This window comes from Sinohyriopsis cumingii, chromosome 11 (genome assembly GCF_028554795.1).
Source record: "Sinohyriopsis cumingii isolate HCF-2022 chromosome 11, ASM2855479v2, whole genome shotgun sequence".
Taxonomy (NCBI): domain Eukaryota; kingdom Metazoa; phylum Mollusca; class Bivalvia; order Unionida; family Unionidae; genus Sinohyriopsis; species Sinohyriopsis cumingii.
The window spans coordinates 73,741,157-73,885,335 of NC_142971.1; the positions used below are offsets into that span (position 1 = coordinate 73,741,157).

At 37.3% G+C, this 144,179-nt stretch overlaps 2 protein-coding genes and 1 non-coding gene across 4 annotated transcripts; 1 reads left to right on the forward strand and 2 right to left on the reverse strand.

Annotated features, from left to right (window-relative positions):
* Window positions 1–31,797: 31,797 nt before the first annotated feature.
* On the forward strand, window positions 31,798–96,000 carry LOC149788736 (sodium/potassium-transporting ATPase subunit beta-1-interacting protein 3-like). 2 transcript variants are annotated; one of them, XM_089974835.1, is made up of 6 exons: window positions 31,798–32,367; window positions 38,288–38,425; window positions 58,085–58,165; window positions 60,535–60,750; window positions 62,504–62,887; window positions 89,496–89,630. In XM_089974835.1, exons 1-5 carry the CDS (start codon window positions 32,230–32,232, stop codon window positions 62,843–62,845), a joined length of 915 nt encoding a protein of 304 aa, XP_089830961.1. In that variant the 5' UTR covers window positions 31,798–32,229; the 3' UTR covers window positions 62,846–62,887; window positions 89,496–89,630. The 2 variants fall into 2 exon arrangements, with proteins under 2 accessions (XP_089830961.1, XP_089830960.1); XM_089974834.1 differs by having other exon boundaries at window positions 31,950–32,367; window positions 62,504–62,564; window positions 89,496–96,000.
* A 6,577-nt stretch (window positions 96,001–102,577) lies between these two features.
* Window positions 102,578–105,291, reverse strand: LOC149788737 (uncharacterized). The gene has a single exon (XM_089975762.1). The coding sequence runs from the start codon at window positions 105,148–105,150 to the stop codon at window positions 103,180–103,182; it is 1,971 nt and encodes a 656-aa protein (XP_089831888.1). The 5' UTR covers window positions 105,151–105,291; the 3' UTR covers window positions 102,578–103,179.
* Window positions 105,292–122,453: 17,162 nt separating this feature from the next.
* On the reverse strand, window positions 122,454–122,526 carry Trnar-ucg (transfer RNA arginine (anticodon UCG)). Its single transcript has one exon. It is a non-coding gene; the product is annotated as a tRNA-Arg (tRNA).
* Window positions 122,527–144,179: the final 21,653 nt, after the last annotated feature.

Below are 144,179 nucleotides of genomic sequence, written 5' to 3' on the forward strand. Positions count from 1 at the left end.
TGATTTATGTTGTGGTGCTCCACCAAGGGTCTGTTCTCGGACCTGTTCTCTTCATTCTGTACACTCAGCCGCTCTCAAGTCTCATAGATCATTATCCAGTGTCTCACCAATTGTACGCTGATGACACCCAAATATGCAAATTAAGCCACCCAACTAAAGTTGATCCTACCATTCAAGGTGTAGAGAAATGCATTTCTGATGTGAAATCATGGGTGACAAGTAACAAGCTGCAGATGAATGATGATAAAACTGAAGAGATTCTGATCACAACACAAAGACAAAATATGGAGAGAGAGAGAGAGAGAGAGAGAGAGAGAGAGAGAGAGATGGGAACAAATGGATCATTTTTTGTTTAGTTCCTCTTCTCTTCCTTATATACATTTGGCACTCGTGATGCGGGAAGAGTGATGCCTATTTTATATTCGACCAAATGAACTTACCCGTTCTAATAAGAACCTAAAGTCATGGAAACCTTTTGTTTTGGAAACAATTGTTTTATATCATCTGCATATAGAATCAAGAGCAACTACCATAACATTATATATATATATATATATATATATATATATATATATATATATATATATATATATATACCCACATAACAACATCAATGTAATTAGAGCTATCCACCTAGCAACTGCAATTGACTTAGATATATCCACATAACAACTGCAATGCAACTATATATGTTTTTCATTGTTTTCTAATTTCATGGTGTTTGTTTTTGTAATCATATCATTATATGTTTTTTGTCTTATAGGTGTTGTCTAATGTTGTAAAGCGCTTAGAGCTTCTAAAGATTAGGCGCTATACAAAGTCCTTATTATTATTATTATTATTATTATCATTATTATTATTATTATTATTATTATTATTATATCCACATAACAACTGCAATGTACTTAGATCTATCCACATAACAACTGCAATGTAATTATATGATAGTTATATCCACATAACAACTTCGATGGAATTTAATATATCCGCAAAACAAATGCAATGTAACTAATTGATATATCTATCGACCTAGCAACTTCAGTGTAATTATAAGTAGTGAAGGGGGACACTTTACGTACAATGGGAATTAGCATTAAAAACACCCTTGGGACACTTTACGTACAATGGAAATTTAACATGGAGAAAAATCGTGGGACACTTTACGTACAAGGGGAATTAACATGGAGAAAAATCGTGGGACACTATACGTACAAGGGAATTTAACATGGGAATAAATCGTGGGATACTATACGTACAAGGGAAATTTAACATGGGATTTTTTTTTTTAAAAAGTTTTTTAAAAATTTAAATTTAAATTTAAATTTAAAAAAGGGGTAGGCAATTCAAAGACTATCTCTTTTCGAGAAATATGGCTGGCCCTGAAAAGGGCCTTTGGGTTTTATGTTAATGTATTCATTAACATAAATGGCACCGCATTGGTCTTCTTCTTGTCCTTAGGCTGCGTCTTACTGTTGGTCCGTACATCAGCACTCTTTTCAGGCATCCTTGTCTTTCGACGTAGATCCTACGTATCCACAGGCTGGTGTTTGTCCTGTGGACAACGGTCCACTTGGATCGGACATACATGAGCAAGTCTGTCCGAAACATCATGGAAGACACAAGGGTGGATGACTCAACTGTAGTCCACATCTTGAAGCGACGAGAACAGGTGAATCAATGCATTGAACGGCGCTTATTTATAGGCGGAGGAAGGATTGAAACGGATTGAGTTCATTTACCAATCCGAACACGCGTTACAGAATTCAGTCAGCTCGCATCCAATCCGAAGAGAGCAGTCTGTGACGTCACGTAGTCAATATAGATTCGCTAGCGCTTGTGTGCAGTCAGTCTATGCGACAGTGATTCAACATGACGGAAACTCAGAAAACGGTCCATTGGGGTGCACCAGCAGGGGAGACTGCCCAAGGGAACTCGGACTTACTTTCAGAAGAGGTACATTGGGATTTTGTGGATTTTCTCTCCTCGCAAGAATTTGTTCCGGAACCTTCGTTACTTTCTTCATTACCGCAAGTGGAGAATTTTAGACAGAGACAGAAAGAAGAATTGGAGAAATTTATACAACGACAAAAGGAAGCGGAACAGGCTTTTCTCCTACAGCAACAGCAACAAGAAGAAGAAGAGGTAAGAAAAAAACAACAGCAAGAAGAAGTAGCAGCAAAGAAACAAGAGGGTGAAAATCAAACGGTCACGGTACTGTTGGACATTTTAGCGGAGTTAAGAAGTCTGAAACAAATGTATCAGACTTCTTTATCACGACCGAAGAGAATACGACCTTCCCGAGCCAAACATGTCAACCCTGTGACTAAGCCTACCGTACCACCCTTAGTGATTTCAACCCAATCATCATCATCATCAACATTACGCAGTCCAGAAGTAGGCCTTGGCCGTGGCAAAGGCTTAAGGCAGTTAAAATTGATTGCTTAAACTCACCCCTACACCATGAAGAAAAAAGGCCCTTTTCAGGGCCACCCACATTTCTCGAAAAGAAATACAATTTCAATTTGCCAATAACTCAAAAAAACTCACCCATGTTACCCTTATAGTACGTGTCTGTGTATGAGTGCGTGAGTGTAGCTTCTTATTTTAAAATCACAACTCAAAGACACTTACCTTATATCATTCATTTATTCTTTTCTCCATTTTTTTACAATCCAATTCACAATTTATAACACAACACTTTAATAATAAGTTCATTGATTTCTTCTTTTCTCCTTGTTTAGTCTCTCTGTTTTTTGAATTTCTTCACCGTCACACTCTTTTCCTCTTCTTCCTCCTCGCTTTCTTCCCTTCTTCTTTTTTTCTCCTGTTTCTTTTTCTTCACCTGTCTTCTTTCTTCCTCAGAAGAATCCCTCTCTTCCTCTGAAGAATCCCTCTCTTCTTCTGAAGAATTCCTCTTTTCTTCTGACTCCTCTTGTTTCTTTTTTGGGCAATCTGGAGACCAATGTCCTTTTTCTTGACAATAATAACAGGTATCTTCACTTTTGTCTCTTTTAGTCCCTGTTTTTTTTCTTTTTTGACGGTCTGGACACTCTGAAGACCAATGCCCTTTCTTCTGACAGATATAGCAAGTATCTTGACTTTTATCTCTAAAGGAAGGAGAGTAGTCCGTAGGCTGGTCTGAAGAGAATTTTCTAATGACCCCTCGCAAAGCTCTGACGAAACGTTCCATCTGGTCAGTCTCTTCCATCGTTGTGCTCGGCTTGAGAGTGAAATGAATAGTGAAAGGACAAGACACACACCCTTTTATATACGCTGGTCTGCCAGGACTATAAAGTAGTTTATGGTGTTTGAACTTGAGTCATTTGACTTTTTGCTTTCAAGATGAAACGATCCCATTCATTCGAGAAGAAAGAAGAAAGTAAGAGGCAGAAACGTGATCTATCGCCTCGTACCAGGGCTGAAATCTTGGCACAAATTCATGCCAGTGATTTTGAAGAGGACATGAGTGAACCAGAATCCAAACCCTCTAAACCAAGTTCACCACCCTTTGTCAACCCTGAAAAGTACTATTCCATTCGAGAGACGGAAAAGCGCTCCTCTAGAAAATTTAGAACCACGGCTTACAAATACACGGTGAAGTTTAAAGATTTCAAGTCCGAAGTACCGTTAGAGAAAGCAGAAGTGTTCATCACTGAGGTGTGGGATTCTTTGCTCACTGCACTCAAGCGACAATGTCAACCCAAAGAAGACGATCGTTTGAGACTTTCCATACAACACGACGGTTTGAAATCCCCTGTTTGGATCGAGTTTAGCACCCCTGCAGAATTAACTGCTTCCAAAGTCATGGACAAGATTCAACACGTACAACAATCTAATGATCAGTTTGACATCACCGATGGTAAAGCCACACTGGACATGACCCACGTCTCTCCTCCTCAAGGGACAGGACGCAAAAAGATGTTATTGGTGGACGACCTTCGCAACACCAAAAAGAGTCTCGTCCGAATTAACAACTCTCATGACCAGATGTGTTTAGCCCGTGCCATCGTGGTGGGACGAACCTATGCCGACAAGAACGACACGGTAGAATGGAAAAGAACCTGGAACACTATTCAACGTTCCCATCGAGCCAAGCAACTAAACGAAGCAGAACTCCTGTTGCAACAAGCTGGCCTGTCCAAAGACACACCCTGTGGCATTCCTGAGATGCAAAAATTGCAAGATGCCCTAGCTCCACGCTACACCTTGAAAGTGCACCCTCAAGAAGTGCGCGGATCTCTGTTGTTTCGAGGCCAAGACTTTAAGGACGGAAAATACATTCATGTCTATTATCACGATGAACATTTCGATACCATTACCAGTATCACCGGATTCCTGAAATACGGTTATTACTGTGAGAAATGTGACCATGGTTATAACAATCGAGAGCAACACAAGCATTGTGGATCGAAATGCACAGGATGTTTGGCCTCTTCACCCTGTCTGAGCGAAGAACCAGTGCCTTGTTCCACTTGTCTGCGCACGTTTGTCAGCCCTACCTGTTACCAACAACATCTGAAAACGCAAGGTTCACAGAAGAAATGCGCTTGTCAACTGCTGAGATTGTGCTCTACGTGTGAACAAGTCATACGTACCAATAATACCAAGGCACACGTATGTCGAGGAAAGAAAAAATGTCACATTTGTCACCACATCGTGGACTTGGAACACCAATGTTACGTGCAAAAATACCAACCCCCACCAGAGAAAGAGGACGGTCACAAGAAGAAAGGCAATTTCATCTTTTTCGATTTCGAATGCATGCAAGAAACTGGCATTCACATTCCTAATTTCTGCGTGGCTCATCGAGCGTGCGAGAAGTGCATTCAAGAACCTATCTTCAGTCATTGCCCTCACTGCAGCAAGATACCCGGAGGGCGTGAAAAAATCTTTCGGGGACCGAACACGTTAGCCGATTTTGCCCAATGGGCCTTAGACCCCGTCGACAAGACGTGGAGCCAAGAGGACATCGAACGTTACGGAGATTGTCATCGTCATGCCACGGTGATGGCTCACAATTTCTCCGGATACGATGGACAGTTTCTTCTCAGATATTATACGGAACAAGGCACCGAACGTCCTAAAGTGACTTTGAACGGAGCCAAAATCATTTTCATGCAAGTGGGACAAGTGCAGTTTAAAGATTCGATGAGTTACTTGGCCATGCCTTTGAGTCGAATGCCTAAAACGTTTGGAATGACAGAAATGGCTAAAGGGTACTTTCCACACTTTTTCAATACGGAAGCCAATCAACACTCCGTTCTACCCCATTTGCCCGAGGCTCACTATTACGACCCCGACAACATGCGTACCGAACAACGAGAAGCTTTCTACGCTTGGTACCAGGCTCACGCCTCGGACCCTTTCGACTTTCAGGAAGAAATGCTAAAGTATTGTCGTTCCGACGTGGACATTTTACGGCGTTGCTGTGGAAAATTTCGAGAACTGTTCATGGAACACGGAGGGGTCGATCCTTTGAAAGAAGCTTGCACCATTGCCAAAGCGTGTTCCTTAGTGTATCGACAACGATTCATGCCTGAAAAGACCGTGGCTGTCATCAGTCCTCAAACGACCCACTTTGTCAAACGTCAATACTCGGTCAAAGCCCTACGTTGGTTACATTACTTGTGCGACAAGGAAGACAAGTGGATTCAGCATGCCCGCAACGGAGGGGGCGAAAAGACCATCGGAACGTATTCGGTCGATGGCTGGGACTTAGAAAACCCCAAGATCGTGTACGAGTTTAACGGTTGCTTATTTCACGGATGTCCCGTCTGTTACCCTGACCGTGGCACTAAAAATCAGTTTTTGCAACGAACCATGGAAGACTTGTACCAGGACACTTGTCAGCGGCGCCTAAAGTTGGAACAGCAAGGATACCAAGTGGTGGAAATGTGGGAACACGAGTACGATCACCGTATGAAAACCGATCCCGAGTTTAAACGCCTCGTGGAAAGTTACCAGTTCGTGGACCCGCTGAACCCGAGGGATAGTTTGTACGGAGGAAGGACCAATGCCACCTGTTTGCTGTACCAAGCCGACGAAGAGAAAGGAGAAGAAATCAAATACTTGGACGTGTGTTCGCTGTATCCCTACGTGTGCAAATATTGTCGTTTTCCCGTAGGGCACCCACAATTGCTGACGGAACACATCGACCTGAAAAACATTCGACAATACGAAGGCTTGATCAAGTGCAAAGTTTTGCCTCCCACGAACCTCTACCATCCCGTCTTACCTCACCATTGTCAAGGCAAATTGATGTTTCCCTTGTGCCGTACTTGTGCCGAAACGTGCAACCAAGACCAACCTTGTCAGCACAGCCAGGAAGAACGGGCCTTGACGGGAACCTGGGTCAGCGTAGAATTGTTCAAAGCTCTGGACATGGGATACCAACTGTTAGAAGTGTACGAAATTTGCCACTTTCCCAAGACACAACAATACCACAAGGGTGACCCTACTCAGAAAGGCATTTTCGCCGACTACGTGGATGCCTTTTTGAAACTGAAGCAAGAAGCCAGCGGCTATCCTTCCTGGTGTCACACTCCCGAAGACCAAATACAATTCAAAGAGAAATACTACGAACAAGAAGGCATCTCTTTAGACCACATCGAGAAAAACGAAGGCAGGAGATCGTTTGCCAAAGTGATGTTAAATTGCTTGTGGGGTAAAATGGCACAACGACCGTGTTTACCCAAGACGGAATATTTGACAGAACCTTCCCGCTACTTCCAGATGATTCACGACAAAACCAAATACATGAAACACGTGGACGTCGTTCGAGAGAATTTGATCTTGGTCAATTACGAAGAAGATCTGGACTTTGTACAAGACGACCCTTTTGGAAATGTCATCATTGCGGCTTACGTGACAGCCCATGCTCGCTTAAAATTGTACGAAGCTTTAGAACTGTTAGAAGAACGCGTCCTGTACTTTGACACGGACAGTTGCATTTACATCCATCACCCGAGTCAACATCACCCTAACATCGAAGGAGACCGTTTAGGAGCCTGGACAGACGAGCATCCCGACGACAAGATTCTAAGTTTCGTCAGTGGCGGTCCCAAAAATTACGGCTACGAATACCGGGACAAACAAGGAGAAGTGCACACGACGTGCAAAGTGAAAGGACTGACTCTGAATTATCGTACCAGTCGAGTGGTCAACTTTGGGGTATTGAAAGAAGCCTTGCAATCGGGAGAGGATGGAAACTTTAAAGTGACCACCTATCAACCGAACAAGATTGCACGTTTACCTACTCACCACATCGTCAGTCGACCCTTGGAAAAAGTCTATCAAATTGTATACCAGAAGCGAGTGCGACTTCCCAATCATTTCACCTTACCGTATGGACACGTTGGTATAAAACATTGGTTGTAAGAGGATAGTTACGAGAAAGATGACTTCGCCACAGCAAGAATCGAGTGAGAAACCCGATGAGAACTCCAAGTTCAAACCCTACCATTTTCCAGTCTTCTTACCTGACTATTGTGATTGTGCCCGTCGATTGGACACGTTTCAGAAATGGCCTACGGATAGGGAAGGATTACCTTCTTCGCATGTTTTAGCTAGAACAGGATTTGTCTACTTGGGACCTGAGTCAGGATTGGGATACGAGGTACAGTGTTTCGCTTGCGGACTGAAGTTACGAATGGATCTATGTATCTATAAAGATTCAGCTATTCTGGAACATACTCGATGGTCTCCGCACTGCCCTTACCTTTCTATGGCCTTTCCACCCATTACACTACGGTACAATGTTGACGGTACCTTAGAGACGGTACCTTCCGAAACAAGACATAAAAAACGTAAAAAAGGAAAGATGTACAAGCTGGAGACTGCATTGCGACTAGTATAAAAAGGGGGCTATGGTCAAGATCGATAGTTCATTGTGACTACCAAGACCGAGCGAACAAGATGAATACTTTGAAAAAGACATCGTTCCAGTTTGGGGATTGTAAAAAAGTTGTATCTTCCTCTAGTGTGACTAATATTGGATGGATAAGACCCATGCATTGCGACGGAAAATGTCCGGAAGGAAACTGCGATTGTCCATGTGGTTACCATTGTAATTGCGTAACGGAGTTTGCAGACGAGTGCGATTGTGAGCCTTGCGATGGGACCGATGCTGTACCTTGTGACCTGAGCGATGCCGTAAAGCATCATGGGAACTTTAGTACCCCTACCCCTGTCATGGAAAGTGATGCTGTGCGTGTCAAACCTGTGGGATGCGAAAGCGATGCTGCTCGTCCTCTTGGACATTTTACTGGGTTTCGTTTTAAAGGGGAATGTCGACCTTCACGTTTACCTCCCTACGGATGTCATCCAGCCCTGAGCAAACTCCTACCCATTTCACTCAACCCTCATCGAAACGAACCTGTGAAAAACGAATATTCGTTTCCTGTGCGTTTGTCGGAATACTGCGACTTTGAAAATCGTCTTCAATCGTTCAAAGGAAAATGGCCAAAGTATCTGGGAGGACCGACCCCCGAAGAATTAGCCAGAGCCGGATTTTTCTACTTGGGCGAAGGAGATAAAGTCAAGTGCTTCAGTTGCGGTGTGTCACTTCACCACTGGGAACCGCAAGATTCGGCCTTCGTTGAACATGCTCGATGGTCACCGAATTGTCATTACTTACCCTTAGTGGGACCGAGACATTGAAGTAACTTTTTACCATAATCATCTGTTCATGGATACTTTACAAGAGAACATTCGTGCTTTGCCTGTGGAGTTGAGAGAACGCATTTACCGAGAGCTGGTCAAAATACAAGTGAAACGTAAAGAACAATTGCATCCGATACGTCACCGGTGTTTGAACCACTGGTACCTGAAGGCTATACAAGGACTGATTCAATTGAAAGTGTTCCATTGGACAGACATTGATCAACGACCTTCTGGTTATAAAAAGGAATGGTTTGGTATGGACGATTGTAGTTACTACATTGTAAACGTACTGCATCGAATTCCAGAGGAAGAGTTAACGAATTACCAACATCTTGAACACAATGTCAACTTGGTGAAAGAGGAAACTTCTGAACGAATTGTAATGTGTAGATTAGTGACTCAACGATTTAAATTCGACACTGAAGTGAAACCATGTTTGTGCAAAGAGTACATTTCTTGTGTCAGACCAAAGAGGATTTAGTATGACCTATTCATGGATACTTTACAAGAGAACATTCGTGCTTTGCCTGTGGAGTTGAGAGAACGCATTTACCGAGAGCTGGTCAAAATACAAGTGAAACGTAAAGAACAATTGCATCCGATACGTCACCAGATCTTTAACCACTGGTACCTGAATGGTATAAGAGAACTGATTCGTCAGAAATTCTTTCAATGGTCAGACATTGTTCAACACTTTGAGGTCGCTAATGATCGACATGTTCATGATTATGGTTACTTCGAGATTCACCTAGTGCAATGCATTGAGGAAGACAAGTTAAAGGATTACCAACATATTTTACGTGGAATCTACTTAGAGGAAACACCTAAACGAACTCTGACGTTTCGGTTACAGTATGCAAGATTTAGATTCCCTACTGGAGAACGAAGATCTCTGGCTAGAAAGTACGTCTATTGCATCCGAAAAAAAGAGAATATAAAAACAGGCTGCCATGCCACGGTTTATGTCACATGTCATCCAACAGATTTCGTGGAAGGAACTCAATGACCATATTCAAACCGTGGATCATTACCATCGATTATTACAAGAACTGTATCCATTCAATTTTGGACGACAAGTGGTGTGTGTCTTAGTGACTTGTTTTCTGGGATTTCGTTTACCAGCCGATTCCTTGTGGACTCTTTACGATCAGTACTTACCACCTCCATGGCCTTAAATGGTCACGAAAAACTCCTTTTGTTCAAAGCCTTGCGTTTTCATCTGGATACTTCTCGACCTCAACAGGAAAAAAAGATTCGTCAACTTTTAGCGACCCAAGACGTGTATGACGATGTGTGTGTAGCTTGTGACTTACACCCTCATTGGACAGATGTTCGTGATTGGAAAAAGGGGGGTTTTGAGGTTTGGACCCAAGAAGTGGCCCAGTATGCACAAGAGTTGTTCAAGGAAAAAAGTTACTTTTCAACCCGTGTTAGTGACGGTGCCAGAAGAACCCGTCACCGAGAACAACCACTCGCTTCAGGACAGGACTGTCATGGACATGCCTGAAAGGTCATTCCGGGAGGACACTTGTGTGACAATACCTCATGTAGAGACTGTAACAACATTACACACTGTCCATAGGACATCTTGGTTAACCAAAACATGTTGTACAGACACTTGTTTATATTTCACTTTGATCGCTTTGGTGTGTTTTATATTCCTGTACATCACTATTTGGGTTGTATGTATTTTTGTCTTTCGTGTTCATATTTGAAAAAAACATTCAATAAACGTGTTCTGAAAAAGTATATAAACTCTTGTCTTGTTTGTTTTTTCGTGTCACAAGTGACATTTCTCATACCATGGCTACCTCTGCTGTCTCTACTCCCTCTTCCTCTACTGTCAAAGTCATCGACGAACACTTAGATCGTGCCAGTTGGGAGGCTTTGTATCTTCGCCATCCCTTTAACATGCTCATTGCTGGACCTAGCGGTTCAGGCAAAACCGAATTCGTCAAACGTTTGATCGAACATAAACATCATTTGATCGATCGGCCACCTCAACGGATCGTGTGGTGTTACAAAGAGTGGCAATCGGCGTACAGCCTCTTGCGTGAAAGTCAAGGCGATTCCATCGTGTTTGTGGAAGGCATTCCTAAAGAAGACGATGGCATCGTCTCTGACTCCCGTCTAACCCATTTGGTCATTTTCGACGACATGTTAGGAGAAGACGAAGAAGAAATTAAATTGTGGTTCACGCGCAAAGGGCATCACCGTAATGCCAGTGTCGTTTACATCACCCAAAATTTGTTTCAACAAAGTAAAGCCCATCGCACCATCAGTCTCAATGCGCATTACGTGGTCTTGTTTAAAAGCCCTCGAGATAAATCGCAAGTGCAAGTCTTAGCCAAACAGTTAGGAACGCCTTGGCTGACTCAGGCGTACGACGATGCCACTCAAACTCCACACGCCTATTTACTCGTCGATTTGAAACCTACGACCCCCGAGGATTTGCGATTTCGTACCCACTTGTTTCACCACTGGTGCCAAGACGGAGGGCCTGTCCTGTACACGTCTCCGTCCTCGACTTCATTTCACTCCCCATGAAAAAAATCTATAAAAACCTCAGACCCTTTTTCGTCTGTCTCACACAGTGTGAACATGACGTCCCTTCAGTCTCATCTTCCCGTCAAATTGATTCGTGCCTTGTATGGCATCAGTCGAGAAAAAGATCCACAAACACGAGCCCGTGTCTTAGAAGCTAGTCTCAAAGAAGTCTTACGATGGTTCACGGTGACGGCACGTCAATTACTCCAAGGAATCATTCAGATTCCTCATCAAACCCAACGCTTTTTCGATCGAAACAAAGTCGCTTTGGTCCAACTGGCCGATCCCCGCATCGACACTCAAACCAAAAAACAAATCATTTTGAAACCTGGAGGGAGCGGTACTCTAGGAGGGGTCATCATTCGCTCACTCTTAAGATGGGATCCTAATGCCCCCAAAGTTATCCCCAAGACAAAAGTCCAACGAAGCCCCAAGAAGAAAAAGAAAAAGACCAAGTCCCCAAGAAGAATAACTTCTCCAGTGGCAGGACCCTCCTCTTACCAGACACCACCACCATCACCCCGGAAAAAGAAAAGAAGCCCCAAGAAAAAGAAACAGAGAAAAAGTCCTCAAAAAAAGAAAAGTCCACAGAAGAAAACTAGTCGCAAGAGAGGCACTTCAGCCAGGACGCAACCTTACACTCGCAAGCCACGACCTGCCACAACGTCTCCGGCAGCCTCACGTTTGTCCACTTCTCCGTTGATGTCACCAGGAACTGAAGAGTACTTGGAGACGTTGATCACACCAAGAACTTCTCCGTTGATGACCCCCAAAAGAGCTTCCCCAGTGGCAGGACCTTCCCATTTAGCAGCAGTGGCTGCTGCTCACAAAGTACCTTCTCCCAAAATCAAAGTTCAAGAAAGATCGGGCATGTTACAAAGTTTACTGGATTTGTCCAAGCAAGAACTGGCTCGATTTAGTCCGTTACGTACCCCTGCACGACGTGTCATGCCTGTCCTCAAACTGATAAAACGTAAAGACAATCAGTGGCGACGCGTTCCAGTATAAAAAAGGCCTGTGACCGAGTAGGGTATCAGTGTTTTTAGGTGCTCCTAAAGACTCAAAGATGTCACCCTCCAGAAAACCCCAAGGAAAGAAAAGGAAAGGACTACCACCACGTTTAGCCAAACATGGGGACCTGTTATCTGTCCTGTCCAAAGCTTCTCCACCCCTACGAAAAAAACTCATTCAAACGGCCTCCAAAGAGGTCATCGATACCGTGTGCGAATGTTGTTTGAACGTTTTGAAAGGCACGATCCCTTTGTCCAAACACCAGAAACAATGCTTAGGCAAACATCGTCACGTTCTTCGAAAAATGGTTCAAAAGAAAGTTCCCATTCGTCAGAAAAAGAAGATGTTGGTCCAACGTGGAGGCATTTTACCTCTCTTGTTAGGCCCCATACTGAAAGGAGTCTTGGGAACCATGTTGGGAGGACTGATGGGAGCAAGATAAAAAGGCCTTCGGAAGTCCCAAGATCTCAGAATTCACCCCTGACAACCCCATGGAAGGACGAAAACTAGCTTTAGTGCCTTACAAACGATGGATGGAATACCATCGGTGGCAAGAACAACGCACCCCGCATTTACCTCCCAATCCCAATTTGAGCGAGATGTCCCAGTTACAACACGAATTGCAATCCTTGCTGGATCGCCAAGATTTGTCCGAAACAGAAAAATCGCAAAAGTACGGTCAACTCTTACAAAGACTGCAACTCTTTCACCAGAAAGCTTTAGACGAAACAGCTCTACCCACTTTGAAAGATTTTAAGACCTTGATGAAAAGTCCAGCACCATCACCAGTACCAGTACCAGTACCAGTACCAGTGGTCAAGACAGAAAAAGGAAAAGAAGAAGAAGAAGAAGGGTTTCAAACTCCACCAGAAAAAGTACGCAAGTTAACAACACCACCTACCTCCAGAATTGGATGGATTAAAAAGATGATGGCCACCCCTTCTTCCTCACAAGAGAAAAAGAAAGTGAAGACAGAAGTGAAGACAGAAGTGAAACAAGAACCGATATCCCCCGCTCAGACATCCTCCTCCTCTTCGACACCTATTGCCGGTCGCACACGAAAAGCCTTGCAATCCAAGAAAATACCCCAAGAGAAAAAGAGTAGCCTCTTCCAAGAGTGGGTGCCTTATTAAGACACCAATCAACACAAAAAAAATGGAAAAAGTCTTAGCTAGCATTTACTACGATCCCTCGCATCCTGCAGGTTACGCAGGAGTTCAAAAATTGTATCGTGCTGCCAAAACGCGACTGAAAAGTCTCCGTTTACCTCAAGTGCAACGATGGTTACAAGAACAAGCTACCTACACTTTACACAAACCCATTCGACGCAAGTTTGCCAGAAGTCGCACCCGAGTGGAAGGTATCGATCATCAATGGCAAGCCGATTTAGCCGATGTCTCTCATTTGGCCAGCTACAATCGTGGTTACAAATATTTGTTTTGTGTCATCGACGTCTTTTCAAAATTTGCCTGGGTCGTACCCTTGACTTCCAAATCCAGCAGCGAGTTAGTGCGAGCCCTGCAACGGGTGTTGAAACAAAGCGGTCGTCGCCCTCTTCGATGGCAAACGGACAAAGGCACCGAATTTATGAACCAAGCTTTCCAAAAAGAATTAAAGAAACGTGACATTCATTTTTTTACCACCGAGAATCCCGAAACCAAAGCCAGCATCGTGGAACGTTTTCAACGCACTTTGAAAGAACGCATGTGGAAATATTTTACGCATCACCACACTCTGAAGTACATCGACATCTTACCGCACCTGGTGCAAGCGTACAACCAATCTTACCATCGAAGCATCGGACGTGCCCCGCAAGACGTGACTCCCGACAACGAAGTGCTGGTGTTCGAGCGCCTGTTCGGTACGTCCCCGACGAGGGCTGTCCCCAAGAAAAGTGGAGAGTTGACCGTAGGAGATTGGGTGCGCATTGGCAAAACCAAACGCACTTTCGACAAAGGTTACTTACCTAACTGGACGACCGAACTGTTTCGCGTCACTGGACGAGTACATGGCCGTCATCCTGCCGTCTATAAATTGGAAGACATGAACGGAGAAGTACTCAAAGGAACGTTTTATTTGCCCGAGTTACAACGTGTCACCAAAAAAGAAGACGACGTGTACGACATCGAAAGCATTCTCGAACGCAGAACCCGTAAAGTGGGCAAACGACGTGTCAAAGAAGTCAAAGTACGTTGGAAAGGATATCCACCCAGTTTCGATTCTTGGATCGACGCTTCGCAAGTCATCGACTATAAAAAGAAGAAGTGACCATCATGCCCTTTCACACATCAGACGCAGCTACGTCGACCACTCCTTCTTCTCCTAGTTCTTCTGTGCAAGATTTACAAAAACAACCCTTGTGGGTGTGGTGTGGAGAACGTGTGCCTAAAACGCAAATCGTCTTTTTCTGCCAAATCTTCGTGGTGTATTGTGTCATCGGGGCAGCCATCGCCAATTTGAGTTTGCAACAAGGAGACAAACAATTGTGGACCATTTTATTGAGCAGTTGCATCGGTTACCTGCTTCCCAATCCCTCCCTGAAATTCTCCTCGAACGGGAACGTTGTGTCCAGTGCCAGTGCCAGTCACCACTCCAACATCCACAACCAAAACCCCATTTTGGGCGGAGACACGCCTCTGACATCCACTAACCCCTCGGACAGCCACAGAACTCTGGAATTATGAGTCACCAAAACCAATTTTACTTAACCTTACCCAGTGACAGTTCCATGGAGGTGTTTCCCAACAACACGTTGTGCTGTTACACGGCCAAATTACCTCAGGCCATCCCCTTAGATCACGAAGCCCATTGGGAAGTGGCTTTGGTAGAAATGATTCACCCAACCCAAGTCCTCAATGTCATTGACAATCAAAGTAAATTTACGGTGGAAGTTTATGACGAACCATTGCAAAAGTGGATGAATGAGAATAACAAATATCCCCATAAAACAAAAAACAAAGTCAATCCAAATTGGATGGACTATGAGTTGTTCATTCCCTCAGGCTATTATTTTAGTGGTCAACATTTGGTCAGCGCCATAGTCTCCAAGTTTAATGGCGTGTTTGGGGAAGCTTTTAAGACTTTCAAGTCCAAAGCTGTCACCCTGGAATACCACAAAACAGCTCGTCGCTTCCTGATGAAATTTCCTGATGAAAAAATCATAGGTTTCTATTTTAATGATGAAATGTTTGACATGTTGGGTGGTGACATAAAGATGAGGAAGAAAATAGAACTAACACTAAAACAAAAACTGTCATTTACGACAACGATACTTTTGTCAAGTATTTTCGTACCCCGGTAGAACTGAACCAAGGACTGAATTTGATCTTTGTGTATTCCGATGTGGTGGAATACAACGTGGTGGGACACACCTCCGTGCCGTTACTGCGTGTCATTCCTTTCAAAGTGGATTCTGCCACAATCGCTGACGAGGAAGGTGGAAACACTTACCACGTCCACCGCGAATTTGTCCATCCTCACTATTTGCCCGTCAGCAAGTCGTATTTGGACACGGTCAACATTACTATAAAAGGAGATTTGGGACAAGATATTCCATTCACCAAAGGAAAAGTCACGGTGAAACTCCATTTTCGAAAACGGTTCTCTCACGAATCGTAAGTAAGTCAGTCATGTATCCAGTGTACCGAGGGGTTGCTCGACAGCGAGGACACGGTTTAGGAGACATGTTAAAATCGGCCTTTCGTTCGGTGGCTCCAGTCTTGAAACCGATGGTGACACGAGGATTGCACGCCTTGAAAGATGCGGCACTGACGCAAGGCAAAGAATTTCTCCAAAATGTCATCATCGACAAACAAAACCCTAAAGAAGCCTTCATGAGGGCAGGCAAAAATGTCTTGCTGCAAACGGGCAAAGACATTTTAGGCCGACGAGACACACCTATAAATGCCCTGCACGCTACCGAGTCAAGCATTCAGCAAGGACAAGGCAGAAAGAGACGACGAAGAAGAAAACACCCTTTCACCAGACTTCAAGCGAGAAAGGCCAAAAAAAGAAGAACCGTTCGAGACTTAGACGTTTTCGATTATTGAGACACAGCAACAACAAAAAATGATGCACCGAGAGTCTTGCGCCTGTTCCAAGACGGAACTGGATCTGTTTGCCATGCCCCCTACCATGATGACGATGCAAGAATCCCAATGGGTGGAATTTCATCCCGTCTCCTCATTGGCAGCCTCAGCTCCCATCGAGTTTGAAATCAAAGGACAGCCCGAAGATTACATCGATCTGAATAGCAGTTACTTGTACTTGAAAGTCCAAGTTCTAGATAAGGATGATGGTGCAGTAGAAGACACTGAGATTATAGCTCCCGTCAACAATTTCATGCATTCCTTGTTCAGCTCAGTGGACTTGTACTTGAACAACAAACTGGTTAGCAGCAGCATGGATACTTACCCTTACCGTGCCTACCTGGAAAATCTCTTGACGTACGGACCAGATGCCAAGACAAGTCATCTCAATGCCTGTGTGCTGTGGGTAGATGACGAAGCGGGCAAGTTTAAGATAGCTGACGCAGGTGACAATGACGGCTTTGTGGCAAGACGAAACAGAATCACAGGCAAAAAGAGTTTAGAACTGATGGATCGTTTGCATTTGGACATGTGGTTGCAAGAGAAATATTTGCTGAACGGGGTCAATGTGCGCCTAAGACTGAATCGCAGCAGTGCCGCTTTCCATTTGTTGGCTGATGAAACTGCTACTAAGGGTGGCAATCCTAAAAGCACAATCCTACAAGCCAGACTCTACGTACGGCGCGTGGAAGTGTTACCTAAAGTGGGAAATGACATCAGTCAGACGTTGAGCAGAACGACCGCCAAGTATCCCATACGACGTGTGGAAGTGAAAACGTTCACCATTTCTGCTGGACAGCATTCCATGATCGAAGATCATCTGTTTCAAGGACAGTTACCCAAACGTTTAATCCTTGGTATGGTCTCGAATGCAGCCTTCAACGGAGCCTTCGCTGAAAATCCTTTCAACTTTCATCACTTCAACGTAAAGAAAATCGAAGTCAGTCGTGATGGCAAGACCTTGTGTACCCGACCTTTCGAACCTAGCTTTGATCCCACACAGATGAATTACTTGAGATCGTACTTGTCCCTGTACGAAGCCACCGGTCAGTTAGGAACCAACACCAGTCACAGCATTGAGTATGAGGATTATGCAGGAGGCTATGCTTTGTGGGCTTTCGATTTCACTCCAGACCAAGGCAGCGACGAGGGACATTTCCACCCTATAAAATCCGGCCAGATTCGTGTGGAACTTCAGTTTGCAGAACAACTGAAACAGACAGTGAACGTCATCCTGTATGCAGAATTCGATAATACCATAGAAATCAACAGTTTGAGAGAAGTCATTCTAGATTATTAGAAAGCCATGGAAGACTGTTATCCCTCTTTACCTAGTGGAGAAACTTTGGAGATGGAATGTAAGGAGACCGTGGAAGGAGAAGAATCTCAAGACAAAGACGAAGAAGTGATCATGATGAAGTCGAGATGGCCAGAACAAGAAGCCCATTTAGTCTCCTGTTTTGCCAAACACTTGGTCGACAAAATAACGGAATTGATCAAGAAAAATTGTTATGGATGTCAAAACGATCATCCCAGTCAAATTCAACACGATAAATGCCTGATGTTAAGTCAAGAAGAAAAATTGGACGAGTATCTGGACGAAGCTTGGAGTCTCATCTCGAACAAAGACGTGTTGCACCAGTGGTATAAAGACTTGCGTGAACATTCTTGTCCACCATTAACCACACAAGAGATCCATCGCATCGAAGCTCTCCTGAAACAGAGTGAGGAAACAGAACGAATAACCGTTTATTCGTCAGACATTTTCAAGCAAAAAGTCAGGATCGAATTGACGACTTATTATTACCTGTGAAGAAAACAAACACAAAACAATGGATACCTGGGAACTTTATTACCTTTTGAACCACAGTTCGTATACGTCTTCTTGGAATCCTGTCGTCTGTGCTAAAGATGAACTCCCTCATCGCAAACCTAAAGACCATCAAGCTTACGTGATCAACACGGACGACAGTCATCTCCCAGGAACCCACTGGGTAGCCGTCTACTTTCCTCAAGAAGGCTGTGTGGAATATTTCGATTCGTACGGATTGCCCCCTTTGGAAGACGATATCATCGACTTTATGAGAAGAAATGCTCAGACCACCCGATTCAATAATGTGAAATTACAAGGCACAGATTCCTTGGTGTGTGGACAGTACTGTGTGTATTTTCTGCATCATCGCAGCCTGGGCTATTCCTTAGAACATTTAGTGACTCATTTCGATCCTCGTTCTTCTGCTAGAAACGATGTGAAAGTAGATCGATGGTTTTGTGACCATTATGCTTATCTTTTGTCTCAAGCTAGGAAACGTAGTGTCCATCAATGGCCTAATGATTTCCAACAGTGGAAATCACAATTTCATTCACAACGTTGTCAGCCTTGTTTAAAGTAGATTGTATTTGAAAAAATGTTTGGTATTTGAAAAAAATTGTTTGATGTTATAGTGTTGGATTATTGTTAAAAATGTTGTTGTTTAGTGTTAAGTGATTTTTGAATAAAAATGTTGTGTTTTGAAAAAAATGACTTTGTGGTTTGTTTAGCTAGAAGAATGTTGGATTGATGCTCTTTCATTTCTTACTATCCCTCTCATGAACGTTGTGGCTCGAAAACCGTGTGGGGGATGTTTTCCTTCACGTCCGCGCTTTAACTTTAAGAACCGGGTTGTTCCCAGTCTAGCCATCCATTGTCGACTCATCCTCCTAAGAAGATGTGCTCCAAACTAGCTAAGCTCAACGAAGCCTACGTGAATCTGCATAGGGTCAGACACAGTCTGATACCGAAACCAGAAGAAATAGAGAATGTGAGAATGTTAAAAATCACTGAAGACCTGATAGAAGAGCTCTTCAGAGAAGAAATGAACAGGGAGAAAGAAGAATGGACAGAGAAGTACAGACTTCAGAGACAGCAGCAACAACAGCAACAGCAGCAGCAGCAACCTGAAGCTGACAGAGGCTTTGTCGATTGTCGTATCGACACCAAAGAATTCTTCTTCTCTTTCCGAAGAAGCAGACCTATCGCCAGAAAGTCTATCCTCAGAGGACATCGCATTCTTAGAAACTAAAAAAAGAATGCCATAGCAAAACAAAAAAACAGCCCTTTTCAGGGCTACCCAATAATCTAGAAAAGAAATAACGATCGATTTGCCAATGTGTGTAGGTAGAGTAGTGTGAAAATAAACACTAACTCTTTCTTAAAAAATGTGAGGGCATGTGTTTGTGTGTTTGTAAGAGCTAAAGTACGTTGGTGAGGATAGTAGATTAAAATTAAGTCTTTTTGGTGTTTGAGGTGTATATTTGGGGTTAGATTGGATTGCTTATGTGGATAGTCTATTAAAGTGATTTATAAAAAATTTTACAATAGTGATGGGTAGCATAAAAAAGTGAGCGAGTGTTTCTTTTAGGTCCGCGCGTTGTTGTTGTTTTTTTGGTCATGATCTAGGTAAGATCAATTTTATATTAGGGGGATGTTTTCCATCACGTCCGCGCTTTAACTATAAATTGAAACTCGTTCGGCAGTCCAGCTACCCTTGTTGATTGATCAACACCAAAAATGAACACGAGACTGGAGAAACTGTTGGAACTTCATGTGCATCTGGAATATGCCAGGCGCATATTAAATGAACTGGCCGCGGAAGCCATTGTCGAGGAGGGAAGGATAAGAGAGGAGGAAAGAAGAAACAAAGAAGAAGAAGAAGAAAGAAGATATAAAGAGGAAAGAAGAAGCAAAGAAGAGGAGGAGGAAAAGGAGAGAAGAAATTTCAAAATCCCAGAGAGTGAAAATTGGGATTCTGAAGCAACATATCCTGCCTCTGCTCTCTCCCCCCAAAAGGTAAAAAGTAACTGGGGGATAAGATGTGTATGTGGCGCCAGGCCTGGAAGGTGCCACCATTAACCAGGTGCCCATGAAGTTCCAAACAAAACAGCCCTTTTCAGGGCTACCCAATACTCTAGAAAAGAAATAACTATTAATTTGCCAATGTGTGTAGGTAGAGTAGTGTGAATATAAACACTAACTCTTTATTAATAGTGGAAGTGTGTGTTTGTGTGTTTGTAAGAGCTCAGGTATGTTGGTGTGAATAGTAAATTATGGGTTTCTTAGCGTATGTGAAGAGTATAGTTAGGGTTATATTATATGAAATGAGAAAGTAGGGGGATGTTTTCCTTCACGTACGCGCGATGTTGGGTCATCATCTAGGTAAGATCCATTTTATGTTTTAGGGGGATGTTTTCCTTCACGTTCGCGCTTTTCGTATAAGAACCCACAGTATTAGTTGTTCAAACCATTCTGCAAAGAATACAAAGAAGATGGCGTCAAACCACCTTAACAAAATGGAAAAATTGCAAAACGTCATGGACAATTTAGGAATGTTTGAGCAAATGTTGGTTAACCTAAACGAGGATCACTACTCATATAGTCCCCATAGAGTGAAGATGGAGATAAACAATTTACGAAAAATGAAGGTAATCATTAGTGATCTGTTGAAAGAAATAAAGGAGGAAAAGGAGGATGAAGAGGAAAGGATAAGGATGAGAGAATGGAATGAAAAAATTGAAAAAGAAGAAGAAAATGAAAAGAGGAAGAAAGAAGAGGAGGAAGAGAAGAAAGAAGAGGAGAAGAAAAAAAAGAAAGAGAAGAAGAGTGTAGGAGATAAAATAAGAACTTGGTGGAGGAAAAGAAGAAATTAGAAGAATAAAACCCAAAGGCCCTTTTCAGGGCCAGCCATATTTCTCGAAAAGAGATAGTCTTTGAATTGCCTACCCCTTTTTTAAATTTAAATTTAAATTTAAATTTTTAAAAAACTTTTTAAAAAAAAAAAATCCCATGTTAAATTTCCCTTGTACGTATAGTATCCCACGATTTATTCCCATGTTAAATTCCCTTGTACGTATAGTGTCCCACGATTTTTCTCCATGTTAATTCCCCTTGTACGTAAAGTGTCCCACGATTTTTCTCCATGTTAAATTTCCATTGTACGTAAAGTGTCCCAAGGGTGTTTTTAATGCTAATTCCCATTGTACGTAAAGTGTCCCCCTTCACTACTATTATATATATCCACAAAACAAATGCAATGTAATTAGATCTATCCACATAACAACCATGATGTAATTACCATACTCCAGTTGAAGATGCAATGTTATTAACTCTGCTTTTAACATTTTCATTCATGGAATGCATGAGCTAGTCGACAATGAATTTATTTGTTTTTTTTTTATTTGTTTCCTAATTTATTCACTTATTATGGTAGTTTTCTCTATTATTCTGCCATACCAGCTCCATTAAGAGCAGACATAACTCCAGTTCCAGCAAGCAAACACGTATCCGACTGTTATACTATTATAATACGCAACACATCTTGGTAGTGGAGGAGGAAGAGGAGGACATTGTTATTGTAACAAAGACACTGACAATGAAAGGTTAATTAACTTATCGCCATATGTAAAACATGTATCGGTATTACGTTTGCCACCTATTACGCATTGTAAAAGGTCAGTCCACACTGAATACTAAAATGCAGTCTAGTAATATATATATATATATATATATATATATATATATATATATATATATATATATATAGTGGTCACAAATTTGTTCCGTGTTTTTGTAGTTCTTCAGGTGCAGGAACTCAATCAAGCTTGACGGACATTCGGGTCAAATGTTTGTCACACTGCTTATGGCTTTACAGAACATGTTATTATTTAATTAAAATGTGCATAACTGTCCCATTTTTCAACCAATATGTATGACAGTTCAACCTGATTTGAGTCAGATGCCTGCAGTATTACGTGGAGATCAGATGGACAGCAATAAGAGGTCATGTGTTGTTGGCCTTGTGGTTCACCAATCAAATCACTACTTTTAAATTCTGAAAGTGAGGCTCGTCATTCGGAACATATCGATACTAACAATAATTCTACCTAACACGAATCTGCAACGCTTTGTCTGATACAATAATAAACACAAGTAGAATGGAAATTCCAAGAGTCGTCAGAATATAAACTTTTATCGGTGTCTGTCCGATGTGCACCTAAGGCTATAGAGATGTTATTTTCATTAGATTGTTTTCAGATTACATTTAGCATAGTTCATACCAATACAATCGTAAAATGAAAGAAAACTGATTTTTGAGTAATACTGAATAGAACATTATGATTGGAGTTTTACCGACAAAAACGCAATGACAGGGTTGCAACTCATCATTGTTATATTTGCAGCGGAGGGGGTTTTTCATGCATGTGATATGTTAAAAGTGATGAAATAGATTGCAGGGGGTGGGGTCCTGTTTTGCTCGGCATTTTGTTTCTGATCTTCACAACCCAACCCCCCAACCCCCCGAGATTTTGAATTTCTAAGGAATTCGTGAATGCTTAATTAATAGGGCATTTGGTTCTTGCTACTGTTATTGTTGGTATCAGTTTAGGTTTATACCGGTCAAGCACTCTCGAGAGGGTCCCCGTACTGGTATCACTGTACCAATTGTTTTTCCACAGACCTCAATGGTAATGTTTTGTAAAATAAATATACCTTCTATCCTACCTCAGCATGCATGTCACACACTGTCATATACAACATTGTTAGATTGTCAATTTGACAAGGACAAAACCAGGTACTCTATTGCATTTAAGAGAGATAACTCTGCTGAAACTAGACACATTTTCTGCCCTGTGTATCACGTTTAACAAAAAAATGATAATACATATTTTTAAAAACATGATCTAGATATGAATTAGCATAATCTAACATGTTGCCAAGAGGCTCAACTTTTTTAAAAAGCATAACAGAAAGTACAACTCTTACATAATGCACCAAACACAGCGCGTGTAATGTTGTTTATTTATGAATACAATGTTCCCTACACCTTAATCTCCAACGAAACATCTGCAAGATAGCCCTATTGCTGTCACGTGACGGTCACCTCTGGCAGTGATTGGTGCAAAAAATAATTAGGGCTTCTGGTGCTACATTTTGCACGTTTCTACAACAAACCACTGGCTCTATAAAGCTAGAAGTTTCTCAAACTGAAAAGGATAAAACAACATGAATTGAAAAAGTCATTATCTTTCTTTTACTTTTACCAATTAAGCCATCCTTCTTCCCTTATATCTATTTAGTGAATTTGCATGGATACGTAGTACCACGCAATCTTACGTATCATTGTAAACCCTTGAGACAGTACCTGTATTCACGTAATACGACTTGACAAATGCCGTAATTCTAACCGAATATTTTGCCTTTTTTGCTTTTTTCGAAAGTCTTTTACAGTTGTTCCATTTTATTTTCAGCAGTAGACCATTTAGTCGTAATGAGCATGATGGTGTTGATGTGCTGCCAAACGCTACAGACATATGCGTTATTTGTATATACATAATTAAAATCAATGCATTTACCCGAAAGACCTCACTTTTCCAACTAAAAACTAGTCAAAGAGGTCCTTCTATTCGGATTCTATCAACTACGTCGGTAGCTTCCACAATTTGTAATACCTCATATAACGACTTTATGTATAACGTCATATGTATTTATTTTGAGGCGTATTAAACGTCACATATAATGCTTTTATGTGTAGTACCGTATGCAATGATTATATGTGTAGTATCGTATATAATGATGTTTGTAACGCCATATACAAAGAATGTATGTGTAACACCATATATAATGATTTTATATGTAACGCCATATATAATGATTTTATTTATAAAACCATACTGACTCTATGTGTAACTTAATATATGATGATGTATCCGTAGCGCAATATGTAATGATTCTATGTGTAACACCAGAAATAATGATTTTGTGTAACACTATAAGCAACGATTTTTATGTGCAACGCCATATATAATGATCTTACGTGTAGCACTATATATATATATATATATATATATATATATATATATATATATATATATATATATATATATATATATATATATATATATATAAGGATTTTATTTGTTACACCGTATAGAATGGTTTCATTTATAACGCCACACTGACTTCATGTGTAACTTCATATATGATGATTTTATCTGAAGCGCTATATATAATGATTCTATGTGTAGCATCTTGGTGTTGGCATCCGTTAGTCTCGAGAGACGATGGAACTGCGTCCATGAGAGATGTCCCGGTTGGTGGTTGTGCAGCGTCTGCTGTGGCTAAGTAGTCCAATGCGAGAGTGGCAGTCCCTGCTGCACTTGCTGCACTTGAAGGTTGTGTCAGGTGTTGGTTGAAGCTGCTTTTTCTTCCTCTGCGATCGTCTTTCATCAGCTAGCAAGCGATGCTTGTCCTTTCCGGCTTTCAGACCAGTGATCAGAGCATGTCGCCAGCCTGATCTGTCCAGAGTGAGCTCTTCCCAGGTGTTGCCATCAATATCAAGGGCTTTCATGTCATGCTTACAGACATCCTTGAAGCGGAGATGTGGCCGTCCGATCGACCGTTTGCCAGAGGCGAGTTCCGAATAAAGAATGTCTTTGGGGATCCGTCCGTCAGCCATCCGACGTACATGGCCCAGCCATCTGATGCGGCGTTGGCGCAGGAGTGTGATCATGCTGGGAATCTTGGCACGCTCGAGCACCTCGTTGTTTGTTACTCGATCGCTCCAGGTGATCCCGAGTATGCGTCGGAGGCATCGCATGTGAAAGGCGCTCAGTCTTTTCTCTTGTGAGGTGTACAGAGTCCAGGTTTCACTGGCATACATGAGAGTGCTTAGCACGCATGCACTGTACACGGTGATCTTAGTGTTCATGGTCAGCATGCTGTTGTTCCACACTCTCTGCGACAACCTGGAGAGAGTTGTTGATGCCTTTCCGATCCGCTTGTTGAGCTCAGCATCGAGCGAGTGGTTGTTGGTGATGGTAGAGCCAAGATACATGAACTGGCTCACCGCCTCAAGTTCGTAGTTGTTGATGATGATGCTTGGGGGGTCTGCGTCCTGAACCATCACGTTTGTTTTCTTTAGGCTTATGGTTAATCCGAACTCATCACATGCTTTAGCAAAGCGGGCCATCAGGCGCTGAAGCTCAGCTTCTGTGTGGGTGGCTAGAGCAGCATCGTCTGCGAAGAGCATGTTCCTGATGATTACTTCACGCACTTTGCTCTTTGCCTTCAGTCGTGCCAGGTTGAACAGTCTGCCATCTGATCGTGCGTGCAGGTAAATCCCTTCTGTGGACGTCCCAAAGGCGTGCTTGAGCAGGACTGCGAAGAAGATGCCGAAGAGCGTGGGGCAAGGACACAGCCCTGTTTAACTCCACTGCGGATGTCAAAGGGAGCGGATGTTGAGCCATCGTACTGCACTGTGCATTTCATGTCATCGTGGAAGGACTGGATCATGCTTAGCAGCTTTGGAGGGCAACCAATTTTTGCCAGAATTGTGAAGAGTCCGTCTCTGCTGACCAGATCGAATGCCTTGGTGAAGTCTATAAAGGCCAGGAAGAGGCGTCTGTGTTGTTCTCTGCATTTTTCCTGCAGTTGCCTGACAGAGAAGATCATGTCAACTGTGGACCTCTCTGTGTTGAACCCGCACTGCGACTCTGGGTAAACTCTGTTAGCAAGCGTCTGCAGTCTGTTCAGGATGACGCGTGTGAAAACTTTGCCCACGATGCTGAGAAGTGATATGCCCCTGTAGTTGTTGCAGTCGCTTCTGTCGCCCTTGTTCTTGTACAGGGTTATGATGTTAGCATTTCTCATGTCCTGAGGCACTGCACCCTCGTCCCAGCACTGGCAGAGGAGGTCATGCAGGTATGTGAGCAGCACGCTACATCCACACTTGATGAGTTCTGCTGTGATGCCATCCTTGCCTGGGGATTTACCTAGGGGCAGTTTCTCTAAGGCCTTCTTTAGTTCGTCTACAGTAGGTGTCTCATCCAGTTCGGCCATATATAATGATTCTACGTGTAGCATCATATATAATTATTTTGTGTAACGATTTTATATGTAACGCCATCAGACGTTTATATAATTATTTTGTGTAACGATTTTATGTGCAACACCATCACACGTTTCTTTAAATAGGAACATTTTAAAGCTATATCGATCAAATTGACTGATTTGAATTTTAACCTAGACATGTGCACAATATTATATATTCATTTTTCGAGCTTCAATATTTTTTTCTGTCCATTTTTAAGTTGTTACATTGTTAACCTAACTAATCTGATAATGCTACAATACAGTCTAGTATCATGCTGGCTTTGAAAATCCTTGTGACTCAAGTGTGGTATTTGTAAAAGTCATGAGATGCTACATCAATAATTCCCACTCTAGTAATTTAATTGTTGAAAAAGTTAAATTTATGTGCTTGTCATTTATCGATTTAGCCATATAATTTGAAATAATCGCATCATAATCCAAATAAATATTCTATAGCTGCAGTCCTTCAACTTGAAAAGATCATAGATATCTCAGGAACTGATGATATTTTTAATAAGCATTTTCCCCATATATTTTGTTATACACTGCATAATTAATGTGGTTTACTACGTTACAATGTCACTACATGAAAATATTACCAGGTACAATCATAACAATAGGCTTCAGTTTGTTTAGGTATTGCATGTTGTAATTTTATATCGGATTATGATGTTTAACATCGTGTATTATTTTGCCTTATATGTTTATTTATTTACAGTGCGTTACCATCTTTGTGATTATACTGCCAGATAACAAGCATAAGCACAGAGACAAGAAATACACAGCCATATACTGATCAGAAGGCCGCTATAAAGCAGGAACTTTAGGTTGTCATGGTTACTCTTACATCGAGATGAGTAAAGGCATCATCAAAATTATTCAGTATCCTTGTGACTCCATCTTATTTTTTCAATCTTTCATTTAGGTCTTCAAATGTCCTTCTGTGTTCTACATAGTGTTTCGGTTTATTTCAAACGATGACAATCGGGCTTGTGGGGTGGGGGTTGGAGGGGTTGGTGGGGTTGATTGGCGGATTTTACCTTCTTTCAAGGTGTCCGCTTTATTTGGTTTTCGTTATCTAGAGGGTGATCGCCTTCGGTGATGTTGCCCGGATCGAGTAAATATTAAAATAAAGTGTGAAACTTATTGATGGAATAAATAGAGATCCGAGCATATATATAGAACAGAATGACACGAGCCCCCGTACATGAAATACAACAATTTAATCAATTACATAAACAATTGTGATAATAGGTTACATTGGTAAGACACACTTCTCTTTGGAAATAAATCATTCACCGAATTTCAAACACAAATTTGCTTCTGTAAATAGCCGAATAGTTTTAAAATATAGAGTTGGTTCATCATAGAATCGAGTGAACAATCAAAGTCATTGCCTTATAGAACTTCATAACATGCTTATTTCCGGTTCACTCTAACTTCACTGTGACTGTTCTTCTTCTCCAAGCTCTATTTTGTCTCGCCTCTTTCGGTCCTCACCTTTGTGTTGGAAGGTGGATACGTAAATACCTAGATACTTGGATAAGTAGGTATGTGGATACGTCAGTGGAGCTATTTCCCCTTTCAAATTAAACAGATATGCAACCTAAATCTTCTGTCAGATAACCTACTGGGAATGGATCATTACTCCACTCACTTTATGTCAGATATCATCCTATCGGAATTCAAACAGATACCCAAGGCTATATGGTGAAGCCAAACATGGCAGATCATAAACAAGCCTAGTTTCATAACGTTAATATTCTTCCAAACGGCTATTTCATCAATGACTCACATTAACATCACACGAGACATAACAGTTACGTTGTATTCTCAATTACACAAATGAATGAATGATATTCGTTAATGTCTTACTACGCTTTTTTCAGCGAATATACATTCAAGTCTTTAGCATACTTGAAATCTAACTTCATGGCTTAACAACGTTAATTTCAGTCAATACGTGCTCAAGTCTTTATCATACGCTAAATTGTCAAAGATCGAAGAATTGACACGGATTTTCGTACCTCATATCAACTAAAGTAATGCATGAAATTCTTAGGATACCCGATTCCTTATAACAATCAAAAGCCTCGGATGCGGGAGGTTGTGGGTTCGATCCCCGGCCGAGTCATCCCAAAGACTTTTAAAAAATGGTACTTGCAGCTGCCTCGCTGGGCGCTCAGCATTAATAGGTTAGTGTCAGGACTGGTTGGCCTGGTGTCAGGATAATGTGACTGGGTGAGACATCATGATACATGTTGCCCCAGTGCTAGACATCACTATAAAACTGCCCCGCTGCAGACATCGTAGCGATATGACTGAAAAATTATTAAAACTACGTTAAAAATCCAAATCACACAAACATCGCACCCAAATCACACATAACGATCAAGACGACAAATTCAAACAATTTTTCGAACTTAAACATAAATCGAATAAATTGTTCTCTTGCCCAAATGAATGTGCTCTTTATAGATCGACAAAAATTTGCACCCTTACAGGGTTCTTGCTCCAAGGATTGATTGCGAAAATATTAAGTTGATCGTTTGCCTGTGTAGTAAAAGCACTGGGAAGTAACGGCTCACTTGCAAACCAAGCTGAAAAAAAAAAAAAAAACTGAACATAAGTCGGACGTTTGCATTATAATGACATATTGTTTAAAAAAATTCTGATACGTCTGATTTAATACGGCACGGTTAACAAAAAGTAGCAAAAATGGCTACAGTGTCACTGAAATCATTCAACAGTCCTTTCTGCGGATATATCTCAAAACACGTGATATATGTATAAATATACAAGTAAATGTTTCATAGCTGAGTAATATTCTGTATCGTAACTCGCCTTCGTCGCATATTAATCCACAACGGACCCCTTTGTCTGACAATTTACCGATTACCAAAGCCAGGGTTTTGTTTTGTTTTTGTTTTATTGTATCCAGACCAATTTGATAGGCCTCTCCATTGCATCTACCTTGGAGTTTATCACCTGTGTAACAAGTTGAAAAAAAAAACAAAACTATTGAATGTCTGGTATTTGATCAGTTCATTCTCTTCTCATTTGTATTGATGGCATCGGATATTGTGTGAATCTCTGTCCATCTAAAATCATTTTCTCTTCTATTATTATTAGTCTGTTCTTTTTTAACTCTTAAATTATAACTTCTGTCTCATTAACATTCACCTTAATAGTTGTTGATTTATTGTCTGTACCGTCTCTCCATGTTTTCGTATCATGCACTAAATTAACTCTTGACCAGAGGGGTCAAAATACCGGGCCCTCGTGTCATTTCTTTTTCTGTTGCCCGCGCTCATACAAAAGAAATCAGTTCTAAAATTATATAATTATCGTATAATTATGATAATTTATATCATGTAAGGCCCACAGTTGTACGTTTTTTGTCCCTGTGGCCCACGGTGTTGAAGATATTGGACCTTCCTGCTCCAGGCCTTTGTATATCCTATTTCGATTCACGTGTAAACTCTGTTAGTTGCATCAGTTTTGTGTATAGAATGCGTAATGCGGATGTTATTCAAGTTTATGTCGTCGGTAATGAATTGACCCAGTGTTGCATCATTTTCTTCTGCTGAACTGAAACCAGTCATTAAAACCTTGTTTGCTTATTTAATTATCACCAATATGCGTACATCAAAACATTACAAAAGGTAACACACTTACTCTCTTGTTTATTTTTCTCTCCAAATAGTTTATTTCCTTTTCTATTTCTAGTTTGCTTCCACGTACATCTTTAGTGCACTTTTCTTTCGTAACGTTCATCAAATCAGTTGTCATCATCGTACCACAATTACATTTAAATCTTTCATCAGAAATTATTTCACATAATGTAATTGTAATATTCATTACCCCGTGTTTCAGCTGTTGTTATACGCTTTGTACTGTGTTTAAAGTTTTTCAAAAATATGTTCCGTCCTATACTCTCTTTTGTAACTCGAATTCTCACTTTCAGCGTTATCGGCAGAGTAAATTTATCATGGTTGGAGCAATCAGCTTTACCGCTTCGGTGGCCTGGTAGTTAGAGCGTCCGCCTCGGATGCGGGAGGTCGTGGGTTCGATCCCCGGTCGAGTCATACCAAAGACTTAAAAAAAAAATTGTACTAACAGCCACTTCCTCGCTTGGCGCTCAGCATTAAGAGGTTAGTGTTAGGGCTGGTCTGTCTGGTGTCAGGATAATGTGACTGGGTGGGATATCATGCCACATGTCTGTGGCATGATGCCTCCGTGTTAGACATCACTTTAAACTGCTGCATTGCAGACATCGTAGCGATATGACTGAAAAATTGTTAAAGCTACGTTAAAAATCCAAATCACACACACACGCAATCAACTTTTCTGAAGTAATGGTTGGAAGAATAGCGTGTCAGGAGCGTTCCTATTCAAGTACTTTTTTGCTAATTAAGTTTTATTAAGATATAATTTTGGTGGCGCCAAGCACTCACTAGTTATAATGGTGTCCAGTACACACAGGTGGGTGGGATAGTGGTCTAAGACGCTTGCCTGTACATATACCGATATCTCACCTTTGTTTGCGTGGGTGCCTCAGGCTCGGTCAACGTGGGTATGTAAAAAAGCTTTCCAGTAGCTGCTCGTGGGTCATTGGTTCTTCCGCCATTAAAGTAACTGAAAGACCCATGATTAACCGATTAAAGTATGACTCATCTGGCACTGTACCCAGTCATGCAATAGTTTTCATTACTCACCTTTTTTTCTCTCTAAATATTTCTGCCAGGTAACATTTATTTTGTATTGTATTATTGTCGCCGATCTGACATCTTATCAGACTACATTTCAAACGTTGCAAGTTTTTGATTTTCACACGTCACTATTTAGTCTATTTCTCTTTCTCGGTTCCACGTGCGGTTCTCCAGGTCAATGGAACCAGCCCGGAGCTTTACACGGTGCTTGAATTTAAATTTGTTTAATAGCATACCTCAAAATACTGACCGCCATGTACTGATAAATGGTCTTAAACCATAACCCAAGTAGGTGTCTGCTACTTTTGTTTGTATCGATATTACTGCAAGTAATGTCAGAAAGATATATTTAAAAAAAGCTGACACGTACTTGTTGGTCTGGTTAAACCCACAACAGGAACAACACAGTTTAATTTATTTTACTTGGGTAACTCAAACATGACCTTTTCTCTCTCAAGTGAACAAGAATTTAACAAGTGCACAAATTATTTCACTCTTAGAGTAAAATACAAATATTTTTTGTTGACTTAAATACTTTTCACTTACATACAATTTAAAAATATAGTTAATTTAACTCACATTTTTGTGCTTAAGTCGTATTCTTACCACTTAGGCCTAACTATGAATTTATGTTAAAACGCGTTGCCAAAAAGAGATACACGCAATAGAACTACACTGTTATAATTATTAGTATTATGTTGTTGTTATAAATATGATCCAGGCATTTTCACTCGATCAATAATCAAATCCATTGGATACCGATCTTTAGTGAACGTGCTGTGAATCACGAACGAAAAGCTAATAGTTGCGGCACGATAAAGACTGGCTTGGTTTCGAGGTTTATTATTTTGTTGCACGAAAAAAAGTGCAAGCCCTATTATTGTTCTTTAAAAAATACAGAAGAAACAAAAAGAACAGAAAGGAAACAGTAATGAGAAGTGGCTAAAGTACGTTCTAAACCTTTTCTCTCGAACGGTGCTTAAGTCTCGTTTATTTATGATAATGATGTCAACTGCAGCTATATTCATCCGCGGACTTCATAACAACCAGTCGTCCATTTTATCTAACTATAGCTCGGGGTTGGTTGTAATCAAGACTGATTATCTTAAACTGTAAATATGAACTTATAAGCTTTACAATCCAAAATACTAAGTTTTGCTGGATTTTACTTCTGATATTTGGCTTGAAAAGTTTCGATTTACAAGCAGCTATCAAGACTTATTTTTTATATCGGACGTGTTTCCTCCGTGCTCTGTATTGGCCAAAATTGTTGTCAAAATGGGAGCGGTGACAGGCTGAATTGATGCAACGTTTATTCATGTTTTCAACAAAAGAAACCCATTTGAAACGGATTTTTCAGTTAACCATGAACTGTTCCAAATCCAAATGTGCCAGCACAGCACTAAATACTGTGATCATTGTGATTTTATCTCTTCAGCTGGTAAGAAAGCACTTTTTTACATGCCTGGTTCACCTATAATAGTCGCACCATATTTTGTGAAAATGGAAAAAGTCGATTAATTTATTTGCTATAATCTGACTCTTGACCAGAGCTGCATATTCCAATTTTCGCACCGTGAGGAATGTATGAGGACCAGATTATGTAAACTTTGTCCGAAATTTTTTTAAGGACGGGTACTAACACCCCCCCCCCCCCTCTTTTATTGGTATGTATTGGCAGATGGTGTTCTTTCGGATGTGTGATATTTAACGTGCTGGTTCACTAGTAGAGGTAACTTTGCTCATCATGTTGTTTCTCCCCTCCTCCCACTACATTTCTTTTAACAGCGATATCTTACTATCCATAAGGACCAATTCTACCCCTGGGCTCAACTGTCAGATTTGATACGATTTACATTTTAATGTATATTAGATTTATTTATTTTAAATATGCATTATCTTGTACCTGTCATTTTAATCTGTTGTAATTGTGATGTAAAATATTAGGGGACTAGAACACAATAACACAATAAGAAACAAACCATGCACAGTACTCATTTGGGAAAAGTCTTTGAATTTATCATTCAGAATTTTGTATGAACCCTGCTTTACTGAAACTATAGTCTGACTCTACTTCCATACTGACACTGTGCCAAGTTTAATACACTATGGACAAGTTGATTTCCTCAGACAACATTGTGATGTAGTTCAACCTATTTGGTAACTGCCGGATAATTCTGTAAATTACCATAATGTTGAGAGTTATATCCTTTGCACACACATACACAGAAATTAAATCACTTGTTAAATGCACCTGAAAAGCAAACTGGTAATTGTCATTCTTTTCCTTTACTTGATTCGACATTGTAAATATAGGAAGCAGGTGACATAGTATTTTCCTTCTACATACATACATTCATTTGTAGTCATGTATACACCCGTTTGCTGATAATGGACTTGTTCAGGAACTGAAAATGACTGTTGAACAGGTAGTCTTTTACAGTGAAAACTTGTTTGGAATGAAATGCACAGATGAAATGGTGTTCCCACCTAGGTGTAATCAGGTTTGAAATTATAATCAATAAAAAATAATTAAGTTCTGTACATCTTTCATCTCATTTGTGCTTTTTGTCTTTTAAATCGGTAGGGGGTACAAACAAATGGGGAGGTATATTCAGACTATGGTATGGTGCAAAACCTCTGACCTAAGCTACAAAGTATTTTTTGCACAACTGGATTTCACTAGGGTTTTATAATTGCTTTCCAAGTAGTATAAACATTGTTTTCAACATGCCTTTATAAGCACTAAGAGATCAGTAAATCATATTTCAAAATAACAAACAACATTACATATATTATGGCTCAATGGACATTAATAATTTAACACTGCTTATTTAAGTCTTCATATCTGTTTTCAACATAATATAAATATCTAAAATAATATGCAAGTCCAATCCTTTTTGCAGTACTACTGTTCTACCAGAGTGGATTGTCAGTACTCTATTATTCCTTTGCTTTTTTCTATCAGTGCTTATGTTTTTTGTCATGCAGGTGACCTTCACTGTGACCATTTTTGGCCTTCCACAAAATCACAAGGTTATAGTACTTGCAGACCTCGTATTGGTGTTAAATGTCATTGATTTCTGCATGAAGTTCATTCTCATGTTTTAGTTAGGTGTTTTGTGGTATCCAGTTTTGTCATGGTACCACTGGTTTTCAAATCCTTGATGGAAACTCTGTCTCTGACATTGGGTTTGATCCCCGGCTGAGTCATACCAAACACTTACAAAACTGGTACTGACAGCTGTCTCGCTTGGTGCTCAGCGTTAAGAGGTTAGTGTTAGGACTTGTCGGTCTATTGTCAGTATAATGTGACTGAGTGGGACGTCATGCTACATGTCTGTGGCATGATGCCCCAGTGCTAGACATCACTATAAACTGTCACACTGCAGACATTGTAGTGATATGACTGAAAAATTGTTAAAGTTACATTAAAAAAATTCAAATCACACACACTCACAGTAAATGTGAGAAATCATTTCTTCACCTCTTCCTCAGCAAGGTTGTGGCTTTGTTTTGATTGGTACACTGTAGATGAGTGCTCTATGACAATGACTGTCACAGCACTGTGTGTGAGTGTGCTAAAAGTATGTACTAATTCCGAAAATAAAATTTGCTAATTCGCTAGGCTTGTGCAAAGTTTTCACTCTCTCATGAGGATAATTTAGAAGTATGCATATTTGTTAAGGTTTACAAAAAACACATATTTGTGTAACACTTGTGAGCAGTTAGGTACATGTATATTTGCTACACATAAGTGCAGTGTTACAGTAGATGACAAGGTATTGCATGAATGTAATATTACTTTAAGAGGTCAGTGGCAACTGAGCCATATCAGAGGAGAAGCATGAGGCCGTTATATACATGGTCAACTGCAGAACTTTTATGGAGTGCGGCAGGCAAAACCAGAATCAGAGGGATATATTGATGTAATGCAAACTATATTTTTTTGGACGGAGTTAATGAAAAAAATCCAGGGCAATGAGCAGGGTCAGTTGATTTTGCATTCACCCATGATTACATACTACTAGTATGAATCATGTGGATACATGAAGTCAAGGTCCCTGGGGCAAATCACAGTTAGGAAGTATAGTAACCTATCCATTCTTAAGTTGAGTTGACAGATAGAAAAGTTTTGCTATAGTCAAGAGACTTAATATGTCAGTTCCTGAATGTTCAGTATGACATACATGTATTAAGTTCAGTGTGACATACATGTGTTAAGTTCAGTATGATATATAATGTTTAAATTTCAGTATGACATACATGTATTAAGTTAAGTATGACATACATGTATAAAGTTCAGTATGACATACATGTATTAAGTTCAGTATGACATAATGTTTAAATTTCAGTATGGCATACATGTATTAAGTTCAGTATGACATATAATGTTTAAATTTCAGTATGACATATAATGTTCATTATGACATATAAAGTTACAAGCAAGAGAAGATCAGTCAGGTACATCAAAATTTTCGAGTCAGATTAGTTTGGAGTGGAGGTTAAGTTAGTTTAGTTAGAATAAGAAGTTCATTTCATTTTTGGGGTCATTAAAAAGTCTTTGAGTTGTGCATGGTTGTATAAGATAGACATTACTAAGTTTTTAATATATTTCAGAAAGTTAATATGGTGAAATTTCTTCATAATTTAGAGATGGTGAAATTTCTTCATGAAGTAGACATGATGAAATAGTACAAAAAGGAGACATTGTGAAATTGTATAGAAAAAAAATGACATGGTGAGATTAATAGGCATGGTGGAATTTCCACAAAATAATAGGCATGGTGGAATTTCACGGTGGAATTTCCACAAAATAATAGGCATGGTGGAATTTCCACAAAATAATAGGTATGGTGGAATTAAACTGAATTTGGAATGGACAGGATGAAATAGACAATTGATGTATTATAGTTGTTGATCAAAACTCTGAACACACAAATACATCCATCCAACCTCCTCATGATAATTAGAATTTCTGTCATCATTTGCAGTAAGATGTTGTGTCGGTATCTGCAACGGTCAGTCTTAAAGTGAGATGTTTTGTCAGCATCTAAAAGGGTCATTATTTAAAAGTGAGATGTCTGCACCTGTTATCATAATTAGGATTGTCAGGGGTCATTGTTTAAAGTGAGGTGTCATGTCAGCATCAGCAAGGGTCAGTCTTGTTTATCGATGTCATGTCACCATCTGCAAGGATCATTTTTGTTTGCAGTGATATGTCATATCAGTATTTGTATGGGTCGTTGCTTACACTGAGATGTCATGTCAGTATTTGTAAGGGTCATTGCTTACATTGAGATGTCATGTGAGCAGCTCTTGTCATAATTGTTTACAGTGATATGTGATGTCAGCATCTTTAAGGTAATTGTTTACAGGGATATGTGATGTCAGCATCAGTAAAGGAATTGTTTACAGTGATATGTGATGTCAGCATCAGTAAAGGTAATTGTTTACAGTGAGATGTCATGTCAGCATCTGTAAAGGTCATTGTTTACTGTGAGATGTCACGTCAGCATCTGTAAAGGTCATTGTTTACTGTGAGATGTCATGTCAGCATCTGTAAAGGTCATTGTTTATGGTGAAATGTTATGACAGCATCTGTTATAGTCATCATTTAAGGTGAGATGTCATATCATCTGTTTAGGTCATTGTTTACAGTGGGATGTCATGTGAGATGTTATGTCATCATCCATTGTCATAATTTAGTGTTATTTTATTACATTTTGCATCATGTTTACAGCTACTTGCCATCTTCATTGTGCAGAACTGTAATATCCAGGATGTTAACTTTCTACCTGTCTGCTTCCAAAATTTATTCAATGGAATTTCTCGAGTGCAAATTGGAAATTTTAAGTTTTTAACATGCAAATTAGAATGTTAACATCACATGGACTTTAAAGACCTGACTAGAATATTGATATCTTATGGACTTTAAAGAACTGAATGGAATGTTAGCATCACATGGACTTTAAAGAACTGAATGGAATGTTAGCATCACATGGACTTTAAAGAACTGAATGGAATGTTAGCATCACATGGACTTTAAAGAACTGAATGGAATGTTAGCATCACATGGAGTTGAAAGACGAGACATTGCAGTATTACCGGACCACATTAATGCATGATCTAACAGGTTCAGAAGAAATACTGGCAGTGTAAAAGATGCCACTCCGAAATTATATTTAGCTTATAAACAACCATAGAATAATGCAGATTATATGTGTTTGTGTGTGTGTATGTGTTGATCCATTATCTATACATGTATTGTCAAATAAACATTAAAAAATTAAAATTCTAAAATGTTACTAGGTCTAAGTTTACATATTGTTTCTTACTGACACACTCAACAAATGTGTGGCAGGCTTATCTTAATTCAGTGGTGACTACATAATTTTTTTTTGGACAATCAGTGCACGTGTTGCTAAGTTGCACATGTTGCTAAGTACAACTGTTTGGTCGGTATGTTTTCCCAATTGTTCAGACCCTCTCTATCCACCAAACACAAGACAAAAAAAGGTCTGAAAGCTTATCTCCCTGACTTATCATAAGCCCTATAATTCATTGGTTGCCCCAGGGTCAAGAGTACACTATGGTACAGATTTTCCCTGCATTGTTTGTGTCATGTTTTATAAGCTCATGATATCTTAAGAACAAAATATGTGAAGTGTTGATCAGAATTAAGAAGAAAGGATATTAGTAACACATAAATCTTACAATGATTCTCTAAGTGTTTTTTTGGGGGATGTAAACAAATAGACTTTCACCTTACATCTTAACCAGCCATGTCCATTAGTTAGATGTAAGTACTCTTAATTAATTTGAGGTTACATATTTTCCAAAAAGTACATCAGGTTGATGCAAATTAATATTTTTTAAGAAAAAACTTGAGAATAAAATATTGTTGTTCCTTGAAATTTTGTAGTATAGTTTTGCAAAAGATAAAATGATTTTTTATTAATATCTAGTTTGAAAGGAAATCAGTTAATCGTGGAAGTTTAATATGAACACCAAAACAGCAGCAAAACCAGATAAATGGCATACATTCTGGTATATTTCATAATGGGATATGTCAAAGTTTTATTTTTTGAGCAACTTCTTATATCTCCTTTCGATTTAATTTTTATAAAAAAAATATACATGTATATTAAATCTCATAAATATATGGCCACCACATTAAATTTTGAAGAAAAAATAGCCTGACAAGAACCAATAGGATTTCAGGATCTCAGATGTGTGTGTGTGTGTGTATATATATATATTTTTGGCATTGATTTTTAACCAATGAATCAATAGAAAAAAGACATATAATCTTCTGTAAAGCTTACTTGTATACCTGTATATTTCTAATTTTATTTCAGCTGAGCACAGTTGAGAGACAAGTTTTCGACTTTCTGGGTTACATGTGGGCACCTATCATCGGGAACTTCTTCCAGATCATTTGTGTTATTTTAGGAATATTTGGCACATGTCAATATCGAACACGTTTTATTGCTGTTGTAAGTATTTTAAGTATTATTGTATATTTGCTGGCATGTGTGTTTTCAGGACTATGGTGTATAAGGTAATTTCAGATGTCAAAAAATTTCTACCGGGTACCCGTCTATCCTAATGATCAAAACAAGCGCATTTCAGTTGTGAGAAAAATGGTGCACAAACCATAGACAGGCACAAAGTTAAGATGGTCTAGCTTTAAATATCAGTGTTGATTCTTAAATAGGTCATGCGTGAAAGGAGAGACGTATCCTCCCTTGTATTATTATAATAGTTGATACGACAATTAAATTGTAAACAGCCATATGATCTCCTGTGTTGAAGAAATGCAAACACGACACGAGCCTTGAACAGTAATCATTATTTTGTGTCTTGATCTGAGCTTGGAAAACGTTTCTTTTAAAGGGTACCTGGTTCTTCATTTTATTGCCTGGGTTATTATCAGTGGGCAAGTACCCGGGTACCCGTTGTCATCTTTCATGGCAATACATCTTTTTTGTATTATACGTATGTATAGTATATGTGTAGTGGAAATATATTTGCCTATTTTGTACCATTGAGGGTAAATTAACTTGTTTGTAAAAAAAATTCAGTTTTAAGTTTAGTTCATACAATTATTATGTCAAACATAACAATTCATGCTTAATTATATCGGTAAATTGTAAAACAAGTTTTGATTCATTATTTACTTTTAATGAACAAATCTTTACAAATGATAAGAGAAATAAACCCATAAGCAATATATAAGAGGAAAGCAACATTGAAAACCCTTTACTTTCTGATTACTTTCAGATGAAATCACAATGAAATTTTTATTATAGTAGTAATTCAGAAGGACCACACTTATTATATGGAAAGGACCACATGACCAAACTCTGGAATTAAACGCATTTCTTACATGGAAATGACAAAGATCACTCATATCTTGAATTAAATGGTACATTATAAATAACAATGATCAATATTTTTACAACTTTGTAACATCAGAAGATTACTGTTTTAATTAGCAATCATAATAACACAATATGAAGTGGTAGTAATAGTACCAAAACAGTATTAGTAACTGAACACACAACTAAGATGACTTTTAGAATGAATTACATATTAGTTATGAAATGGAGGTTTGAAGATCACAAGAGTCAACCTGAACACTAAAGGATATCTTATTCAGTCCGTCCTGCATTACAAGTAGTTTTAACAAGAAAGCATGGCTTGAATTCCCCTGCCATGATTAGATGTACATGTATTTATGAAAGGTGACTTAAGAGTTTAACCCATATTTTCAACCAATCACCTCCATGGTTTTTCTAAGAGCTGCATTTAATTCCAATCAACAGTGGTGTTTTTTCTAAGTTAAGAGCTACATTTAATTCCTCTCATCCAGGATTTTTTTCTTCAGTTAACAGCTCTTTATAATTTTTATCAGCCCTGTGTTTTTTCTAAGCTAAGATCTAAATTTAAAGGTCACCGGCCATACTCCAACATTTTTCTTTTTACATCATATTTGCATTACATGATTAAAAGTAGATACACTCGCACAAAAAGAACAAAAAGTTATCAAGTGAAAAGAAGAAAGAATAATTTAATTACTCGAAAAAGAAGTATACAAAAAGAACAAAATAATTATCAAGTGAAAAGAAGAAATAATAATTTAATTACTCAAAATAGAAGTATACAACGCTGCTACTTCCCCTAAGCTCCGATTTCCCACCTATAGAGGATGCCAACCAGAAATGTCATAATTTATCCCCACGAGACAAAGTACATGCTTCTTGTTGACAAAAAATAAAACACTATAAACTATGGATAGGGAAGACACTATTGAAAACTAATTTACTGTTTAGTGATTGTGTCGTTTTCAAAACTGTTACATTGTTTAATTTATTATAAAAATTCATATTAATACAGGTAACAAGGAATCAATACTGGCTTCCCCACGTCGGCTGACTTTATAAAAAACTAAGAAATCTGCATGCTTTAAGGAATCCACAGGAACCAGACTTGGCTTCCTTATGTCAGCCGACTCATAAGAAAAAATCTTCACACTTAAAAGATACCAAAGTCAGTTTCTGGGGTTGGTTTGCTTTGTTATAAAATAACCTTTGTATTTGATATCCTGTTGGTAAGTTTAAGCAAGGAGTTTATGTTTGCTGCAAGTTGTGTTTATTCATCACCCAGGCTTCTATTTGTTTGCCATAATACTTTTGTAACCCATTTTGTTATCTGACATAAACGATACACACTACAGTAAGGATGCAGCAGCAGGGGGGGCGAATCGGACATTTTGTCCAATCGTTATTTTGCTTAATTATTACTTTCTGCACTCAACGATCTAGTGTCGTCAGCGCCTGGTAAAAAAAAAACGACGTCGGTCCATCCTACACGATGGTGACGTCATTTGGTTTAATTAACACCTTCTGCGCGCCGATCCCCAGCGTCATCAGCGTCCGGTAAGCACATCGACGACCGCGTCGATGTCATCGCCCCCCCTGCTGCTTACAATGAAAATTATTTACAACTAACCGAATATTTGGTCAAGTCCGATACGATATCGTGTGCGAGGATCATGTAAATTTATCGTTACGAATCCATGTGGGGTCGACTGAGCATGACTAAAAAAGTTTCGAAAAACATTAAAGTCCATGTCACCGCCGCACCATGTCTGCCAAATATTTCGTAGCGTGTGTGTATCAACGCCGTTGAACACAGCAAGAATATTACAGTTGTCTCTAATTACTTTTGGAATCTGAGTGTATCGTTGAGTGACATATATCACGTCAGTGTTTTTATGCCTGCCTCTGGAAAATATCCTAGCTGGGTTTTTTTGATTATCTAACATAACATCATCGTACACGACTAGATTGTTAACGTCGCCATCAATATCATCAATACCCGGTGCATCATTGATATCCGTAATAAACTCAATAACATTTTTTTTAGCGATCGCTGATGCATTCTCGTTGAAATCTTTCAACACCTCGTAGCATCGTTGATCATCTACGCTAGGAGCAACCAAATACAACTTATCCCACTTCATCCATCTCATTATTAAATTGAGTAACAATTGCGTCTTGCCGGATCCAGATGGTCCGATGATAATCATCCGGATCGAGTTTGGTAACGCTGCAACATGCTTAACTGGTTCTCTTGTTTTAGTCGCCGAAAAATCAATTATATTCATATCTCTATACATAAATTATGGATCTATATTGTGTGAAGTGTAGAGTGCGTACTGGCACAAATGATATGACAACCGCTACAACAAGAAATAACAGATCGGCGCTTACTGGCAAGTGTGTACAATGCGGTACAAAGAAATTTAGATTTATTTCTATTAGACCCGGAGATGTTTTTAAAAAAAGCGAGGAGGTGACATCGCAGCCAAATTGGCAAAACTCCCCGGAACACCGTGGGCAAAGTATCCAGGAGAAAAACACCTCCCAGGATATAACTACTGTGGCCCCGGAACACGATTAGATATTAGACTCGATGATCAAAATCAGCCCAAACCCGGTGAGTATCCAATAAACGCTATCGATAAGGCGTGTCATGCTCATGATGTTGCTTACAAAAGTAGCGATCTGCAACAGCGTCATATCGCGGATGTAAAATTAATTCACGCGCTAAATGCTATTCCTGATAAATCCGTCAAAGAAAAATTGGCCTCATGGTTGGTAAAATCGGCTATGAAAGGTAAATTAATGATGGGTGCTGGTAATTAATAACAACATGGAATCCATCTATTATTCTCCGAGAGGATACTGGAAGGGGAAGGCCGCAATTGGTAAGCTTGCAAGCGCTGCAAAGGTAACAAAGACCACTGCGGCTAATTGGTTATCCAAACAGGCTATATGGCAAATCTATCTACCACCGCCTAAACAAATCAACTTCTCGCGCTTTGATGTCAGCGTACCTAATGAAGTTCATCAGGCTGATATACTATTTTTGCCGCATGACAACGGTTACAAATACGCGCTAACCGTAGTTGATGTTGCGAGTCGATACAAACAAGCGGAGCCGTTAAAAACAAAGTCGGCAACTGAAGTAGCCGCTGCGTTTGAAAGAATTTATCGAAGAGGCCCTCTGCGCTGGCCAAATCTATTACAAGTTGATCCCGGTAGTGAATTTCGCGGCGCTGTTTTATCAACGCTGAAACATCATAGCGTCGCGATACGACGAGGTCATACTGCGCTACATCGTGATCAGGCAATTGTTGAACGATTCAATCGGACTCTCGCTGAACGGTTATTTGGATATCAATACGCGAAGGAATTCATCCAAGAAAAACGATCTCGTGAATGGGTTAAAAGGTTGCCAGGCGTAATTGTAGCGTTAAATAACGAGATTACCCGAGTAATCAACATGAAGCCCAGCGACGCGATTAAATACGAGTATATACCCAAAAGATCAAAAATAAATAGCGTTTCCAAGCCGATTCTTGGCGATGTCACTGTTAGATATCTATATGAACCAGGAGAGCTTGAAGGCGGTAAAAAAAGAGCTACTGATCCTATTTGGAGTGTTACCACACATAACATATCAACGATAACACGATCAACTGGTAGACCACCGATCTATAGACTGGATTCAACTGCTCCTCAGCGCGGATTTACACGCGAGCAACTACAAGTGATACCTAACGATACTCAATTGCCCCCACGTGGTCTTAACTAGCGCCGTTGCGTCTATTGCACTCAAGACAGGTCAACCTCACATTGTTTTTGACATGACCGAGACTGTTATCGATCCTATCCACGGTAAATTGGCGAGTGTCTTTATCCGAATAACGCCAACTCATTATACAATTGCAACTCGCGCAGTGATTATTCTGTTGTTGTCGTAGCGAGATTATTAATTCGGCATCAATATCAAAACGCCGCTGTTTTTTTTTATCCTGTTGGCGGTAACCCGAGAGTTTTCTATCAATGACGCTTGCATCGATGGTGACCTTGTCGCCGGCTTCGTCACCGGCTCCGTCAACAACAATTCTTCGAAGCTGATTCATTCTCCGTACTCGGGACACTGCAAGATAGACTAGATTCGACCATTCGATGCGATTATCAACTATCCAAACAATTGTGTCCGTGATGGTTAATCCCTGCGAGGAGTGTATTGTCGTTGCGTATCCTAGCGTCCACGGGGATTTATCAGCACGTAGCGCGTCCTCGACGACACCGATATCAACGAGCACGATATCATTCAGCACGAGAATTTGTTTTTTTGTCCCCGACGCTGTCGGGGCTGGAATTTCAACTTCAATGTTCTGCCGCCGTGTGTCCGCGGGTCTATAACATAACGGTACTGGACGCGTTGGAAACTTTTCCTTATGCAACGTAAACAACTTCCGCTGAAGTGTGTCTCTGACTATCTTTCTACTCGCTACAATTAAATCGTTTGGTCTCCATGTTTCCCAGAATTCATTCAACGGCGTTTCCGGAATTACCTCGCGGATTATTTCACACTGAACTCTATCCGGCTGTAATCTGATTAGTTTTTTAACCTCGCGCAGTTGTTCATCAAGTGCTCGGTAATCAGTATCGGTTTCTTCATAATAGTCCACAAAACCCCTTAACCAATCATGTGGACCCTCGCCGACAAATGGTGGTGGTTGGCCATGGTCGCCACACATGATTACCGCTGTATTCGCGCGCAGCAACCACTCAAGAAACATTTGTAAAGTATCTAACGAAACAGTACATATCTCATCCCAGATGATAATATCGGGAATAAATTTTTCACCCATTCGATCAGGGGTCCACTCACCGCCGCTGTATCGAAAAAAGCTGTGATAAGTAACGGCGTCAACATTTCGTTGTTTTATCTCTCGCGCTAGTCTATGGGTCGGTGTAAGCACGATTATACTTGCCCGCGTTCGAAATAATTCAATTGCCCGAGTCGTCTTTCCTGACCCGCCACAGCCGCTTAAATAAACCGTCTTGTGTCTACAAATTGGATCAGAACACGATGGTGCATTAGACCATTCTGACAATTTATCACCGCGTAAGTAGTTGTTCTCAACGGTGACATCTGCTGACGGGGAATAATCGCGTCGTATTTCATTTTTAATTCTCCATGTACCCCAACTCTCGTCCGGACTAGTAAACTCGGCTACGTTTCCCTTATACGCTACGTCAATATAAAACGAATCAACTGCTACTCTAACCGCGGTATCGGGGAATCTATTTATCATCGAGAATAAATTGATAGCGGCATAACCCAGCATAGACGCCCTCAAATGCGGGTATGCTGGGCTGTCTCCATCGCTGTAGGTAACAACTGTACCCAACCTCGTTCCATTGGACAAGAAAGCTGTTTTGCAGTTCACGTATCTATTTTTTGCCACTGCGTCCTTGATTACGAAATCATATTCTGCGTCATCTATAATCAGCCGTGAGCAATATCGTTTGTAGTCGCAGTTTCTTCCACCTTGTGTGAACTTACCAATTATTCTTCTACCGAGATCTTTTGCCTCGCGGTTTCGTTGGTTAAATATCCTCCTGGACCATTCGATGATATATTCCTCGTCGGCATCGATGTGTTTTCTGGATTCGTCAATTATGCTATCTAGACGCTCCGGTTCTGGTAACCAGACTTCAGTCTGCGCTCGGTATGATATAATCGCGTCACTGACAATCAACGAAACTAGCATTTTACAATCAATCATATACCGTAGCAGCGCTATTGGCAGCCACTTCTTTTCAGCCATGTGTCTACCGATCCAAATATAGCAACAGCGATGAAGTCCTGCCGCGAACTCAAATGATACTACGCGAGCGAATCCGGTTAAATCAAAATCAGGCAGTGGTCCATTAATAGCAACACGAGTCATTTCATGTCTGGGGTGTCCAAATCGTTTGAAATACTCAGCGGCGGATCCATACCCGAGAAAACTCGCTGGATAACAGGCAACCATATCAACGGAAATCATAGCGTCGCGGCTGTATTCAGTGTTCCATAGTCCACCGTGATAGTATTCCAAACAACTGGATTGTACATCCGGTAGAAATTCCTTGCGCGTTGGTCTCCACGCATTTTTCCTTGCTGCAACATGAGCCGCAACCGATGGAATCGTAAAACAATTTGTTAGCAGTTGTTCATCATGCTCTTCAAATTCCATGGCGGTTTTTTTCATCCTGTTGTGAAATGCTTCAGTGCGATATAATTCACCGTTTGGCCTTACAAACTGATCAAAGGTATCCGCATCGTTTTCAGCGCTGCGAAGTAACCACACTGATACAGGGTCGTTTTTACACAAACAAGCAATAGCATCAAATAGTTTCCTCTCCGCGAGAAAACCGTCCTTGGAGAATTGTTCTCCCAGGAATTCTTCGGGTATATACTTTACTGTTCTATTCCGTGGAAATATTGTGATCACGGGCGTCCATGCGTGTTCGTTATGATCGATAATTTTGATTGGGGCTCCCTTTGATTTGTACTTTGATTCGTGTAATACTTCACCGGTTATCGTTGTAACGGTTATTGGAAATCTCAACGACGTTTCTAATCTCGCTATGTCGCTGATGGTCGCTCCACGCTCTTTTACGGTTAGTTCCCACTGGTTGATTTTGCTACGTCGTAAATCAGTCAATTTGTTTCCTCGACATGCATTTGTAAAATGCTCTATTATTCGTTCTGCTACACAATTTATCCCCGTTGACTGTTTCATCGGTTTCAGTTTTCCGATATCAGGTTTCTTATTTAACGGGTATATTCCATAAACAACTGCTGTTTCAGGATACGCTCGTTCATAGTATGGTCTGTCAATTCCGGTTAACAACCCCGGCTTGGAGTCGCGGCTGACAGTGACTGTTTTCTTGTCGCTGAAAACTGGTTCAAATTTATCACGTATGATCCAATCGCCTGATTCCACCCGGACAATGAATTTTACTCTGAAGAAATACCTTTTACTGTCAAGTTGTGATATTATCATTGCTGCGCGGTTGTCGTTCATGGTAGCATCAACAACACCATCAATTCGAAATGTTGACCAACTATGAGATGCACCATCACGTTTGAATTCATTGATACAATCGCGTATTTTATTCAACAGGGTTTTATCGTTTATTAACGCTTTTGGTGTGTCCTTGAGGACTCTATCGAGATTGAACTTAATATTTTTCCAGGGCTTAATTACTGCTAATCTCTCAAACTCATCCATATAATTAAAACAAGTATTTAAATGAAAGAATATAGTATAATGAATCACTGCAAATGGTTGATGATTGGGTCGACAACCCCGTGCAATAAATCATGTAGAGGTGAATTCTGCGGGTATCATTTACAAAGCGTTCGTAATGGTTCTCTTGGCCCCCTCCCGTGCTTGGTTTGTCACGTCGGTGTAAGAGGAAAATCGCAGTTGTGTATTAATTGTGGCGGAAAGCGATACAGGGAACTAAAACGCTATTATGACAAGCGAATTAAAAACGCCGTCATTGACCCCACCGCCGATTTCGTCATTAAAACCCCCCAAGACTACGTTGAAAGATTCATAATTAAACCAAATAATAAATTAGACAAGTAGTATTATTATACAAATGGACCAAGAATTTCAGCCGCATCCCCTGGTCGTCAATTACGAGGCATCTCGCGACGGCATTGTTAGAAATCGTAGACTGAAGAAGCCGGTTGGTACCGTAAGTAATCAGGGGTATTTGATGTTTGGTGCCGGAAAAAAGAAGTATTATGTTCACAGGATTGTATTTGAAGCATTCAACGGATTAATCGAAAATGGGCTTGTGATTGATCATATTAATAATAATAAGACTGATAATTCTCTTACAAACTTGCAAGCTATCTCGCAAAGTCAGAATACCAAAAAAGGCCAAACCAGTAAATACCCAAAGAAAGCAAAACCCGTAAAGTCATTTGATACAACAACTCACGAGGAAAAAATATTTCAGTCGATGAATGAGGCAGGAAAATATTTTGACATTTATATCGCCTCAATACGATTTGTTGCAGAAGGAATACAGAATTCAGCGATCTCAAAAAAGACCGGGCATAGAATTCGATTTTCATATATAACAGAAATCAGCGAGTGACAAGGTCACCGTGACGAAGTCACCGGCGCCTATGGCGCTGACGAGGTCACGTCTAACGAATTATTAAACACCTTCGGAATTGATACACGGGGTTTCATTTTTCTTTTTATTTAAAAACAAGATGTTTTATAAGAATAATGAATATCGAAGACATCAATAATATATTAGCCGAGATTTCAAAATTAAAAAATCAAGGAATTGAATTATCTGATGGTCTCGACAGTGAAAAAATATTATCCGATTATGAGATTATTAACGAACAGTCGAAACGGGGGCGTTTTACCCTGGCCCGCGAGTATTTTTTTATAAAACGATTACAACATACGATTAATGAGAACCTGTACCACAATGACGCAAATGCATTCATTGGACTATTCACTGCCGTTGAAATAATACGAAAAAAACTTGGACGTGTTTATGAACGACGCCGGGAGATTTCTAGTAAGATCAAAAACATTAGAAGGATTATAGACGAAAACTCCGGCGAGAAATTAGAAATTGCTTCGCAATTGCAATAATGGTAGGCGAATCACTTACTACTCGGCTAGCCAGAGAGCGGCTAGCAGCGCTTAAAAAGTTTATACCGTTACGAGACAGGGTCCGAGAACAACTTCAAACGCGGCAGCAACTACAAACCGATTTTACTGTTGGAAGCGAACAACTCTTTGCCCCGGTAACTAAAGCGACCAAAGATGTTACGGCGGCAACTGTACCCATTCTTGGTGCGCTTGAAAAGATAGCAACTCAAACCGAACAAACAAAAGGTCTTTAGAAACACTTCCTGCAAAAATAGCGGCTGCTACAACACGGAGGCCACCACCACTCGCTATAACCGAACCACAAGAACCTTATGTTACAATGGCCGATGAAGAAGAACTAGGCGCCACCGCAAGAGAACCAGAAGAAGAAATACCCGAAGAAACACCAGAAGAAGAAATACCGGAAGAAAAAGAGGGGAATATACCCCGTATTGTACTCAAGAAGAGCACAATAGATGAAATTAGAGGCTTCAGCAACAGGGAAGAATTAATTAATTTTGCTGCCAACAATTTTGCTAAGAGCATACGAGATAAGAAGCATATCAATAGCGGTTACGAGAAAAATATAAAGTCGTTAAAGGACTGGGCAAGAATAGTGTATTTAGCGAGTAAACATAAAGATGCATTACCACATCGTAGTAAATCCGATTACGATGAATTCCACAAGGAAGTTAAGAGTATAACACCAAAAAAAGGAAAAGGATACTCTGTTGGTAAAGAATCCTACGGCGTTACCTGTCCTGGTAGTGTTCTCAGTGATATATCACGGCTAGAGGTACTAATTGGAGGAAAACGAGCCGGAAATAACTCTACGGAAATAATCAATGAGGCCGCTGATATTTGCAAGCGGTTATTTACAGGCGGTATTATGGACATTAATGCATATCGAACGCTCATAGACGAGCTCGTGGATGATTAATTGGAAAACTGGTGTTTTAATAAGGATGATCATACACTACAACCATGATAAACCAGTACTCGTCTACGTGGTAAACTCGCGATTGCCTGTTTACCGCGCGTACTATGGAGATGGTCTCGGTAGCACCATTGCGGGGTTATTTACAAGAATGGCTCCAAAAGTAGCGCCGTTAGCCAAACAATTAGGAATGAAGGCTATTGATGTTATTCGTGATAAGGGTATTAGTGCTATTGGAGATGTTGCCGGAAAGGCGCTTTCAGCCGCGCGGGACAAACTAATGTCGTTGGTGAAATCCAGGAGAAAAAAACAGAAACCACCGGTAATGCCATCAACGACAGTGATGCCTGCAAATGTCAGTAAAGTAATAAATAACGCCGTGGAAGAAAAACTAGAGTCGTTGGCGACGACTCAGTCGTTGGCGACGAAGCCATCAATGGCTGAGCCATCCGCCGATGCGGCAACCAACGCGCTCATGAACGCGATAGCGGGGAGTGGTTTAAATTCAAAGAATTTACGACGAAAAAATCGCAATTGAAAACATCAACATGATAAATAATAGAATGTTTGCGCGAACCGCTGATCCCGCGTTTGATATGGACGCCCCAGTGCGCAGGGATGATTCTGTCCGTGATTATCAATTTTATTCTTATTATGCAGCGCAACCCGACCTACGATCGCGAATTGAACTTCAAGTCCAAGATACCAGTAAATATTTTTTGCCGTGTGAAGCGTTTATCGAAATCGAGGGAGAACTCGTGACAAATGCCGCCGATAATGCACCATACGCAGATGACCATCGTGTTCGAGTTGGCTTCGTCAACAACGGTATCATGGCGTTATTTGAGAGCGCCAGATATCTTATTGACGGGCGAGAAATTGAATCAATAGAACGCGAGGTTGATGTTGCAACAACGATAATTGGGTTGGCGAGATACTCGGATGATTATACAAGATCGGCGGGCCCATCTATGATGTTTTCGAAGGACACCACCAATAACGCTGACCATCTTCAGTACGTTAACGTGCTGGCGGAAAGAGATACCGCAGTTGACCCACAGGCTGAAGCAGCCAATCCAGACCGCAGAGCAAGACCAGGCGCTAATTTCAATATTATAAAAAGTCTTAACGATAATTACAATCTAGGATTCGCAGCACGAGTAGGAATGTTGCAAGGACCACGCCGACAGTTTTCATGCGCGATTCCACTCCATCACATATTTGGATTCTGCAGAAATGTCAGAAAAGTTGTCTATGGGGCTAAGCATACAATCGCGCTGACGCGAAGGGGCGATGATAACAATGCAATATGGCATGCTGCTGGCGTCGCTGCCGGTAAAGTCATTTTAACTAAAATGGCATTGTGGATGCCGGTGCTGACTCCATCAGTTACCACGGAAGCACGATTGTTAGCATTTATGGAACAGGGAGGGAAATCGCTGTTGAGTTGGCTAGCGGTAACAACTGATGCTAAAGAGGATAACGTCGCCGATACGTTTACATGGCACTTGGCGTCAAAACAGGGTGTTTCAGCCCCGCGTCATATATTCATAGCGCTGCAGAATAGGGAACGATTGGGCAGTCAAGAACGCAGCCATATGATATTTGATCAATTAGGAGTCAGGGATGTTTCGCTGAGAATAAACGGACAACAGGAACCATCCGAGGATATACAGCTTAATTACGGCGACAACCATATCGCACGTGTGTACCATCGATTGCTGTCGTATATGGGTCGTGATCAAAACGTCGACACTGGTTTGCAAATATCACAACTTGATTTTAAAAACCTGTATCCGATTTATTATTTTTCGCTGGAACATCTTGATTTAACGAGACAATCCGTCGTTGATATACACTTCCGAGCTCGTATAGCCCCGGGTGGTGTTAATTATAGAGCGGTTGCTGTCATTCTCAGCGATAAATCAATGCTGCTAGAAGGTGTTGGTGGACGAATGAGAATCATTGATGCACCAGTGGAAAACATGTAATTGAAAGCACAAACGCGTTTACAATAAAATGTCGTATAGTGTAGTCAGTGTAGAGTTAACTGATGGTCAAGTCAAGAAATTACGATCAAAGTCGGCTAAGCAATGCGGGACCACAATAACGCTGAAGCCGTCGCAGATGGCGGGTGGTAATCATAAGATATCGTTGACGGCGCGTCAAATAAAACATTTCGATGATGCGATGAAGAATAAAAAGGGTGTTCAGATAGATTTTTCAGCCGCAGCAATTAAAAACATGGAAAGGACCGGTGGGATATTTCCACTGTTAGCTGCGATTCCGGCGTTGATTGCCGCGGCCGCACCAGCAGTGGCTAAGGCGGCGGCGTTAGGAGCCGTTGGTACCGCGGCGGGGATGGCATTGAAGAAGGCAACCGGGAAAGGCTACAAAAAAAAACGACCCGTGGCCGGAAAGGGTCTAAGACTACCGGGAACCCCGTATTCATGGTACTCGGGAAAGGGTCTAAGACTACCAGGAACCGTTTATTGACTCGGGAGTCTATGACTCCTGAGTCAATGACTCCCATGTCTAATTTTGATTTAATAGGCGCCGCAAACGCGCTAGCGATAAAAAACTTCAGAGGTGTTTTTATGAGGGATCAATTACCGGCGGCCCCAAGGAATACTGAAACAGGCATAATTAACCTCGATGGGTCCTCCGGAGCGGGAACTCATTGGGTTGCGTACGCGATTGATCCGCGTGCAATCGTCTATTTTGATTCATACGGGTTAGCCCCGCCGAAAGAGTTCATGCGGTATGTCCGGGCGTGTTCAGCCCGGGCGTGTTCAGCCCGGGCGTGTTCAGCCCGGGTTTTTTATTCCACGCTGCCAACACAGCAGTTAAGTGACCCACCGATATGTGGCCGTGAAGTATTGAACGTACTCGCGGCGATTTCATCATCGCGAAAACCACCTCATGTGGTTGTAAACGAATACACTAGTGGGAAATTTAGAGACAATTACATTAGATAATAATGATTGATATTTGGGGACGACCGGTTTCGGCGCTGAAAGAATCCACGGAAACGGCCGCCGCCGACATAAAAAAACTAATTGAGGATGAAATCGCTGATATGTTGAATCTAACAAGTGTTGACCCGGGCGAAATAGTTGTATTTCAAGACCGCCAGGGTAAATTGAAATCCGGTAATGTGTCACTGAATGACGTTTTAATACGACAGCGTGATGCCGCCGAGAACGCTATCGCGCTGTATACCAGCGACGGACGACTCAGACCAGGTAAACATATAGTGGAGATAGAGAGAATAATAGAATTAATCCGAGACGGTACTATAAGGTTGAATGAATCCGTGATCGAACTTGACGCGCAGGTGAAAAAATCTGCCACCGAGGTGAAAAAATCTGTCACCGATATACAACTCACTACCGCTAGTTTTTTTGGAACCCCGACGGTAACCGAACCGAATCTTGCAACAATAAAAAATACTATTTTGGAGTTTACGACGCTGTCGGGCCAATTTACCTCGTTACGAAAAAATGTTAACAGGATCGATGACAACTTTGATAAATTCCTTGGTAAAAAAAATGCCAAACCGGATGAAATCACAATAACTATAAATGATATCACTGCGTATGGACAGGAAATAGAAACAATCAAAACTGATGTTACAACGATCATAAATAATATGGACACGCATGAACGGGAAATAGAAATAATCGGCGCTAATGTTGCAACGATCATAAATAATGTAGACTCGCATGGACGGAAAATAGAAACAATCAAAACTGATGTTACAACGATCATAAATAATATGGACACGCATACACAGGAAATAGGAACAATCAAAACTGATATTGAAGCGAACAAAAAAAATGTAGACGCATATTGGCGGGGAATAGGATTAATTAAAACTGATGTTGCAGCGAACAAAAAAGGCATAGACGTGCATACATATGAAATAGAAACAATCAAACTTGATGTTGCAGCGAACAAAAAAAGTATAACCGAGAATACACGGGAAATAGAAACAATCAAAACTAATGTTGCAGCGAACAAAAAAGATGTGGACACGCATATACAGGAAATAGGAACGATTAAAACTGATGTTGAAGCGATTAAAGACGGACTACCGAGAGTAGCAGAGCAATTCGAAAAAATAAAAATCCCTCATGAGAACATCATCAACACAGTATACACAATTCGGCATGGATCATTCGATTGGACTCCTACACAGAATACAGTAAATATCACCGCAACTGTTAAGGGCATTTATCGATTGACACTGGTTTCAATGATGCAGTTTAATATATTATCGTCGAGTTCATCCGGGTTTAACAATACAATATCAACAATTATAGACAAGAACGCAACTGAACAGTTTACAATTTATGCCGTTGATAGAAATCTAGCCCGGGCAAACATTACATGGTATGTGGAATTTGCAGCGAATCTAAGTAATTAAAAACACTAGCTCTTTTAAAATAAAAATGACCACCAAGGAAGTTGAATCAGAGGTATCACCGACGTCACATCAATATCGATTCGATACCGCAAAAGAATTTTCCGCGAACTTGAAAACGCTTTCCGAACAATACCGTGTAAAAATAAAAAAATACCGTCGTAAAATAACCGCCATCGACGCGGTCGTGTACTCGGTGTCGGGTATAGTAGCTGGCGCCGGTGTTATTTTATCCACGGTGACCACGATAACCCCGATCGCTGTTCCAATCGCTGTCTCCGCAATGACAACAGTTGCTGGAGTTGCCAACGCAATCACTAGGAAGATATCATCGTGTTTTCAGAAAAAACTCAACGAGTATACAGTAAAACATCAAATAGTATCCGACGCATACTCGAAATTATCCGGGTTGATCTCGTTATCGATTGATAATTTGTTCGTATCCGATGTTGAATTCTCCACGATGGTCCAGTTATATAGCTCCGCGATGTCAAAAATCGAGGATTTTCAACTGGAAGCCGAAACCACCTGGTTGTTAAAATTAGACACTAAAAACAACGAATAATAATAATGTCGCTGAACCCCGAAGGGTCTCAATTACTTCAGCGGATCGCGGAGAACACCACTCCGGTACAAACAAGTATGATATCGATAACATCAACGAAACCCGAATTCAGTGTGAACTTCCCATCACCGGTTCCAGTAAAGGAAATAGCGCTGGCAAAATTGCGAGTATATCACAGTTGGCCTAATATCCGAGCGGACGCATTTAACGGACAACAACCTAATAACTCGCTGGTTTTTGCACGGACAAATAAACCCGATGGGACCCCAAACTGGGAGGAGGTTACAATACCAACTGGGTCATACCAAATAGAGCAAATCAATAAAGAATTTCAACACAGGATAAAATCGATCACAGGAAAGGAATCAAAAATCGCTATTACGGTTCATGAACCGACGTTATCGTCGACGATTGAAATAAGCACACCGGGGTATATGGTTGATATTTATAACAGTTCAATAAGAACCATACTAGGATGGCCTGAGAATCCACCCGCGGACACCCCCCCATCAACTATCCTCAGACACGATAACGGAGATGGTGGTAGGCATATTGCTCCATACAACGTAAATATCGCATCAGTGATAGCGATCAATCTAGTGTGTGATGTTATCGAAGGGAGTTACCAGGTGGATACCAAGCAATCAAATCAGGCTCAACAGGGGTATATCCTTTATTCGTTTTCACCAACAGCCCCTCCGGGATTTTTAATCGTTGAGAGTCCAATTAATCCGGTCTATATGCGATGCCATGATCGGTTTTTAACGAGAATTAATTTCAGACTTACCGATCAGTCAAATAACCTAATTGATCTGCAAGAGGAGGAGTTAGTGATCACTCTGTTTGTAAGATCATAGCAGCAGGGGGGGCGATGACATCGACGCGGTCGTCGATGTGCTTACCGGACGCTGACGACGCTGGGGATCGGCGCACAGAAGGTGTTAATTAAACCAAATGACGTCACCATCGTGTAGGATGGACCGACGTCGTTTTTTTTTTACCAGGCGCTGACGACACTAGATCGTTGAGTGCAGAAAGTAATAATTAAGCAAAATAACGATTGGACAAAATGTCCGATTCGCCCCCCCTGCTGCTGATGCATACACAAGCCGGCATCTGCTACATATACATAGTTTGTGGATATTTGTTTTTATAATAAATTGCAAAGGATGAAAAAAGAAGGAATAAGTGATATCAGTGCAAGGTTAGTTTCTTTCATTTTATTTTCAAGTAAGTGCTTGTTTTCTCAGTTTTATAATAGCATGCGGGGGTGGGGCACAAATTCAACAAAAAATTATTTCCTTTCTTATTTGTATGGAATAATAGAGCAAATATGATTGATGATATTGACCAGTAATGATAAGCTTTCAATTTACGCACACTTGTACAATATAGGTGGCCAGTGACCTTTAACCTAAGATCTACATTTAATTCCTAAGCATAATGCACCATAGTGTCTTAATCATCAAGACACAATTCTAAAAAATTAATATATTCAGCTGCCCTTACCTTTCAAAATCTAGGTAGCTGATTGGTTGAAAATGTAGGTTACACCCCAAGTCATTTGCAGCACAATTGAGAAGTAGAACAAGTCAGATTAATCGTGCACAGAGCACTTGTTGGTCAGTTGTCATGCGATAATCAGAGAAACTGCTTTGACATGTACAAGAAATGATACAAGATACAAGAAATTTAACTTAATGTCAGTTGTTTGGATAAAATAAATAAAACACTACTCTGTGCAGGCTATTTTGCTGACAGGAAAATGCTCTTTACCTGATAAATATGTTACAACACATGCTATACTCAAAGTTTCTGAGAATTTAAATGATTTTCCTCTTGATTTTATGCAGATAGGGTTCAAGGTTAGGTTGTTTGAGTTTTCTAAGCCCACTAGTAAAGCATGTCATAGTTTTGGCAATAACTTTTCAATAGGCAATGAACTTTGATCTAATCCCATTACAAATTTCAACAAATCTAACATGGGTGGGAAAAGTGAAAGGAAACTTGGACTAAAAGAGTGTCAAACTGCTGTAGTTGTGATAAAAGCCCCTATTATTATTAACCGTTCTGTCCATCTCACTCTGCTTTTGCTGTAGTACAGCGGGTGCTACTGTAACCCTTTACCTCACGGCATTTGTTACTATGCAGAATATTGATATACATGTGCCAAAGCCACAGATTGCATTGTGCTATAAATAGAGTACCTGATGCCTATATGACTGGGGCCCCAAGTGGCCGATTGGTCTAAAGTGCTCTCCGTTATTGATCACTGCCATCTCACCTCTGTCTGCTTAGTTCGAGTCTTGGATTCGGCCAATGTGGGTATGTGAGAAAGCTTGCCATTAGTTTCTCGAGGGTCGGCGGTTCTTTCTGGGGATTTCACGGGTTCTTCCTCCACCATTAATACTGGCCACCATGTGCTGAAAAATGGTGTTAAACCCTACAACAACAACCTAAATGACTCAATGCGAATAGGCCTGCTTTCACAATTTATGACAGTGTAATATATGACAAGTTCAACATAAATTTTAACAATTTTAACTATATTTTGTACATATTTGTTATCTGTGGATTGGTTTAAGAGTAAAATCTGATACTTGTAGTTCATTAATTATTTTTCACGGAAGAATTAAGCTTTGTGACCAGCAGGAGGAGACCTTTCTCAAAATCTACCATTTTTTTTGTCAGTGTGTATATCAATGAATCATCTGAGTTTGATAGCTATTCAAAAGTTAGTGCTGTGTACATTGATATTAGAACCTGTACCTTTATTGATGAAGCCTTCATCATCATGATTCTCATCATCAAGCAGGGCCCCGAGTGGCCGAGTGGTCTAAAGCGCTCTCCGTTACGGATCACTGCCATCTCACCTCTGTCTGCATGGGTTCGAGTCTCGGATTCGGCCAATGTGGATATGTGAGAAAGCTTGCCAGTAGCTTCTCCTGGGTCGGTGGTTCTTTCCGGGGATTTCCCGGGTTCTTCCTCCAGCATTAATACTGGCCGCCATGTATAGCCTATCGTGTGCTGAAAAATGGCGTTAAACCCTACAACAACAACAACAACTCATCATCAAGACTAGAGAAAATGGTGAAAGAAATTTATGACCTCCAATTTGACCCAGCTAATTTAAATAGCTGATTGGGACTACATGTATATATTAAATATCAACCATGTCAGGTGATGTAATGGTCATTAACCTTAGTGTCTGTAGTTTTTAAAAGAGGTTTACACAGAAAATGGCACTACAAAAATAAGCTCAAAATGGCTTTTCTTTACTGTAGGCATCAAAATGTGCTAGCAGCATCCAGTAGTACTTTCGTGAGAATGCAGTTGAGGAATCCAAAAGTGATAATATGATAGTAAAGGATTAATTTGTGATACATAATTCATATTGTTTGTTTTAATTGGATGTTTACTGAGTTGTCTTATTTTACAATTAATTTCTGACAAATCGTTGTTTTCCTTGTGAACTTGAGGATATTCATGTTTTGTGGGAACTACAAGTGAAGATTAATCATGGCTAGTAATTTTCTCAATCTACTCGTCCTTCTGCTAAATCAGAATTTTTCCTAATGCTAGGCCTGGAACACTTTGCATTCTTCATTTAGCCTGATGACTGGTTTGAATGATAATTAACCAGTCAGTTAACCTGATTGATTTGAATGATAATTAACCAGTCAGTTAACCTGATGACTGATTTAAATGATAATTAACCAGTCAGTTAACCTGATGACTGATTTGGATGATAATTAACCAGTCAGTTAACCTGAAGACTGAGTTGAATGATAATTAACCAGTCAGTTATCCTGATGACTGATTTGAATGATAATTAACTAGTCAGTTAACCTGGTGACTGATTTGGATGATAATTAGCCAGTCATGCTGGCTGAACAAAGTCCATGGATGAAGCTTATATTTGCCCGAGACTTTCATGAAAGAAATAAACCGCTAAAATTAAATGCCCCCAAATTTAGTAAAATCAGAATTGTGAGAAATACTCTATGGCTCGATGTTTTAATCTATTTATTCATATTAAATTCGGTAATTGTACATTGTTTTGACTTGTGTGGTAAATACTGGAATTTTTAAGTATTTAGACTTGTATGGAAAAATGTGGTAATTTTATGTTGTTTGGGTTTGTACATTAAATATGGTAATTTTATTTTGTTTCCAGTATACAACATGGACATTAATGTGGCTTGGGTGGAATATCTTTGTCATCTGTTTATATCTAGAAGTTGGAGTTCTAAACAGAGTAAGTACCCTTTGTTTTTGTCAAAAATTACAAAACAGTGCAACAGCCTTTTGTGAACAGAAATTTGAACTACAATCAACACATATATCTTTAACCTTTGTTTTATTGATTTATGATGGAGAAATATGCGCAGCAAACACACACAATGTCCACACCTGATTTGCATCACCTAGCGCCGCTTTCCATCTTTGCCTCCATGTTTTTCATGTCTTCCCACCTTCGCGTATATACATTTGATCTTTCTTGATCCTTTTATCCTAGCCGCTTGGACTCTTAGCCAGACTTTCGTCTTTTGGACTGTTCCAGAGAGCTCTTTCCCTGAAAGACAAGATTCCCACTCAGTCTCTATTTGTATCATCTTCTATATATATATATATATATATATATATATATATATATATATATATATATATATATATATAATTTTCTCACTTTCATTACTCAGAAAGCATAAAATAGCTATCTACACACATCATAAATTCTGACATAAGGTGACCTTAACAGTTAATGGTCCTTAAAAATTTAGACTGTATTTTGAGTAAGGTACAACCGTTATCTCTAGTTACAAATGACCCCTGTAATGTACATCTGTCTGACCTAATTTGATAGGTCATCGCTCTCACTTCACAGCAGTTGACCATAGATTAACTTGTGAGTGGTGCATATAAACAAACATTCCCTCATCTCTGCAAATGCTACCACATGACTCCTTAGACAGCCAACCTAGTCAGTTCCAATCAACTATTACTATTGCATAAGACTCACTACCTTCTAGTTCACAGCACTCCCTAACCTACAAGATCCTTTAAGCATTAAAAAAAAATCAGATGTAAATATGCATTTATCAGGTCAATCAGTATCATCCTAACAGACAAAGGAAATTAATTCGTATAACTCTATGAAATCCTACACATCTGAAAATTTGGATCACATGCAACCCATCAATTCTATCAATGAACTATTAGCTACATAATTAAAGAAATAAATTGCGTAAACAAATCTAGCATATCAAGAGATTTCCATGAAATTAAATAAACTATGCATATTGTTGATCCTAGGCATATCAAACACATTTGCATAAACAAAACAAACAAAATTGAAGATTGCATGAAAAATTAAAATAGTGTATCTTAGTGCTGTTCTTTCTAAGAAAATGTGTGTCCTAGCACTAAAGCCTGCCTTTGCTTACTAGACAGCCACTGGGTCCCCTTTCTTGTCTTAACAAGGAAGAATTACTTTTTAGTTTTCCCCAGAGTTAAACGAGTCTTGCTTCTCTTGCAGGAAAATCTCAGAGTGAGGAAATTCGCCCAAAGTCATTACTTTAAATTCAACATTTCTTCCAGGGTGTATGCCTTAAGTTAAATTGACCAATCGTAATCAGCCATTCCTAATTTTTTCCCCAAGATAATTATTTCTTCCATCAGATTTTGACAGCCTAGAATCTGAGAAATATGACACAAACCAACCTCCTTTTGTTAAATGACTATTCAACATGGTCTTCCCATTAAGCAGATATGGTCAGCATCTTAATGTTTACTTTCCCTGGGACAGCTTTGCGGTGCCCGGGTCAATTCTAAATTACCCGTAGATGCTGGAATCCCCCTCACCCACAAAATTTAACAACTGACATGGGTAAAGGTCGAAGTAACCCTTCACATAAAACCTTGCTGGCTTGACTGTAATACAATTTTAATGTACAATGTATTCAGTTTTAATGTTTGCTCAAAATTCGACACATTACAGCAACTTACCCTTTTACCTTAAATCTAATGGAAGTCCGTAGTATGTGGAAAGTACTCTTGTGATAATGATTGTTTTAAATGCATTTATTTATCAAATGATGCAATAAAAACTTATAATAATAATAAAATTTCGGTGTTTATATAAAGGTGATTCAAAAAGAAACATTAAACAGAAACCTGGATACCCATTAACTGAGAGCAAAATGTTGCTAACATAAGATGCCATTCTGATGTATTTATGTCATGACCACTTCTGTGACCTAAATGGTTAGAGTGCCTCAGCTGCAGGAGATTGTGGGTTTGAATCCCCGCTGAGTCATACCAAAGACTTATAAAAATGGTACTAACAGTTGCCTTGCTAGGCTCTCAGCATTAAGATATCAGTCTTAGGACTGGTGGGCCTGGTGTCAGGATAATGTGACTGCATGGGACATGGTGCTGCAATATAAACTGACGGACTGCAGACAACATAGTGATATGATTGAAAAATTGTTGATCCTATGTAAAATAAATCACACACACACACTCACATTTATATCATGTATATTGCATTCATGTTGCTAAAAGAATTGTATTGCTGGCTTCTGGTCAGAGCTGATGTTAACTTACTGTCTTGCATTTTTGCAGAATAGAGAAATCTACATTCTCAACATCGGCACAAGGAATAAAAGCTGGTGGTTGACACATGGCATTGGTTGTAAAGTTAATGATACCTGGCTGCGGTCTGAAGCTTCTCAAACGATAACAGGTCGTCAAATCCCGCCGGAGGAATATGTGGAAGGCTGCATCTTAGATTATTACTATGTAGAAGTCATACATGCCAGTATTCAGTGCTTACTTTCTGTAAGTATGACCATATCTTTGTAACGACAACTATTGCTTTAAATACAGTAGAACCTATCTTGAAAATGCTGTTACTACTTCTGAATGGAGAGTTAATCAGCATGGGATTTTCATGGAAGACTTATTATGGTGTCAGATTTATCCACACAAAAACTTGTGCTGATCTTATATTTAATATGGCTACTATAGTGGCCTTGAAGAACATCGTATCATTACTCCTTCTTGATGGAAAGTCACGTTGAGAGTGTGTTTTTGGTAGAAGTCTTCTTATGCTATCTAGTTGGTACTAAATTAAAGTGACATTGTATACACATTCATAGGTGAGGTTACATTAAAGTGAATTACATTATACATGTAATATTACTACTACAGAATGAAATGAGATCTATGACTGCCTTATAAAAGAAACTGTTATGCTGAAGTGCCCTATATTGAGGTGGCGCTGTACATGTATTCATATGTAGTCATAATTTGTACATAGTTATACAGACCAATGGGCCAATAATACTGACTAATGGGCTTATAATTTGTACATAATTATATAGACTAATGGGCCAATAATAGTGACTAATGGGCTTATAATTTGTACATAGTTATATAGATGAATGGGCTTATAATTTGTACATAGTTGTATAAATTGTTTCATGAGACAGTGATGATAAAGTATGCCTTCATCAGCTTGTGGTATTAAAAAGGCAACCAACATGATATTTACCAAGAAATGTTATGCCACTATTGCTTATCCTGATAATGTAGATATTGCCATCATCATATATAGGGCTGGCAATTTTACCAACCAGTTTTGGATTCGAAATTAGTGGGTGGTAAAAGTTTATTTTGCGAGTCAAGATTTTTCAAAAATTATTTTGAATCAACAATAAAGATAGAAACCAACACATGAATATAGTTTCAGTGTGTAGACATACAATTAGGTTTCTCGGGGCTTCCCTTGAAAATATTTTTCCTTGTGCTATGAAATTCGCCAGATTTAAAAATTTGGAGCCACTTTTCAGCCAAAGGAGCCATTTTATGGCATAATGCATTGACTTAAATATATGCATAATATTATATTGGCCCTATTTTTAATCTATATAAACATGACAATAAAACAGTTTTTACATGTTTTTATTACATTTCAAACACAAGACTAATTATTAATAAATATAACAATACCATTATATGCACATGAAGTTCAATGTATAACACATGAAGTTCAATGTATAACACATGAAAAGCAAGAATGAGTAAGAAAAGTGCTTTATAACTGATAATACAAAATACTGCTTAGTCTCTGACACTTCATCAATATCGGCATTTTTTTCGCCAGTCAGTAAAACAATAGAGCCACTTTAAAAAGTCTTTTGAATTTGGAGACAAATGCGAAACCTAGCAGAGGCCCTGTTTCTTGAGCAAACTGAGAAAGAAACTCAAAGTGTTACATGTTTAACTCATCAAAATGATTGAAAAAGTGAAAATATTAAATACAGAAATGTTTTTTTATATCAAGATTATCTTAGATTACTGTCACATAACTCTTTTTCATGTGTATATAAAATTCAGACTGTTTTAGAGTTAGAGCTTATTTCAGATCCGATTACCCATCTTTCCGGTTTATCATGATTGACTGATTTGAAAATAAAATTTATTTTATTTTTGACCCAGTTTACTCTGCCTCAAGATTAAAAGATAATTTGATATCATGCAAGCTGTGATTTATTTATAGTGTTTTTATTTCCTTGCTTTTCTGTTTCAGTTAATTGGTTTTGTTTTCACCTGTATGGCAATCTACATGTTCTCAGAGGAGGACGAGAGCTGTAAGTATACGTTAACTTACATCAGTACGTACACTCGCCCTCATGAACACCCCTCCATCCACTATCAACCAGTTAGCACAACGGTCGCCAAGTACCGAAATAGCTGGAGTCTGCCAACTTACGTCTCGTATACTGATAGTGCCGGCTCGTCGGATCTCGCCCCTAGTATTAGTACCACGCAGACTGTCACCTGCATAACTGATAACTACAGTACTAACTCTCAGTCTGTGCATCTTATGATTGGGAACCAGTCTGATTCAGAGATGAGCCAGTTGATGTGATGCCTGCGGCAGTTTGCCGTTTCTTATGTGCATTCTAGTCAGGTGTGTTAACTCTCTCTCTGTTGGTGTGATTTTCTCCTGCCTTTACAAACTAACTTCTGTCCTGCTTTGTACACTCATTTACAAGACTTTGGCTGCTTTGAGTTACAAGTAAGATTTTTGGTTTCCATTAAATGGACATGGATGCATTATTGATTATGTAGATATTACTGTAGCTTTTCATCTGTAATGTAGAGTGTATTGCCACAATCTTGATAATGACTTTTATATTCACTATAAATGAACATTTTAATCAATTATTGCAAAATTATCATCAGTTTTTTTTGTTTAGAAGTTTCTGAGATTTGATAATAAAAATTCTTGATCATATATATTTGCATTTGTGATGCTTTGTTTCAATTTGTTATCTAGTTTTTTTTTTATAATTCATGAAACATCATACTCCGCGAAACTTTTCTTTCAGTGATTTTTATTATAAAGAAGAAATCTGTCAGTACAATTGAAATATCTTGTGCGAGTGATGTCAGTATTTAAAGTCAGTATCTTGTTATTTTCAAGTCTTGTGAAGGAGTGTAAAAACTTATACAATTTTCACTTATTTCTATCCTAACATAAAGTGTACTATTTCATCACTAATGTACTAAACACTAATTTTATCCATACTAGTTACTGTAGTATCATCAGTTTTCATGGGGGACCAATTTGCATGGTTTTCATTGTTGGCCTGAACCACAAATTTAAATCCCCAACAAAAAATGAGCCATGTAAGATGACAACACCTCCCCATTTTCTTACAGAGTTTCTTTCCTAGAGATTAACACAGGTAATTGTATTTGATAAATCAAGGTCAATACTGTAATCTGGTAATTCAATATTAGCTTTTACATGTGTTTATTTTATTTTTTATTTTAACCTTTTGAAATAAAAATTATAACTCAAATTGTTTCAATAATGCACACGTTTAATAAGGTATTCGATAGCCGTAATTTACACTCACTACCTTAAATCGATATGTGAGGCAAGTAAAGATAGAGAGAAAACAGAAAAAGTATAAGGTATTCAGACAGTAGTAATACTGAAAATGAAAGAAAAAATAATACAAAATAAGTGTATGAAAATTAAATTTAATACTTATTCAAATTGATCCTTCATTCAACTTCAACTGTTGAAACATTTAAATCCTTCTGAAAATCCTTCTGAAAGCACATTTCATTTTATCCATGCAATTTTTAATCCAAAAGAACAACAATCCTGTAAAATACTATAACTATTATTAATGAAGCACTACGTATATACACAAATTAGGGGCCATCCATTTAGCATGTATTCAAAAGTCTGGCAAAGCTTGACCCCCCCCCAAGCATACTTTTTTACACACACACACCCCATGTACGTACGTACGGTTGATGCAGCCCACCCCACTCCCAAATTCTATAGAACGGCCTATATTTAATTCATGCAGAAACGATCAAAGAGTTATATTAACATTTTTAATAAAACAGTCCACCGACATTGAATGTCTGGCTGCATCAAAGAAATAAGGTGCTTACTTTTAAAAAGTTTGCCTAGTGTCTACTAAAATGTTAGCTGCATTGGCTTCAACTGATGTTATTCACTTGTTTGAAAACACAGTGTAATTATTGAACTTGCCAGGTCTTTAATTTGTGCTCATACAGGCGGTAGTATTGTTTTAAACATTAAAGTGACCACCGTTTGTATTCTTTATTTTGGGTATTTGTAGAGGTTAAACCATGAAATTAAATACCTACTAATGTGCAAATTTTGACAGGCAAAACCACGAATTTAAGTACCCACGAAAGTGGATTTTTTAAAATACAAAACCACAGAAATTGAGCCCAATGAAAATAAATGATACTACAGTAATCTGTCTTGGCATTTGGCTCTCTGTTATACAGTGGCTTCAGATGTATATACTTTACTTTATAAATTGCTATAGCAACACAAGTATCTTTATAGTTCACTATTATTAATAATTGACACAGTCATCTGTATACATGACCATGATGACTTTGGAAGTATTTTATGTACATTTATATAGGTAACTTGTGGCGACTGTTTACATTAAATTTAGAATTTATCTTGCTCTTAATATGTTTACAGATGTGTTCTTTACTAGGAAACTGCATTACCAGTCTGCATGGTTGGATGTATATATTTAGGTCGATGTATACTTTACAAGGAAGCTGTATTACCAATCTCCTTGGTTGGATGTACATGTATGATAATTAGATCGATGTATACTTTACACGGAAGCTGCATTACCAGTCTGCATGGTTGGATGTATATATTTAGATCGATGTATACTTTACATTGAAGCTGTATTACCAGTCTGCTTGGTTGAATGTATCAATTAAATTGGTTTATACTTTACAGGGACGCTGTATTACCAGTCTGCATGGTGTGATGTATTATATTAGGCCAAATAAAAAAATATGCATGTTCAGGTTACATTGAAAACATTTTCGGTAGGTAAATTGATATGTTTGGAGGGGTGGGGTCCATACAGATTTAAATGAAGCATAAACTGGAATATAATCGTTGTTTGTATTCTGAATTTAACTTTGAATGTAGTTTTTCAGTTGCTCCCCACCCCACCTTTTTATTTGCTCTTTTATTTAGGCTGATGTATACTTCATAAGGAACCTACAGTCCCAGTCTAATCAGTCTGATGTTTTATATGATATTTAGGTTGGTTTACTTTATAAGGAACCTGCAGTCCCAGTCTTTGTGGTTTGATGTATTATATTATATTTAGGCGGATATATGGTCTGATCTTTTATGTTACATTTAGGCTGATGTGTACTTACTAGATATTACTCTGGGTTCATAATAGACGCTCAGGTTTTGACATTTGGAATTTAAATTAGACTCATTTCTGACACATGGTAATTACAGCCTGTGTGGTTTTATTATTCAAATTGTTAAGGGCTGGAGTAATGACAGCCTGTGTGGTTTTATGATTCACATTGATGTGGGCTGGAGTAATTACAACCCGTGTGGTTTTATGATTCACATTGTTATGGGCTAGAGTAATTACAACCTGTGTGGTTTTATGATTCACATTGATGTGGGCCAGAATAATTACAACCTGTGTGGTTTTATGATTCACATTATTATGGGCTGGAGTAATTACAACCTGTGTGGTTTTATGATTTTCATTGATATGGGCCAGAGTAATTACAGCCTGTGTGGTTTTATGATTCACGTTGATGTGGGCAGAATAATTACAACCTGTGTGGTTTTATGATTCACATTGATGTGGGCCAGAATAATTACAACCTGTGGTTTTATGATTCACATTGTTATGGGCTGGAGTAATTACTACCTGTGTGGTTTTATGATTCACATTGTTATGGGCCAGATTTTCAGGCTTAATTACCCCCTATTCAGTTTGGAATAATTTCTTACTTAAGCAAGCACTGTCCATTACAAATTGTATGTACCAATGATCAATATTTACTATTTACCACTGTTTTCTCCTTATTGGCCTATAATTTTGCACCTATGTAAAATCATCATGAACTGGGCAGAGCTAACAGGTCACATATGTCACAATTAGGTGGGTATAACTGAACCAATGTTAGATTGTTCAGAGGTTGTCTTTGATGTTTATGATTCTTTTAGTAAGAAGGCTTAATTGGATTAACTTTTGATTGCCCAGTTATCAGTGTGGTACAACAAGTTATTGCCATTGTATTACAACACCGAGTCACTTCAGGAAGATGTTATGGGCAAGATATAAACTCGGCCCTTCATTGTACACTCATGGGTGCAGTTATTCTGAAGAGCTTTGCATAATTGTTGTTAGATATTCAGATCAGAAAAAGAGGGTTAAAACTGAAGTTGTTTTCAGTCCCAACATGTGATGGAGTTAATGGAAAATCCCTCATTCATGTTCTGTTTGACATTGACACTGTGGGGAATCCCTCAGTATACATGTTCTGTTTGACACAGGGGAATCCCTGAGCATGCATGTTTTTTTTATGCATTAAACAGCTATGTATTTTTTGTATAAGAGTGTAAATAGACAAGTGCAGCTTTAAGAGTACATAGCTGTCATGTGGTTAAAAACAGAAAAATGTATTAATGCATTTTGTAACAAAATGGCTGTCTCAAGGTGAATGTATCAAGAGGCTGCTGGAACACTTGTTAACTTTTACAGTTGTTAACTTTTACATAGGTATTAGAAAAATAAGGCAAGAAACCAGTACATAAATAAAGCAGGACTGAAAGCATCAGTAGTATGCCAGAAACTGCTCAGTCTGTTACAGAAAGACCTAGATTCTCTCATGCCCAGTAATGAAGAAAGAAACAAAGATTGTGTCTTTGAGCTGTTGTATAAAAAAGGTCAAACTATTACTAACCTGAAATCTGACAGGAAACAAATCCATGAAAAGTCAAATTAGTACTGCCCTCAAATCCGTCACTACAGATAAGACTCCAGAAACAAAACCAAGAAAAGTCAAACAAGTAATGCATTCAGGTCTGTCACAACAGATAAAACTGAGAAAACAAAACTAAGAAATTGGCATCCAAGATATCAGATGAGAAGGAATTTCTCAAACACGGTTTCTGATGTATTGAAATGGATGATCAGTGATTTCAGTAGTTGATGGATAACACAAAGAGACTTGAATGTATGAACAATTGTTCCTGAAAATCTGTTATAACACATACAGATGCAGGTTATTAGAGAGCATTCTGATTTGCTGCAGAATAATCCCCATTCAAAAGCAATGACATTTATATCTCTTGATACATCAAGCAGTTCAAGTGAAGGGCAGGGAATGCTTCATAATTGTTTGATACATCAAGCAATTCTAGTGAAGGGGAGGGATTGCTTCATAATTGTCTTGATACATCAAGCAGTTCTAGTGAAGGGCAGGGAAAGCTTCATAATTGTCTTGATACATTAAGCAATTTTAGTGAGGGGCAGGGAATGCTTCATAATTGTCTTGATACATCAAGCAATTCTAGTGAAGGGGAGGGATTGCTTCATAATTGTTTTGATACATCAAGCAGTTCTAGTGAAGGGCAGGGAATGCTTCATAATTGTCTTGATACATCAAGCAGTTCTAGTGAAGGGCAGGGAAAGCTTCATAATTGTCTTGATACATCAAGCAATTCTAGTGAAGGGCAGGGAATGCTTCATAATTGTTTTGATACATCAAGCAATTCTAGTGAAGGGGAGGGATTGCTTCATAATTGTTTTGATACATCAAGCAATTCTAGTGAAGGGCAGGGAATGCTTCATAATTGTCTTGATACATCAAGCAGTTCTAGTGAAGGGCAGGGAAAGCTTCATAATTGTCTTGATACATCAAGTAATTCTAGTGGAGGGCAGGGAATGCTTCATAATTGTCTTGATACATCAAGCAATTCTATTGAAGGGCAGGGAATGCTTCATAATTGTCTTGATACATCAAGCAATTCTAGTGGAGGGCAGAGAATGCCTCATAATTGTCTTGATACATCAAGCAATTCTAGTGAAGGGCAGGTATTGCTAAATATATTGTTGTTAGATATTCCGATCATGCAATAATTACTGTAAAGTGCCTTGTTCAAAGCATACAGGGCATTTCCATAATCAGCAGCAATTTGAACACCAACATATTCTGTATAAAATGGTTTCTCAAATGACACTGACAGAGTTATCAACTGTCACTACAAATAAGGTCACCACATTCTTTACTATAAAGTGACGCTTTTGAAGCATACAAACTGCCACAGCCATCTGCTGCATTATTTAGTACACCAATGTATTGTATACAAAATGGTTTCTCAAATGACAATGACAAAGTGATCAGTTATCCCAGTAAACAAGGTTTCTGAAATACAAAAATCATTGGAGTTAATTTTTCAGTGAGGGGTGTTGTGTAATGGTATGTGGATTTAACTTATCTGTTCTAGTTGTAAGGAATGTCCAATAACAGTTAAATTAGGGTTTATGCTTTAATGCCTAAACACAGATAGGACTACACAGGGTTTATGCTTTAATGCCTATACACAGATAGGACTACACAGGGCTTATGCTTTAATGCCTATACACAGATAGGATTACACAGGGTTTATGCTTTAATGCCTGTACACAGATAGGACTACACAGGGTTTCCAATACTCTGGAACTTTGCTCTGGAATAGTATTCCAGTTGAGATTAGAAATGCCCACTCTATTTCCTTCCTCCAAACCCAATATATCCAGTGGCTTCAGAGATGCAGCTAAAATAAATAAATTCCTTTGTATGAGGGCCTCAAGGTAGATTAGTTTTTAGCTAATTGTGTTACCCTCTTTAAATAAGGTCATTATTATTATAATATTATTATTATTATTATTATTATTATAATCCTACCATCATGCCAGCTTATGTCAAGTATTGTTTGTATTGGTTTTTCACCTCTTGTATTAAAATGGTAAAAGCAGTGATATATTGATTAATAGTTTCACACCTCGTGACAGATTTATTCCACATAACTTGGTGTATAGTCTGTGTTTTGATATGCAGTCTGAAGATTTATTCCACATAGCATGGTGTATAGTCTATGTTTTGATATGCAGTCTGAAGATTTATTCCACATAGCTTGGTGTATAGTCTGTGTTTTGATATGCAGTCTGAAGATTTATTCCACATAGCTTGGTGTATATTCTGTGTTTTGATATGCAGTCTGAAGATTTGTTCCACATAGCTTGGTGTGTAGTCTATGTTTTGATATGCAGTCTGAAGATTTATTCCACATAGCTTGGTGTATAGTCTGTGTTTTGATATGCAGTCTGAAGATTTATTCCACATAGCTTGGTGTGTAGTCTATGTTTTGATATGCAGTCTGAAGATTTATTCCACATAGCTTGGTGTATAGTCTATGTTTTGATGTGCAGTCTGACGATTTATTCCACATAGCTTGGTGTATATTCTCTGTTTTGATATGCAGTCTGAAGATTTGTTCCACTTAGATTGATGTGTTCAGAGGCTATGTTTTGACTGCGGTAAAGGAATTTGTTTTGCTTGGACTTGTATGTTTTGATCTTCATTTGATTGATAAGTATTAAGGCTATATTTTGATCGAAATCAACAGATTTTATTCCACTTAGATTGGTTTGTACAAAGGCTATATGTTGATCTAAGTCAACCGACTTTATTTCATTTAGATTGGTATACACATATAGGCTATGTTTTGATCAAAGTCAACAGATTTGTTCCACTTAGACTTGTGTGTACAAAGGCTATGTTTGGAATTGCAGTTCACATATTTCCTCCACTTAAACTGGTGATATCATGTTATTGACTGCATTTTTAGGGAGTTATTTCTAAGTGGCTTGTTTATCAGTGGAGTTTCAATGGGATTGCTGGTGTTCATCTAGGGCTGTTTGGTTTACAGTAGACAAAACAGTGAATTTGCACAGGCCTCGGGTAAATGTATTTCATAATAATACAGTCAGATAAAAAACAGTGAATTTGCACCTGGCCTCAGGTAAATGTATTTCATAATAATAGTCAGATAAAAAACAGTGAATTTGCACCTGGCCTTAGGTAAATGTATTTCATAATAATACAGTCAGATAGATGCACTTTGAGAGTCAAAACAAATCAATCCCATAAAAACTTGTATATGAACACACACATTTGTCTGTTTGACCTGGCTGCCAAATCAGGGCTCGTGAGTTCAAAACTTGTGGGGGAATCTCCAAATTGTATTTTTATTTTGTATTTTAATGTTCAAACTTTCTTTTAAACTCTCTCATCCCAATTTTTATTTATATTCTTATTTATATATTTTTTATTCCTGTCCATTTGTCAAGCAATTAACTCTGTAGCTTAATAATTTTCTTGTTTCGAGAACAGTTTGCTTCTGTATCAATATTTCATCTTTAGTAACTCGGCTTGAAAATTAACCCATCACAGACTCTTAGAAAAATTGGTTGACATTTCTCATGTCCTGGGATGACAGTTTCCGTATCTTTTCTATGCACTATTTTAAAAAAAAAAATTACTTGCATACCATGCATCTTCTTTAAACCTTTTTCAGCCCATCACAGACTTTGGGAACAATTGTAGCAACATTTTAGTATTAGTGTCTTTGTATCAAGTGATAAAACAACCACAATGTATTTGGAGGCCCTGTGATTTTATCTTATTATGAATGTGAAAGAGTTAAATTACAGCTCAGATTTGTAAACTAAGATTGTGTACTTGTCTATAGTAGCTTACTTAATACACAATATGGTCTGCATTGAACTGTGATGGGGCATGATCTGTGGTGTAATTATATACTTGTCATAACATGGATCATATCATATTAAGACATACAGCTAGCTGTCTGTCTATTCCTGGTTTCAATAACACAAGATACATGTACATCTTCCAGCTTCTAAATTTTGTAAATATCTTAGGATAGTAAAGCCTGTCTGGTTCATGGTCAGAGTCATTCTGAAAGAAGGAAGGTGGTTTCCACATAATTATTACTACATCACATATATTTGCCAACCAATCTGGATGACTTGCTTGTAGAGTGGGGGGGGGATATTGTTTATTGATTTGTGGTTTAAGATGTAAGAGGGCACTGTCACTGTGACTGAAAGAAAAATAATAATTTCTGCACATAACCTTAAGTTCTACATCACAGACCAGGGCTGCATTTTGTGGATGACTAGCACTTGGAGTACAATAGAAGCCTTTTAATTTTGCATGTCAGTTGTTGTTGTTGTTGTTCTAGGGTTTAACGCCATTTTTCAGCACAAAATAGGCTATACATGGCAGCCAGTATAACTGGTGGAGGAAGAACCCTGGAAAACCCAGGGAAGAACCACTGACCCATGAGAAGCTACTGGCAGGCTTTCCCATGTACCCACGCTAGCCAAGCCTTGGACTCGAACACACGCATACAGAGGTGTGATGGCAGTGATCCGGAATGGTGAGCGCTTTAGACCACTAGGCCACTCGAGGCCCCTTTGCATGTCATAGGCCATGGTTACCGTTACTTAAGAAAAAATAAATGAAAAATGGTTTTTGCACAACAACTTTTAGTTGTAGAGTAAACCATATACCATGAATGAGGTTTGTAAAAAGCTTGTGCGCAAGATAAGGAAGAGTCTTTGAGTCAAAAGGTTAAAGGTCATTATTGTTGTGACTCTGTAAAATGGGTTTTACGCAATAAATCTTGTTCTAGAGTAATTTCCTTGAGCAAACTTTATTCTAGGCTTGCACTTAAAGCAGAAACCTATAGATTTTGGGGTCTAAAGGTCAAAGGTTAAGATAATGGGGTGTCATATAAAGAATGTTTGTGAAAAGTAAGTTTAAATTGTGTGCTATGACCAAAGATCTGGGTCATTGAAACCGCTTGGTCACAAATCTCAACAATGCCTGCAATTGGCTGTGCAGAGGGCTAAACATTGGAGGGATGTGGGGTGGGGGGACATGTATTCTTTATTGTTCTTATTTTGGTAATTCAAAGTACAAAACTCGGATTGTCAGTATTGAGGATTATTATACTTCAAAGGTATCTCACAGTGTTTTAACTTGAACTAAGCTGTTGTTGGATTCCCGTTTTGATAACAAAAATTAACATCCTTAGACTATACCCAATAGGTAGAGCTGTTCATAGCTGGTTTCAAGTGCTGTATGATCTTTATAGATTGTCAGATATTCTTATGATGCTGCCTGTCTAAATTGTGATAGGATATCACTGATTACACTTTGACAAAGTTGATCCCCTCACCTAAAATAAAATTAGTTCACTGCATTTTACTATAAGACGAAATGACTATTCAGACTTATAAAAGGTCAGCCCCTTTCTTGAAAGTTATTTACTTCCTTCCAAAATACAAAACATAATCCAAACACATTGTGACAATGGTATAATGTGAAACAACTACGCTGAGTATTGTAGGATGGGAATTTAAAAAAATGAAAAGAAAATTTTTAAAATTTGCGATCAGTGGGTTTCAATGAAATTTTAAATATAAAAATACAAATTTTTTTTTTTTAAATAATTGGGGATGCTGCTGCAAGTTCCAAACTCACAACCTCTTGTTTAGGGGCTGGGACACAGAAAGACAGACAAATGAGGGTGTTTATATACATGATGTTTAAACTTAATCCTTACTTTGTTAGACATTGTCATTGTGAGTTCAAGGTACAATCATTTTCAGTGTGAGATAACTCTTACCTTGTTAGACATGGTAAAATTTATAACTTCATAGTGTGATGATTTTCTAAGGGAGACAATCTTTTTTCTTCAAGTCCGTATATAAATGGAATACTGTCTTGTCAGATTTCCATGGTGACCATAATATACCTCAGTAGTAACCTTTATTGAACACATAATTTTGCCTACTGATCTTCATGTTCAACAATGTACAGCATTTATTCTTGAACCTAGGATTTGACTAGGTGAGACATGCTACATGCCTGTGGCCTTATGGGATTTGACTAGGTGAGACATGCTACATGCCTGTGGCCTTATGGGATTTGACTAGGTGAGACATACTACATGCATGTGGCCTCATGCCCCAGTGCTAGACATCACTCTAGACTGCCATATTACTGACACCATAGCAATTTGACTGAATTTAAAAAAAAGTTGTTAAAAATCCAAATCACACACAGATCAAGATAGTCTGCTATGAATGTAACATCAGTATCCATTAGTTGTTGAGGACATCACTATCCAATCATATTGCTCTGTCATTAACATGTTACCTTGGGTGTCAGTGTTGTGCAGATGGGCATGGTGGTTTGTTGTTTCATGTACACTCATTGTACAGTGCAGAAAATACGGTCAGAAAGATTGCCTTCATAAAAGCAGGATTATACATGGGTGATATGTCTGTCATTGAGGTTGTATTGAAATAAGTTTGGAAACTACTTATACTGCATCAAACAAAATTAACTTGGATAGATTTTTTATTTTTGTCATACTATAAAACGGGAATGTTTTCAAGCATTTCATGAATTATGTGATATATTATCTAGATTAAGGACCGCTCCGGTGGCCTAGTGGTTAGAGCGTCCGCCTCTGATGCAGGAAGTCGTGGGATTGAACCTCGGCCGAGTCATACCAAAGACTTACAAAAATGGTACTAACAGCTGCCTCGCTTGGTGCTAAGCATTAAGAGGTTAGTGTTAGGACTGGTCGACCTGGTGTCAGGATAATGTAACTGGGTGGGACATCATGCTACGTGTCTTTGGCATGATGCCCCAGTGCTAGACATCGCTATAAACTGCTACACTGCAGACATCGTAGCGATATGACTGAAAAATTGTTAAAAGCTACGCTAAAAATCCTAATCACAGACGCCTAGATTAAAAGAAATAGCAATAAAAGCATTATCTGATCTCATGACTCTGACAGTGAACAGATTTTGTATTGTGATAATATGTTACACCATTGATCTAAACCACTTTACTGCCTGATATACCACCTTTTACTGCCTGATATACGGCCCTTTACTGCCTGATATACCGCCCTTTACTGCCTGATATACCGCCCTTTACTGCCTGATATACCGCCTTTTACTGCCTGATATACGGCCCTTTACTGCCTGATATACCGCCTTTTACTGCCTGATATACCGCCCTTTACTGCCTGATATACCGCCCTTTACTGCCTGATATACCGCCCTTTACTGCCTGATATACTGCACTATACTGCCTGATATACCGCCATTTAGAGGAGGCATATTACTCCAACTAAAAATAAGTGCTAAAATTGTTGATTTATTCATGCAAATTAGGGTTTACACAAACAAATTAGGGTTTACACATGCATATTAAGGTCTGTATGAACAAATTAGGGTTTACATGTACAAATAAGGATTTACACATGCAGATCAAGGTTAATGTTTACAAATCAGGGCTTGCAAATGTAGATTAGGGTTTACATGTACAAATCAGGATTTACATGTACAAATCAGAGCTTACAAATGCAGATCAGGGTTTACATGTACATATCAGGGTTTACATGTACAAATCAGGGTTTACAAATATAGATCAGGGTTTACATTGTACAAATCAGAGCTTACAAATGCAGATCAGGGTTTACATGTACAAATCAGGGTTTACAAATATAGATGAGGGTTTGCATGTACAAATCAGTTAATACAAATCAGGGCTTGCACATGCAGATCAGGGTTTACATGTACAAATCAGGGTTTACAAGTACAAATCAGGGTTTACATGTACAAATCAGGGTTTACATGTACAAATCAGGGTTTACATGTACAAATCAGAGCTTACAAATGCAGATCAGGGTTTACATGTACATATCAGGGTTTACATGTACAAATCAGGGTTTACAAATATAGATCAGGGTTTACATGTACAAATCAAAGCTTACAAATGCAGATCAGGGTTTACATGTACAAATCAGGGTTTACAAATATAGATCAGGGTTTACATGTACAAATCAGTTGATACAAATCAGGGCTTACACATGCAGATTAGGATTTACATGTACAAATCAGGGTTTACACGTGCAGATTAATGTTTACATGTAGAAATCAGGGTTTACATACCTGTACAAATCAGGGTTTACATGTACAAATCAGGTGTTACATGTACAAATCAGAGCTTACAAATGCAGATCAGGGTTTACATACATGTACAAATCAGGGTTTACAAATATAGATCAGGGTTTACATGTACAAATCAGAGCTTACACATACAAATCAGGGCTTACACAATCAAATTTTTATTTACCAGAAGAATATAAAAGGCCTAAATCATAATGATGCATATTCTATGTTGATGTTTGTAAAGAGAACTTTTGAAAACTTCTGGTAATTTGCAACCAACAGTGTGTTATTCATACATTGTGTTATTCATTGTTATTCATTGTTGTTTGCAGTTTTCAAGGTCTCAGTCAGAAGGTAATTTTTGGAGACTGAGAAAGCAGGCTTTTTGCAGATGTCATCTGGGTGGGGGGATGGGCTGGAGTCTAAGTGAAGAATATTTCAGAATCATGCAGAATTTGAGCCAGTTACTAATTAATTGATCAAAATTTTTAAAATGATTAATTATAACATTGTTTCATATACAAATCTTTGGTAAGTCAGTCATGTCATGCAGATTTTGTCTTGAGCGATTGATAATTGACATAATACAAATACTGTTTTGGTGATTTAAGTGGCTCTATTTAAAGAAAAAAGCACGTCATTTTTATGGCATTTGTGTTTTTTCATTTAGTTTCTTCTGTGTGATGTTCAGTTTTTTGAGGGTGTATGTGCCTTTTTGTGATTTAGTTCAGCTTTTTGCTTTGATTCTCTGTCAGTGAAGCTTCACATTGGTCTATTGTTTCATCTGGTCTATTGTTTAATCTTAATCGTACTGTTGCTTTGATTCTGTGTTGTTGAAACTTCAGATTGGGCTATTGTCTCATCTTAATAGTACTGTTACTTGGATTGTTTTAGTACAAATATAGCTACAAATGTTTTTTTAGTTTCTTGTTAAAGTTTTCAGCAATCTATGCACATTTCATTATTTTTTCTTGGCCAAAGTTCCGATTTGCTAACCCATATAGACCTTGATAAATCAATCAGATATTTCAGTGTTTTTGTCCTAGCAGTATTCAATTTCACAGGTTGTCTCCCTTATAATGTAGTGCCAACTTACCAATAGCATATAACAGGGGTGCATAGAACATCAGCCGAAAATGGTGGAGGCTTGTGACATCCAAAGGATAGATACCTCGTAAGCTTTACATAGAAATTATGACTATGCACTAGAGAGTGGAAATTTGCTTGTTTATGTGCTTCACATCAGATTTTGATAAGTTGATTTTGATTTTATGCAGTGGCTTGCCACTGTATCCAATGAAATTCACCCACCCAAAGCACCAAACTATCTAATTGATTTTAGCTTGGTTAACCTATTGGAACCTTGGCTAGCAAAGATGACATTTCATTGGCAAATTTGTTTTCAGAATCCCTGTGTACGAAAGACTTTGAACAGGTTAGACATGGATCTGACATCAAATAATATGCCAACATATTAGGCTGACAGATTAGATTGGATAGAGTAAACATCGGATAGCTTATACATGTTGTGAAGACCGATATGGTTCTATTTTGTTCACAGTTGGACAGAAGTAGACAAGTTCAAACAAGCCAAATCTCAGGCTTCTATTGTACATGTAGCTGGGTGGTATGCTATGTGGAAAATTTAAAATGGAGCAATGAAACAAGCTTCTGGCTACATATTTGATTGCTACCTTTCACTAAACCAGTCCTGATAATCAGTGCTGCTGCCTTATGAATCAAGCTAGTGGATTTCATAGAAGACATCCTGGTATCTTATTTCTGTCTTTAAGTCTTATGATATTTGATATATTTGTTTTCCTTTAATTTGTCAATAATTATATCGAGAAGCTGATCTATTTACAACCATGGTAAATTGCCTTGGTGACCCTGTCTTTTGAAAAGGCATTTATCTCCCCTTTGTGTCCTTGGAAAAGACATTTGTCTCCCCATGGTGTGTCCTTGGAAAAGGCATTTGTCTCCCATGGTGTGTCCTGGGTAAAGGCATTTGTCAACCCTCGGTGCATCATTGGAAAAGCTCTTTCCCCAACCAAACACTACTTTTAGCCTTCTAGTAAATTTATTTTACAGTAGAACATAAATTATCAAGACATTTATTATCTAGAATGTTTTCTTAAGCTGATGATCACCATACCCTTGAAAGGGTTAAATCCCCTGTAGTGAGAATCATTATAGAGATGTCCAAATAAAAATTATTATAGAGATGAAGAAACTCATTATATCATGATGGATGTAAATGATCTTTATGTCCTAATGGGTATAGACCAGTGGTTCCCAACCGTTCCAAGTATGAGGACACTTTCTTAACTTCAAAACTGATATTGATCCCCATATGCTAATTTAGTTTTAGGCTTATAATTAAGAAAATGCATAATAACAATAAATTATTACAAACTAATTAACCGTTATAAATGAATTCATAATTTATTTATTACAACAATAAATAAATTTGAAAAATAGTGGTATATGTGCAAGATATTATTTAGACAGTCGCAGACCCCTTGGAATAACCATGCATCCCGCAGGTTGGAAACCACTGGTGTAGACAGTTTTTATGTCCTGGTGGGTGTTGCCAGTGTTTGATTTTAATAAGCTACCTTCTCATTCTCTTTTGATAACAGCTGCTCAAATTCCAGAGTACTTGGCTTGGCCAACACAGCACAATGGAAGAAAAAAAAATAATGTTGTTAAAGTAGATGATTTGTAGCAATTTGTAAAGTGAAATGTTTCTAAGCAGCGTGTTGCCATTTGATGGCAGATGATGGCAGTCTCACCATGCTATGTTATTCGTATTTGGATCACTTAGGCCTATTCTACATTAGCTATAAATCTTGGCCATTCTGCCTGTACAGCAAATTGTGGAAGTGTTTGAAAAGATCAGAGCCACTTTGACAAGGAAACCAGTTATGGAAAGTCAGTACTGCATTGGTGTCTTTAGTGCAGTACATCATTTTCATAAAATGTTGCATAAAGCAAAATTAAGGTCAGATATATACCTTAAATTGAACATTTTTTGGGGTGACAACATTTGATTCTAAGCTGAAGTAGTTGCTGTTTATCAGATTTTCTTGTTGGAGCAGCTCTGATTTCGTCCTGTTCTTATCCAGCTGTGTATGGTCATTGTTACATACAGCTGCTGCCAAAAATTCTGAAGTGTTCCACATGCTTTTCACATACTATGGTGGGATTGTAACAAGAACTTGTAAGGTACGATTTATGTCCCAACTTTAATTGGAACTTGTGTATTTTAATAGTGCCTAATTGAAACTTTTGTGTTGATTTTCAGTCGAATTTATTGGTGGATTTGATTCTCAGTCATCTTTTCAAACCTCAGCGAAGACCTCACATCTTCAGATTCATCCTGAATATGTGTATGTACAAGGGTCAAACTTTTGTGTTCGCTAAATTTTTACACACATCACTCAGCTTGTTCACTATGTTGATTGTAGATGTTGGCTATTAATCATCGTGTCCACCTATTATTATACTGTTTCACTTTCCACAAACGACATACAGTGGAATCCTGTTCATTGTCTTGAGCACCCAGGATTGCTCACATTTACACTTTGGACTTGTCAAATGTTTATAATGACATTGCTCAAATTTACGTTTTGGACCTTTTTGAAGTTTATAATATTGATGTCTAACCTCAGTCACAGTTACTTGGAATTCTCTTCACCTTATTTTTGGTTTGACCCTTCCTCAGGTTTAACAACACACCTGTGACACGTATCAAACCATATCATGTTACACAACCTATGATACAATGTACATCGACACATGTAAAGAATAAATAGGCAGACTCACAATTATTCACAGTTGTTAAAGATTACGAATAACTTGTATAAACAAAAATATCATCCTGCATCGATTTGTCACCTTTACTATAACTATTTGTAATGAAACAGCAAGATGTTTATATTGCAGAATCATTTTTCCCTGGCCTTGGGGTGTTGATGTATTGGACTTAAAAATCTATGTAGAGTATCAATATTTTGATGTCTAAATATGCAAAAGAGAGAATTGTATTTATCTGCTTGATATTAATGTTCAATTATTTAAACTTTATTTTAATCTTATTCATCAGCCAATACAAATTTTAGTGTAGTTTTTACTATAGTATATTTTTGGAAGTTGCAGCTATAACTGATCACTCAAAAAGTATTGCTTTGAATCTTTAGACTACATAGTTTATTAAGTTTAAAGCGTGAACTCATTTTTGTCTCATGGATTGTATTAGAATGGGAAGGTACCGTAGTCTATGACTCCCGTAGACAGTGTATATATTAGGGGAGTTACCCTACTTTAGGGTTCCCATAGACTACTTATAGTAGGGGAATAGTACTAGTAATGCAGTACACTTCATGGCTTCCAAAAGCAGCTTATTATGGGTGAATGCTGTACTGTATGGCTCCCAAAGACTGTTTGTTATGGGTGAATGCTGTACTATATGGCTCCCAAAGACCATTTGTTATGGGTGAATGCTGTACTATATTGCTCCCAGAGACAGCATATTATGGGTGAATGATGTACTATATGGCTCCCATAGACAGGTTATTATGGGAGAATGCTGTACTATATGGCTCCCAAAGACAGTTTATTATGGGGGTTGCTGTACTATATGGCTCTCATAGATAGCTTATAATGGGGGTAATGCTGTATGCTGTGGTTCCTCTAGACAGTTTATAGTGGGATATTGCTATGCTCTGATAGCCACCTTATTACAGGGGAATGCAGTTCTCTGTCTCCCATAGACAGCTTATAATGCAGGAATGCTGTGCTCAGTGACTCACACAGTTAGCTTATTATGTAGGATGTCACACTCTATGGCTCCCATAGACATCTTATTATGGGAGATGTTGCACTCTTTGATTCCCATATACAGCTTATAATGGGTAAATGCTGTGCTATATGGCTCCCATAGATAGCTTATAATGGGTAAATGCTGTACTATATGGCTCCCATAGACAGCTTATAAGGGGTAAATGCTGTACTATATGGCTCCCATAGACAGCTTATAATGGGTAAATGCTGTACTGTATGGCTCCAATAGACGGCTTATAATGGGGTAACACTACTTTGGCTGCGTAGTTTACTTCCAGTATTTGGACTGAAGAAGAGGGAGAGTATCCTTTCACCATGACATCTTTTGCTAAATTTATATGCTAACAATCAAGGAGCTTTCTGCATAATTAATAAATGTGAATCAACTACATAGTTTTTTTTTTTAACCTGCTGAATTGTCTGATAAAGCAAAATAGTGCTTAAATGGATGTGATTTATGGTGACATCAAATTAAATGTTGCTTGATACGCAATGTAACATCAGTTAAGTTATATTCACGTGAATGGAAAACAACTAACTAAACTAGGCAGGATATGAGACAATCTTGAAGTTTATTGTTTTTTGTGTTCTGTATATTTATCTGTTAAAGAGATCATGTTTGCCACATGTTCTTTTCTTGTCGTATCGCCCAAAAGTACAAGTTACAATTTGACACTTTTTGTCCATATATAAGATAGAATGCCACCAGTTGGATTTGATGAATTTGTTTTGTTCAGTTAATGCACACAGCATGGTATTTTCCAGAAGGAAATGATAATGCTACCTTTTTTTGGTGAGTTCTCTTGCCTGATCTTTATTACATGAAATGCAAAGTTTGAACATTAATTTATTTTTGCACTCCTCCTGCCAATACACTTTGCCTTTTTGTAAACAGCATGGGAAATATTATTTGCAAATTTATCTCTCACTCTTTCCACAAGTTTTTATTTCTGCAGTATAAGTTAAAAACACTTAAATAAATGACTGAATCTTAGTATAATGTATAAATGGTTCACTTCCCTGAGGATATTATATTCGTTAAGAACGTTTTGGTTCTGTCTTGTAGGTGATGGTCGTACATGTTAACTTTTATGTGCCTGCTATAATGCATTGCATATTATGTTATTCATCTGTCCTTTCATCCACCAATTTTGCTTCTGAACAATAGCTAGAGTTCTGGTCAACAGTCAAGGTCACTGACTGAATAATAACAATAGCTAGAGTTCTGGTCAACAGTCAAGGTCACTGACTGAATAATAACAATAGCTAGAGTTCTGGTCAACAGTCAAGGTCACTGACTGAATAATAACAATAGCTAGAGTTCTGGTCAACAGTCAAGGTCACTGACTGAATAATAACAATAGCTAGAGTTCTGGTCAACAGTCAAGGTCACTGACTGAATAATAACAATAGCTAGAGTTCTGGTCAACAGTCAAGGTCACTGACTGAATAATAACAATAGATATGTATCATAAACCCAAACCAAACTTCATGAATCGTTTCCACTTTTGTGTAAGGACGAAGCCAATTTATTTGGAGGTGGTGGGGCAAACAAAAATGGTTTTAACGTAATAACTACATTTCTGCACCACATATCTTGATCAAAAGTCCAGATCACTCAGACATCTTGGATAATAACCCCAGAATCAACCATGCACTCCAACATTCTGTTATAAATTTGGTGTCTAATGTGTCGTTCACATAGCTCATTTTTTCCCTGCTCATCAGTTTATGAAACTTGTCTTTTGTGTATTACACAGCTAATTATACACCTGTATGTTAAAGGTCAAGGTCAGATAATATTTTGAGGTGCATTTTTTAAACAGATGTGTGTTATAACATTGTCGTCATTCGCATCACAATCTAATCTAGAACTGAAAAAATTTAGATGTTACAATTTAGATTCCATTTTGAAAATGGGGTAATATGAGGGATTTAATAAAGATATAAAGTTTAGGTTTGAAAATACTAGTCAGGATTATGTTTGTAGTCAGTTGTGTTGAGTACAAGAGAAGCTGTACTATTTGATTATTCCATGAGCTGTTGAGAAGTAATTTAACCATTTTGTACAATGGATGTTATAGAACATCCATCCTCTGTTATTGCAAATGTCCTAAAAGTTTGTCATAGTGTACAACTTCATTTAATTTTGTTTAGGGGCCCCGAGTGGCCAAGTGGTCTAAAGCGCTTTCCGTAATGGATCACTGCAATCTCACCTCTGTCTGCGTGGATTTGAGTCTCTGATTCAGCTAATGTGGGTATGTGAGAAAGCTTGCCAGTAGCTTCTCGTGGGTCCGTGGTTCTTTCCAGGGTTTTCCTGGGTTTTCCCGGGTTCTTCCTCCACCGTTAATACTGGCGGCCATGTATAACCTATCGTGTGCTGAAAAATGGTGTTAAACCATGCAACAACAACAACAAATAATTTTGTTTATGCATCTCCTTGACACAATATATAAATCAGAACTGAGCTTGATTTAGTTAGATTTATCTTTCTCCTTGCCATAAATATGTTTATCTATCCTTGCTTGTATCTGATCTTGATTTAATTATTTTTGTGCTTGCTACATAACAGATATCAAATCTTGATATGCTTGTGTTTATCTATCCTTGCTTCACACGCGCACACATATTTACCCTTCCTTTGAAAGTCACATCTAATCTTGATATATTTTCCTTGCTATATAACAAATATCCGATTTAACATAATTATGTTTATCTATCCTTGCTAAATAACTCATCTATCTTGATATAATTTATGTTTATCTAAGGCTTGCTATTTTACTCAGCTCTAATCGTCATATAATTTATGTTTATCTATCCTTCCTATATAACTCTGGTCTAATCTTCATATAATTTATGTTTATCTATCCTTCCTATATAACTCTGGTCTAATCTTCATATAATTTATGTTTATCTATCCTTCCTATATAACTCGGGTCTAATCTTCATATAATTTATGTTTATCTATCCTTCCTATATAACTCTGGTCTAATCTTCATATAATTTTATGTTTATCTATCCTTCCTATATAACTCGGGTCTAATCTTCATATAATTTATGTTTATCTATCCTTCCTAATCTTCATATAATTAGGTTTATCTATCCTTCCTATATAACTCTGGTCTAATCTTCGTATAATTTATGTTTATCTATCCTTCCTATATAATTCTGGTATAATCTTCATATAATTTATGTTTATCTAAGGCTTGCTATTTTACTGAGCTCTAATCGTCATATAATTTATGTTTATCTATCCTTCCTATATAACTCTGGTCTAATCTTCATATAATTTATGTTTATCTATCCTTCCTATATAACTCGGGTCTAATCTTCATATAATTTATGTTTATCTATCCTTCCTATATAACTCTGGTCTAATCTTCATATAATTTTATGTTTATCTATCCTTCCTATATAACTCTGGTCTAATCTTCATATAATTTATGTTTATCTATCCTTCCTATATAACTCTGGTATAATCTTCATATAATTTATGTTATCTATCCTTCCTATATAACTCTGGTCTAATCTTCATATAATTTATGTTTATCTATCCTTCCTAATCTTCATATAATTAGGTTTATCTATCCTTCCTATATAACTCTGGTCTAATCTTCGTATAATTTATGTTTATCTATCCTTCCTATATAATTCTGGTATAATCTTCATATAATTTATGTTTATCTATCCTTCCTATATAACTCTGGTCTAATCTTCATATAATTAGGTTTATCTATCCTTCCTATATAACTCTGGTCTAATCTTCATATAATTAGGTTTATCCGTCTCATTGCTATATAACTCATATCTGACATAAGTATGTTACAAAATAATACAGGTCTGATGTTGTTATAATGATCTATGAACTTTGATTCTGCTTTCTGTGCATGCAGGACAAAAAGTAAGCACACAGTGAAAACATGTTGTTGCTTGTCACTTTACATTTTCATACTGTGTTCTTTATTTTAATACCTTACCAGCCAGTATTAGATTTAATTATTACAGTACTCCCATATTACAGTGTTGTTCATGAAAGTGGATTTCCAGATAAGTCTTTTCACCTTCTATAGAGGTATTTTGTATATAATATTACTATAAAATAATGAGAGCCAAGTCCTGCCATTATGGAAGGGTATATATGATACCGAGGTGTGTTATATTGAGGGAGTACTGTAAGTATGGTCAGCTATTTTTTTCTATAGTTTTGACATTTGTGCATGGTATAGTAATGCATTAGCATAAAATCTGTTGTAAGTCGTTTGTCTGTATGGTTTTGACATGTGTTGATGGCTTAGTACTGTACTGACATAAAATCAGTTGTAAGTCTTTCGTCTGTATGGTTTTGACATGTGTTGATGGCTTAGTACTGTACTGACATAAAATTTGTTGTAAGTCTTTTGTCTGTATGGTTTTGACATGTGTTTATGGCTTAGTACTGTACTGACATAAAATCTGTTGTAAGTCTTTTGTCTGTATGGTTTTGACGTGTTTATGGCTTAGTACTGTACTGACATAAAATTTGTTGTAAGTCTTTTGTCTGTATGGTTTTGACATGTGTTGATGGCTTAGTACTGTACTGACATAAAATTTGTTTTAAGTCTTTTGTCTGTATGGTTTTAACATGTGTTTATGGTTTAGTACTGTACTGACATAAAATCTGTTGTAAGTCTTTTGTCTGTTTGGTTTTGACATGTGTTGATGGCTTAGTACTGTACTGACATAAAATATGTAGTAAGTCTTTTGTCTGTTTGGTTTTGACATGTGTTGATGGCTTAGTACTGTACTGACATAAAATCTGCTCAAAGTTTTATTTTCTGTACAGTTCTCCACGTTTTTTATTCAACATGATTTGTTGACCCCTGATATTTTCATGTTGACAAGTATGTAATGGTCACTCTTCATGAAATCTCACTGGTTTTTATTTTTTGTTGTTTTTTTGACACATGATCCTAGGAGTAAACCAATATATAATTAATATTTTGTATCATTATGCAGTAAAACACCCCAAACTGGACAAATTATGCAGGTGGTGTGTGCCATCAAATATGGATTAAGGTCAAAATTCTAGAATTATTTGTTTTTATAACATATTCAATTACCAGCATTTGAAGAAATGTTGACAAAAAGAACCCACTCACCCAAATTTATTTTCCAGCTTCTCATGCATTTGACTACTACTGTAGGTATTTGTTATGGCATGTGAGCAATATCAGCCCCACTAGAGCCTTTTGCTTTTAAAAGACAATTTGGAAGATAGGTTATCTTGTAAGTCAGCCTCGAAGGTGACATTATTTTGTAAGTCAGCCTGAAAGATAAGTTATTTTGAAAGTCAGTCTGGATGATAAGTTTTTATTTATGTTGGTTTGAAAGATAATTGATTATTTCAGTAGTACATTTATAAATGGCAATACCTTCTTGTAAATCGGGGCAGTTAAGTGGATGAACTTTGATTCCATACCTTTAGTCTGTTTGTTGACGAAAGTATAATTGCACTAAATTGCACATACATCATCAGTATGTATGTATGTATGTATGTATGTATGCATGCATGCATGCATGTATGTATATATGTATGATGTATGTATGTATATATGTATGATACATGTATGTACGCATGCACACAAGCACGCATGCATGCATGTATATATGTATGTATGTATGTTTATGTATGTGTGTGTGTGTGTGTGTGCATGTATGTATGCATGAGTGTGTGTATGTATGTATGTATTTATGTCCATGTATGTACAAGTATGTATGCATGTATATATGTATTAATGTATGTATGTATATATGTATGTATGTATATATGTATGTATGAATGTATGTATGTATGTATGTACTTATGTATGTATGTGTGTATGTACAAGTATGTATGTATGTATGTATGTCTGTACAAGTATGTATGTACAAGTATGTATGTATGTATATATGTATGTATGTGTGTATGTATGTCTAGGCTTAATGGCATATCAGCACAACTCTGGCTATATAGTGCCAATAAAAAGTAAGGCTGTAAAAATATACCGGTAAAGGAAAAAATGCTGATAAAGTTAGGAGGATAACCTTGTCATGATAAATGTAAATATATAGTCATTTGAGCTAAAAGGCAAAGGTCTTAGAAAGGTTACAAAATTATGACATTTAAGAGTTGATAAAGTTGACAGGAAGACAAATCCTTCCAATTAAAAGTAAATATTTCCTCCTAACAATATGAAAGATAAAAGGTATAAGATATCCATATTACAGGTATGTCGACAGCATGGTAATATTTTTAATACATAGATTACAAGGGTTAAAGATATCCAAAGTCTGTAAACAATATTTTTAATAAAACAGATTAAGTGTGTAAAGTCATTAAAATGTTGGATCAAATTTTGTTATTTGAATCATATTCTTTTAGAAATTCAGCTATATATTTACGGGTTCAGCACTTTCAAAAGCCACTTGACCAAGATGAGATCAAAATTCATATATTCCTGATTGCTTCTTGGGTTCTTAGTTGATGGTACACTTATTGCTAGTACTAGCTACAAATTTTTCCTAATTAAAATGGAAATATATTTGACTTTTTTAAAATTAAAATGGACATTTATTTGACCTTTTTTGATTAAAAAGACAGCCTGGGGTTGTCAATACAGAAGGCACAAGAATATATGTTGCTGTGAAGCAGTGCCAAAGTACATCTATAAATTTATTTATGTCTTCAATGAGTTGAATACCAAAGTGCCAAAATCTTGTAAATCAATTTATTTGAACATTTAAAATAGCATGTGACAATAACACCTTGTCTTGTGAATGTCTTGCACTCCATATGCACAGCTTGTTATTCTGGCATTATCACATGCAACTCATCAAGTCAAGAAAATGACACATCATGACAAACTGACTTCTGTGTACCTTTCACCAAGTGAACTGTTGGTTGCTTACTATCATAAATCATTTATCTCTAATTTATAAGCTAACATGAGAGAAATAATAATGACACAGTCTCTCTGTAAATATGAATCATGTGTTTGCTTACTTTGTAATATTCCAAGCATCTACATGCTATACTGTTTAAATGTATTGTCTGATGTGGAGAAATGCATTGTTTAGAAATGAGAGGCAATTTGTATATGGCGTCTAAATTTCTCCGTGACAAGGGCCTGCATGCAGGATTGTATGAATATTACTCACAAATCTAATTCGTGTATGAAATGTTAATTTTCAGGTTTTCCATGTTCAAGTAATGTTCATTATAAAGAATCAATTTATTTTTGCTATGGAAATATGTGCACTGACATTTACTGTGCCATAGACTGTACGTGTTATTAAAGGAAGATGTTATATTATGCACTAATTATAAGGTATTATGTATGTATACTAATGATAAACACCATATCTAACTTCTTTACGTCATGGCACACATTATATTGACTTGTACTGTATTTTCTAATATGGACCAATAGCCTAAATTACAGAATAATGTGTTATTATTATTATTATTATTATTATTATTATTGTTACATGGATATCTTTTCTGACATTTATTGTTCCATATGCTGTACATGTTATTAAAAGAAGCTGTAATAATGCAATGATATTTACTGACCATAGACTATGTTATTAAAGGATGATGTTATTGTTAACACATTAATCCCTGGAGGTTTTTGTCATTTTCGTCTGAAATTCGAGTAGGAAACCATTTTGAAAGCTATTTCTGAATGCATCTTTAAACACCAGCTTCCAGGTGATCTTCCAATAACATACTGCCTAGCTGTGTTAGAAACATCCTATTTGGCTCTCACATGAGCAGAAGGGTAAACATTTTTTTTTGCTGAACGGACCCTTTATTTTCATATCGAGACCACTCTTTATTCCAAATGCCCACCTTATCCTACTTTTTGCAAAGGTTCATCTGTCTGTTTGCAGTTCATGCCAGTCTGCCTTAGATCTGAGACCAAAAAGTGTCAAATCAGGTCAAAAAAATTAGGTTTTTCCCTCTGTATTTTGTAGTGCAACTAGAAATTCCAGATTTTTTTTGTATCATTGTAGAGCTACATCTGTCTACCTTTCTATAATACCACCCACTTTCGTGTATCGCACATGACCTTGACTCGACAGAGCTTGGCAGTAGGCTACTACCTCTTGCCACTTAAACTCGTCACCATGGGTTAATGGGTTATAAATGGATATCTGCTGATATTCATTAAACTGGAAACCTTTATATTACTTAGGAAGCTGTTATTATTTCAGCTGTGTATGCTCTGATACGAACTATACTAGAGAATATATATGTTAGTGAGGAAGTATAATACAATTTTATAATCATGGAGTTTTTCAGTATTTTACATGTGTTTTAAGCTTTAAAAGGAAAACATTGATCTTCATAACTGTGCTTTCATGGAGAAACAAAACCATTTTTGTTTTACATGGTCAAAACCTTATTTATGGGCCAGTATAGAATAATTAACCCAGTCATCTCTATATTTATAGATTAAGTGGTCATATGGATCATTAAAATTATGATATGGTCATGTTTGTCTTGCGTCGTGCATGAAAACTTTATATCTTCAATTTCTTTACACCTGTTTAAACTCCAATCACCCTGACATAACGGTTTTTTGAGTTCATAAAGTTACGTCAGCCCACAATCAAGAATAGCATATAAGCTGCACCAAACATCAAGTGTTGTAATGTATCAACCAGATTACATAATGATCTTGATGATGATTTTTAAAAATATAATCTTTTACTGTTATACAGTAGTGATAAAAAAAATCCCTGCAAGATATTTTGATCGATAGGAATCTTTACTCTTGTGATACCACTTACAATTACCATATAGCCATAGATAATAAATGAGAAAACTTTTTAAATACATTTTAAAAAACCGCTCAACAGAATTTCAGCAAATATCATATTACATCATGACCTGATCACTGTTAACGTTTTACGAATGATGCCAACTCATCATCTAATGAACCCATTGTTACCCCCCAAATTATAGAAAAGCAAATGTAAACTTGTTCCCATTATCCCCTGCCATAAAATATGGCCACTATTAAAAACTGGAAAACTTATAATATTCAATAACTGCTCAACACAATATGGTCAAATTTGACAAAGAGCAATGCTGATGGAATCCCTTATCTTGTACTGTACTGTGACATTAACCGATTTATGGATAATGTCATTTCCAGTTGATCTGAATGCATTTTTGGTTGCTTTTTGTAATTGTCAAATACAAATTGCAGATTTGGGAAATATGTTACAATTTTCTAATTTCCTTTTCAGCTTACCCAGCAAATGATGAATTAGAATTTGTCAAAATGCAGAACACACAGTCATCGCCTCGTCCAGCTCGTCCTGACACTTCGCTACATAATGATCAAGAAAATCCTGCCTTTGACGATCTCAGCTCCACAAGATCTAACTTACCGACACTAGAAAGCCCTCCAAGTTACGAGACCAGTATTCGTAACCTGAATGCGAATGCTGTTAACCATTATCATTATGGCTCTGATAGACAAAGTGTTCGGAGTGTGAGGAGCAAGGCAAGTACCCGCTCCACACGATCAAAAGCCAAACAGCAAAGACGAGAAGATCTGCCCTGGGTTCAGATCACACCATCATCTCATAATGAACCTGAGGCACCATATAGAAATTTCCCATGAATATCCAGCATAAACTTTAGAAACAGAAAAAATACAAAGTTAAGAATAATTTGTTCGAATCGTAACTGTTTACACTGGAACTAGGCTACTCAGTAAGTGCTTTTATGTTTAAGACTTATGTCAACAGAAAGTGCTTAATATATGAGATTGGTGTGTTAAATGTAGAAAAGTTCAAACTAAAAAGTGTTCAGTAGATGTGTTTTCCATGTCGTATGAATATAAAAAGTGTAACTCATTCTGCTGTTCAAATTAACAGATTGGAGTCGGTCGTTCACTGCTGATAAATCACTGACTGCAGGGGACTATTGTGGAACCCCTGTATAAAGTACCCTTTTCTATTATGGACTTGTGTTAATATAGAGGTTAAGTATGTTAAGAAAATGGAACATGAAATGTTTCATACGTTGGAATGGTGTTCTTTATATAAAGATGAATCTTTGGCAGATTTCACTATATATCCACATCATCTATTATTATTGTACAAGCTGTTGGTTATGTCTACATTTTCATGATCACATATCTTTGTATAAGGCGATGTGCAGAAAGCTGTATAAGGCAATGACAAATGTCTAAAATGTTCTGCTTGTTGAGTCATATATAATTACTGTAAATTAATATATTTTCATGGAAATGAATTCTGGCTGTGTTGCCAAAAAAACTTTTATTGGTACTTAAGAGAGTGGATTAGGGATGGGGTTAATGGGGTACACATTAAGGTTCATGCCAGATTTGTAAATTCATGGTTTATACAAAACCTAGAATTTTACAAATATTAATACCCTGCCAGAAATAATGATCTCATAGTTTTATACTAAAATCTTAATTTCCTTCTTTTCAAACTATTGGCCAAACATTATAATCTTACTTTTGGTGAATTTTTGTTCTTAAAATTTAAAATGGATGGCATAGAAAATAATTTATTAACACCATGACCAACGCTGCAAAATTTCTTTTGCCATAGCTGTTACCTACAGTAGTGTATGGGCAGAAATGTGACTTTTATAAGATCCCAGAAAAAAATTCATGCATTTATTCTGAATGGTCTGTTTTGTTTGCAGTAGATCTCAAAGAGAAAATTATTCCTACTTTAAAGCTGTATATTTTCCCACGTGCTTAAAACAATTTTCCTGCCCAATGAAATTTTCAGTTTGTCCAGATCGTAAGAAAATTCCAGTTCAAGAAGGAACAATGCTTACATCAGAAAAACTTTGAAAATTTAGTAAACTGAATGATTTTAATTTGATAAAAATAATAAATAAATTTATTTTAAATTTAATTAAATGAGAGTATATGGGTTAAAATAATGTCATTACTTCACCAAAACCTATATTCATTACAATGATGTATTGTTTATATCACAGCTGTTGATAAATTCATTAATCTTTATGTTTTGTAACCATATTTACATGATACAGAATTTGATGTCATCTAGTTTATGTTACCTGTCAGACATGTTTTCCAAAAAATGTCGCAGATATGAAATTGAAACATTAGATTATGGGCAGTTGATTTCCATATGAATTGTTATTGTGAAGAAAATAACTTTAAAGGGTTCAGCAAAGGATGCATCATTAGACAGTACTTTGATATTTGTCCAGATATTTTAACAATACCATTGAAAATATATCATTATGCATTATGTTGTGATTGTGTGAAAACAGACATGAAATAATCAGTATTACCATATTTATTATAACAATCATTGTATGAAATACAACAGCGGACTCTCTTCAAGTAGATAAGCACCAACTTAAAAAAATGTAAAATGGCAGGTTTTCATATATCCATATTTTGTAGTCTCGTTACCTTTATATGTCCTTTATTACATTCATGGTAAGGACTTTTCTTGCACATTTAGTCATTGGATGCATCATCCGACTTGTTACATCATCTGTGATACAAATAATTTTAACTGCGTTGGTTTTAATTATTTTCTTTTATTTGTTCAGATAAGTTGTACCATTCTGAGTTTTTTCTTTGATAGAAGAACTGGGGACAGTGGGGTACATGTTACATCTGGATATTTGTTATGCCCATAATGGGATACATTTGCTTGTTTTAATTGCATGTGACAATGTCTATACATGGAAACTGGTTATCAAGCATGTAATAATGTCTGTTCATGGAAACTGGTTATCATGCATATGGCAATGTCTATACATGGAAACTGGTTATCAAGCATGTGACAATGTATATACATGGAACCTGGTTATCAAGCACTTAATAATTTCTGTAAAGAGAAACTGATTATCAAGCATGTAATAATGTATATACATGGAAACTGGTTATGACACACATAACTGTGGCTATAGATGGAAACTGGTTATCAAACATGTAACAATGTAAACAGAAACTGATTGTCAAGCATGTAATAATGTCTATACAAGGAAACTGGTTAAGACACATAAATGTGGCTATACATGGAAACTGGTTATCAAACATGTAACATTGTCTGTAAACAGAAACTGATCATCAAGCATGTAATAATGTCTATACATGGAAACTGGTTATGAAACACGTAACTGTGGCTATACATAGAAACTGATTATCAAGTATAAACAGAGTCCAGTTAATCTCTAGCTTTTGAAATTTAGTTAAAACTTTTGAACTGTTTAACCATGAATATTAAGCAAGATATATTGAAGTTAGTCACCAATTTTTAACTTTATTTGCTACTCCATCTGTACTGTGCAAATATTCAATACAGAAACAGTTGGACATAAGTTGCCAAAATGAGCTACATATTCTACTTGTCTGCAAATCAACACAGCAACATGCATTTTGTATGACTTCAAGCAGTCATATATGGATTGCATGTGAATGTAAAATATACACTGCTCAATGTTGACAGTGTCATCAATTTTTACATTTTATGCCAATATTTAATGAGATTTGAGGGTGAAATATTCCAATATCAAACTGATTGACAAACTTTATAAAGCACAGAAATTCTGGTAATTATTGTTTAGGCCCTGCATTATAAGTTCAATAAATGTACTTATCATGCAAGATCAGAATGGTTGGGAACATATAAGATTGGAATAAAATGTATACATTTTGGGACATAAAACACATGAGATGGAAACATTACATCCCAGACAACATTACATCCCAGACAAAGTGAGAATTAATTTGATAATATATTATTTGTTTCATTCTGAGGATCTCAGAATGATTTTGAATGTTATTATGCTTTCTAAGTAACTTCATTGAAAATGACAGCATCCTTAATGAAAATCTGCATTATGACAGCATCCTTAATGAAAAGCTGCATTATGACAGCATCCTTCATGAAAAGCTGCATTATGACAGCATCCTTAATGAAAATCTGCATTATGACAGCATCTTCATCAAAAGCTGCATTATGACAGCATCCTTCATGAAAAGCTGCCTTATGACAGCATCCTTCATGAAAAGCTGCCTTATGAGAGCATCCTTCATGAAAATCTGCATTATGACAGCATCCTTCATGAAAAGCTGCATTATGACAGCATCCTTCATGAAAATCTGCATTATGACAGCATCCTTAATGAAAATCTGCATTATGACAGCATCTTTAATGAAAATCTGCATTATGACAGCATCCTTCATGAAAAACTGCATTATGAGTTCATTATTTTCTCACCATGGACATGATAACACTTGGGCATCTATAAATGTTTGCTTGAAAATTTAGTCTTTAAATTTATTTCACCTCAAATAAGAGGAAAAGATTTGCATTTGCTGAACTGTAAATAAGCACATCTTTAGGTTTTGCTTATTGTTTGTTGAATTAGCTATTTTTCCTGACATCAGATTCTGTACCATTTAGATGTCTGCAATTAAAGGGATATTTTGCACAGTTGTGTACAAATTGTTTTCAATAATCTCTATTGTGCTTTTGAAGTAGAAACAAGGAACAATAACTGGGTTTTGCAATGTATACTTGAATCTCACAATTCATTGTACTTGATTCATTATAAGGAACAGCACGCATGAATTAGATCACTCTAGAATTAAATTTTAATTCGCCGTTAAATAGTACAGTGTATGCTTATTTCATTATAGTAGTTTTATTACAGTTTGATTCACTGTGATTCTTTAATACATATCATTTACATTTAATTGGGAGCCAGTTTATTTTGACAAATTTCTTAATGTATGGATCATATTTCATTTCGCAGTTGTATTCTATCCATAAATCATTTTCAGATTATTTATGATAATTACCTTATCTAATTTACAGCAAACATTGTTTGATATGTTCAGTCTCGTGTTATATATTGACATGTCTCTTTTGTTCTCGGTGTTGTATTACAAGGTTTATCATGAAGAGAGAAAGAGACAGGTTTCAGACAAGTCTGAAAGAAAGAAAAAGTCATTGTACAATGGACCATATATCAGCAATAAACAGGGGAACAAAAATGTATGAATGACTTTCCAAAAAAATTGCCATAACATTTTTTTACTGTTAATTTGGTGGTTAACGGTTGTTTTTCTGACATTTGATTATGTGTTGATGTTGAACAGATGTTTAAATCTAGCTGTGTACCAAACTTTGTACACAGTCTCAGTGTTTTTTTTTCCTGTCACTGAACAGGTTTCACCTGGTTAGACATGTTCAATTTCATGATGTATTTTGTACTCCAACATCAGTATCACATGCTACTTGGGCAGATGTTATTTAGTGCTTAGAAAACACTCAGTTATTAGATATTTGGCACATAATATGAGGTATTAGTAATTGATCATGTCAAAATAACAAATTACATGCTTTTACCCTGTGGAAATGGTTTGTGAGGATATTGAAGATTTTGAATCCTTACGCTGAAATCCATCCATTGGGTTTGGTAAAGGCATATAAACAGGAAACCTGTATAATCCCTAGAGCAATTTGATAATGTATCAGTTAGTGAGATGTTGAGGTTCATAATAGACTGTAAGTCAGAAAACCGTTTTAAAAAAATAACTCCAGCTTTGGTATAATTGTTGTTATTTGGCTCTAACTCATCCCTCTACCTCCAGCAAACCTCGTATGAGCCAAGCTGCATATTGATATTACAGTTACTGTAGCAATCCAGTTAGCATCTCGATGTTACAGTAGCAATCCAGTTAGCATCTCGATTCAACTCCTGAATGATGAGCCATCTAACATATTGATATTGTACCACCTAGTGTGTTATCAGGATTGATAGTGTACTGTAAGTTTTTTAAAATAAAAACTCAAAAAATCAGTGCAGTTTTGGGGTCAAACTCCTCCCACTGCCACGGGCAAATGATTATGCACAGCGAACACTATGATTTTTTAGCATTGTGATATGGTAACTTTTAGTGAGCATGTAACGTCCACAGTGTATTACAAACAAGAAAATGTCTTTAAAATACAGTCAGGATTGGATATAATGTAGTCAAGGTTGGGTACATCAGTCATGTTTGTGTATAATACAGTCATGTTTGGCAATAATACAGTCAAGATTGGGCATAAAACAGTCAAGGTTGGGTGCAACACAGTCATGTTTGTGTATAATACAGTCAAGATTGGGCATAAAACAATCAAGGTTGGGTACAATAGTCACTCAGGAGACCATGTCATAGTGGTTTAGTGGTCATTATTTACACGTGAAAGTTTAAATCTAAATGGAATCAAGACTAGTTCTTTATGCACAGATATTCACTATAGCGGGATTGAATGTACAGTTCAAGTGGACAAGCAAATTTGAGGTAAAATTAATACAACCTGCCAGTGTCCTAATTAGAAATATTTCATTGGGTTTCAAATATAAATTTTTAATACTAGAGATGTTGATGAATTTAAATTTTGCAATTAATTTCTGCCACATAGCAATTTTGTAATATGCAGTAATGGTTGGTTTCTCTAATATTAGTCAGGCATCAACACTATGGCTGCATAATTGACAAATAGTAAATTGAATGTCATTGTTTTATACATTAAAGACATTGAGATAAGTCAAAAGAAACACCTTGTTCAACACCTTTGTTAATATGATTCCACTTACCATTGGAATACACAATTCGTTGTTTAGCATTTGTATATTTTGTAGATATATATATTATACTGTTGATGTAAATATTTGTACAGATATTTACTTTGTTTTGTAAACACAAATAAACAATTCACTGCGATATGTTCTTGTTGTAGAAACTCATTTTTAATTTAATTGATGCCTATCAATCAGTCTGGTGTTTTTATATGCAGCCTGTCATCAAACTATCCATTGTTTGATTAGAACATCATCTCTATATGGTGCCTTTATATGTATCACCAAATCACAACACACAAAACTTCAAAAAATTGTTTTGTCTGGATATGGTGATAAATACCAAGCTTGTGCAAGAATATTTGAATCGTACCAATTACATTTAGCAGTAGAGTTTTTACAGATCAAGATTCAAAGAGCAACTATATTTTTAATCAATAAATATATGGCACGGACATCATCATTTTTCAACACTGAATTTCTGATGGATGCGTGTCCAGAGGGTGAAATGCAACAGCTGTACTGCATTTAGCAGCAGTGTAAAGAGAGAGAGGTGTGTGTTTGTGTGTGTATTACACAAGGCTGCCAGGCTTATCTTTTTATAGACTCTGTATATGTGTATTGGGCAAGATGGTGTATTTTCTTGGTTCTCCCCTGTTTTGGGTTTAACTAGGTGAAGGTCAGCGAGTTTATGCATGTTCTCTAGTTGATTTAGTTTGGTGTTCAGACATTTCTCTGTAGGACCACGTAACCATTATTGTGTTTTTATGCTAGTGGCTAGTGTATTTTCAATGTCCATCTGGCCACATCCATGGTAAGGACCTCGGTGTAAATGTACTTTATGTTGTTCTATTTAGCAGTCAGCAGCAAGATTCAAGCATGAAACGATCAAGTCCTAGTACAAAAAATGGCAATGGGAAGCAAAGGAAACTAAGGTATTGCTTTGTTTTTAGACGTATTTTAAACTGACAGCAAAAGTACAATGAGCGACCCTACTTGAATTTTCCTTTGTATGACTGAGGAAAATGCAAGTCAATTTTGCTACACAAATGGGAGGTAACTTTGTCGTGTTTGGTTCTCTTGAGTACAGTGTCAATGATCCTCGCACCAAACCATCTTCGTCAAAGTGCAAGTTTGCACAATTTCATACAACACATCTCCTCAATAAAAGCATTAATTCTGAATGGAATAGATGCCATTATTATAGTAATACCTTGTATTCGTTGTGATGCATAGTATTATGCAAATTGTATTTTCAAAAATTTGTTTTATTGTTATTCACAAGAGTTGTGTATCTTGTCAACTTTCTATCATTCATCCTGTTACAATAATGCTTTTCATGTGTACATAGTTACTTCATGACAGTGTGACATTGATGCTGTTATTACTGATTATACAGACAGTTGCATAGAGTCTAGTAATGTTTTGATTAATATCTGTCATTGCATAATGTGCCTTCAGATCAGGGTCCCCAATGTTAAGGCCATGTGTTCCTTGTTTTTTAAGCGAATACCAGAGTACTTTATCAGATACCACTCAACCAGATCATTTTTTGAATCAATGTATTCTATGCCACATCATGCTGCTTTATATTTCTTGTGTACTTTATACATAGGTGAAGTAGTTCACAAACAGACACCACGAGTACACTTGAAACATTTAATCCCATGCATGATACTGAAAAACACAAATTTCCACTGATAACTTCAGATTCCATGTCTCTGTTTGCAAGCTAGTCTAAGACATCAACTGAGCTAGCATACTCTTAAATTTAAATAACATGTACTATGACCAAATTATGATTTTATTGGTGAATTCTGTTTTCACTTTTATCAACAGTCATCTTCACACAGCGGTGGAGTACAGGCCAATCTTGAATTTTTTATTTCACTATCAAATCAATTAGAACCTTTCTCTATAGAGTATCAAGCAGACCAACCAATGCTTCCCTTAGGTCATCAAGATTTCAATGCAGTTGCATTCAGCCTCTTGTAACGAAACTGCAAGCCAGAAAAAGTGGAAGCTATCAAGTCAACAAAGGATGTGTTGGCATTTGTAGTGACTGATTCCACAAACAATGTCATCGGTCATAAAGCAGTCATAGGTTTTGTGGCAGAAACAATTAATAATGAATTGAAAAAGATGACAAAAGCAAGAGAGCTACAAATAATTAAGTTTCACGATGAATTTAAAGCAGCATTGATGTTTTACAGACAACTTTATTGTTGTCACCACTGCAATACTCCCTTGTGAGAGACATGGCGTGTCATGATCCAGAAGTAACTATTGTGAGCAAAGCAGAAACAGAAGCTAAACTTAAAAGACTTTTCACTGTGCTCGTCAACAAGAGAAGATAGGACATCACAAAGTGTGATTCTGTCCTAAGAGAATTGTCTTCGTTTGTTGATCAAGCTGTCAGCAGTGGGTCCCTGAGCTCATTGTCTAGGAAAGCAGATAGACATGATTAATTCCTTTATGACAGACTTGCATGTCAAAAGAATATATTTATCTGTGCCCAGTTGTTAAAACATTTCTTCTCTTATCTCGTGGACAGGCTACTGTTGAAAGTTTTTTTTTTCCATCAGTAAAGAGTGTGAAGATGCAAATATTAAAGAAAGGACTCTGATTGCAAGGAGAGTAATTGTTGACGGTGTAAGAAATGCTGGTGGAATACACAAGAATGATATAACACCAAAAATGCTTATGAATGCAGACAGTGCATGTAGTAGGTATAGCATGTACTTAGATGAGCAGAGAAAACACCTTGAGCAAGAAAGAAGAGGACAGAAAAGAAAAGCACTGGACCAGGAACTAGCAGAGTTAAAGAGAAAAAAGGCATGTACAGAACAAGACGTTCATGCAATGACAGATGCTGCTGATGATTATGCCTTGAAAGCAGAGACACACATGAAAATTTCCTTCATCACAACATCAAATAGTTTGAGGAAAAGTGTGAAGGACAAAATCACTGAACTTGGAGCTCTTGAAAAACAGGTTAATGATAAGTTACAAGAATTAGAAAGTTAGCTATAAAATGTTGTGGACTTTGTAAATAGTGTAATGCAGACATTGTAAAATAAACATTGTTCAGTGGCTGCACAGATGTAGGATGTGTGGTATAATGGGAATGATATCAGTGATCATACTCTTGACTGTCCTTTTTAAAAAGTAAATTTGCAAGAAATATTCTTCATGTGAAGTATAGTTAATATTAAACTTATTTATTTTTCATTTCTGTATCCTTTAAAATTAATGTAATAATGCACCTTGAAAACCATGACTTTGAACCATGAAAAACCTTGAAAAATGCTTGAAATTTCTGAAAGAAATTTGTTGCTAACCCTGAAGGACTGTTCTTCTTTGATACTTGCTTTGCAACACTTCGAAGTGTATGTTAGTCAAGCTGCTTCTCCGATTATTGTATTCGGTGGTCTCAACTTAATTGCTTTTCTTAACAAAATTAAATACAAAAATGGGAGATTGTTTAGATGGGGTATGATGTTGCAAGAATACAGCATTGACATTAGTACATCAATGGAAAGATATTTTATTGGCAGATACACCTTCACGTGTTTAGAAGTGGTATATTTTTTATTTTGTGAAATTCGTAAGACATCTTTCGATGTCATTTTAATGATTATAGTATTATATATATATATATATATATATATATATATATATATATATATATATATATATATATATATATATATAAAGCTTTATTGTATAAATCTCTTTTTTGTCGTTATGAGGGGAGGTGTTGTGCTTATCAAGAAAGGACGTAACGTAGCTATGGATGCAATTCTTGAACTCTTCAACTAATGAGTTTTCTGAGATTATCGTAATCTTGATCAGCTTTATTGACTGAACACTAAATATCATAATCAGCACTTTGTTTTACCGACACTGAAGTCTTGACCTCATCTGCTTTCCAGTAAGTACATATTGCAATAACAAAGTCCAAGGGTCTCTTAGCTGTTTTATTTTTCAGGAATTTTATCATAGAGAGGAAAATATTTGTCTACTTTCTTTTCTTTAAAAGGGGGTACTAATCTAATATTTCAAGCAACATTTAAACCTGAACTTGTGTGTAAAACAAAAATGCGGATGAGCGTGTTCCGTCTGACTTCTAATTCTTTTAATCTATATTCCATTTCATCTTCTCTCTCTCTCTCTCTCTCTCTCTCTCTCTCTCTCTCTCTCTCTTCTTCTCTCTCTTCTTCTGCATTGCCTTTTCCCCTCTCAATTTCCAATCTCTGCATCAGTACTTCTCTCGATAAATATGTATTTACATCATTTGTTTCTGAAGCTGAATCTTTGTTAATTCCTTCCGTCAGTAAACAATTTATTTATAAGCTACACACATGACAAAAATCATCATGGACGAAAGTCACGCATACAATATAAATTAAATATACCTAACAGTATGTATGTATATATGTATGTATGTATGTATGTTTTGTCTACATCATCATCAAACCACGACACAGAATCCCCAATAACCCAGGACTATGAGTCGTGACGTATTTTTGTGCTTGGTCAAAACCTTAAGCAATTATTACTATTTACGAGGGTGACTTATTTATTCTTGCATTCGCCGGTAAAATATCATTTTCAGGTTCGAATTTGATTGTTTTTCTGCTATGTAATTATAAAAAAAATATAAACTACTTTGCTTTTCGTATAGTATTTAATACATGTATTCATATATGAGTAATTTTGAGTTCAATAGGTAAAACTTTATAGACACAAAAACTACTTTTGCCCGTTTAATTAAACAAAAACATTTGATATGGTTGTTCAGTTATGTCAATTAATAACAATATCTCTCAATTTTATTTACCTACAAGCATTTGACTTACATTGTCAAAAACTTGTATTGATAACTGTCACAATATTTTATGCAGGTCTTTTACTGATAGGAAATTTTAATGTGCAGATTTTCGTGGTTGTTTTTACATGATGTTGAATACAATTACGATTTTCTGCAATATTGACTATAAAATAAATGTTCTGTTAATAAAGAAAAATTACATATACTTTGAAATGAAAGGGTTCCTCAGGTTTTGAGCGCATTTAAAACACATTAAAGGAAAGAAAATGATTTTACAAATATTTTGATTTCAAGAAAAGAAGAAACTTTTTAAATGATCGGAACTTTATTTAAATCTATCTAATCATCGGTGAATCCAGTAATAATAATGATAAAAATAATATTAATGCTGTTCACCTGTACCTTCAGAAAAAAGGTGACGATCTTCTCCATGCTGTCTTCAAACATGAACAGAGAAAAATGAAGATTTCGGTAACCAAAGAAAACGCTAAATTCCGCTGCAATCTCAGTGGAAAAATATACGAATGACATAATTTATATGTGCTAGGAAAATTACAAAATAAAAACAAAAAATGAAAGAAGCATTATAGCAGCAGGGGACGAAGACTAAACAAATGGCAAAACAGCACTGGACTACAAGCTGAAAGAGAGATTTTATGATAGCAGACCAAGATCGAAAACGTAACACTCGCTCGTTTCGAAATAAAATAATTAAGGATGGTACCACTCCAATATCAACTTCGCAACTTATTCAAGAAAACCATTGAAAATGTAAAGTCAGAATGCCTTATACTCGCGAAAAAGGAACACATCGAAATGAACCATAAAGCAACAGCCTACATTCCCTGGACTATTTGCAGCAACGTCGAGCTATCTGTACCTACAAAATGGTATCAAAATAAACGAGGAACACTGAAAATGCAATCATATACCCTGACATTCCAATCCACATAGACTGAAATACTAAAAAGATTTTATTTGGCACATAATTCCATACGTTTTATTTAAACTGCACAAAACCACTTTCTTTACTTCAAATATGCTGAGCATTGAAAGGTTGAACTATGAACCTACTTTACTACCTACCTATCTATCTATCTACCTACCTACCTACCCATCCATCCATCCATCCATCCACCTACCTACCCACCCACCCATCCATTCATTCATCCATCCATCGATCTATCGATCTATCTGTCTGTCTGTCTATCTATCTATCTATCTATCTATCTAATATATCTACTTATCTATGTACGTATTTGTTAATTCAACAGGATATCAGTTATGTTCATGTTTCATTCCATCTAGAGCTTTCACATCATCATTAAGAATGTTCTTCAGGTAGATACGTTTTACTCTGAATGTATTTTTGTAAATAAATATTTTACGTCTTTATTCTGTCCAATATTCCACTGTGTATAAGGCAAGATATAAACATGTTAACCTCTACATACATCACGTGTATACAAAAACACACTTGAAAAACTGAAGCAATCATTAAGCACAATTCACATTTTTTGTCAAATTAAAACCAAACACTGTGATAAACGCACTATTAACAGAAATCTAACGCGGTCCATACAAATACAAAGCTGCAAATATTGATTATACATGATCGTGTATGGACATAATGTACAACGAATCCCGATTTAATTATTTTGTATATCTAGACTAATTAGTTAGAATTATTAAGGTATGGATGTATATTGTGTATGAAATTAATTTCTTTACGTCACTTAAATATTCATTTGCAGGATATATAGTGGATAAAGGGAATGACTTAAAGTGTCTTCCTGAACAGTCATGATGATTTTTAAAATAATTAAATAATTAAATAATAAAATTAATTTGATTAATATGAGATAGTCTGTTCTTGTTTGCTATGTGCTGTCATTCTCTTTTATATTTCTTTCTTCATCTGACCGTTATAAAATACTTCAAATTTTACACATTGATAAATATTAACTTTCTGAATTGCAATCCATGTCCATTTTAAGCTGAAATATATTGCAATTTGTACATTTAATCGAGTTACATTCTCTTGTATAAAGACATGTTTTTCTTCTACATAATGAATATATATGATGATTATGCGAAATCATATGAAGAGAAAAGCATGACTATTTTACAGGTTTTCTGTTATGTTAGCTAATGTTTCTATCTATGATCCGACATATGAGCATATATCACACACACACACACACACACACACACACACACACACTATCAGTCTATCGGGTGCTTTGAGTGGCCGAGTGGTCTAAATCGCCCATCGTTCCAGATCTCTGCCATCTCACCTCAGAATGCTCGGCTAATGTGAGTATGTGGGAAAGCTAGCCAGTAGCTTCTCGCAAGTCGGCGGTTCTTCCCTGAGTTTTCCGGGTTCTTCCTCCGCCAGTTATACTGGCCACCATGTATAACATATCTTATGCTAAAAATGGCGCTAACAACAACAACTGTCTGTCTGTCTATCTATCTATCTATCTATCTATCTATTGGCTAGTGCAGTCGAGATAAAATAGTGTTTTACTATTGTTACTTGTAATATAACATCTATCATAGTCTCTAGTAAAGCAAATGCATATTGGATTCTTGGGGACATGCGTACTGATGATACGTATGACATCGCCATCTGGAGACAGTTGGTGTATATTTTTAGATTCCTGTCCCACGACATATACATTATTATCTCTGTCTAGAGAAACACCGCATGGTCCTCGTAGATTGTCAGGACTGTATACATATTTCTTACTACCGTCAAAATTGAAACAGAAAAGTCCATTGAGTCCAAACACAGAGACATAAACACGGGTGTCACACGCGTCCACAGCAATGCTGGTGCCTAGGTACCCTGACGTGTCATATTGATAACATAACGTTTCGTCTCCAGCAGAGGTGATACGGTTCCAAAAAAACCGACAGGTATCATTATAACCAGATACTAGAAGGTCTCCATTCCTGGCAGCTGCAATACCAGAGCACCTGTACCTGGTGGTTATCTTCCTGGATGGTAGAACGTTGCCGTCCCTTACAGAAATAAACTGGATCGTCTGCTGGTACAGTAAAGCCAACTCGTCATCATTCGTCATACAGATGGCATATGGCACTTCTGGCGTCGTGTAGCTTGTGATGAGGTTGTAAGACAAGTCCAGCAGACACACTCTCAAATTTGCACGATCTGCCAGTATCACTTGACCGTTAGGTAGGCAAGTGATTATGTAAGATGGATTATTTTCGTGCTGAAATTGCAGTTCAATACATTTTGCTTTTGTCTGCGAATATTCTTTCAAAGGCACACTGCTTCCTGGCAAATCAAAGACTGTATCTTCTATTTTTTCTACGCACTTCACTAGCAATTCACTCTGTATGCTAGGCAGAGATAACAGTTGACGGTCAATTTCTAACTGTATCGTCAGCGTCGTTGTTTTCTGATAATTTTCTCTGATCTTGTATATGTATGATGTCAGTTGTGATGTCATCTTTTCCACTGTCAGATATAGCTGTGAGTCAGTTCCATATTTCTTGACCGCTTCCAGGTGTGTGCGTGAATTTCTGATAGCACTAATCAATGACTCGCATTCGTGGTTTTCTCTCCGTTTTCTTGTCATCTCTTCTTTGTAGATTCTATTTCCTTCTATCTTCACTCTTCGTTCCATCTGATCAAAAGTATCGTTCAATTTCTTTCTCAGTTCGCTTATCTGGGTGGTAAAATTTTTCACCTGAGTGTCAAGGATACTAACGTTAGACTCATTTACCTCGATAAACGTGCAGAGGTGAGTCTCTAATTTCCTCATTTGATCAATCGTATTATCAGGGTTTACCCCTCGAAGTAGATTAGATAGTTCCATCTTTAATTCTGACACGCTGGAACAGCTTCTGTGTCGGCTGACACAACATGTGCGACAGCAAGCAATTCTGTGATCTTTGCAATATAATTTAACTTCCTTGCCATCGTGTTCGGGACAGTCGAATCCCTCAGCAAATTTTATTACGGTCTGGGGATCGTTCATGAATTCTTCCATTGAAATAATGGTATGATTCCTACATAACTTCAGTCCACGATGAGCGCCCTCACATGTTTCACACATGCCCTCTTTACAATCAATACAGAAACAAACCGCTGGACTTGAAACGCCTCTAGTGTTACACGCCTCACATGGCTGGTCTACTTTCGCTGTTGGGTTTCCCGACAGAGCTTGCAGAATTTTATTCAGCGGAAACAAGGTAGCCCAAATACTTGCAGGTTTATCCTCATACGAAGGACGAGTAACATTCCTGCATACTGGACAAGCAAACTCTGTCAGTTTGCTTACCTGGTTGACTTGAGAGTTGATAAAGTCCTGTAAACACCCCTGACAGAAGGTATGCATACACCACAACTGTCGAGGTAACTTGAAGTCTCCTAAACAAATTGGACAGCTAGATTTACCTTCATTTACGTGTAGAGAAGAAGCCGTGGCCATACTTTTCGTCCTTTGATTGTTCTTTGCCCAAAGGTGTGTCAGTTCTAAACTTCCTTGTCACGTATTATATCCACCACCTACGTATTGGTTGCAATTGGTTATAGTAGATATTGCAACACTGGTATTTGGTTCATTAATCGATCGTCACGAACTCAGCGGGCAGGTCATTAACTTTTTACAACACTTCTCCTCGAGAGTATCTCAGGGTGTTTGACATTTTTTAAATGACCAGTTTTTAATGCACAGTTCCATGCGTAAATGCAACCTGAATATTGAATGACATACGCATTATCGAGTTAAAACATTTGCTGTCGGTCAGTACAAGTACATTCAAGTTCACCTGAACGAAATTCCACCAACCCACTCAAACTAAGTTACAACTACGTATAATATTCTTAGAGGACGGTAGTGCTTCCTCTTTATAAAGATTTGATTGTAGCGGATGCGTTTTGGGGCTGTTCTTACCAATAAGAGTACTTCCAATGTTTGACTGTCTCTCTTATGCTTGTACAGGACGATATAATAAATCAAAACCGTATCCATTACACACACACACACACACACACACACACACACACTACCATAACTTGAATAGAGTCGTATATAGATACATAATAGCTTATCTCCCAGGGTGTGAAACAAACGAATTTTTCTCTCCAGCTTTCTTTGCTGAATGCTAACCGCTAAGCATGCACAGAACTGCATCTAGCAGCTGAGGTGTTTTATTCATAGTGACAGTAAAACTGTGCTCTCCAACGGAAGCGGTTTAGGTAAATACTATTTCTTCTTACTTATTGGTGGGACATATATAAACAAATAGAGGCAATATGTATAAATGGTTAAATATGGTTTTACCCATGAAGAGCATCAATAATTTATAAATAGAATTGTTCAGATTTGTTTGACAACATCCCAACGGTGAATTCGTAGACGTTCCATTTAATAATTATTACTAATTTATGCCGCTTTGTACAAGTATTGTACAAAGTGTTTGAGATTGTGAATTTATATCATTTTTTAAAATTAAGAATATTTAATTTACTTTTTATAATTTTGATAAAAATAATAGTTCAAAAGAGGAATCATAGAGGTGACTGCATATTTTTAAACTGCAGAACACGTTTGCATTTATATTATTTTCAGTTTTCTGCAACTGATAAATAAAATAATAACATATCAGTTTCATTGTTATTTGTTGGACAATTTTCGATAAAAATTACAGTATGGAAAAGAAAGGCACTGGCTGGATGCAGATAAAGAATGTTGCTGTTGAGAAATAAAAATAATCAAAATACTTGTAATCAAATACTTTAAAGCGGTCTTGCTCAACCAAACCAGATTTTGTGCGAAAAAAGACGAAAAACGGTTGCGTTGTACAGGTTACCGTTGAGAAGTAGAAATGCCCAGAAACATTAAGGCAATCTATTTATATTGGGTTCAGCCAAACCAAGCCAGTTATTGTGAATATGTTTCTGACCGACACCAATAACAAAAGAAGTGACCAAATACAATACACTTTTCAATGACGTTCACAAAGGAACATACAGCTACCTAAGGGTACCTATTTAGAACAGAAAACCATAAACAGGGATAATAACTGGAAAAATAAAACTATCAAGCAGTTTTGGAAGGTTTATAGGACCCAAACCAGCAACCATTAACTGCTTTAACTGCCATACCACCGAAGATCTATTCAATATATGCCCAAAATATCAACCAGCTAGGAAAATATTTATCAAAAACCAAAAAGAGATTGGATCACCACACACATACCCAGAGTTACTTATTGACTCCAATAAAAATAAACAATCGGCATATAAAAATATAAAAAATTCATAGACTCAGCAGGACTTAGGAAGAAAATATAACTACTATCCCCACAAAACCAAAAGACCCAGTAACTAGCTAAATAAATTTAGAAGCCCCCACATAAAAACCCATAACATGTCATTCATTTTTATAAAAATATTAATAAATAATTCACTTACGAAGCACCTATAAAAAACTAAGGAAACCGCAAATTCGGATGTCCTAGATGTCCTTAACGAACCGAGTAATCAGCTAGGATTCCGGTCCTAGATGTCCTTAACGAACCGTGTCATCGGCTGGGACTCCGGCCTCTTGCTAAATAAAAATAAATAACATTCAATCTCTAAAAACATTAATATATAAATAACTTAAAGAGGCAATATCTAAAACTTATAAATAACATAACTCAGGAAACACACCCTAAACACCTCGAATAGTAATACCATAATAACCTTGAAAATCTTTCTTCATATGTGATTTCTACTAACAACCTCTATAAACAGCATAGACCCCCCTCCTCTTTTTTTTTTAAAGAACATTTTAAAGGGAAAAAATAAAAATAACAATAATATTAAAAATAATTAAAAACGAAAGTAAACACCAGGCAAATGCAACAAGAAACCAGCGATGTGAAGCAACCAAGACCGTTCTCGAGCTCTCCTTCCCACTAATGACAGCCATCCATTCAACTATAAAGGACCTTTATGGACCCACAGATTGAGGCCAAACTATCAGGGTTCCTTGAACCCATAAAAGCCTGGGGGAGGTGGCACCATTCCCTTCCCCAGGAACAACTAGCAGGCTGCGGTGCAGTCAGAAGAAAGTGGCACATGCACAATTGAAATGAAATTAAAAAGATAAATAAATGAAGTTATTTGTGTCAAACCTGTTAGCTCATCGTATATATACTTGCTGATGTGTTTGTCTAACATATTTCTTTTTACAAATTATCAAATAAATAACGTTAGATGTTTGCATAGTTAGTATTATAACACATCTTAAATGTTTTTTTTGGTATTACTGCTACCGAAATCAGTATTTTCATTAATGAAAGAACAGTTTGGACATCTGGGTCTACCGTATTTAGCTGATGAATTATGACCTTTTACAACCATTACTCTTTTAGTATTGAAATAGGCCAAAATTGTGAAATCTGATATCAGACCATCATGCTTTATTCTTCAGTAATATTTATCATATTTAATGGACTTATATTTATAGTTTATGTTCATACATGTGAAGTTCTTCCTTTCAGCAATTATTTCATCGGTGTGTTCCTTGATTGAATATGCATATACTTACAAGACAACGTTGGTAATGGAATATGCATATACTTAAAAGACAACGTTGGTAATAGAATATGCATATACTTAAAAGACAACGTTGGTAATGGAATATGCATATACTTAAAAGACAACGTTGGTAATGGAATATGCATATACTTAAAAGACAACGTTGGTAATAGAATATGCATACTTAAAAGACAACGTTGGTAATGGAATATGCATCTAAATGTACTTACAAGACACCGTTGGTAATGGAATATGCTTATACTTACAAGAGAACTTTGGTGATGGAATATGCTAATACTTACAAGACAACTTTGGATATGTAGTATGCATATACCGTACTTACAAGGCAACGTTGGTAATGGAATATGCATATAATTTCAAGGCAACATTGGTAATAGTTACCTAACCCTTTGTAGTTACTGGCCAATAACAAACAGCACCATCAGTTGATGCACAAAATACATGTGATCAAAAGCATCCTTCAAACCAAAGAAGTTATGCATCCAACTAAATTTCTTTACACACATTTCATGCATATTAACTTCAGTTAAACTCTTTAACAGGTCAGTATTCTTACGTCATCTATTGGTTCTTTTCAAAACACCAACCTTATTATTGTATGTTGCCTATATTATGGGTGGGGGTAAAGTTACCTTCATAGTACTATATAAATGTGCTCTTGTGTAATGTCGTGTACTAGTGGTTTTCTTATGTTACTTGTTTGGGCTCGAATAAACAGTAACAAAAGAAAAGGTTAAAACAAGAAGCTTTGAAAAAATTAACAAATAAATGGAAAAACACTATAAAAAATGAAAACATAAGAACTTACTGTTTTAAGAATCAAATCCAAAAATAAACCAAAAATTCATTTTAGACGTCTTAATAATGAAATGTTTTAATGAATTCAAGTTTGAGACCCGACGAAAAAGTCAAAATGGAAGACGATGACGTATACTATAACCTTCATGGTGCTGTAGAGTCTACAGTTCTTTGTTATTCCACAGACATTATTATTCCGGTGTTTGAATTTCTGAATAAAATTTAAATAAATGTATCTGTCCAACGATTTTGTATTAACACTCAAATATTTCCAGTAAAAAGAATTAATCCTTTAGAATCCAAATACTTTGAATAAAAATTAAAATATAACTCCAAACTGTCACAACAAAAAGAACACATTTACGTCCCGTTTTTAGAAGCCCAACTGAATACTTTCTCTATAGACAAAGGTTATACAGTAACTTGAGTCGCAAAACAGATTCCCGGATGAGGATCAACTCTCCAGAATTTCGAGAACAGTGTAGAAGTATTCACATCTAAAAGCACGTAGTCCCAGTACAGCTTCGATTTCACTATTATCATTCACAATCAAGGTCAGAAACTAGGTCAGCATAAGATATAAAGTTCGGTGTTTACAACTACCAGTCAGGTCAAACTAATTTCTGGAAAATATCAAATTCCTAGAAAACAAAATTACATTACTCTGAGACGTAATGAAATTAAAAATAAAAAGATTTTAAAACTTACAAACAATTAAATTAAATCAAATATAAATTAAGTCAAATAGACGTAACAGTTTTTTTTTGCAGTTTCGATCCCAATAATGGTGAAACCCAATCCTGCATCATTGACGTATAAATATTGCCATTAAATACGTATTTAAGAAATTAAGTTTGCACAGACGCCATTCATAAAACGTTTTGTATCGAAAAGTATTCTTTACATGGGGAAGGCGATACAAAGTTATTATGACTTTCTAACCGATTACAATAAATACTTATTTAAGCCAAGGACCACTATTTTCGATGAGGCGAAAGTCTACCATTTCCGTTGTACTATTTAAGCCTTTCAACGGAAGGTGCACGGAATTTCTCTTCACTAATGGATTTATTGATCATGAAATTTTGTAACAAAAGACTATCTCATTTTGTGTAGGAAGAATGTTTTATTTGCGAGAGTGACTTCGAACGTTTGGGTCTTAAATTTGACGACTGCTTCAAAGATAGGGACAGAATAATGGATAATCTCATAATAACATGCAAAACTGCTAATAATATCGTCGCCGATTACAAATTGTCTGATTAACGACAAGCAAGTGGACAATAATCAGGAATCATTTTAATAATAACAGACGGTACAAAGTTGCTATTTTCATGATGACGAAGACCCTGCAGTTTTCGCCAGCTCCGAAGCCCTTTATTATTATCATATTATTATTAGTATTGTTGTTGTTGCTATTGTTTATTATTATTATTATTATTATTGTTGTTGTTGTTGTTGCTATTATTATTATTATTACTACTTCATCATGGTGTGCCGCAATTTGTATATTTTGAGATAAACATAAAAATAAATGTTTAGTGTCAGATTCTTCCAAAACTTTAAAAGATCAATTGTTGTGACGTGTTTTGTACCGAAAAACTTAATTTTGAGTCGGCAGTGACCACTAGATCCACTCTAGTACTGAATATATACACGTATTTTCCAAGTTCGTTATTTAATATACAATATGTATCCACATTCAAGGTGGCAAGTGTCGCCATAAATTCCCCGACCCGAACAGCTACTTTTAAAACACCCAAACAATTCAGTTAATTTTATGTTTATTTACAAAATCTTCTGCATCCATATACGGTAAGGACGAAGAAATGGGGGTCTTAGATGGGTATTAATTTAATACTGGATTTATGAAACAAATTGAAAATTTACCTGCTTTTGCGAGCTTTTGTGACAAAAAAAATACTGGAAATTATTCAATGAATGTCATGTATTCAATATTCAGTCATTTTCCATTTGATCTACAGTGTATCGGATAGTTTTAATTTTGAATGGAAAGAACATAGGTTGAAAGAAAAGCAAACGATTTAGCATCTCATTTATTTCTGGCTCTGACGATGCACCTTTCTGTTCTTGCGTGATAAAAATAGTCCTTGAGTTGAAGCAGTATTGCAATCGTAGATAACCAATTATATTTAGCAGTAGACCTTTTTACAGATCAAGATTCAAAGAGCAACTGTCTTTATAATTAACAAATATTTGGCACGGACATCCTCATTTTTCAACACTGAATTTCTGATGGATGCGTGTCCAGAGGGTGGGATGCAATAGCTATCCTGTGTTTAGCAGCAGTGGAGAGAGAGAGAGAGAGAGAGAGAGAGAGAAGGTATGTGTGTGTGTTACATTAGGCTGCAGAGCTTTTCTTTTTATAGGCTCTGTATACGTGTGCTGGGCAAGGTGGTGGATTTTCTCGGTTCTCCCCTTTTTTGGGTTTAACTAGGCGAACGTCAACGAATGTATGCATGGTCTCTAGTTGTTTTAGTGTGGCGTTCGGACATTTCTCTGTAGGACTACGTAACCATTATTGTGTTTTTGTGATAGCCGCTAGTGTATTTCCATCTGGCCACATCCATGGTGAGAGCCTCACTGTAAATGTACTTTATGTTGTTCTATTTAGCAGTCAGCAGCAAGATTCAAGCATGAAACGATCAAGTCCTAGTATAGTTATATTAGTAGGACATGTTGTGGAACACTGTCAAGATAAACCTACCTATAGAAGTTAAGGTTAGGGCTATCTGTGAATTCCCAGTGCCATCCAGTAAGAAGCAACAGATGAGGGTTTTGAGTATGGCTGGATTTTACTGGAAAGTTTGCTCAAATGCTGTACCCCTGATAAATTTGTTGGGTAAGAAATACAAGTGTCATTGGTCCGAAAAATGTTAGTAGGTTTTTGATAAACTATGGCCAAAATTAAGTGTGCACCAATTATTTCAACTCAACTTTCGTTCACTTGTTTTAAATGTCTTTTGATGCAAGTGATTTAGGGGATGGTGTATTGATTCAAGAAAATACAAATGGTTTCCAGTGTACTATGTTTCTACAAAAAATAAAAAAGCATCTTGAGAAATTATTCCAAAATGAAAATGGTATGTTCGTCTTTGATACTTGCTTTGCAACACTTCGAAGTGTATGCTTGTCAAGCTGCTTTTCTGATTGTATTCAGTGGTCTCAACTTCCTTCCTTCATTAACAAAATTAAAAACAAAAATTGAAGATTGTTTAGGTGGTGTATGATGTTGCACGATAGACTCTGGACAGGACGCACGGTTCATTTCAAAACGCTTTCCCCAAGAACCGTTTTAAAATTCATAAGTACATAAAATCATCCTAAAAGTTAGATAAATTATATTTTAATTCATGAAGATTTTTATTCTTGACATTTAGACATTGAATAATACGTATAAATAGTGTCTTTTCAAGTCCATGCGTGAAGTACCAATTTTCAGAGACTTTGCTCGTTGTTTTTTGGCAAAGCATTTAAATTCTATTATAAAATAATTTTATGTTGTTTTTATCCACCCAATGGAATGTATATTATGCAATGTAAACTAAAGACACAAATTCACATAAACCTTTCAGAGTTTGGATGAGAGAAGCAAATATTGTGTATTGGGACACTTTACAAATGATTGGATCATTCAAACCAGGAGGGCCGGGATGATATTAGATAGCTGTGTCATCCATCTAAGGGTCACATCTGAGCTCACTTGTGCGGCAGATAGATGATGACTGATGCTGTACGTTAACGGCATCTTTTTCCAGCCGACGTTTAACGTATTATCAGTAGATGATCCTCTGTCCCCATACTCATACATGTACAATATAAACACAGGTTTTCATTAAATGTAATGAAATATCAGTGGAACAGCATTATTGTCTTGTCAGTTAGTTTTCAGACTGCTTCATCCACCATGAAATCGATCAGTGTTGTCATATCCCACGAAATGGTACGAAGTCTTCATACCCCTAAAAGTCTTCATACCCATGAAATGGTACGAAGTCTTCATACCCCTAAAAGTCTTCGTACCCATGAAATGGTACGAAGTCTTCATACCCCTAAAAGTCTTCATACCCATGAAATGGATCCAAGTCTTCATACCCCTAAAAGTCTTCATACCCATGAAATGGTACGAAGTCTTCATACCCCTAAAAGTCTTCATACCCCTAAAAGTCTTCATACCTCTAAAAGTCTTCATACCCATGAAATGGATCCAAGTCTTCATACCCCTAAAAGTCTTCATACCCATGAAATGGTACGAAGTCTTCATACCCCTAAAAGTCTTCATACCCCTAAAAGTCTTCATACCCCTGAAATGGATCCAAGTCTTCATGTCCATGAAATAATATTGCTGATATGTCAGCATGTTAAATTAGCACCCTATGTGAATCTATACCTCATGAAATGGATCCAAGTATTAGGAAACTTTGCAAATCTGCATACTGACCTTTTATCAGAGATTGAAATAAGTTTTGTTTTCCCTATCACTCCTTGTGTCTCTGGTATTTATTGTATCATAACAACGAGTAACTATTAAGTCCTTGATACGTCCGTCACTGACTTTAGAAAAAAAATAATGTTTCGGGTGGGAAGACTACACGAGCACTAAATGAAAAACAAAATAGTGGGGTTTATTCCTGACCTAATAATGAGATAAATGTGAAGTGATAAAATTAGATTACAGCTGAAATTTGCCAGGCAGGATTGTATATATTTGTTTATAAAACTTCTACGTAGTGCACCTGGTTAGTTTACTGCACATGTTATTCTTCCTGCTGACAAGCACGTATACTTGTCATGTTATCTAGTTTTGCATGACCTGGTATTTTACCGTATACCCATATACCTGTAACTCTGTATGACAGTTTAACATGTATGGTATTTCAAGATTTTGACGTGATACTTTATGTGAATCGAATTTTTGCAACTAAACCCATGAAATAATTGCACAGCATTCTCTTTACAAATTGGCTAAAGTGTGACTTTTCCTTACCCCGCCTTCTTGATATATTTTTAACTATTACTATCAACATATTGGCGGCCACGTTTTGACCTAAATTTGTCTATCTCTACTTCTGTAAGTCTTTCTGTTTGCATGTATGTTACGGTCTTTTGTGTAATTCGTCCATCAAGTCGACGAGGACCACTTTAGTCATCCAGTGTTTTATCTGGGACAAATGGTCTGTGGATGTGTAGGTGGCCGATGAGGCCGATGTGCGCCCTGAATGTTCTGTGACAATGTGGACATGGGATGGTAACAACGCTGATCGTGGGGTTACTGGCTCGGGATTTCCTGGTCTGCCTCCATTGTTCTTCCGCGGATGTGCTGTTGGCCTCGCAAGCTGCAATACCTTTAATAATGGAAGAGCACCACACGACCCTGTCTTGGGCAGTTTCCTCCCACGTGTCATAGCTAATAACAAAGTTCTTCAATGACGTCTTCAGGATGTCTTATATCGTTTTCTCTGGCCTCCTTTGATGCGTTTTTCTTGTTCAAGCTTGCCATAAAAGAGTTTTACGGTGGTCTGGCATGCAAGCTACATGGCCTGACCATCGCAACTTCTTTGAAAGGCGCTAGCACACTGTCCAGGTTTCGCAGGCGTATAACAAAACAGGGAGTACCATCGCTATGTACGCTTTCAAATTTGTCTGAAGACTAATGCCTTTTCTGTTCCAGACCTTGGCGTATAGTATACCGAATTCTGTGCTGGCATTTGCAATCCTGACATTAACTTCGTCATCTATTGCGACATTCTGCGACAGAGTGCTGCCAAGATAGGTGAACCTGTTCATCCTAAAATTCATTGCAAAGATTGCTAATATCTACTCGTTGCTCCTTCGCCAAGTTTGTCCCCCAGCTTAACACCAGCATCACCTTCACCTGCTCTTGGAAGAAAATTAATATCCACACCATCGTTCTCGTCTGCCTTCGTCGCCAGCATCACAGCACGCCGGTATCCATGCAGTAATTTTACATGATAGGTTACCGGGCCGCGCCTATCTGGTAAAGATACCTGGTAGTTAATATCACTTACTTTTCGGACCACACGATAAGGTCCCTGCCATTATGTCTTTATCTTGGATGAGCTTGATGGCTAGATAATAAGGACTTCATCCCCTAAACCAAATTATCTTGTTTTCTTTTGACGATCATACAGTGCCTTAGGTTTCTGTTGACGATCCAACAGATTATCTTTGACGAGAGCCCCGAAGTCAGCCAACTTCTCACGCATTTTCACAACATGATCCATGGTTTACTTCCTTACATCCTCCTCTCCCGTAAACAACGTAACATTTACTTCAACGTCCGGTTGCAACATTTGACCTTTCCATTCGCTTGTGGGTGATAATGCATTGTTGTAACTCCACTGATACCCACTAGCTCATACAACTGTTTCTATATGGGGCTAGTAAAGTTGGTTACTTTGTCTGTTAATATGACCCTTGGAAAACCAACACGGCCAAACAACTCAACCAGTGCTCTAGCTACACTCGTTGCTTCCATATCCTAAAGAGGAAAAGATTAGGGATATCTCATTTCTTCCTCAACCACCGTCAAAATGTATTTGTGTCTAGACTTCATTCTAGATAACGGTCCTACAATATCCATTGCAATTTTTGAGAACGGTTCTGTTATCACCGGTGGGCAAACCATAGGTGCTTTCTTACATGCAGCCAGTTTTGCTGTAATTTGACATTCATGACACGATGTACAGTATCTCTTTACATCTGAAAATATTTAAGGCCAAGAGACCGATTGGAGAATCCTCTCTTTTGTTTTCTTCAAACTCAAGTGCCCTGTAAGGTGTCGATCATGTGCCAGCTCCATTAACATTGTTCGTAATCTTGCTGGTCCAACAATTTGCTCCCCTCCACGCGAACCATCACCAGATTGCCATTTCCGCCGTAAAATATCATTCTCCCAGAAGAAGGCCGTTGGCTCCTCCTGAGCCTCTTCACGAGCAGTAAAAGACTTCTCTCGAATACTTTGCGGTGAATGAACCGCAGTCTGCAGCTTCGACCACATGTCCGCATTCATTGCTGAAAGTTTGTCAAATTCAATGTCATCACGCTGATCAGTATCTGCTGTCTCGATGCTGTTGTTGACAACTTCATTCTTATCCTCATTCTCACATTGGTCAGTATTTTACACAGTCCTCTCATCGTCGAGTCCTCTTACCATCGACCTCATAACAACAAATGACCACTTCTTGCTAAATGTATCCATCCATATAGGTATTCAGCTGTTAAATTTGAAACAAGCCCCACTTGCGTTGGTTTCTTATAATGTGGAGTGTCGATATTTACCACAGCCAGCTGTGAGGTAAATGGTTGACCCACAGCTGTGTATAACTTAACTTTGTGCCCCTCCAGCTTGCAACTCTCGTCAACGAGATCTTCTCTTATCAAGGTCATATCTGAGCCAGTATCCTTCACAAACATGATCTCGCTCCCATTTACACATCCATAAGATTTTCACCAATTGCCGGCTTAACAAAACAAATTGCCTGCTTGCCACGATGTTTCATATCATCTGTTGGACAATACCATACAATATGTCTCCACTGCTTGCATCGATAACTTTGCCTATTCTTGTGTTTAGACTGGTCATTCGTCAATATTAGTTTCGCTTGCTAATGTAAGTTCTGAATATTTGTGTTGTTAGTATTAACATTAATATTTTGATGAAACTTATTATTCTGCCACTGCTGTTTTACATTGGTGGGAATATAATCTTCTGCAGCCTCTACAACTGGGCTAGAGTCCTTGTTTCTCATAATCCACTGTGCCTGATCTTGTGGCAAGACTTCCAAGAAAATATCGCCAGGAAGACAAATAATTGGGTCACGATCCTCCAAGAAGCGCGTAATGTGTTGATCAATCATGTCCATCAGACCACGATACGTCTCGGTGCTTTTCTTCTTCATGCTCACCAACGCAGTGAAATGTTCATGTGGTCTCTTTCCAAAGCAATCAATCAGTCCTTTCCTGAGTTCCAGGTAATCGCCACAGACTTGAGTTGCAAGATATCTAGCCTCACCTGTCAAAAGAGTTCTTAGCTGTAATACTTTCAACTCGCAGACCATTTAGCAATAGATTCAAACTCTGCTAGGAAAGTCACAATATTTTGTCCTCGTTCTTCGTCATATGCCTCAAGCTTTACCTTAAATGGCATTACAGATGTTTTTTCCTTAGCGTATTCTTGATGTTTTACTCTTTCTAACTCAAATTCTAAACGCTTCATTTCCAATATTAATTTATATCTTTCCATTTCGCATTTAAAGTCCTTCTGTCTTAACTCAAATTCTCTTTCAATTCTTTTTTTGCGCTAGTTTTTCACATTGTTTCCTTGGGTGGTTGCATGTGCTTAAGGTTAAGTTCCTCTTCATACTCCAGAATTTCAATATCTGTAACTTCCATCAATTCTGTACTGCCGCTTTTCATCGTGGTCGTCCTGAATCAACCGTTGCTCTCTCAACCTCTAAGTCATCAGCAACCGACATAATGACAAACTATATGTTATGTACTGTAAGTTCTCTCACTGTATTCATAACGACTGGACTAGTTGTTCTTTTCTGTGAACTTCTGGGCTTATACGTGTACACTCGTTACAGTGATATACACATTGCACTTAGCAGTCAACAAATGTACGTTATACACACAGTACAACCATTCACTGCTAATAACACACACACACAGATTCGCTGAATTCACAGCTTTCAGAATTGTCAAACACAGTTCCATTGTACTGAACAATTCCAAATAATTCACACAGAATTATTGCAATCCGTAACGCTGCCACCATAATGTTATATTTGGGTTCAAAGGACACACAAACACCAAGTAAGGGTCCTACAACTTTATTGAAAATAAAGCTAAAATCTTCACAAAAACTAAAAACCGGTGTTACTTAGAGGACAAGCCCAGCTACATAACTGCCACAAGCCTGGATATATCCTTTGCACTTATACAGGGTCCCCGAGTGGCTGAGTGGTTTAAAGCGCTGTCCGTTACGGATCACTGCCATCTAACCTCTGTCGCGTGGGTTCGAGTCTCGGATTCAACCAATGTGGGTATGTGAGAAAGCTTACCAGTAGCTTCTCGTGGGTCGGTGGTTCTTTCCGGCGTTTTCCCGAGTTCTTCCTCCATCATTAATACTGGCCGCAATGTATAGACTATCGTGTGCTGAAAAATGGCGTTAAACCCAACAACAACAACAACAACAACTGCACTTATACAGGTGTATAATAGTAGCATCCTTGAATTCCTGTAGGACCGTCTTTTTTGCCACATAAGATGAAACAACTAATGGAGGTTTTTGATCAAAGCTGCACCGCCTTCCTTGTATATCTCTGCTGCGATTGAATCAATCGGGAGCCTGGCCACTAGGGCGCAGACGTATTGCTTTCTGGGTCTCAAACTTGGTTGGTGGGTCATCCAGTGATTTACTGACTGGCACTTGGGGCAGCTGATCAATGGCTTCATGTTCTAGAGATGAACTTTCAACCCTCATCATTATTCTCTTATTGTATATTAGGTTTGTATATAAAATTGCTTACATCAGAAGTGGTCAGTCCTTTTTAATATCTGAATAGTGGATTCAGTCTGTTGGTTGTGTTCAGTTATAATTTGAGAGGATTTATTTGTTTAAATAATTCCTTAGAAATAAAAGTGCTTATTGACTTTAGGACAAAATCACTATTGTATAATTAGTGTGATTTCATTGAAGGACATTCTGGATTCGATCATCGTGATATATTAGGACCATTGGCACATCAGCACAGTCATGATTAGAATGCATTTGTATCACCACTGGGATACCTTCGGAGCGCTCTGTTCTTTAGGACTTGTGATATAACTTTTAGGATTATTTAGGATTCAAGTCACAATACTGTTAATTTCCTTTTAAATTTTCACTTTTTATTATACGGAAATAAATTGTTGAAGTTTACTGTTTTTCTTTTTGTTACTTTAGATTTAAGCAAGTGAGTCACAACATGAATAAAACACAGTACTAATTACCAGGACTTTTATATAAATATATATTTTTAAATCCTTGTTCATGGTTTAAAATAATAGATGAACATCAGATCATTTGTACAGCAGCCTACAACAGGTCATTGCTTTTGAAGCATACAAACGTTAGCTTATTGTACATCACTTTACCCTAGGTACTGTACCCATCGAATACGTCTCACCTTCATACATATTCTAGGTCTTTGTTCAAGCCTTGGAATCTTGCACAATATTATGCCGATTCCATAGCAACCTACCTTATGTCCTTGTCCTCTAAATATACCCATACAATCTCATCAAATTTATATACATATGTGTCATAAACGCTTTCCATTGATCGAAGTGGCACACCAATGTTAGGTCTTTTTTATACCACCCTTTCATTAGGTCCTTCACTTGTATCTGTTCTCATCTAATAGGGATATCTTTCTATTAAATAATAGTATAGGTCCTTGTCTATGATTTGGAATTATCAACAAGCGTTAGCGCTACTGTAGCATAGTACCATAGGTCCGTGTACTCTTCCTGAATTTATGCAATCCGCATGGATTTTATTCGTACCCATATCAGGTTCTGGAACATGTTTTTGAATCGTACACAAACCATAGTGTTTCTCTGTATCAGCCAACCTTTGGTCCTTGTGCTCTACTTGTAGTCATGGAATAACCACATCCTTTTATTAATACATATCCTAGGTCCAAGACCATGGATTAATAATACACAAGCGCTAGTGTTCTTCATTAGCAGCTTTCATCTGGTACATATCATCTAATGATACCGACACGATGTCAAAGGATTTTGTATCAATAAACCTCAAAAATCTTTTCCATTACCGAAAATGACGCACCAACGATATACTTTTTTTCAACGGCAGTTTCCCCTCAGTTGCTTGTCCTCGATTTAAAATATTGATGCAATAGTCATGAATTTTAATAAAAATCTGTCCTAAACCCATGTCACTGTTTCTTATTCACCCAAATGTTAGAAATATTTTAAAGTTACGTTGCATTGCCGGTAAAATTGCCATAGTCCCCACCCCCCGAAAACAAAAACAAATAAACCAGCACCTACTTTCATATTGTCAATGATGTATCCAAGTTTTATAGACAATCGAGCGTTGCCATTGTTGTACATACTGTTATGTCTTTCAGGTATTGAATATTGTAATTCAGTACATAATTAACTGTGGATTGTACAAACTACGTGTATCTATACTCTGAGATAATATGGCTACTGAATTCTGAGATTCCATTTGTCACTCAGAATAATATCTGCTGTCCTCTCTATCTGCTGCCATGACCACCAGTAGTGATAGGGAATATTATGGGACTTCAATCTTAAACTGGGGTGGGGGTGTATTGAAGTCCCAGTGTCCCTATACTATCCCCTATCATTACTACCGCCTAGCTAATAACATTGGCATCGCATTAAATATTTTTTTCTTAAATTTAAAATGTCGTGACTTATTTTCTTAATATCAGCTTTTACATTAAATAAGTGTTAATGTTCAGAACAAAATTCTTGAATATTAGGAAAAGATCTCAAATAATGCTACAATTCATTATGATTTTAAAATAAAGTTGAAGATCCAGTCTTAATAACGTTGCATAAAATTCCTGTGATTGGTTCATTGTGCAAGAGTTGTTCTTTCTGTTAGGCTTTAAATAAAATAGTCGACTCACTTGGATACATATGAGATTAAGTTACTTTATATTTAGATCATGGTTTGTAATTTTCATGATTTAAAACAAAATGTGCATCACATCAGTGAACATTTATCTCTCGTGACATCTGTCAGAGTTATCACTCTTAAGTGCTCTGGAGTACATTGTCCTATCCTAGTCAAATTGTTGTTGTTGTTGTTGTTGGGTTTAACGCCATTTTCCAGCACAAGATAGGCTATACATAGCGGCAAGTATAACTGGTGGAGGAAGAACCCTGGAAAAAACCACCGACCCACGAGAAGCTACTGGCAGGCTTTCTCACGTACCCAAGTAGCCGAGCCTGAGACTCGATCCCAGAGGTGAGATGGTAGTGATCCGCAACGGTGAGCGCTTTAGACCACTCGGGGCCCCTGGTCAAATTGTCAATATACGATTGTTTTCTATAACACCATGTGACAGGGATGCTTATGTAGGGCAAAAACGCAATCGTTGTGATATATGGAGAAGCAATTGGTACTGTAATACCAAGTGTGAACAACAAGTGTGGGCTTTTGGGCCATTTTTCTTTACCAATTGCCATAAAACAGGAATCTATCTATGAAAATAGTTCTACTTTGATGCTCGGACTTAGCAAGTTGGACGAGCAGAAAGGGGTTGGGCACAGTTCAGAACCTAGCTGGTCCAAAAAAGGACAGACGTATGGAGATCTAAGATGTCCAGAGTTACTAAAGAGTACAGAAAAAAGAATTATCAACTTCACGGAGATCACTAAAAAAAATTATATTCCATTACAGTAAAAGATGGTCTTAAAATACACTGTACGCACAAACCTTATAAAATTTAAATTAATGTAATATTATCTATTATAAGTCTGTTTTGAGTAATACGTAATAAAAAGTATTATTTTGCACTCTGACGTAATTTTATATCGTGCTGCAAGATCTGCCAATAAAGTAAAGATGCATCTAAAATTCGTTTTAAAGAGAAAATATAAAGTTTAGATTAATTTAATGCTAAACAGGAATACAACCCATGCAATTTAATATTTAATTTCATGCAATAATTTGTACTTTTTAATTAAGAGAAAAAGAAACAAAAAACAAATTGGAAGCTCGTACATCGTGATTTGTAAATTGCACAGCATCTTCTTCTATTGTTGTACATTATTCTTCCAAACCTTCTTTTGACGGTTGTATGGCTGAAAGACAGTTCAGGATAGATAAAATAATAACATTTATATAAGAAGTGAACACATCAAAATTAAATTTAATATATTTGTATGATGTTATTCATGATTATGACTAATTAATTTTAAGCCTATTAAAGAAAATATAATATTGATACAAATTGTGTTACTTGTCAAAGTATTGTCAAATGTGAAAGTTCACTTTCCTTAATCTGTCATTGCATTCCTTTTCGCTGAGACATTTTATCCTTTTAACCTAAAATCAAGCGTAAAACTAAAGAAGGTTGTAAAGACATTTACAGTGTTTACTGAAATCAATTAAAGAGAGTATCAATTAAATGAAATGGAAACGATCGCAGGAACTAAAATTGCATCAAAACTATATTTCTGTGGCATTTAATATTATTTTGTTTGAGGAACGGATGAAATTATAAATAATGCAAAATATTAGATGGGAAAAGGAGAAATCTAATAACTCCGCAAAGTTATCGAAAACTCCGACGCCTCTGGATGGGATCGAACCATCAACCTTCACTTCGAAAGTGAACGCGCTAACCAATTGCGCCACAGAAGCACACAGGAACAGGAGATGAAAACAACAGTTATTTATACTGGCATACATTACCAAGTTGGAATAAACATTATCTCAGAAAAGTACATGCAATAACTTTGAATTCCAAACTGTTGTGCTCTTTCTCGAGAAATATAATTTTGAGGATTTTGACTTGTATTCAAATTAAATTTGATCAGAAAACAACTTTAGAGATTTTCATCATTGTACAGGAATACTGTATGATTCGGATGAAATAAATTTATAGCATTAAACAAATGAAAAAGTTGATATTTTGCGATTTTTAAGAGCGAGTCCACGGCGATCGTTTATCCCTTCTGAAGGCAAGAAATGTCTTCCACCTCATCATGATTTAAATTATTTGTAGGCCCTAGGAACTTCTTTAATAAACCGATTGATATTGACATGACTCTGCCTTTTCGTGTATACATTTTTCAGTAGCATGGTTTCACGGGCATTAGTTAGCCACAGTGTCTATTGGATAATACGGTATATATATATATATATATATATATATATATATATATATATATATATATATATATATATCCCGGCCGAGTCATATCAAAGACATAAAAATAATACTAACACCTGCCTCGCTAGGCGCTCAGCATTAAGAGGTTAGGGACGGCCTGGTGTCAGGATAAAGTGAATTTGGACATCATGTTACATGTCTGCATCATGATGCCCCAGTACCACAGTGCAGACATCTCTCTCTCTCTCTCTCCATGAACTATTATTATCGCCTTTGGAGCCATATTTCATAACTAAAATGATTACTCCAGGTAAGATTACTCCGGGTTGTAGCATAATGGCTGCATGCCATATTTTGGAGTTTTGTCCTTAAATGAGTAATTGAAATTTAAAAATGGTCTTGAAGTAAGTTCTTAATAGACGGACAGTATGTCAGATATGAAGTCTATTCCAAGTTGTTGCATGATGCATCCTAATATCCTTGACACTTTTCAGAATTTAACCATGAAAAAAATTACTTTGATTTTGGTTTTGAAACATCAAAGAAAGAACAATGAATGCTAAAACAACAGGTACCGAACGCACGCTTAATGTCCAAAGATAGGCAAAAATATGGTTAAAAAAATATAGAGAAACAAAGTTCATCAGATCGCTGTTATCATCCGCCTTGAGACTGTACCCTATCTATAATAATATACACGAATCGACAACCCTTGGCTAGCCAAGATGGTGCTAAGTATTCTACACAGTGTCTTGTTCGTCTTTTTGGTTGAACGCCATTTTTCAACTCATGATATACAATATAAGACGGCCAGTATATTGTGGTGGAAGAAGAACCACAGGCCGATGGCAATCTACTGCCAAGCGTTCTCACATACCATTTTGGCCGAGACGAGACTCGTACTCATGCAGACAAAAGTCAGATATGTGACTGATCTGTAAAGGCGAGCGTCGTAGACCACTCGGCCACTAGGAGACCCGTTCTTAGACCATTAGGTCACAAGGGGGCTAGTTCTTAGACGAATCGGCCACTACGGGACCCGTTCTAAGACCACTCGGCCACTAGGGGACCCGTTATTAGACCACTCGGTCACTATTGGACTCGTTCTTAGACCACTCGACCGCTAGGGGATCCGTTCTGGCGCAACGTATAGACTACATAAAGAAAACTAAGACCTACCAAAGACCAACTGTTTTGCTGGTTAAATCAGCCATATTGACATCAGAAGGGGAGAGAGATTGGTATTACAAGAATTGATCGGTCATGGTTGGTATTTAGCAAAGTATAAATTGTTACCTAAAGTTAACATGAAGTCCTATTAACTTTATTTACTTTGTAAGTGATTATGTAAGTATTTGAACTTTGAAAATAGCCAACCACGTTCATTTAATACTTTCGTAAGTTTTCAAGAACCACTTCACAACCTATTTTAAAATCTACTCATCACTTAAGAAGCGCAAAACGCAAACTGTTGTGTTCTTTAATTTCTACATATTCGCCTACAAATCGGCACATAAGATTAAAATTTCATGTTTTCTATTAAATACACTGTTAACATAATTCGGTATTTGGTAGCAGCCATATCAAGCGTGAAATTCAAAATGGTCACAGGACAGATGGTTGTGCTATTCCAGGTGGATTTACAAATCACCAAACATATGGTTTGCTCAGGAAATATAATCCACATATCACCAAAAAAAACCTTCAGACGACGGTAGCATCACAGCCACGAGAAATACCGGTATGTGTATAAAATATACATCGCTGTTTGCAGCCAAATTTAGATGCAGATAATTGCAGCTTTTAATGAATACGTTTTATCAGCCCCTCGCCCGAAAATCAATATTACCACGGGTGAAGGGCTGATTTGTCGGCCTAGTTTTCTATTAAATACACTGTTAACATAATTCGGAGCAACATATTAAGTTGCAGTTTTATTGTCACTATATTTGTGACTATACTATGTTTTGTTTTCCTTTTTTCAAAATCTCTTATTCAACATCCTTTCTTGTCAGTGCACTCACTAAACTAGCTCGGTAATTCTGGTCTATTTATATCGCTTGCATGGTCTTTCAATTTCTCGAGAAAGTGCGCAACATGAGGGATTCCAAATTGTGGCGTTATTCCTAGTTGTCACCCATCATCACTAAATTAATGACGCGTGCATCACGGTACCAATTGTTATTCCAATGATCTCAATGCTAATGTTTGGTGAACTAAATATACTTTCTATCCTATCTAGGCAAGCGTGCCACACGCTGTCACAGAGAACAGTGTTGTGTTAGATTGTCAATTTGACAAGAACATAACAAAGTACTCCATCGCATTTAAGAAAGATAACTCTGCTGGAACTAAACAGGGGTAAGAATTATCAAGTTACAACATATTTATTTTTCATGTGTATCACATTTTTTTATATTAAAAACATTAAAATGCAAAATATGATCTAGATATGAATTAACATGATTTCACATGTTGCCAAGAGACTGAACATTTTTAAGCCTGACAAACTACAACTCTTACGTAATACACCAATTACAAGTAGTTTTATGTTTATTTCTGAAAACAATGTTCCCCACACCTTAAGTTCAACCACCAGGGGTTGTACTACTGGTACCGTTATATACAAATAAATCTCACGAGAAGCTGTGTTCGACCTACTGCCTGACTGATAAAATAACAAAGTTCAGCTAGTACAAACATAACAGGACCATTTGAAGTTTTTGCACAATGATGGAAAGCTGTCAGTGAAGGATGTACACAAATCTTTCGAGTTACATTGGTCGTTAATCATTAAGTGGCTCGGGCTGAACTATACAGTAACACTTTAAGGTACGGAGGCTCGTATTTCTCCTTCCAAATTAACTATCAATGATACAAGTACTATATAATAATACAAAAGAGGACACTTCTCTCAATACAAAAGAGGACACTTATCTCCTTTCTCGCTAGACCTATTTAAGAATCAAGGCTGATATTACAAGCTATGCGCTGCCCTTTCATTGGTTAAAGGAAAATGACGTACTTCACCTATGTATAACTTATTTTCAGTTGGCCAGTGAGAAGGCAGTATTCCATTCTGCGCGTTTAGTTTGCATATTAAGCTGGTACAACCATGGACATGACGAGAGGTAACTTAGGAAAATGGATTTGCATAATTCATAGGTATGATATTAAGCCAAACTTTGGATAGTATACAAAGTCGAATGCCTGACATAAACATCGGTACCAGATTTATTCCGCAACGCAAGATGTATCTTGTAATATCAACGTTGTTTATGATATAGGTCGCGCGAGGAAGAAAAGAAGTGTCCACCCTTGTATTATACCTGTATGACGGACAGTAAAGTTATAAGCCACGATACGAGCCTCAATGCTTTACGGCTTATTGGTAATGGCAACACAGTACAAATTGTTTTCCATAGACCTCAATGCTTATGTTTGGTGAAATAAATATACTTTCTATCTTACCTTGGCATGAATGCCACACACTGTTATGAGAACAATGTTAGGTTGTCGTTTTTGACAAGGACAGTACTAGGTACTCTATTGTATTTAAGAGATAACAAAACTGAAAAAAAATGTTGCCAAGAGACAACCATTTTAAAGTCTGACATAAACTAAGACTCTTTCATAATGTACCGATCATAGCTAGTTTTGATGGTTTATTTTTCTTAAACAACATCATCCCTGCACATTCAGTTCAGCCCACACGTGGTTGTACAATTGCTAGTTGTACCTAGTGCAAAGATGCTCAACTGTGTGGATGGGTTTAGTATAGCCAGATATCACATATATAGTGTAATAAGTGAAGTATAATAAAATATGAACTTTATATGTTTAAATGTTCAAGGTAAATCTGTTGTGCAGAAAATGTATTTAAATGAGCTAAATAAGGCAATTTTACGTTGCATTTTACGAGCAATAGATCACCTCATTAAATTAGTATCGAGTTTTCCATTGTAATTATCTTGTTTCGTGAAGATTTAGGAAGATGCGACAAGTGTTATAATTTTCATGTACATTGGGCCTTGCGTGCAATCCATGTGACAAACATCACGAAGACATGTAATGGGTGCTGCCATATTTTCATCTTCAGTCAGTCCAGTACCGTAACTGAGTCTTCGTAAACACATGCCTGTAACATAATATCTTTCAAGCTGTCCATATTGAATGTATTATTGTAGTCGATACCGTTAATAGTGATATATATATATATATATATATATATATGCATAGTTGGATGTATATTATAATTTGCTTGTAAGTATGAGAACTAGCAGAGTAGGAGTGTTTCCGTTAGTGTGCTCTTCCCGCAAAGCAAAGGTGTGGTTCAGATGAAGAAAAGACAAATTGTAATGACATTGCCAACTAATCAAATATGAACAGTTGCAGACGTTAGAGGAAGTTTGTTCCTTGAGTTATGTTGGATGTTAAAATTGGCACTAATCGTGGATGTTAAACTGAGTATAGCACAGCATCTTTAGTTACGATGCATACGACATGTATATATCGATGTGCTTTTCTATATTTGATTGTACGGTTTGTCAGTTACATACCTATTACCTACATCAATTACATCAATTACATATTACATACATATTACCTACATCAATTACATACCCATTACCTACATCAATTACATACCTATTACCTACATCATTTACATACCTATTACCTACATCAATTACATACATATTACCTACATCAATTACATACCTATTACCTACATCAGTTACTTACGTATTACCTACATCAATTACATACGTATTACCTACATCAATTACATACGTATTACCTACACAGTGATAACTGTTGTTATAAATGCACCCACCTTAAAATATAGTCAAAGAAAACTAAAGCAAATCTGTTTTTTTAGTAGCATTATTGGATCCGTGCGAGGAAGTCATGTAATTCTGGTGTTGATGTACCTGAATTGCATGCATAAACTGTTAGTGAGGTCACAAATTTAAAGGAAGTCGTATCAGTTTCAATGATCTAACAACAGAGTCTACGGTCGGACTAAAGGATAAATACCCAAGCCACTGCTGACACGAGAAACATTGAAGATGTATAATATATATTACTAGTATGTTCATTGTTGAAAGCAAATGTATGTCTTTCTGGTAATATTGATTCCTTTTACTCTGCTGCGACAGGTTTGGACGGAGTAATCAATACTTCGTATTCAGTACAGGAATTCGATCTCTAAAAACACCGCCGCATTTGTAATATCAGTGAATAAACTTACAACAAGTTGCTCAATCGTGCAAAATTTTAAGCAAAATTGCTTTGGTTCTAATATGCTGAACCACGTTGGAGTTGTAATACGCCGAAACATCCCAGCTTTGCAATGGAACACAAGATACTAGGAAATCACACTAAATAAAGAAAATAATTTTAAAAAAAAGAAAATACCTATATAATTCATAACTTTCAAAAATTGCATTACATTACACTGGGAATTACGATCCAGTGGCCTAGTGGTTAGAGCGTCGGGCTCGGACGCAGGAGGTCGCGGGTTTGAACCCCGGCCGATTCGTACCAAAGATATAAAATTTGTACTTACAGCTGCCTCGCTTGGCGCTCAGCATTAATATGTTAGTGTTAGGACTGGTCGTCCTGGTGTCAGGACAATGTGACTGGGTGGGACATGATACTATATGTCTTAGCATTATGCCCCACTAATAGACATTACTATAAATGCCACACTGCAGACATCGTAGTGATATGACTGAAAAATTGTTAAACCTAAGTTAAAAATCCAAGTCACACACACACACAGCAGGCATGGACATTTCCAACATGGCGCGGGCCAGAGAAGTGATTCTTAAAGACACACCCAACGATGTAAATTAACGGGAAAAAAAACAGGTATTATGTGCATATATTAAGAGTGTAAGATTGCATAGGATCTATAAATGATTGCTTACGTAGGTGTTTACAAGTAATAATATTAATAATAGAACCTGTTTACAATATTTGGGTTGTTCCGAAGTGGTTTATTACAACAATTAAGTTATCTCCTATTGGATGGGTTAAATCAGGTGGGTTCTTTTACAATGTGGGAGATCTGCAAATTGTTACGTAAGAGTAGAAACAAAATGCTTTTCCACCTCTTTCTCTTGTATATACATTGATTGGGCTCGGCAAATTTTAGAATCTTATTTCTTGTGTTCTTATTGTAACGTCAAGTCTGCCGACGTATTTTATGTTGTATTTATATATTATTTCAGAGCAATGATAGCAATGATATGTGTGATACGACGACGAGGTTCTTATTCACGTACTCATCATGCTCAGTAGCAAAAGCATATGCAATATGACGATGGTGTTTTCTTCATCATCGATCGCGAGTGCAAGCTCGGCTTGTCGGATCTGAGAAGGAATTTTGATTCTTTATCGTGTTGAGTTTGACAAAGCTGTCTAATCATCACACGCGGTCAGTTGTAAGACCTAATAACACATGTATGTCAGCTTGTCTTACGCTTCTTAGTAGCTGTATATTACACGCAATTACCAATTGTTTCAGCTTTTTTTATCGTTGATATTGTGTTAGCAACCGCTTGCGGATTATCCGGGAAAACTAGTTGATTCAGTGCGCATATGGGTCCAAATAACGAAAGTATGTCGACTTTACCAATTTGGCCTGGAATATTTACTCCATGCTGTTGCGCATTTTGCCTTAGTTGAATCACATTCGCTTGCTTATATATAATTACAAAGCGTTTCCTAATAGCAAATTGTCAATAAATCGTTTTACTACTTTACCAGGATCAGAAACAATAATAGTTTCAATCCTAGTTCTCATTTCATTCACCTATATGTCGGATTCGTCAACAGCGTAGGGTGTTTCTTCCATCATCGGAACACGTAACGCTAATATGTATGATTTACATTATTCTTATTTGCATGTTTTGCCGCATTGTCCACGTTTTCCAACACATACACTTTTGCAATGATTGTATCCTAATGTCATTTAAGTTTGTATATGCACACAGCGTTATCTAATTGCATGATTTTGTTCCACTAGCGGCCGTTCGTTTTCCAGTCGCCGCCTTCTTCTACATAGGTTGGAACAAGGATAATGAGTTTAATATCCAACTTATGCCATTGAATGTTGGCTTCAGATTATTTCGAAATTGCAAATCAGGCTTCCGCAACTAAACATTCACATATTTTGGGCATCATACAGTTCCTTTGGAAAGGTGAATAAATTAATTTCTAACATTGTATCAGACCATATGACCTAGAATAAACCATCACTGGTACTACAACAATATTAATATGATAAGACTTTATACGTCTGTATCCAATATGTGTGTGTGTGTGTGTGTGTGTGTGTGTGTGTGTGTGTACTATTTCAGCTTAAATAATCCGAGTCTTCTGCTGTCCCAATACGTGATATAAAATCCACCATAATCCCTTAGGAAGGAAATGCTTACGGGATTATTGTGTTCATCGGTACTGATGATACGGAGAAAACCGCCACTTGGAGACAATTGGTGTATGTTTTTAGATTCCTTTCCCACGACATACACATTGTAATTTCTGTCCAGAGCCACACCACGTGGTCCTTTTAGACTCTTTGAACTGTAGGTAAAATTCTGACTGCCATCAAGATTGAAGCAGAAGAGAGTATCTAGTCCATATACAGAGACATAGACCCGAGAGTCAGATGAGTCCAGAGCAATGCTGGTATTTTTTTTATAAATGATGGTTTGCCAAACTGATGTCATGATTTCTCCTGTCCTTCATGACTGATGTGACCCCAACACAAATAGTCTCGGTTCCAGCCTGACAAAAATGTCACCATTTCTATCGGCAGCAATACCATAGCAATCGCTTCATGTGGTTATCACCGTAGTGGGTCTTATATTCCCGTCACTTAAAAACAGGAACTGAATGTTATTCCCCCGCAGTAATGCTACCTCATTGCCACTCACCGAACATATGCCCCGTACATCTTTATTCGTCGTGTAGCTTGTGATAAGATTATAAGACAAGTCCAGGAGACGCACCCTGTTATTATAACAATCAGTCATTATCACTTGGCCATTTGGTAGACATGCTATACCATTGTAGAATGGCTGGTTGTTGTCGGGAAATTTCACCTCAATGGCTGTTAGTGAATATTCTCTCATAGGCAGACTAATGTCAGGGCAATTTAAGAATTTCTCTACTTTCTTTTCTACGCATCTCGAAAGAATTCCACCATCACTTTGTGACAGAGATAACAGCTGAGGGTCAAATTCTAACTGTAATGTCAGGATGTCTGTTTGCTGATACTTTTTTCTGATCTGGTCTCTGTATGACGTCAGTTGTGATGTCAACTTTTCCACTGTCAGAAATAGTTGTGTATCAGTTCCATATTTCCTGACTGATTCTACGTGTGTGTAAGAATTTCTGATTGTACTGATTATAGACTCGCATTCGTGGTTCTCCTTCTGCTTTCTTATCATTTCTTCTTTGTAGATTATATTCCCTTGGTCGGGTTTCAGAGAAGGATGTGGGGGATTCTTAAAAAAGGCCTGCGGGAAGATATGGATGATAAAAATGATGAAACATATTACAAATATTTAAAGGATATCATTCAAACACATCATTGTCCTCAAATGGTGAATTAAAGACTGCCAGATACAAACATGGAAGAAAAAGACAGGAAAGTCAAACAAGAGGAAAGTGTTTAAATTCAAACTTACACTAGATCTGAAAGATAAAATGACAAAGAACACCGCATAATTAAAGGCAATATAACCACGAACTGAACAAAAGAGACACTAGTCTTAAGAAAATCGCTAAGGGGAAGAGCCAATGATTGCATGAATTGAAACAAAGTATCAAAAACCAGCATTTTATGTGACTTGACAACTTGATTGTTTGCAATAGATATAAACAAGTTGCTGTTGTGGCTGGTATTTCTTTGCAGCACTTGAACTTCAAATACTGCCAGATTTACATATTAAAACGTTTCATAAGCAAATACCTGAGCACATGTCAGTAAACAAACAACATTATATCATTTGTACGAGATAACGAATCTTCAGAGGACAGAACAGTATAGTGTGCTCATGAAGTTGAATCAGTCAAGGGAATGGGACAATGAAACACAAGTATTGCTGACTCTGTGCCATTAGCTGCGATAAATATACTGAAAAGCCAATTGTATTTTCAAGTGAGATTAATAATCCTGTGTATCACATAAAACCAAACCTGACAGGCTTTGACCAAACCTCATAGGTGTAATTAGCATATACGAGGATTAACGTTAAATAGCATTGTGACGGGCGTTGACATCAGTACAGAAAGAGACTAATCCCCTGACAAAAGAAACACTACTCACACTTTGCAAAAGGAAAGCTGGGTAATTTGCATGTTGATTTAACACCACATACAGAGGCCCCGCATATTAGTCTAAAAGCTAAAGGATCTTTTTGAAAGAGAAAGGGAACACCAGAGCTATGGGAAATAAATATTGAGAGAAAAAAAACAGAAAATGACTTCACGTTTAATAAATATGTATACTTTATTGGCACAACAATGCAACGTTGTTATGTGTATTTGATTTAGTTTATATTCGTCTTAATTTAATTTTTTTAAGTTTTAAAATCTTTTTATTTTTAACTTCATTGCATATCCAAATAATGTATTTTTTTTTAAAACAGGAATTTGATATTTTCCAGAAATTAGTTTGACCTTAGAGTTTGATCGTAAAACCGAATATTGTATCATATTTTGACCTAGTTCCCGACCTTAATTAAAAAAATTAATGAGAGAAGTAAACAACTTTTTAAACATCTTATTCTTAGAGTAAAATTATTGGTTTTTGTCATGGTCATACCGGGACTACGTGCTTTTAGGCGTGAATGCTACTGAAGGATTCTAAAAAGTGGACCCTCATCCGGGCATCTGTTTTGCGCATTAGATTTAATATTGATGCTGAGAGAGAGAGAGAGAGAGAGAGAGAGAGAGAGAGAGAGAGAGATCAGTTTGGACTTAACACACTTGATGTCAATGTGTTCTTTTGTTGCATCAATTTGGAGATATTTCAATGTTGATTCGAATTATTTGCATTCAAAAGGATTAACTCTTTTTCTCTTGAAATATTTGTGTGCTCGTACAGAATTCTTGAACAAAAACATTTCTTAAAAAATTTATTCGGATTTCCAACACCGGAGTGTTACTTTTGTGTTTTTACAAGGAACTGTAGACGACAACACAGTACAGGATACAGTATACGTCGTCGCCTTCCATCTCGGATTCTTCGTCGGGACTCAGAACTTGAATTCTTTAGAACATTTCATTATTAAGACTTCTAAAATTGTGTTCGTGGATTATTCTTGGATTATTTCTGGATTCGATTCTTAGAACCGTACGTCCAAGAGGCTGATAACACAAAATTAGAGAGAGAGAGAGAGAGAGAGAGAGAGAGAGAGAGAGATGGGGGGAGGGGGGCTCTAACCGATTACTAGCAGTGATTAGAGGGGGAGGGTAATTCAAGTCGGCTGTTCATTTGCAGCCCAAGTTACTCATTTGATCTTCAGTGTAGTCTAACTGTGATAGGCAGTCACTAAACAAGCCAACCCATTTGCAAGCCTAGCTTAAATGAAATGTAAACCACATTACAGATTTACATTCTGTGTGCATTTATAATTAGGCTTACACTTTCTACCTTAAAAATTAGGAAGGTGTCAAAATACGAAACTATCATGTGAAACCTTATGCAATAGTCCTATTAAGGGAACAACTTATCAGTTTCAAAACTGTGGGGAATTCAAACTAAAAAAACAACGTAAACAAGTGTAAAATACACATTCGTTTGTTCTCTTTGATGCATTGCATTTGTCAATGACCGAGAGTCACGATCTAGAGCAATGGCCGAGAGACATCTTATTTCATTTTTACTTTCCCCACTTCAACCTACAATTTCGTTATAGCATGTCAGTTTCATTATTCTTCATAGCCAATATAACATGTAATGTTAATGCCTGGTGATATCGTATAGCCAAAATAGCACAACTATTCATGAAGTCTCAAAATGTGGAGAACAAAAAATTAAAAGAAGTCAAGCTGATTCTCTTGTAAGATAATTGCAAAATGTACCTGTTAAGTACTTTTAAAAAATAGGAAGGATGCACAGCATATACAAACTGGCCAGCACTCTCACATTGATTTCTTGACGAATGTGAAATCTATGCCACAACAGACAAATCCGAGGTAGAGTATAAGGGAGTCAACTCCTCATGGAACGCACAATATATGGACCAGTGTTTGTAAACTAAATGAAATTCTATATCCAGACTCACTGCATCTGTTGATAAGTTGTTGTTGTTGTAGTATGGTTTAGCATCATTTTTCAGCACACGATATACATGGCGGCCAGTATTAATGGTAGAGGAAGAACACCGGAAAACCCCGGAAAGAACCACCGATCCACGAGAAGCTACTGGCAAGCTTTCTCACATGCCCACATTGGCTGAATCCGACACGCGAACCCACGCAGACAGAGGTGAGATGACTGATCCATAACGGAGAGCGCTTTAGGCCACTCGGGGCCACTCTGTTGATAAGACAATATGAATGGATGTCATGTGATGTGATTTTGATTTTTAACGTAGCTTTAACAATTTTTTAGTCATATCGCTACGATGTCTGCAATGTGGCAGTTTATAGTGATGTCTAGCACTGGGGCATCATGCCGCAGACATGTAGCATGATGTCCCACCCAGTCACATTATCCTGACACCAGGCCGACCAGTCCTAACACTAACCTCTTAATGCTGAACGCCAAGCGAGGCAGCTGTTAGTACCATTTTTTAAGTCTCTGGTATGACTCGGCCGGGATCGAACCCACGACCACCCGCATCCGAGACGGACGCTCTAACCACTAGGCCACCGGAGCGGTCAATATGAATGGAAAATGTATTTTAAGAACACACTGGTCAGCTCTTATTGTTGCTGAAGCTGTTGCCATTTAGAGAAGTTTGCTTTTCTAGTGATTGTAATGTGCCTACAATCAAATCTAAAGCAAACATAAAATCATGCAAAAGAAACCAGGGGAGGAGAAAAGCACAATTTAAAAAGGGACATCCCTTTCACACAACTCACCAAACCTCTAGTGAAGCTGGTGCAGGTACACCTGTTCCCGTGAAAGCTCCATAGCAATTAAATGCGGCTGCCTTCTGAAGAAATCTTTGATGTCATAAAGGCTAACAACATCACTTCGGCAGGTGTGCTATTATACACCAAGAGTCCTACAAGGAAATATAATCCTGAAATTCTAATATAAAGATATATAAAACATAAATTCCTGTATATAAGTTGAAATATTATGTTTAAACATTACATCACGATTAGACAAAGATGAAAAAGAATTAAATTAAGGCAATCATCATAAAATGGGGAAAATATACAAAGTATGTACTACATATGTTGATATACAGAATAAGGAAGTGAATTAATTTAATTAAACCACCCTGTATAAAACGTATAAGGCTTTTGTTATTTATTAAATAATGGACCAGAATCTGTACCGGTGAAGTCCGATAGTGGTGAGTTAACTCCCTTATGATTAAGTTTTATCAAATCTATTAGAAGATACTGTTTGGAAAATCTTGTGTTAGTGCTGAGTTCACTCCCCTATTTACTATGCTACTGGCAAGCTTTCTCACATACCCACATTGGCCGAATCCGAGACTCGAACCCACGCAGACAGAGGTGAGATGGCAGTGATCCGTAACTGAGAGCGCTTTAGACCACTCGGCCACTTGTGGCCCCTTGAACGTTTTAAGATGAGTCTCTAATTGTTGTATATGGTCGATTATACTGTCAGGGTTCATTCCGTGCGTAGACTTTATAATGCTTTCTTTAACTATGAAACTTAGAACATTTTCTGTGGCGCACGATACAGCATGTATCACAGCAAGTAATTGCGAGATCTTTACAATAGAATTTATCTTACGTACCAGTGTCTTTAGGACAGTTGAATGTCTCAGCTAATTTCATTATGGCGTGGGGATTGCTCGTGAATTATTCCATTGTAAACATTATATAATTTATATATATCTTTTGCACAAGATGCATTCCCTAATATGTTTCACACATACTTCTCTACAGACAATGCATATACCAACCGTAGTACTTGAAACAGATATAGAGTTACACTCTTCGCGTAGCCGGTTTACTGTATTCATTGAATTTCCTGACATAGCTTGCACAATTATATTCAGTGGAAACAACGTAACCCAAACACTTGTATCTTTATCATCTTCCGAAGGGCGAGTAATCATTCCTGCATATTGGACAAGCCAATTCTTCTTTTTTTGTTTATATGGCAACTTTGGTCTAACAGAAGGCGTACATGCACCACAACTAATTAGGTGACAAATCAGGCAAGAAGGTCTACCTTCACTTATAAGTAATGACAAACAAAGCAGTAGTCATGATACAACAAAATAATAAACATTCTTTGTATTATTCCTTGCCTACTGTTATTGACGTTTTAAACTTCCTCGTAATGAATAACGCCGATTGGATAAATTTGATTTTACCGGGTATTTTAAACCTGTTGTGGGGTTCACTATTTAGTGCAGTAATGGAATGATATATCTATGTCTACAATATATTTCGTCGAGAGTGGCTGTTGGTGTCTAACATTTTAATGAATAGGTAGGTTTTTAATGCTCTGTTCCGTAGGCACATTAAATTTAATGTTTCGAATGAAACTTGGCATTCTCTGCATTACTAATGAACATCCACTTTATTATGATCAGAATCGTACCCATTATCACCAATGCTTTATCTCATTTTGACAGCTTCATATAGTACGTAAATCGTGTGACTGATTTCAGTATACAGACAAAACTAGTAACCAAAAATAAGCAATATCGAGTTAAAAATACAAGTGTTGTCAGTCCATACTAAATAGTTCATGTTTACCTGAAATAATAGTATCCCTCCCAACCCAGTCTCTGGACCATATTAAAATTGTACATTGTCTATACTTGGGGGTCGGGTAAAGTTCCGTACATGACACTGAACTGATTATTTATACCATACAACTGTACACTTAAATGAACTCATCGACTGGTGTTTATTGGTTCATAATGAAAATCTGCTAGAGAAATAATCTTTGTCTTCATCAATGAAATGGGAATCACATTCTTCCCTCTTTTTACCTTCTTGTACATTTGTCCCATCATTTCGATTTAATATCGCCGATATCACTGGACAACAAATTTTTACAAAAGTCATGTTACTGAAATAAAATTAGTCAATTCTTATCAATTTTTATGTGCTGAACACGAATATGACAGTCAAATTGCAAAATTGGCTCTAGTTTTTTTGTAATCTGCAAGAAATTAATGTTTACATAACGAAATGCATTCCAATAGTAAAAGGTCAACTGTAATAGCCTACCTATAAAAAATCAAGTCATTGACTACATCTTAGATTTCTTCGCCTGTCTCTTGTACAGCTGTTCGGGAGCATCTCTGAGGAGTGTCCAGCAGTAGTCAGCCAGCATTGTAGTGGACCATTTTCCCTGGTATCTTTGTTCCATTGTTGCGATATCTTGATGAAAACGTTCGCCGTGTTCATCACTAACAATACCACAGTTGCTAGGAAAGAAATCCAAATGGGAATGAAGGAAGTGAATCTTTAGAGACATATTGCAGCCAAGTTTCTTATACTTCATCAACATGTCTTCTACTAGTTCCTTATAGTTTTCTGCCCTAACATTTCCGAGGAAGTTTGTAGAAACTAGGCGAAAAGCATTCCATGCTTGTTTCGCGTCACCTTCCAGCAAGTTGTTGAACCGGTCATCTTTGAAAAGCTCTCGAATCTGAGGACCCACAAAAACTCCCTCTTTAATCTTTGCTTCGCTGAGTCGAGGGAATTTTTCATGCAGGTATCGGAATGCTGGCAAAGTCCGGTCAATGGCTTTCACGAAGTTCTTCATCAAACCTAGTTTGATGTGAAGGGGTGGTAGCAAGATTTTCTGAGCCTCAACCAGAGCTGGGTGTTGGATATTCTTCTCTCCAATGGCTACATTCTGCCTGTGAGTCCATTCCTTCCTCATGTAGTGCATTTCCCTTGCTCGGCTATCCCACTCGCATAAGAAACACATGTATTTTGTATATCCTTGCTGCAGTCCCATTAAAAGGGCAACTACCTTCAAATCACCACAGAGGTGCCAGCTGTACTTGTTATACTCAATGGAATTCAGTAGCTGCCTTAAGTTATCGTATGTCTCTTTCATGTGGACAGCATACGCTACTGGAATAGATGGAAGAATGTTTCCATTGTGCAAAAGCACAGCCTTGAGACTCAGTTTCGAAGAGTCCACAAATAGTCTCCATTCTTGTGGGTCATGAGTGATTTTTAAAGCATTCATGAGGCCCTCAATATCGGAACAGAATATCAGATTACTTTCCTTTCTGAAGAAAGGCTCCAATTGCTGGCGGCGCTTTCGATATGCAGTAATTGTGACATCTTCTTCTAGAAGATTCCATTGTTGGAGTCTTGATCCTAGCAATTCTGCCTTGTTCTTTGATAAGTCCAAATCACGAATCAGGTCATTTAGTTCTTCCTGTGTTATTCTGTGTGGGGTTGATGATGCACCACAGTGAAAATCTGGATCACTGCATGCTGATGGACCAGGAGAAGAACAGGTCGACTCACCTTTGTCTTCGTCAGATGAATCAAGAGAATATTCTGCTGGAGGTTCTGGAATAGGAAGTCCCTCACCATGTGGAACTGGTCTCAATGCAGACGGAATGTTTGGGTAGACTATTCTCGACTTCTTTCGTTTCGTTATTCCGCCGGAAAGAGGAGGAACCAAGCAGAAGTAACAGTCATTTAGGTGGTTGCTTGGCTCTCTCCACACCATTGGGACTGCAAACGGCATTGATGACCTTTTGCAATTCAACCACTGTGAAAGCTGTGTTGTACATGTAGCACAGCATATATGCGGAGCCCAAGGCTTGTCTTGGTCACCAACCTTGCATCCGAAGTAAGGATGATATGCCTTCTTCACTTGAGAATTGATACTTTTCTTCTGGTTGGCAAATGTCACTTCCCCACAAATATAGCAAAAATTGTCCGCGGTATTAACACACTTTCGAGGCATTACTGTTCTTTATTGTACGTAAATGGATAAAATAATAAGTTTTATGTAACAGTAGCTTGAACTGTCTCGCACAACGTCTAAAATATTTTAAATGCTGAACCTATCTGATTGGGCTTTATATAGTACACTGCTTACGTCAGCTTCAGCAGCCGCCTGGCATTAGTATAATAGGCCTACACATGTATAGTACACTGCTGACGTCAACTTACTTCAGCAGCCGCATGGCATTAGTATTGCATTGCATCAGAAAATGATGCAATCAACTGTGGATGATGTGAGCATGATGGTATTATGCAATGTTACATCATTATTCCGGATGTTGCTGCAGTCCTACTGGAGAAATTTACACAGTGAAACATAGAAAATGAGGTATATGAATATCTTCAAAACGAGAGCCAATACAAATTTTTCACGGTTATATTCGTGTTCGGCACACCAAAATACTACAGATTAGGGCCTTTTCAAGTCAGTAATGATTTCACTGTTGACCAGTGTATGCTTTTAATTTAAATTAATTTGATTTAGCCATATTAAACGCACTGAATTAGAAAGCAGTTCATGTGTGGCAAATTATTTAGAACTTTCTAGCCAATACCAATTGCGTCTGCTTGCAATAAAATATTGTAAACCAAAGACCAGAATTAGATAGATGAGTTGACACATTTGCTCATTTCCGTCGTACAAACTAAACTTTTCAATGGATGATACAACATTCTTCTTTCTTCACCAATGCATACACTGATGTTGATAATTTTTAGCAAAACATCTTTTTAATATTGATTTAAAAAAAATGTTACAACTTGCATGACCGGGTTCAATACTATTTCTACGTTTTACAGTAACAGACTGTCGAGTAAATAAGAACTGAGTTTTCATACCAATCGAACAATGGATGATCTCAAAATATCCAGATGTTAAACGGTGTTAATATCGTCGACGGTGATAACGTACCGGTTCATCTGTAAGCAAAGGGACAATTATGAACCATTTCAAAATAAATAATCATCGTTGTTATTATGTTGATATTGTGATGATGGTGACGACGATGCAGTTGTCACCAGGCTCGATGATGGATGATGATGATGATGATGATGATTAGTGAGATTATGAGTATCATTCTTGCATCAAAATGCACTATTATTTACCTATGAAAAAAGCATAAAAATTGCATGTTTATTGTAGGGTTGGTTATTGAAACAATTATAAAGGTCAATACACACAATAAACGTATGGGTTAATATAGTTTTAATTACTGATATGTATTTATACATAACACAATGACCACTATATATATATATATATATATATATATATATATATACACGTTTTCAGTGTTTCTCGTGTCACCCGTAGCATAGGTGTTTATCTTTTTGCACGACCATAAACTCAATGGTTAGGTAATCTAGCTTGATCGGACACTCTAAAACTCGTGGTCTCAATGACATTTCGTGTGTGAAATTCCATTATGTAATACCGGAAAGAGGTATGTGGGAGAAATAATAAAGTTACGTCTCCGTGGAATCTTGGGATTTGATGCAGAGATGAAAAAGAAAAAAGTCACCAGAAGACATACAACATCTACATATGAAATATATAAATAATTAAAAGTAAACTAATCTCTCAAACACGGACAACTTAAAAAATAACAAGGAGTGGAAGTATTAAAAGACTATGACAATGTAATTCTTCAAAGCTTACTAGAGCCGTGTAGTACTCTCGTGAACAATAGCTATTTTTTCTCTTCGATACGATTTACAAAGTACTGCACCCATACTGTTGAAGTTGACTCCTGGAGAGCCGTTGAAGGAGCAGGGAACTTTTTAATAGAAATCGGCAGGTGTATATTTGGCTTGTGCAATGGAAGCAACTCAAATTTAACAAACATGCATATGGATATTGAACATTACTGTACCAAATATGTAACACCACAAAACTTAACGCATGCAACCAATAACAATAGCATAAAACGAGGATCTCAAATGGGTAATGATTTAAGATTGAATTTATGAAACGAGTTGAATAATGTCCAGCTTTTGCCGGCCAAGGCTTATGGAGTTTCATAAATTTAGTATTAAATCATAACCCATTTGAGATTCTGTTTATCACATAGTTTTATTTCAGTAGAAATTGTTGAGATAGAACGAAGAATAAATAATTTCCTTCATTCTGACAGACGCTGTACTTTTCATCTGTTGTGCGTAAAAGATAGTCCCAAACACAGTAGAAATATTAAAAGTAGATTATACATTTTTCCTAACTATAAATCAAAGAATAAGCATTCACCCAAATAAGCAGAATATTTTTCAGAATACAAAATCATTTTCAAACACAAACTGTCCTATGAATGTGATGTTACGTTGTTTGGTAAGGTGCACAGTGCCGGTTTGAGTTGGCCTACACAGTATAGTGCCAGTGAAAGTTTACATCACAACTAAACATTATATTGTTGCGATATTTTGTGAAAAGAAGATTGCTGGATGCAGATATATACATATTTACTGTAATGTATTTGTGACAGGGTATTTGCAGTATTTGGTATGGAACATTAGGCTTTCAGAAGACGTAAACAAATCTATTTTGGAGTCGGACTTGCATCGCATATTTACCGCGTATATATGCAGTGGTTGGATAAAGTTCTGTCAGTTGGAGAGACCGGTTTATGTCTACATTATTCTGCCAAAAAAGGTGAGCTTTTTATTTCTGTAAGTTCACATTTCAACCACTCTTGTATATAAGGTGGATTCCATGCAAAAGATATACCGCCGTTCCACCCCTACCACTCTATCAACTGAGCAATACCCGTACTTTTACTTGCTGTTATTGCTCTTGTCGTGGGTGTTTTCGCCATTTTTCATGTTATGATATGATATACATGACATAACAAACCCCTTTGGTGGTAAATTGGCCATATTGAAACAGACGAGATCATATTACCCCCAATTCCTTTCATGAATCGAATCAAAAAATGGCGGTCAAACTGTTCATTGATAACAAAACATTCCACAAGGCGGGGTTAAAAATGTTTTCTCAAGATCGTAGCCAATCAGCAATGAAAATAATGCACAATAATTTCATGGGCTTATTTGGACCAATCAGAATCACATAAAGTGATATGTACACATGTTATAATATCAAAAATAGTTATAATATAAAAAATATCAAACTGCACACACTATCGGCAACGTGTACCGACTATGTGATAAGCACTGGTTTACAGTTATATCAAAACCAGTACTAAATGATTTCTACGTCCGGAGCGTATGAGGATGCGTAAATAGAATGTAATAAATCAAAATAACTGTATTTTCAGGTGGATGCATGTATAACAACAGTTAATCAGCCACCTGTTTGATTTAACTACTCTTAATAAATAAGGAGCTGTAATTATTATGATTATCGTATTATTATTACAAAGAAAGGAAAACTGAACTATTGTATCACCTAAAAAATAAAAAAAGAACTGTGTTACGATTGATATACTTGTACTTGCAAAATACAAATACAAAATGTAATGTTAATATCAAGCATACATTATGCAAATAGTGTTATTATCAAGGAATAACTTTGACATTTCTAGCTGTACATTTTTCTGAGAAGGGAATGTATATTTCGTAACAGAAGTATTCATTATACACACGAATGTGAATAGTCAGCGTCACCAGTCATATTTATCACTATTGTTTTTATAGAAGTTACTGGTTAAGTCCATTTGGATATGGCTGTTGTGCGCATGCTGAAAATGTAATTTGCAAACATAAATATAAGTGACTGGTACTCAATCAGTGTTAGAGATTGAATCAATTCATGCCTTAAATTGTATCAACAAATATTGAAGTCTTTCAACCAAAGACTGCAAGGCAATATATATATATATATATATATATATATATATATATATATATATATATATATATATATATATATATATATATATATATATATATTGTAATAACCTGCATTTAGGGAGTGACGTATGCATATATACGGTAAACACTATTTATACAAGTCATCACTATTTATAGTCATCCAATTCGATCTGGATTTCTTTTTAAAAATTATAAATTAGTGCATTAGCAGTGAATTGCTCAAATGAAGTTGACATTACTATTTTCTAGGATCCTTTGTTTTGTTTACTTGTCGATTAATAGTTAGCTGGTATAGTCTACGTGTTTTTGTGATAGCGGCGGCTGGCATCCTTGATAATTCGATTAATGCCTATTTCTAGTTAACCGCTTAAGACTGTACACTACATACTCAATGTGTTTATAGTCCCTGATGTTTCATTTGTATACGTCATCGCATTTAAGTTTGTTTTTCCTCTTCTTTATTTCTTTGGTACATATAATTGTTGATTACCCTTTCATGCGGTCTACCTCGGTAATACTGTGATAGTGCATAACACGGTTTCCGAACCATTGCTATGAGCCTAACAGACTAACACGGTATGTGCCGCGAAATACAAAACTATTATTTTTCTTCTTTTTCTATTTTTAGTTATGGCAATTCAATCGCAATGTAGCAATGTGTAAAATATCCAGCTGGTAATTTCCATAAATAATCACTGTGAAAATTAACTAAATATACACATGCAATACTAGCGCATGCTGGTTTGAATATTCCAACAAGGATTGTGGGTTTTGTGGGCGTTGTGGGTCTTGTGGGCGTTGTGGGTATTGTGGATTTTGTGGGCGTTGTGGGTATTGTGGGTTTTGTGGGTATTGTGGGTTTTGTCAGGAGTATGTAAGGCTTTGTGGGCTGCTTGAGAGAAGTCAGTCAGCTAGCAGCCATCAAACTAGGTAAATCACAGTTATTGTGAGTTTTATTTTTATTTTATTTTTTTTTATTTTGTTTTGTTTAGTTTAATAGAGAATTATGTAACTTTAGACAATTTTTTTTACAGTAAATATTTTAATAAAGTTTATTTAAGTGCAAATCAATTTTTATTTAAGTTATTTTTTTAATTATTTTTAATTCCTTTCTCTCTTCTAACTTATACACATTCTAGTCATTTCTAATTTATTTTATAAGCAACATAGATATTGTTTTATTATT

Coding starts and splice junctions, on each gene's coding strand:
- LOC149788736 (XM_089974834.1), top strand. CDS start 32,230: ATGCAACGTTTATTCATGTTTTCAACAAAAGAAACCCATTTGAAACGG. Junction 38,426..58,084: donor GAACACGTTTTATTGCTGTT/GTAAGTATTTTA, acceptor TTTTGTTTCCAG/TATACAACATGGACATTAAT. Junction 62,565..89,495: donor CTCAGAGGAGGACGAGAGCT/GTAAGTATACGT, acceptor TTTCCTTTTCAG/CTTACCCAGCAAATGATGAA.
- LOC149788737 (XM_089975762.1), bottom strand. CDS start 105,150: ATGGCCACGGCTTCTTCTCTACACGTAAATGAAGGTAAATCTAGCTGT.